Raw genomic sequence first — 140,398 nt, 5'->3', positions numbered from 1 at the left:
TTCTGCTGCTATTCATAAGGTTTTCACTGGCCTTTTTTTTTCTTTTCTTTTCTTAGAATTAGATCACCAGATCCTTCTTCCTAGTCTGTCTTAGTCTGGAAGCTCCACTGAAACCTGTCTGCCATGGGTGACTCTTTTGGTATTTGATATATTGATGGCATAACTTCCAGCATCACAGCAACATGAAAGCCACCACAGTAGGACAAATTGATAGGGGAGTGGTGGACCAATCCACTAGTAGTTACAAAATGTGATATTCTAATTTTATTACTCCTTTGGTGGGGGCTGGTTTTAACTGGTTAGTCAGAATTCTTCTATAGAATGATACTTTCAGTCTTCAACAATTTGGCTACCCTGAATTTGTTTAGAAAAGGCTGAATAAATGCTTTATCATTTTACCAGTCTTCAAAATAATGAGTCAAAACAATGAGTCAGTGTTTTCCAAAGATCATTTAAGTATCATTTTGAACACATGGGTTTAAACATATTTGATGTGTTTCAATCCATGGCAGTTATTATCCCTCTTGATACTTAAATTTTCCAATTTTTGGACAATGGGAGCTTATTCAAGCTGTTTTCTGAGTCCTTTTGACACAATCCTACTTGTCTTTGATAAGAAGTTTTAGACTTATGTAGTACATTTCCTACCTTAGACCTGAAATCGGCCCCCTTTTCTTTCTTTTTTTCACCATTTGTGACTGATTCATTTTATTCAGCATAAAGTTTTCGAGGTTCATCCATGTTATAGCATGTATCGGGACTTCATTTCTTTTTATGGCTGAGTACTACTCCATTGTAGGGATCTACCACATTTTGTTTATCCATTCATCTTTTTTTTTTTTTAATTGTGCTTTAGGTGAAAGTTTACAGCTCAAGTTAATTTTTCCTATAAAAAATTATAGAATATTGTTATGTGACATTAGTTGCAGTCCCTATAATGTGACAGCACACTCCTCCTTTCCACCTTGGGTTTCTTGTGTCCATTTAACTGGTGTCTGTCCCTTCCTGCCTTCTCTTCCTGCCTCCGGACAGGGACCACCCATTTCGTTTTGTGTATCTGCTTGAATTAAGAACACATTCTTCACAAGTATATTTTATGTTTTACAGTCCAGTCTAATCTTTGTCTGAAGAGTGAGCTTTGAGAATGGTTTTAGTTCTGGGTTAACAGAGAACCCAGGGGCCCTGGGTTCGGGGATTCCTCTGGTCTCAGTCAGATGATTAAGTCTGATCTTTTTACATGAATTTGAGTTCTGCTGCACAATTTTCTCCCTCTCTATCAGGGATTCTCTGTTTTGTTCCCTGTCAGGGTGGTCTTGGTGGTAGGCGGGCACCATCTATTTCTTCTGGTCTCAGGCTGATGGAGTCTCTGGTTTATGTGGCCCTTTTTTCTTTTGGACTAATACTTCCCTTGTGTCTTTGTTGTTCTTCATTCTCCTTTGTTCCAAGTGGCCTGGGACCAATTGATACTTCTTGGATAGCTGCTCAAAAGCTTTTGAGACCCCAGATACCACTCACCAAAGTGGGACGCAGAACATTTTCTTAATAAACTTTGTTATGCCAATTGACCTAGATGTCCCCCAAAGCCATGGTCTCTAAACTCCAGCCCCAGCTACTCTGTCCCTCAAAGTGTTTGGTTGTGTTCAGGAAACAGTCCTCTTTTCAAGAGCCCTGGTTTCTTTTAGTGAAAAATATGGTATTTAAGTAGGTTTACTCTTTTTTTTACTCATCGCTGTTGGGTTGGTCAATGCCTCTAGTCCTTTTCTGTGGATAGTGCTAAAAATAAGTATTTTTACTTAAAAACAAAAAAGATAAGTGAATTCACACTGATATTCCAAATCAATTCAACTCAGAATGGAAAGGTTAAACTCATTTTTCTTAATGTATACTTCTTTTCTCCCATGCCATTAGTTCCAGTTCGCAGTGACACAAATCTAATGCTCATTTGCTTTATCCCAAAGTACACCCATTACAGTCTCAAAATGACAATTTTAACACTACTACCAATAATATGAGGCCCCCGGGGGACACAAATAATTTTCACTTGGCTGCTACTAAAAGGTGGGTGTTCAAACCCATTCAACGGCACTATGGGAGAAAGATGTAATGATCTGCTTCCATAAAGATTACAACCAAGAAAATTCTGTGGAGCAGTTCTATTCCGTAACACATGGGAGTGCTATGAGTCAGAATTGACTCAACATCAATGGATTTTTTTTTTTTAACCAACAATATATTTCTAGTAATTTATTTAATTCAAAAGTATCTCTAGGAGAAGGAACAATTCTGAAAACTGCTGTATGGATCATTCTTTCTTAAAGACTAAATGCTTGGCTTAAACATATTTACTTGATGTTATTTAAGATCTGCATAAAAATGTTGAAAAACTGTAGCATGTGTGGAGTTCCAACTCAGGAGCATGGTAGAATTTTCTTCTCAGGTTATTACATTGTAATTCCAATGACTCACAAACATGTCTATAACTAAGTCTTATCTCTGCTGTGCATTAAGAGGAGAGCTAATATATTTGCAGAAACTCTCTCATAATGTGACAGGACTCACAATGAGTTGGTCCCCCTCCATGAGAAAGTCACAGCAGGGGCCACGTCCTACGTGATTATACCATGGTTCTGTCTGGTATCCCTAAACACTTACCATAGCCACTTTGAAGTACTGAAGTAACAGATGGTAAATTTAAAAGAACAGCTTTCTAAAATTTAAAACAAGTCCAAATGTAAACCTCCCTCATCTTCTCCATTCCACTCTTTGCCAAACAAGAGGAGAAAAACATCATTAGTATGATTCTGAGCTGTTTATTTTACAAGTATCATTTATCCTAGGTTACAAAATCCCTTACCACACATATTAAACAGCCGTTTTTTAGTAAGTCCGTGCCTCATTTGTGTCAGCTTCCTCTAGTTGGTGACGAGCGTGTGGAAACAGGAGGTGTAAGGCTAATATTTATTTGTAGGAAGCTATAGCAGAAAGATAAGCTGCAAACATTTCTTTGTCACTCACACATTCAAATTGTTATAGGCCATCATATCACTCTACCTCAATGAGTGTGACAATTTTTAACTATCTTATTATACCTTCTTTCTTTGTGTGAAAAAGATATTTTCTGTAATCTTCCTGCTTGTTTTGTGTAAGAGGAAGAAGTTTAAAACCACTGCAGCTTCTTCTTGTTCTTTGAACAGGGATGGGATATACTGATTTAATAGTGTACAGTGCAGCAGGGGCCGAGGTATAACTGGTGCTGTAACAGACAGAGCTATCGCACACGTGGAAAAGGGCTGAGTTTATGATGCCCTGCTTAGTCTCTAAGTAGGTACCATAAGAGTGTAGACTTCTTGTCAAAATGGCTTTTGAAGTTCATGATTTGAGCTATCCAGAGACATATAACAATGGGACAAAAATAAAACAAAACATAAAAATCATCACCTTTATAAACCAGAAACTGAAGAGAAGTGTGGAATCGAAGCCACAAGCTTATCCGTCTTGGTACCAGAAGTAGAAAAAAGCAGTGAGGAAATAGTCCCTGGGGGCCCAGGAGAAGTGGGTGGCGTAGGAGTTTCTCCCTACTTCCTTCCCCTTCTCCCCCACTCCTTTCTGTGAAGAGAGGCAGAAAACAAAGTTGCTGCCAGTTGCTGTCCACAGCTACAGTTTTTAAGAGCCAGAGTGCCTAGGGACATAGCAGGACAGACTCAACCTGCATGAGAAGCCTAGCAAACTGAATAAGCAATTCCTAATGTCACAGTGGAATCAGAGTCTGAACCAGTGAGAGATCTGGTTTTGGACCATGGACTCCAGAGGGTGGGCTGAGGTAAACACAAATACCTCTAAGCAGAGAGGAAGAAGAGAGAGAAAAGAAAGTAGCACCAACTCAGGGTGGACCAACAAACTGGAATTTCAAAACTCACAAAGAAAATTAATACCAAGAAAGACAGCAAGTAAAATCAACTACTGGGAAATGAAATTATTCTAGCTAAAATAACAGTGCCATGTTAAAAAAGATTTTAAAGTAAATCTGTTTGGAGTTCTCAAAGAGATACACAAAAGAATAGCATCATTCCCAAGGAAACGGCAGGGGAAATTATGCATAAATAAAACAAAAAAGAAGATGATTTAAAAAAATCAGTAGATTAAATAAATTCTAAATGAGAATAGTCAAAGTAATATAAATGAATTGGGAGATAATACAGTGAAAACTGTGAAAGCCAGAACTCGACAGGATTGCCTTATTTTTCTAGGTCTTGCACGTTTTCACCCTTTGACAGGGTATATTCGTACCACTTTTCTGGTGCTTGTTTTAGTGGAAAATAGTTTTCCTTCTCTGGCAGTTTTTCACCTTACACAGGTTCCAGCTTTCACAGGTTTTACTGTACAAAAGAATTTACTCAGGATATAGCAGAAAGGCAAAAAGAAAAAAAAACATTTGTAAGATTATGCAAGAGAGATAGAGATAGATTAATATGGCCATATATATACATACACATATATATTCCATAACATAATACATATATTTCATAATATGAGGCCCTGGTGGTGTAGCAGTTAAGCGTTTGGCTGCTAACCAAAAGGTCAGCAGTTCAAATTCACCAGTCTCTCCTTGGAAACCCTATGGGCCAGTTCTACTCTGACCTTAGGGTCGCTATGGGTTGGAATCAACTTGACGGCAATGGGTATTCCATAATATAATACATATATTGCATAATATAATATATAACCCACTGCTGTTGAGTTGATTCTGACTCATAGTAACACCACAGGGTTTCCAAGGCTGTAACTCTCTGTGGAAGCAGACTGCTACATCTTTCTCCCTTGGAGCTGCTGGTGATTTCGAACTGCTGACCTTTTCGTTAGCAGTCTAGAGCTTTAACCACTGCACCACCAAGTCTCCTTAATATAATATATATATTCCTTAATATAATATATGTATTCCCAGGAGAAGAAAATTGAGGAAAAGTCAGAGAAATAACATACAGAGAATCAATAACTGAAAATCGCGTGCTGATAAAAAAACATGTGTTCTCATATTGAAAAGTTATTTCATGTAAATAAAGGTAAATGTACAACTACGCATTATAAGGAACAGCAAAATACAAAGACATGATCTTAAAATCTATCAGGGAGAAAAGATAGATTAACTATAATTAGGCTAAAAGCAGACTCACCACCAATAGATGCCAGAAGAAATAAAAATGTATCTTTAAAGTTCTCAGGGAAAATACCTATCTACCCAGAATTTTATATCCAGCTAAAATTCATTAAAGGATGAAGGTTAAATAAATACATTTTCAAAAATCCAAAGACAACCAGTTTAGCACTCAAAGACCCTTGCTGAAAAAACAGCTAAGGGTTATATTTTAGACGAAGATAAGTAAACGCAGAGGTAGTAGTGAGATAAAGAAACTAATGAGAGTATAAACTGAGTTTTTGAAAAGTTGGTAATTCAACCATTGACTGTTAAAATAACTGCTTGTGTAAAGGGATAGTGCTGATGTCAAATGGATGTTGGCCAAAAGCAGCTAATGTCTGAAAGAAGTTTACCTGTGTTTTATTGACTATGTGAAGACACTTGCTGTGTAGATCATAATAAATTATGGATAACATTACAAAGAATGAGAATTTCGGAATACTTAATTGTGTTTGCGTAGAATCTGTACATGGATCAAGAGGCAGTGTTTCAAACAGAGCAAGGGGATACTGCATGTTTCAAAATTGGAAGAGGTATGCAGCAGGGCTATATCTTTTCACCTTATTCAATCTGTATGCTGAGCAAATAATTTCAGAAACTGGACTACATAAAGATGAATTCAGCACCATGATTTGAGGAAGATTCATTAACGACCTGCAATATGCAGATGACACTACCTTGCTTGCCGAAAATGAAGACAACTGAAGCACTTACTGACAAAAATGACAGCCTTCGGTAGGGATTACGCCTGAATACAAAGAAAATGAAAACACTCACAACTGGACTAATAAGCAATGTCATGATAAATGGAGAAAATATCGAAGTCATCAATAATTTCATTCCACTTGAATCAACAATCAATGTCCATGGAAGTACCAGTCAAGAAATCAAATGATGTATTAATTGGACAAATCTGGTGCAAAAAAAAAAAAAAAAAAAGATCTCTTTAAAGTTCTGAAAAGCAATGAAGTCACTTTAACAAGTTAGGTGTGCCTGACCCAAACCATGGCCTTTTCAATCACCTCATATGCATGTGAAAGCTGGACAATGAGAAAAGAAGACAGAAGAAGTATTGATGCATTTGAATTGTGGTATTGGAGAAGTGGACGGTGGACTGTCAGAAGAATGAACAAATAAGTCTAAGAAGTACAACCAGAATATTCCTTAGAAGCAAGAATGGCAAGACTCTGTCTTGCTTACTTTGGGCACATCATAAGGAAAGACCAATCTGTAGAAAAGAACGTCATGTTTGGTAGAGGGTCAGCATACCCTCAAAAATGAGCTCAAACTTATCAAAGATCATGGAAATGGTGCAGGACCTGGCAATGATTCATTCTGTTATCCATAAGGTTGCCATGAGTCAGAGCCGACTGGATAACAACTAACAACAACAAAAAGGTGAAACTAAAACTCTAGGCAACAACAACAAGGTTATTGAAGAAGTAGTGCTCAATGGACTCTAAAGTAGTCGTTCTAGTTATACAGGAAAATAAATAGAAAATTTGTTAGGAAAGTTTTAAGGTGAATATGAATCTAAAAATTACAGGGTAATTGCAAAATAACAGAAACAAAATCATAGAGTGGATCAACAAAAGGAATAAATGGGGTGTAGAAATTTATAAATTTAAGATAATATAAAAAAGAGGGAAAAAAAGAAAGGAAAAGATAGTGAAAACACAAAATTACATGGTAAAAATAAGTCCAGAAATATTAGTAAACACAATAAAAGTAAATAGATATAAATAGATTGAACTCACCTAATACATGACAGGGGTCATCAGATTAGATAACAAAATAAAAGCCAGCTGTATGGATCTTACATGAATCACTTTTAAAAATAAAAGCTACATTGAAAGATCAGAGCAGAAAAACACTAGCTGAAAGAAAGCTGGCGTAGCGATATTAGTATTATTTATTTTAGGTAAAAACTGTTTTAAGGGGAAAAAGTATTAAAAAGAATGAAGGGAATACTATGTAATAACAAAAGGAACATCTCACAACGAACATAAAAATCATGAATATGTATGCATAAAAATTATAGAACAACAAATATCTATTTATGTACACCCAAAACCAAACTAAAGCCATTGCTGTGGAGTCTATTCTTACTCATAAAGACCCTACAGGACAGAGCAGAACTTCCCCACAGGAAGTTCTGGGGAGTGACTGGTGGATTCAAACTGCCAACCTTTTGTTTAGCAGCTGAGCTCTTAACCACTCTGCCACCAGGGCTCCGTGTATATATATATACACATATACATATATATATATAAAAGGAAATTTAAATACTTATATCAGTAATTGATAGATAAATGAGTAAGATTATAGAAAATATGAGCAACAGAAGAGAACAATTTGATTTCAAATAAATATAAATAATGTATATAAACCAAACCTGTTGATGTTGAGTCCATTTCGACTCAAAAATGACGCTGTAGGACAGAGTAGAACAGCCCCATAGTGTTAAAATTATACATATAAATATTATAAATTTGGAACTGCCGATATTTTGGTTTGGGAGACCCTGGTGGTATGGTGGTTAAGAGCTACCGCTCCTAGCCGAAAGGTCGGCGGTTTGAATGCACCAGGTGCTCCCTGGAAACCCGATGGGGCAGTTCTACTCTGTCCTGTGGGGTCGCTATGAGTAGGAATCCACTTGACTGCAATGGGTTTGGTTTTTTTTTTTTAATGTTTTGGTTAGCAGGAAAGCTCTTAATGACTTCACCTAAAGGGGTCCTATATATATATATACATATATATATATGCATATATAACACAGGAAATTTAAATGTTTCTATCAGTAACTGATAGATAAATTAGTAAGATTATAGAAAATGTGAGCAATACAAGAAAACAACTTGATTTTGAATGAATATTGATAAATCATATATATAAATATTTTAATTTGGGGTAAATATTTATATGAATTATGTATATGTATATCCATCCATATATCCTGCACCTCACAAATAGAGAATATACACACTATCCAAATACCCAGGAACATTTTCAAAACTTGACAGTATTCTAGATCACAAAGGAAGTCTTATCACTTGCAATGAGTCAGAATTACACGGACCGTAATTTCTAATCACAATGCAGTTAAATTAGGAATCGTTAGTAAAAAGATGATGAAAAAATAAATACACAAGCAAACAAAAACTGTACTCCTAACTAATGAATGAATAAAAGCTGAGATTACAATGGATTTATAGCCATAAAATCAGGAGACTGCAAATTCTATGGGAAACAGCTAGAACATTAAAGGTATATTTTTGCTTCAACTTTAATAACAGGAAATTCACATAAATGAATATTGTGGTAAGCAGTGCTGTATACCATATAGTTCCAGTTCTTCTTTTGGCCATAAGTAGGAGATTTGTCTTCTTAATGGTTCCAGAGACTCAATGTCATAAGTATGTCGATTTCCTACAAATTAATACATAAATTAAATTTAATTACTTTTAAAATGCCCACAAGATTTTTCATAGAATCTTACAGTCTGATTCCAAAATTCAGATGGAAGAGTAAAGGACCTCGTGGTTGTAAATATTTTGAAAAAAGAAGACTCAGTAGGGAGGATAGGTGCTACCAGATAGCAATACTTATCATAAGACTCCAGAAATAAAAGATGCAAAATTAATTCAGGGACATAAATAAACAAATGGAAAAAAATACAGCCTAGAAACAGCCTATTGGCAAAACATTAGATGTTTTAGAAGAAAATACAGGAGAATTACATTATGACATCAGATAGGGAAAGATTTCTGAAATAAGACCTCAAAAGACCAAATACAAAACAACATGACAAGCTGAGATGGATAACTGCAAAAGAAAGGAAAAAGCATTATGGGAAACCTTCAGTGGTTCTTTTTTCCTGCTTTTGCATCATTTCAGAATAAGTTGCAGATATGCCCTTTATTGCTAAATATCTCAGCGAATATTTCTCTGAATATAGACATTCACTTAAATAACTGCACTATTAAAATCAAGAAATTTAATATCAATAAAATGCTATTAAGTTGTTGTTAGGTGCCGTCGAGTCGGTTTCGACTCATAGCAACCCTGTGTACAACAGAATGAAACACAGCTTGGTCCCGCATAATTCTCACAATCTAGCCTCCCACCCCCACAGAAACAGCTTTCTGCTGTTTCAGTTACCTTGGTCAACCAGTGGTTCCAAGATGTTAAATCAAATGCTGGCCCTTTCCTTTACTCACATAACTTTTATTACAGTATATTGTTATAATTGTTCTATTTTATTATTAGTTATTGTTGTTAATCTCTTACTGTGTCTAATTTATAAATTAAACTTTATTATAGGTATGTGTGTATAGAGCAAGTCATACTATATATAGGGTTTGGTACTATCTGCAGCTTCGGGTATCCACGGGAGGTCTTGGAACATATTCCCCGAGGCTAAAGGGGGACTACTGTATTTAACCTATGTAGTTTATTCAAATTCATCAATTCTCCCCAAACTAGCCTTTATAGAATTGTTTATTGTTCCAGGATCCAATCCCTCAAATGATCAAACCCTGTATCCACATTGTTGTTTGTCCTTCCCATTTCTTGAAACTTTCCAGCACAGACATCTGAGCGCTGAATCCCTGCCCTTCTCTGAGCCTCTTCCTGTCTGTCCACACTATGCAATAGAACAGTATCAAAGGGACAGATTGCCACCATCCATCCTATTTCCAACTTACGTTTCCACAGTTAGATTTCTACAAACTGTCTTGCTACAAGCTGAATTATTTTAGATTTTCCCTTTTAAAGCTACATTTGGTTTCTGTTGGCCTAATTACCTAATAAGCCAGATCTTTTAAAGTTAGGTCTTCAACCTTGCTACTAAACTTGTTGGTTGGTTGTTCTGTCTCCAGTTTTTTGGTAGCATCTGGGACCTTTCAGACACTGTTTTCCACTTACTAAAAAAATTGCTTACAAATACCATCAAAGTCTGAAAACAGAGGCTTAAGCTGGTTATGAAGCAGGAAAACTGCAACAGTAGTAAACTCTCTCTTATGCCACTATTGTCCTCTATTCGGCCATTCTTTAATTACCAAAACCATTGATTAGTCTTCCAGCTTTTGTATTCTTCTTTGGTCAAGGCAACTGAAGCTTTAATAAAGTATTCTCTGCATATCTTCCTTTCTGAAAACAAACAAAAAAGTATTCCTATAACACTTGTTTACGCGCTTACATGTGAACAGAAAAACAAACACATATCTGTAATCTTGAGGACAAGGTCCTTCTGTGGCATGATTGTAATCATTGCCTCTGTGAAGGCTCTAGGACCAGGTGTTGCAGTCGAAGCACAGATCACCCATTTAGGATATAATTATTATTATTTTCTAAAAATTACTTATGTGCCCAAAATCAGACAATCACTGAAAGTTTGTCTTAAATAAACTTCCAGCAACCTTTTTATAGGCTGACTTATAACTTCTAGGAATTGACAATTTGCCAAAGAGAATGCAGCACTGTTTTCAGTGCCCTGCCCTTTTCACTGTCATTAAATTCCAGTAATCATGTCGTTGCAGCTTCACCAGTCCTCTGAAGAACTAAAGGATCATAAATTCAAAAAATAAAGCCAAACCTGTTGAGTTGAGTTGATTCTGACTCATGGCAATCCCATGTGTTACAGAGTAGATCTGCTCCACAGGGTTTTCTTGGCTGTGACCTTTCAGAAGTAAATCACCAGACTTTTCTCTTGTGGAGCTGCTGGGGGAGTTCAAACCACCAACCTTTCAGTCAGCAGTCCAATGCAAACTGTTTGCCTCACTCAAGGACCTTAAAAGATCATAGAGTCTATCATAGAAGTCATCCTGTCATGTCCCACAGACTTCCAAATGATTTCTGGCTTTCATCTGTGTCATGGATTAAATTGTGTCCCCCCAAAATATCTGTCAACTTGGCTAGTCCATGATTCACTGTATTGTGTGATTATCTACCATTTTGTCATCTGATGTGATTTTCCTATGTGTTGTAAATCCTACCTCTATGATATTAATGAGGTGGGATTAGCAGCATTTATGTTAAATAGGCAGGACTCAATCTATACGATTAGGATGTGTCTTAAGCCAATCTCTTTTGAGATATAAAAGAGCTGAATGAGCAGAGAGACATTGGGACCTTATACCATCAAGAAACAAGAGCCAAGATAATAGCATGTCCTTTGGCCTGTGGTCCCTGTGCTGAGAAACTCCTAGACTCCAGGGGAAGATTGATGACAAGGACCTTCCCTCAGAGCCAATAGAGAGAGGAAGCTTTCCCCTGGAGCTGGCACCCTGAATTTGGACTTGTAGGCTCCTGAACTGTGAGAGAGTAATTTTCTCTTTATTAAAGCCATCCACTTGCTATGTTTCTGTTATAGCAGCACTAGATGAACAAGATAGTCTGTGACACTTTGGTGTGACACTTTGGTTTGAATGCAATTTTTTCAAGCAAGTTTCACTGAAACTCTGTAAATTATCTAAAGAAAAAACAATTCTTTCAAATTAAGGGGGAAAAAAATCTCTACCAAATTAACTTTTATGAAGAGAGAAACATTTGAAGAAATCGAGAACATAGAACATTTCAAATGCAAATTCTTTCAAACACTCTAGGGTAGACGCTCCAGGTTTTTAAAGGTAGTAAAAATTACCAATTTTTTCAAGCAATATTCAAATCATACTAGATTCATTTTTTCACCTAAAGTTAACACATTTTGAAAAAAATTAAAAATGCTTTTAAATGTGACTTTATTCTTCAAGGCTTAAGTACTTAGACATTTATTTTCAAGGAGAGCAAACCTTGTTCAAAAATGTCAATTTGTTTTGCATTTAAAAAATTCAGATTTTAAGAAAAGTTTCTGAATTTTTAAAAATTTTGTTGTAAAATTTTAGAATACTTCTGAAACCAGTGTGAAATCTGTTCAGGTTAAGTATAGGCTATGACATTGTTTCTTTTGAGTACTCCCAAGAATGGGATTAGCATTTGGAAAATCCAAATGGCTAGAAAGGCAAAACAGAGTAGCAGTGATTTATGCTGTTTTTGTCATCTGCTCAGTAATAAGCATTGAATGAATAGCCATTGTACTGTCATCAATGTTGTACCAGCACTGGCAACTTTGTTGATCTTGGAAATTTACTGTTTTCTAATCTGTGCTTGGTGACCTTTAAATTTCCTGCAATGTTTGTTGATGAATCAGGCTGTGTTCAAAGCATTCCTGGCTATTGAGCTTCCATTAACCAATAATTTTTATTGATAAACCCCTAAGGCCAGAGCAGGGTACTCTACTAGGTGCTGCATAAAGACCTGAAAAGAGATACTACTGTTTAGGAGCTTGAATTCTGAAGCCAGATTACCTACCTTTGAATTCTTGCTCTGCCCTTTATTAGCTGAGTAATTTTGGGCAAATTGTTTCACCTTTCTGTACCTCAGTTTCATCTTTATCAAATGAGAGTCCATAGAATATATAATAGTTCCATGGAGTGTATATAAAAAATCCTACTTCAAAGTGTTATTTGACGATTAAATGAGTTAACATGTGGAAAGAGTTTAGAACAGATCCTGGCATTTAATAAGCAACAGCTACTTTTAAGATAAACTGTAGAAAGTTCCTTTTTTAATGGGAGTGGTAGATATGTGGGGAAAAAAAAAGATATGTGAGCTATGTATAAAAACAAAACAAGCCGACAACTGAGGAAAAAATATTACCTAGAATTAGAGCTGGGTACTACACCCTAGTTCTGTTGTGAATTTTGCTACATCCCATATCCCTTCTGATAAAGAAGTGTCTCAGTACTTGTCCGAATACCTCCTAGCTTGATGAGGTGCACAGAATGAAATAACATATGCTTCCTACAGTAAGCCTTCCCAGAGTCTTCTGTTCAACATTAATTGCTCTTTCTTATGCATTCCTTATGCTGTTGGTTTTGTTTTCTGTTTTTTTTCAGTAACATTTTATTGTATCCATAACTGTGCCCCCATGTACGTTATTATATATATGAATATAGGTGTATACAGTCATATAGACTCATATACATACGCTAGCCCTGGTGGCACAGCAGTTAGAGTACTCAGCTGCTAACCAAAATGTTAGGGGTTCAAACCCACCAGCAGCTCCACAGGAGAGAGATGTGGCAGCCTGCTCCCATAAAGATTTACAGCCTTGGAAACCCTATAGGGCAGTTCTATAGGGTCCTATAGGGTCACGATGGGTCAGAATCAACTCGATGGCAATGGGTTTGGTTTGTTTGATTTAGAGACATCTTCGCTTACATACGTACATACATAGATATCCACACATATATTTTTTAGTTGTTTTTGCTGTTATTTCAAAATTATTTATGCCATAGTAATTACCAACAGGTCATTTTTGCTTTTTTACTTTTTAGTGACATCTTTACTTTCGTCAGACTGTGTACACTTCACCCTCATTCGGTGTTACCTTTTCCATTACCAAAAATAACGAGTGTCTACTATCTAGAGAGTGAGTCTCCCTTTCCCTCCCCCGACAATCCCTAGTAACCACTAATGAACATTAGTTTCTGTATATTTACTTGTTGGTGTCATTTCACAAAAGTGAGGACATATAATATTTTTGAGTGTGTGTGATTGACTTATTTCACTCAACATAATGTCCTCCAGGTTCATCCAGGTTCCAAGATGTTCTGGGAATTCATTTTTCTTTATTGCTGAGTAGTATTCCATTGTATGTATGTATCACATTTTACTTATCCATTCCTCCACTGATGGGCACTTAGGTTGTTTCCATCTTTTTGCTGTTGTGCATAGTGCTGTGATGAATATAGGTGTGCATATGGTTGGTTTGTATCTTTGTTATCATGCTTATCATTATAACTCTTATACTGTAGTTTTGTTTATGTACTTCTTCCTCCAACTAGATAAGGTCTTGGTGGCAGAGACATTGCCTTACTTTTTTAAAAATCATTTTGCACTGTGACTAGAGCATAATAGATATGTTATGAGTGTTTATTAAAAAGGGCTCTGACAGGTATAGCTTGCCAAATAAACAGAAAATTATTGTCATTACTATTATTGTTATTATAACTACTACTATATATGGCTCTATAGGGTATGATTACTGTAGTTGTTGGCATGATTCCGAGTAGTAGAGTTGAGTGGGGTTAAACTGGGGTAACCACATGGGAATTGTTTGCATAAATTCCGGCTTCATGTATTTTTGTTCCCTCTCATTAAATTCAGCACATCAGATGCTGAAGTATTTTTCTAGTCTTTAATTGGATCAGACATGAGATAATCAATTATTATGGGGTCTGCAAAAAGCCTTCTAATCCTCCCATGTTGTTACTGTATGACAAATGAGGCTTATGGAAGTAACTAATTAGGCTCTTATCTAAGTTCCAGCTAGAACCTGGGAGTTTATTTATTCATTAAAAAAAAATTTTTTTTTCAGTGTTTGTTTTTCACTGTGTGCTGGACACTGTGGTAGGCATTGTACATAGGCAGTGGAGCCCAACAGAGCTCCAAGGTCTATGTTGCTGTTGCGGGCTGTCGAGCCAATTGGACAGAATAGAAATGACCCATAGGGTGTCATCTTTATGGGAGCAGATCAGCAGGTCTTTTCTCTTGAGGAGCTGCTGGTGGGTTTGAACCACGGACTACTTGGTTAGCAGCCAAGCACTTAACCACTGCACCGCCAGGGAGCCACCAGGGCTCCTTCAAAGGCCTACTTAAAACAAACAAACAAACAAACTGGTTGTTATCAATTCGATTCCAACTCATAGTGACCCTATAGGACAGAGTACAACTGCCCCATGGAGTTTCCAAGGAGTGCCTGGAGGATTCCAACTGCTGACTTTTAGTTAGCAGCCATAGCTCTTAACCACTATGCAACCAGAGTTTCCTCAAACATCTATAGTATATAGATAAACAGTAGTTTTCATGAAGAGGCAAAATAACTAGTCAAACTCTTTGATCTTAGTTTAACACATTAGGTAATTTTCCTCTTCTTATAACAATTGGATCTATCAACTTGAGTGAATCTATCACTTATGTTGGGGCATAGGTTGCATTTGTTGGAAATTTACATTTAAAACACTTGGGGCTTAGTTGTAAAAGGAATTTTCCTCTAAGACCAAGGAGTAAGAAGAAGAATGCTTGAACCACTAGAAACTATGGTGAGAAATGCAGTCATTTTTATGACTGACCTTGGGCAAGTGACCTAACATTAGTTAGCTCATCTATAAAACTGGGATCCATAAACTAAACCCACTGCCGTCTATTTGATTCCAACTCACAGCAACCCACTAGGACAGAGTAGAGCTGCCCCATAGGTTACCAAGGCTGTAATCTTTTACAAAAGCAGACTGACACATCTTTCTCCTATGGAGCAGCTGGTTGGTTGGAAGCGCTGACCTTTCTGTTAGCAGCTGAGCACTTAACCATTGCACCACTAGGGTTCCTTAAAACTGGAATAGTAACAGGATATATCACCACCTCTCTGCCAGTTTATTGTACTGTGGCAGCTTTATGTGTTGCAATGATGCCACTGGTGTTTCAAATACCAGCAGGGTCACTCATGGTAGTAGAAGGACTTCAGTGAAACTTCCACAATAGAAAGAAAGGCCTGGTGATATATTTCCAAAAATCAGCCAGTGGATATCCTATGGATCACAACAGAATATTATCTAATGTGATGGAAGATGATGCTCGTACGTTGGAAGGCACCCAAAATACATAGTGGCTGCAATAATGGGCCATACCAACAATAGACAGGACGGTGTAAGACCAGACAACATATCATTGCGTTGTACATGGGGTCACCATGAGTTGCAACCAACTAAATGGAAACTAACAACAACAGTATATACTAGATATTCTTGGGGAATTAGATTTATATGTTCAAGAAACTATGCTGGTTTTGCATACTGTTGCTAAATAAATTTGATGCCTGTAGATTCTATTAGAGATACTTTATGTGAGAAATACAAATTAAAATAAGTTCATATTCCTCCTTAAAATTTACTAAAGAGTCCATAAGTTCTAAAGTGTAAGGAATCGGGAGTACTGGTGAAAGATACATTTCTTTATCTGGTTTTGAATGTGTGATCTATGAATGTTTTTCATCACAGGTTATGGTATTTCAAACGCATCTTTAAAGCATAAAGTTTTTAATGAGACATACACTTTCCTTTTTCATATCTTCACTTTAAACCTCTAAAATCGCCTTATGTATGTCTTTTAAAATGCATTAATATGTATTTTAAAATTGAGCAAATGTGCATGAGGTTTCTCTCAAAACACTAAAGCTTACAAATTTGCATCAAAATAAAAAATCAAGACTGCTTAATTATAACCCTGACACCATCAACCTCTAATTATTTGTGTTAAAGAAACTGACATCCTGGGGATACCAGCTTAAAATCAGTGTGCTCTCTGAGGGTCTTGGTGTGTATGCATAGGTAATTCAACCGGGAAAAAAAGAGGTGGTTTAAGAGAAATGAAAAAAAGATTAAAAAATTCTGTAGCCATAAATCATTTCACACTTTTAAAATAGCTAGGAAGAGGGCAAATATGTCTTATTAGAAGACAATGCAGAATAGAAATTTAAAACAATGTTTCATCTTTTTGCTATGTCTAAATTTCAATGAATGCGTTCTTTCTAAGCAACCAAGATTTTACAATAATTGTTATTTAGAAGACACAGTGCTAAAGCTTGACTACTGGTTGCTTGGACGTATTCTATAGACCGTATTGGGAAAATGGGGGAGGAGCGGGCTGTTCATTTCTCTCAGAGTCTATAAATTTTACAGTAAAATGACCATTTTTCTGTACATCTTAATTCTTGCTGTCTTCACTACTATGTGCCTATTTCCAATTTCTTTTGCTAATGTGGAACCCAGCAGCTCTTTGTTCTCATTGTGTCTGTCCTCTCCCTTTCTTTGTGTTGCAGAGATACTGCTACCAACATCTGCCACTGAGCATGCGGGAAAAATCCTTCAATAGATTCTTTACTTAGGACCTTCAGTACTAATATTCCACTTCTCCAGGTTTTAGTAATAACCAGAATATCGAGAAGATGGACCAAAACTTGGAAAGGTGATGGGTGATACAGGTGGTTAGGTGGTGGGCTAGCAAGCTGCAATGCCAGGTAGGGAGAGTTCAGGGTAATCATCACAGGTATTTATCTGATTTATGGAAGCTCTTACCAAACAAGTTAAATGCAAAATACACACCCTGCACACAGATACTAGAGATACTGATTGACAACTAAAGAAGGCACTGTATTTTTGAGCAGGAAGACATATAGAGCCCTTTGTAACACCAACAGATACAATGTGCTAGGTGCTCCAGAGCCATGAAATACATAGACAAAAAGATTGGGTATGTAAATTCCCTGAGCAGGGAACTTTCTCATTTGGGGATGAGAACCAGTTGTGTGGACTTTTCTCATAAAATCTCAGGGTCTTTTCTGAGTGTGTTAAGCACTCAAAATGTTAAGTCAATATTAATTGAATGAAGCTTGATTCTTCTCTTTAAAAGACTATTTTTTTTAAAAGCAGTTACCCAAAAGATATAGAAATAGCACGATTGCAGGTGAGATTAGAAAGTACTGGGGCAAAGCTCTGTTTTTTTTTTTTTTTTTTTTTAGCAAGTCTGACCTTAATAGCTTGTAAATTATTTAACAGGTGGACTATATACAATTTTACTCATGTTGCGTGCCTGTTTTGTGCACTGCTTTTATCACCAGCTCCTAGAATGTGTCTGGCACAGAGTAGGTGCTCAAAGGCTTTTTTTGTCTAATGAATATATAAATGTGCGGTGCACAGTGTGAAAAAACATGCAGTTTTAGTTTTATTGTATGGCAAACACTGGTGATAATGGAATAGTGTCAGTTTGACTATTTTTGGGTAAACTGAAGTGAAATCTTGGTTCTTTAGCAGCTGACTACTCTCCCTCTCATTCTGTCAGACTCTGCTTTCTTCTTCCTTCTCTTCAGTTTCCTTTGTCCCACCATTTTGTTTTCGTATTACCAATTAGTGGATTATTACTACAGTCATACGTCCTTTCTGCTCCTCGCGTCTATTTTTCCGTTTTTAGGATAACGCTCCCTAGCCCTTTCGTTTTCTATAGGGTTCAATGGCTAATGGCTAGTAAATAACGTCGTTAAGAGTAACAATTTATGTGGAAGGCAGCAACCACCCGGCGCGAGGTGAACTCCTCCGGGGCAGGGACCTGTAACGGCTTCTTTCAAACCCCGCCCCCGGCTCCGAAAACCCTGAGATTCGCGCCAGGCGCCCGGCTGGAGGAAATGCCCGTGGCGGGAAAGTTCACGCCAGATCCAATCAGGCACCTGGGATTAGGTGGCCTAGGTGGACCCCGCGGCGCAGGACCCCCGCCCACGCTGCCGGCCCCTGGCAAGCGCATCTTTCCAGGGGCGAGTCCCCCACCCCCGGACCCCGCCCACCCAACGCCCCGCCCCCGTTCCGCCTCGGGGCTCCTGCTAAAACCCGGAGCCGCCGAGGTGCCCAGGGGACCGGAGGGACGCACTGAGCATGTGCAGAGCAGCTTGGCGGCGGCTGGCTGGGTCGGAGGCTGGGGCCCGGTGCTGATGTGGACAGCCGACGCTGCCTCAGCTTCAGTGAGTCCAGTGCACGGGCCGGCGCGCCAGGGACGGAGCCGTAGCCTCCCCGCGCCCTGAGCAGCCAGCGCAGCGGCGCGCACCCCCGGCGGCGGCGGCGTTCCCGGGGCCCACGATGATGGCGGAGCAGGTGAAATGCGCCTCGGCGGCGGCCGGCACCGGAGCGGGCTCCGGGCCGGTGGTGAACGCCGAGCTGGAGGTGAAGAAGCTGCAGGAGCTGGTGCGCAAGCTGGAGAAGCAGAACGAGCAGCTGCGGAGCCGGGCGGCCACCGCGGCCGCCGCCCCGCACCTGCTGCTGCTTCCGCCGCCGCCGCCCGCCGCGCCGCCCCCCGCCGGGGCCTGCAGCCCGCTGGGTCCGCGGAGCCCCCCGGCTGCCACCGCCGCCTCCGGGGGCCTCGAGCTGGGGCTGGCGGTGGGCGCCGGGGGAGGCGGCGGCGGGAGCTGCGGCAGCGGCGGCTCCAGCCCCTCGTTCCCGGGCACCTACTGCCTGCCCAGCCCGGCGCCCTCCCTGCTCTGCAGCCTGGCGCAGCCCCCCGAGGCGCCCTTCGTCTACTTCAAGCCGGCGGCGAGCTTCTTCGGCGCGGGCGGCAGCGGGCCGGAGCCTGGGGGCGCGGGGACGCCGCCGGGAGGAGCCGCCGTGCCGCCCTCGCCGCCCCCGACGCTGCTGGACGAGGTGGAGCTGCTGGAGCTGGAGAGCTTAGCCGCCTGGCGGGACGAGGACGACTACACCTGGTATTGCCGAGCTCCGCTCCTTCCCCTAAGACCTCGCCTCGGAGGTCCCCGGGGACGGTGGGCCGGGCGACCCGGGTAGTGGGGCGACCACGTCTTTCGCCCGGGGACTCTCTGGTGGCGTAGCAGGTGCCCAGCCTGGGGACGAGCTGAGGCTGTTCACGGGGCGGAAACCTGTTTTCTCATAGCTCAGGCTGACCCGGCCGGGGATGAACTGGTCCCCTCCATCTGCCTTGTGGTCTGCTGTTTGGTGACCTCATTGGACCCCAGACTCCTCCTTAGTATTAACTGCAAAATCCATGCCATGTTGTTTTGTTGCTTATTCAGCTTTTTTCTAGTCCCTTTTTTGGGAGGAGGAGGGGGATGGGTAGGGATTGGCCTCTGTCTGCGACTGGTACTGCTCTTCCTTTCCAAACCAACACCGCGCAGGCTTTGCGTGCTGTTCCTCCTCCCGTGCGCATCCGAAACCGCTTAGTGATAGATCGCTCCTTAGAGATTTGTTCTTGCAGCTTGAGTTTTGCAGTCGTATGTTTTCATTCGCTGCATTTTCATTGATAGTTTCTCATGTCAGAGACTGATGTGCTTTTCCTTTTTTCAATATGCTGACTTCAGCTGGCTTTTCTATTTTCCTATCAAGTAATGGTGTAAAAAACCAGGGTCTTTCAGAGAATGGAGTGAGCTATTTGAAGATAACTCTGTTATCTAGGAACCAAGGCGCTTTCTTTAATTTTAAAATTAAACTGGAGATAGAAGAAAGGTGAGACTAGAGAAACTTTTTTTAGTTGGTTATCAGGAAATTTGAGGTTGGCTGCGTTTATTCAATTGAAATCTGGTTATCTCTTTTCATGCATGAGTCCTTTCTGGGGGAGTATCTCATTCCTTCCTCCCCCGCCCCTCACCTTGCTCATGGAATAATAGTCACTTAATGACCGACTGCTTTTGGTGGAATGCTCGTTTTCCTCAGTCAGTAGGCATGGTGGAAAACGGTCAGATAAGTAGAAGCTTCAGACAGGTTGAAAGTATTTAGGTTCATGTGGGGAAAATGAAGAATGTTCACATCTACATAGCATTGGCATGAAAAATTGCTGAACTCTCTTATCTGTTTATTTTAGGACCTTTTATTTAGGACCCTTTCTATTTTTCTAAGATGAGTTTTCCTCACCTTTTTTATATCCTTGTTGTTCATAAATGCAACAGAGAACGGGAGATGGAGAACCCTAAGAGTTTCCTGTTGGGAACCAGCGTTCCTTTTCCCTTACATTCTTTTATGGGAGAACTCCAACTGTAGAGTGCATTCACTAATTGGTTTGAGTCCAAGAATCAGAATACGTGGAGCTCCGATAAACTTTTCAGAGGCACATTTACCATCTTCCTTGGTACTTCACGTTTTGACAGCCTGAAGGAAGCTCAAGTTGTGAAAGTCGAACAGGTCACCACTCTGGAACTTTAAGCCGTTCTTCAGAAGCTACACCTTTAGCTTGGTAAAGGCCAGGCTGTGTTGTAATCTCAAGCTCAGGCCTGAATATGTATGGAAAATACTCCCCTGCTGTTTCTTAGATTATCCCTAATAACTGTAAACCCTTATGCCACGTTCAGATTATTTTAGATTGATTTAATTCCTACTTGGACTTCACCTAAGACAACTACTTAAATTGTGGAAAGAAACTTGTTTTGATTTTTGATGAGGCAAATAGAGGACTAATCCCATACTTTAAAAATACAAGCTTTTTTCCCCTTTATTATGATACTGTTATTACTATTTTATAAGTGTGTTAGATTGGTGATAGTACATAGATAGCTAATATAATTTCAGTACTATTTTGAATAGACTTCTGCCATATTTAATATCCAACTATCACTTGTATTTTGATATCTGGGCTTTCTTTTTGTAGTTTATTTTTTGTCAACGTAACACTGAAGTGACTTTAAAGTCATTTACTTATTGGGATTAGCAAATTATTCCTTCAGATGAGTTGAAACTTTCTAAATTGTAGCAGGTTCTATTAATTTCACTCATCAGGTACGCAGGGAAGTAAATCAAATCAGTGCCTTGGTGCTTTACAAATGTTTCTATAGACAAATAACATACTATTTATAGAGTATCTTTCTCTGAGCAAACCTAGGATTAGAATTCCCGGGTGGAAAAACAGGGAGGGATCATTAGTTTTAGTGGGATACACTTAAAACATTTTTTTAAAAAAATCAATTGATTTACCAAAAGCTTTTCATCAGAACATTTTATACATTGAGATATTTCTGTATTGCAGTATTTCCCCCTTTGATGAAAAAATAATCGACAGGGTTTTACTTTTAAAGTTTAACCCACTTTGCTAATGCTTGCAAAGCATTCTGAGGTTTATTCATCCCTGTGAACTGTACATGTCCCAGTCCTGTGGTCTCACAAATAGGTGGGGTGCTTTTCATTTGAATTCCCTGCCGATGTTTGCAGGATGGCAACTTACTTTTATTTTCTGTGTTTATTAAAAAACAACTGGAGTGGATATATAGTACTTGATTATTCTTAAAATATCTAAAAATAAATGTTTTACATTTTCATTGTAAAAAAACACACAAACAAACATAGAAGTGGGTATAAAAGTCATAAGTGAAATTTCTGCCTTTTGTTCCCCAAATTTTTACCACTCTTTAGAGTCAGCTGTGTTAACACCGTAAATCCTTCAAGGCTGTCCTCTATACATGTAAAAACAGAATTATACTCGTCAGCATATCAAATTTTTCACACTTTTCTTTCATTGACCATATCTCAGCAGTGTCACTAGGGTTGGTGTCACCCAGTGTGGCAACTCATGGTGTCACCTCCCCTGCCTGTGCTAATTACCATATTCTAGCTAAAACAACAGAAAATTTGACCAAATCAGTGACTAAAAAAGCCCCGGCAGCAACGAAAACAACGTGCGTGCTTGTAGCACCTGCAGAGCGTGGACGAAACCTTGTGACTTGAAGCATCGTTGTAATTGGGCAATAATGACAGTTCTGACCTAAGTGCATTAGAAGATTCAGAAAGCAAACTGGCATAGCAATTTACCCTTGCAGGTATATTGAGAAATGTAAGCTGGGCTTGTGGAAAAAATTTTTGTTGTCATAACTACCTATAGGGATATTTTTATTAAAAAAAAAATACATTTCTGCTGAAGCACTGTACAGAAATTTTGTAGACTGTCATTTTGGTCACCTCTTCAGACAGTGTCAGCTGGTGTGGTTCGCACACCCCCAGTCTCCACCTAGTGACACCACTGACATATCTTGGACATCTTTGCTTGTCTGTGTATGTAGCTCCACCTCTGCCTGTAACAATTACGTCATTGTTAAAGTAGCAATATTTAGGATTAAGTTACTGTTAAGTGTCTCACCTACAGTTTTTCATGCATTTGTACTGTGGTTTCATCCTAATGGGTTTAACAAAATTGATATTTGGTAATTTATTTAGAATAGTACTTTCTGCTAAAATGTCATATCTTCAGGAAAGAAAGTTCACAAATATGGGTTAATCATTGAACATTTTAGAAGCTCTTTCATGTGAGTCTTTTCTAATAGAACGTTAGAATAACTGTTTCCTTTTATTAACAACCTTGGCTCAAGAATTTCATGAACAAGGAAAATAAATAGTAGAACCAATATCTGCTTGATGATAAGAAGCAGGTCATTTGTTTATGAAAAATCAATTAATTCTCTTAGGTCTTTTTTGTTTGTTTTTTTCTGAACAATTATTTAACCTATAAACAGTATCTTCTACTTGTTGAAAAGAAAACTTTCACGTAAGCAGAATGATGTGGTCTGCCTTTTATTTTGATGAAAAGCTTTAAAGCAAAACAGTTACCTATTTCTTCAAGTATTGTACTTGAAGTTAAAGTAGAAAATTAAAGTTGATGATGGTTTCAGAACCTTAATTCCTATTAAGTCTAATTATTTTGGTCCCATAATAAAACTTCACCTCCTGCTATATTGACTCCTCAGTTATCTTACTACTAGTCTCAGTTGTCTTACTACTAGTCTGGCAGTTTTAGTTCTCCGGAAGACCACAGGCTGGAAAATAAAGGGGGAAATCTGAGTGTCAGAAGCAAACGAAAAGCTCAGAAGAATGAAATCTTGATGCACACATGGGCATGGTGTGACTGGGTAATTTGCCAGTCTGCCTGGAAGGAATGTCATAAAGATCCGAATCTCTGTCTCCGTGTCACTGGACTGAGAAGCACCAGGATACCATGAAGAAGAAATCAGATTGATACGAAGTGGCAGTGGGAGCAGTAAGGTGTTAACTGCATACTAGACCTGTCTGTCCTATTTCAGCTCCTTTATTTCATAGTTGAAGGACTGAAGCTCAGAGATGAAATGACTTAGTTACTGGCAGAGCTAAGACTAAAACTCAGATTATTTACAGGTTATTATCAGAAATATTTACATCATTGATCCCTTCCTCCCCCCAAGCTAGATTGTGACCCATTTAAAAAAAAAGCAAAAACCTGTTGGTTGTCCAGTAGATTCTGACTCATAGCCATCCTATAGGATAGAGTAGAACTGCCCCATAGGGTTTCCAAGGAATGGCTGGTAGATTTGAATTGCCAGCCTTTTGGTTAGCAGCCGAACTCTTAACCATGCGCCACCAGGGCTCCAAAAAAAAAAAAAGAAATGCCAGCTGTCACAAAAGACAGCCATATAAGGAAGCATTTATTTTGATGAAGTGGCAATTAGCAGAAAATCAAGACCATGGTGGTGTAGTGGTTAAGTGCTACAGCTGCTAACCAAGAGGTCAGCAGTTCGAATCCACCAGGTGCTCCTTGGAAACTCTATGGGGCAGTTCTATTCTGTCCTATAGGGTCGCTATGAGTCGGAATCAACTCGATGGCAGTGGGTTTTTTTTTTTTTTTTTTTTTTTATGGCTAGTGCAAACAGTTAAATGCTCAACTACTAGCCAAAAGATTGGTGGTTTGAACCTACTCGGAGGCACCTCAGAAGACAGGCCTGGAGATTTGCTTACAAAAGGTCACAGCCTTGGAAACCCTATGGAGCAGTTCTACTTTGCATACATAGATAGGGTCGCTATGAATTAGAATCAACTCGATGGCAACTAATGGCAACAGCGTGTATAGGGGATTTGGCAGGGATTATTTTAAACATGCCCACCTGGAATGGACAGAAGAAACATTGTTAGTCATGCAAGGGAAAAATGGCAATATGTACAAATCAAGGAAAATTTGATGAACGAGGTGTTCATCTTCAGTGTGTAGTACCGAGCCCTGGACAGCTGGCTAAAATCCTTGCCAACTCTCCATCAAAGCTGTTGAGCACCTTGTACTGTACATATGGCGCAGCTAAATTAGAGCACCTACACGGTTTTTGCATAATTGATTTTCAGTGAAAAGACCAGGGGGTGCTTCACTTCCTGACAATGCTAATTGAAAATGTGCAATGTGTTCTAGGAGCAAATGGAGCTGGCTGAAGTTGTGCCTGTGTATTTTAATGAGTAACTTTGAAGCACTGAAATGATGCGCTGAAATAGAAGTTTAGATTTCACTTGGGGAAAGGGGAAGAGAGTTTGACGGGGGCTAGGTCAGTACTAAAATCCGGACGTCACATGTCCCTTTAGTAGTTTCTTGGTGGTAAGTTTGTTTTCCAGTGGATGCCTGGTTTGATCTGAACAGGTGCTGGTGAGTCAAACACTTAAATGGTAAAGAATGGTTGATGGTATTAGTTTCCCTTAAAACTTACAACTGAAATCTCTTAAACTTGCCTGAAAATTGCCACATAGATATTTTTGTGTGATACCATTTGCTTTTCTATTATCTGCAATAGAATGACAGTAGAACCAGGCTTTCACCTGAGAATAACTGAGGTTTTTTTCTCCCTAGACAATTGTAATGTTTTCACTTGATGTGTTCAGGGTTGTTGATAGTAGCTTTTGTATTACTTTTGATCTCCCAGAGTTACCAGATATATTAAGCCAGGGGCCCAGAATATGAAATGTGTGAAAAGAAGAGAGTCTATGAGGATTATAGTTTCTAGCCATGTGCTTTCTGAATTATTAAAGAAAATTAGACTGTAATACTTCAGATGATAGTTTTTATAATATTTGAAGAATTTTCAAGTTTTAAAGGCTTTCAGATACTCTTACCAGATTCCAATACACCATTAATAAACCTACGGAAATTGAAAGTGGCTTGTAAGTCCTTATGAGGTATTTTGTATTAATGATGGTAAAATAACTCCCCAAATCCCCCAAAATTCCACTGCCGTCAAGTCTGTTCTTACTCATAGCAACCCTCTAGGACAGAGTAGAACTGCCCCATAGGATTTCCAAGGCTGCAGTCTTTATGGGAGCAGACTGCCACACCTTCCTCCCTTGATGGCAGAATAGGATATTGTAAATGTTACTGATAATGAGTAAGGTAATTTTTCTGACTTCTTAGAAGGTTATATCCAATTAGGAGAAATACAGGCATCACCTTGCCGACCATTTTTGAAGACATGCTGTTCTCAGGGAATTTGTAGCTACATGATCTTAGTAATTCATTACCCTTCCTTTTCTATTCTTTATTTTTAAATCCATCACTAGTTCCAAATCCAAAAACCAAACCTGTTGCTGTCAAGTCGATGCTAACTCATAGCAACCCTATAGCAGGTTCAAAGCTATTTTGAGCATTTTATTTAGAGACTGACCCTGAAAATCATCACTTCTGTCTTAATGCTGTATAATTGCATAGTGCTTTTAAAGTTTTATGAAAGTAATATACAGAAATAGTATGTAAATGGCTCATAAGCTCATCTGTAACAATGCTTTTTACAGAAAGCAGCAGTCTTCTCTTCCTTCCCACCTCCAAATCCTTCACACGGTCATCACTTTATACTCCTCTGGTTGTTTATTTTCAATAGTTCTAAACAGTCTATACTTTTATAATCTTAGACGTCTGTGAGCTTATTATGACAGGTGAAGATTTGTCTCTTTTCCCTCATCTCCAATCACTTTTTACCCTTTCCTTTATCTCATTATAGTTTTCATAGTTTTTTTTTTTTTTTTTTTTTTAAACAATCATTTGACATCTGAGTTATGACTATGGAGTCTCTGGTACTAATGTGCAAGGACCTGGAGTTAGAAAATTAAAAGGGAAGAACATGCTCGACGTTTCTTAAGTTGAAAGAACTGAATAAAAATTTCAAGACTTGAGTTGCAATATTGAAGGATTCTATGGGCAAAATATTAAATGGCAGGAAGCATCAAATAAGATGGAAGGAGTACACAGAATCACTGTAACAGAAAGAATTGCTCGATGTCCATGTATTTCAGGCAGTAGTGTTTGATCAAGAACCGATGATACTGAAGGAGGAAATCCAAGCTGCACTGAAGGCATTGGTGAAAGACAAGGCTCCAGGAACTGACGGAATACCAATTGAGATGCTTCGACAAATGATACAATGCTGGAATCGCTCACTTATCTATGCCAAGAAATTTGGAAGACAGCTACCTGGCCAACTGACTGGAAGAGATCCATGTATGTGCCCATTCCAAAGAAAGGTAATCCAATAGAATGTGGAAATTATTGAACAATATCAGTAGTATCACATGCAAGTAAAATTTTGCTGAAGATCATTCAAAAGCGGTTGTACCAGTACATTGACAGGGAACTGCTAGTAATTCAAGCCAGATTCAGAGGAGGATGTGAAACAAGGGATATCATTGCTGATATCAGATGGATCTTGGCTGAAAGCAGAGTACCAGAAAGATGTTTACCTGTGTTTTATTGACTGTGCAAGGCATTCTACTATGTGGACCACAACAAATTATGGATAACATTGCGAAGAATGGGAATTCCAAAACACTTAACTGTGCTTATGTGGAACCTGTGCATAGACTAAGAGGCAGTTGTTCAAACAACAGGGGGACACTGTGTGATTTTAAAGTCAGGAAAGGTGTATGTGAAGGTTGTATTCTTTCAGCTTACTTACTCAATCTGTACGCTGAGCAAGTAATCCGAGAAGCTGGGGTATATGAAGAAGAACACAGCATCAGGATTGGAGGAGGACTGATAGCTCATTACTCATTAACCTGTGACATGTAGATGACACAACCTTGCTTGCTGAAAGCAAAGAGGACTAGAAGCAATTAGTGATGAAGATCAAAGGCCACAGCCTTCAGTAAGGATTACACCTCAACATAAAGAAAGCAGAAACCCTCCAGCTGGACCAATAAGCAACATCATGTTAAACGGAGAAGATATTGAGTTATCAAGGATTTCATTTTACTTGGACCAACAATCAACACCCATGGAAGCAGCACTCAAGAATCAAATGACATATCGGCATGGGGAAAATCTGCTGCGAAAGACCTCTTTAAAGTGTTAAAAAGCAAAGATGTCACTTTAAGGACTAATGTGTGCCTGACTCAAGCCATGGTATTTTCATTCACCTCATGTGCATGTGAAAGCTGGAAAATGAATAAGGAAGACCGAAGAAGAATTGCTGACTTTGAATTATGTTATTGGCAAAGAATATAGGATGTACCATGGACTGCCAGAAAAATAAACAAATCTGTCTTGGAAGAAGTACATCCAGAATGCTCCTTGGATGGGAGAATGGCGACACTGTCTTCTATACTTTGGATATGTTATCAGGAGGAACTAGTCCCTGGAGAAGGACATCATGCTTGGTGAAGTAGAGGGTCAGTGAAAAAGAGGAAGACCCTCAGTGAGATGGATTGACACAGTGGCTGCAATAATGGGCTCAAACATAGCAACAATTGTGAGGATGGCTTAGGACTGGGCAGGGTTTCATTCTGTTGTGTATTGGGTTGCTATGAGCTGTACTGACTGGATGGGACCTAAACTAATAGTGCTATAAATTTCCCTATGACTACTGCTTTAGTGGCGTCTGGAAATTTGGTATGCTGTGTTTTTCATTTCCATTCACTTCAGGATACTTACTTCCATTTTGATTTTTGATCCTGGGTTATTTAGAAGCATTAGTTTCCAAGTCTTTGGTTTTTCAGGCATCTGTCTATTGTTGATTTAGTTTAGTTCTGTTCTGCTTAGGGAACAAATGTTGTGTGACTGGAATCCTTCAAAATTTCAGAGTTGTTTGGACCAGGATACGTTCTTTTTTCATAGTTGTTATATGTGCACTTAAGAAAAATTCTGTTGCTTTAGGTTGGAGGTCGAATTTGTTGATAGTATTCAAATCTACATGCTTCCTGATTTTCTACTTTTATCAATTATTTAGAAAAGATTATTGAAATCTCCCACTATAATTATGAATTGTCAATAATTTCTTACTCTCCTATCAGCTTTTGCTTTATGTATTTTAAAGCTCTGTTATTAGGATAACTACCTCTAATAACTTCGGGATTGTTCTGTCCTGTTGAGGGATTGGCCTCTTCATCATATGGAAATAACCTTGTTTAGTTCTGGTAAATATTTTTTTTTGTTTAGAAATCTGCTTTGTTTGATATTAATACAGCCACTTCAGGTTTCTTTTGAACAGTTTTAGCATGTGTATCTTTTCTGTCCTTTTATCTATTTGGGTGTTTATATTTAAAGTGTGTTTCTTGTAGGCAGCATAGAATTGAATCTTTTGTGACCTTTTAAAACTCGAGGAAAAACTTGCCCACGCCTATCATAAGATTTCCTATTCCTTTTTATTGGCTAGATTCCTGGGTAGCACGTATGGTTTCTCTTGACTGCTAACCAAAAGGTTGGCATTTAGAACCCCCCACTGGTGCCATGGGAGAAAGGTCTGTCAGTCTGCTTCCATAAAGGTTATAGCCAAGAAAGCCCTGTGGAGCTCAGTTGTATTGTGCATGTAACACATGGGTTGCCATGAATCAGAACTGACTCGACCACAAGGGTTTTTTTAAACTGGGATATCCAAGGAGCCCTGGTTTCACAGCGGTTAAGTGCTTGCCTGCTAATTGAAAGGTCAGCAGTTCGCACCCACGAGCCCCTCTGAAGGAGAAAAATGTGGCAATCCATTTCCGTAAAGATTGCAGCCTTGGAAACCCTGTGAGACAGTTCTACTCTGTCTCTGTCCTATAGGGTCACTATGAGTCAGAATTGAGTCTATGGCAATGGGTTTGGTTTTGGTATAGGATTATATCCAGTGCTTGTGCCTAAAGCAGCCATTGGGCAAAGGGGTGTAATGGAATTACTATGATTGGCTAAGCCCAGTGCATCTCAAGGGATGGTCTCCAGATCAGCAACATCAGCATCACCTGAGAACTTGTTAGAAATTCTTTGGCCCCACCCTAATCCTACTGAATCCGGAACCTAGGGGATCTGGTTTCGCAATTTGTGTTTTAACAGCCTTCCAGGTGATTCTGATTCCCCAAAGCTGGAGAAAGACTGTCTTAGAATAACCTTTACTTGGGGGTCCAAGGAAATATACCTAGTTATGGAAAGTTAAGGAGCCTGTTGCAAGGGAAGGAAGAAGGGATGGATTTAGGTAGATAGGGCCTAGGAATGTGGGTTTTTAATTAATCATTATATGCCCTGTAGAGGCAGGACTGTCGAAAGACTGATATGTTAGAATTAATATGTATGCGTGTGCATATATGTCTGTGTATCTATCTATATTTGTTTATCTGTGTATCTATCTACTTATCTATAATGTTTATAACAGGAGTCAGCCATGTCAAAATCAGGCCCAACGCCTGTTTGTATGACTAGTAAGCGAAGAATGTTTTTTACATTTTTAAATGACTGGAAACAAAAGTAATACTTTATGATGTGAAATTATATGAAATTCAACTTTCAGTGTCCATAAGTAAGGTTTATTGGGACACAGCCACGCTCATGCGCTAACGTCTTGTCTGTGGCTTTCTGGCTGGAGTGGCCATGTTGAATAGGTCCGATAGAGACTGTGTGTCCCGCAGCCTGAAATATTTGCCATCTGGCTCTTACCTTACTCTAACAGGTGGAAATCCTGACTACAACAGTTAAAGTATGAGTAATGAAGTACAAGTTATTTAAAGAAGATATGCTAATTAGAATTATGGTAACTTTGATTAAAGGAGTGGTACTTTAACAAGATTTGTAATTATAATAGAGCTTAGTATAACAGGGTCAATTACTAGAGCCAGTGATGGGGAAGAGGGAAAGTAGTGATTTTCTTTCTTTTTAGTTTACTGTTGGTTAATCCTCAATATAAATGTTTTTCTATAACCTTGTCACTGAAAATTTACCTTAGTTAAGCATACCAATGAGAGAAAAACCTTCATTATGACTTCAAGTGCCTCAAGGTGGTCATTTTCATACTGCCTGTTACTAATGTAATGCTCTAGAGGCTGAGAGTGAACTGTTCCTAAGATATAACTTCTAAAGTTTATTTGGTATCTTAGTTATCTAATGCTGCTATAACAGAAATACCACAAGTGGATGGCTTTAACAAAGAGAAATTTATTCTCTCACAGTCTAGTAGGCTACAAGTCCAAATTCAGGGCATCAGCTCCAGGGGAAGGCTTTCTCTGTCAGCTCTGGAGGAAGGTCCTTGTCATCAAAAATCTTCCCTGGTTGAGGAGCTTCTCAGCGCAGGGACCCCAGATTCAAAGGATGCACTCTCCTCCCAGTGCTGCTTTCTTGGTGGTATGAAGTCCCCCCACTCTTTGCTCACTTGCTCACTTCTCTTTCCTTTTATCTCTTGTAAGGTAAAAGGTGATGCAGGCCACACCCCAGGGAAACTCCCTTTATATTGGATCAGGGGTGTGACCTGAGCAAGGGTGTTACATGCCACCCTAATCCCCTTTAACATAATCTAATCTTGCCTCATTAACCACAGGCAGAGATTAGGATTTACGACGCACAGGAAAATTACATTAACCATAAAATGGAGGACAACCACACGTTACTGGTAATCATGGCCTAACCAAGTTGACACATATTTTTGGGGGACGCAATTCATGACATTCGGCTTTAATGAGAAAGAAGCACGTACCAAGCTAACTGTAGATTTGAGACAGAGGAAATATCTGATTATTTAAGTGTTCAAGAAACCAAGGTTGTACTGACTTTCACTTGTTTTTACACTTATCTTTATAAATACAGGTAAGATTTGCTTTGTTTTCCATATTATGTTTATATATATTAGCCCAAGTTCATGTAAAATTCTGTTGCTGGAGGACTAGATGAAAATGCTCATTTCTAGAAATGTACAGTGAGGTAGTAAAATCATCATGGTGCATTTCAGCGTTAGCTCCGTAACAAAATCCCCTGATCTCTGACCCCGAGACACAGTTAAGGGGGTGATTGTTAGATCTTTTCTAGAAGTCCTTCCCACCAGGCTGTAGAAGGTTTTATTGTGTTTGGGGATTCCAGTTAGTACCAGTTGCCGTTGAGGCAGTCCCAACTCACAGTGACCTCCCTGCCTACCCCGATACCCATGTGTGTCCCACAGGTTTTTAGTGGCTGATTTTTCTGAAATAGATCACCAGGTCTTTCTTCTCTGACACCTCTGGGTGAACTCGAACCTCCACCCTTTTGGTTGGTAGCTGAGCGTGTTAACTGTACGACCCAGGGACTCTATTTGGGGATATTTGGTCATCAAAGATGATTTTTGGTACTTAGAAATAATCAAATGTGAGATCTATTCCTACAGAAATGATTAAGTGCGTGTTGTTTTCTCCAGAAGAGAGTTAACCTCTATACTCTATGCAATACCTATAATGTATTTTTTTTTTTTTTTTAAGGTTGTATATTAGCTCCTCCAAGACATTTGCCTCATCAGAGAAATCCATGAGTCCTTTGCAGTGGTGTAGACATGTCCTGGATAATCCAACTCCCGAGATGGAGGCAGCAAGACGTTCCCTGTGCTTTAGGCTGGAGCAAGGTAATTTTGAACCTGTGTATTTACACTTCCAAGCTCTTGCCACCATCACCTGTTTTTGTTGTTGGTTTCAGAATCTACATTTGAGTTGAAGAACCTTAACCGGAGGTGCAACTATGGCATGGAATTCACTTCCCATGTGCTATACAACAGGGTTTCTCAGTATATGGCGTATTTAGCTTTATGTTTGTTTTTAGCGAGTTTTCTTTTTTTTTTTTTTTTGGCCTGTTTGTTTGTATTAGAAAGTAGGAGCACATTTTTTTAAATCTCTAGTTTTGCTTTCTATTTGCAAATGTACCAATAAGTAAGATAGGTCAGTCTTAACTTCTCTGGGGTTGGCAACAAGGTTACGTGGCTGAATTCTAAGGTAGAAATATATATTACACACAAACTGGGTTCCACTGGGACCTGGCTACTGACCTGACTGATCATTGAGCTTCCTAAATGTTTAGCTGGATGTGTAACTGGAGTCCTAACCTTTATAAACTGGGAAAAAATCTTCCTAATATATGTGATATTAGTTAAACCCCTGTTGGTCTCTATAACTTGAGTAAAGAAAAATTTAGAACAATTGTAAAAGGAAAAACAAAAAGAAATGAGTAGTACTCAGCTCCTTGATGTTTTGATAAAGTAGGCAATTTACAGCTGTGAGTTATTTATGTTTTTGGCTTGTCTCTTTACCTCCTGGTATCTATTTCATTATCTAGGTATGCTCTTTCTATTGGACCACTTACATTCAAGTCACACAGTGAACATAACAGTGCATTTTTTTTCTTTTCGTGATAAAAATATATATAACATAAAAATTTTTCATTTGAACATTTTAAGTGTACAATTCAGTGGCATTAACTCTATTCACAATGTTGTACAACCAGTACCACTATTTATTTCCAAAATAAAGTGAAGATTTCTGCCCCTTCCAGATTAAAGAATAATTGGGGGTAAGGCCAAGGGAATCTGCATTAACAGGTTTACCTGGTGATTCTTATGCACACCGAAGTCCAAGAACCCTGCCAGTCGAGCTCTTCAAGGTTAATGAAGAGTTATAAAATATTTGGACATAAGACAAACACACTATGTTGTTGTTGTTAGGTGCTGTTGAGTCGGTGCCAACTCATAGTGACCCTGTGTATAACAGAATGAAATACTACCTGGTCTTGCACCATCCTCACAGTCGTTGCTGTGTTTGAGCACATTGGTGTAGCCACGGGGTCAGTCCATCTCATTGAGGGACTTCCTCTTTTTCACTGACCCTCTACTTTACCAGATGTGATGGACGGTCCCTCCTGATAACCTGTTATAAGTATGTAAGATGAAGTTCGCCATCCTTGCTGCTAAGGAGCATTCTGGCTGTACTTCTTCTGAGGCAAATTTGTTTGTTCTTCTAATAGTTCGTGGTATATTCAATGTTATTTGCTAACACCGTACTTCAGTGGCATCAATTTTCAGGTCTTTCTTATTCATTGTACGCGCATGAGATTGAAAATACCATGGCTTGGATCAGGCACACTTTAGTCCTCAAGGTGACATCTTTGCTTTTTAACACTTCCAGGAGGAGTTTTGCAGCAGATTTGCCCAGTGTAATATGTCCTTTGATTTCTTGACTGCTGCTTCCATGGCTTGATTGTGGATCCAAGTAAAATGAAATTCTTGACAATGCCAGTCTTTTCTTTGTTTAACATGATGTTGCTTATTGGTCCAGTTGTGAGATTTTTGTTTTCTAATCCATACTGAAGGCTGTGGTCTTTGATCTTCATCACTAAGTACTTTGAGTCCTTTCACTTTCAGCAAGCAAAGTTGTGTCATCTGCATAATGCGGGTTGTTAATTAGTCTTCCTCTAATCCTGATGCCCTGTTCTTCATGTAGTCCAGCTTCTTGGATTATTTGCTCAGCATACAGATTGAATAAATATACTGAGAGGATACAACCCTGACACACACCTTTCCTGACTTTAAACCACACAATATTCCCTTGTTTTGTTCAAAGAACTGCCTCTTCATCCATGTACAGATTCTGCATACGCACAATTAAGTGTCCCGGAATTCACATTATTTGCAATGTTATCCATGATTTGTTACAATCCACATAGTCAAATGTATTTGCATAGTCAATAAAACACAGGTAAACATTTTTCTGGTATTCTCTGCTTTCAGCCAAGGTTCATCTGACATCAGCAGTGATATCCTTTGTTCCGCCTTCTTTTTTGAACCTGGCTTGGATTTCCAGAAGTTCCCTGTTGACATACTGCTGCGTCCAAACTTTTTTGAATTATCTTCAGCAACATTTTACTTGCATGTGATATTAATGATATTGTTCAGTAATTTATGCATACTGTTTTTTAGTTGGATTACTTTTCTTTAGAATGGGCACAAATATGAATCTCTTCCAGTCGGTTGGCCAGATAGCTGTCTTCCAAATTTTTTGGCATAGACGAGTGGGCGCTTCCAGCATTGCATCATTTGTTGAAACGTCTCAATTGGTGTTTAGTCAATAACTGGAGCCTTCAGTGCTCTTGGCCTTCATCCTTCAGTACCATCAGTTCTTGATTATATGCTACCTCCTGAAATGATTGAACGTCAACTAATTATTTTTGGTACAGTGGCTCCGTGTACTCCTTCCATCTTCTTTTAATGCTTCCTGCAGCTCTGTTTTGCCCACAGAATCACTTAATATTGCAATTCAAGGCTTGAATTTTTTCCTCAGTTCTTTCAGCTTGAGAAATGCCAAGCATATTCTTCCCTTTTGATTTTCTAACTCAGTTCTTTACACATTTCATTATAACACTCTGTCTTCTCAGCCACCCTTTGAAATCTTCTATTCATCTCTTTTACTTCATCATTTCTTCTCTTTGCTTTAGCTACTCTGTGTTCAAGAGCAAGTTTCAGAATCTCTTGTGGCATCTAGCTTGGTCTTTTTTTTTTAATGACCTTTTGCATTCTTCATGTATAATGTCCTTGATGTCATCCCACAACTTATCTTCGATCATGCGTGTTCAATGCATCAGATCAACTCTTGAGATGGTCTCTAAATTCAGGTGGGATATACTCAGGGTCATACTCTGGCTCTTGTGGACTTTTTTATTTTCTTTAGCTTCTACTTGAATTTGCATGTGAGTAATTGATTGCCTGTTCTGCAGTTGGTCCCTGGCCTTGTCCTGACTGATATTGAGCTTCTCAGTTGTCGCTTTCCACAGATGGTGATTTCATTCTGGTGTAGTCCATCTGGCAGGGTCCATGTGCGTAGTCACCTTGCCATTGGTGTTGTTGAGAAAAAAAGGTATTTCAAGTAAAGAAGACATTGACCTTGTAAAATTCTATCATTTGACCTCCAGCGTTGTTTCTTTCACCAAGGCCTTCTTTTCCAAGTACTGATCCTTTGTCTTTGTTTCTAACTTTCCCACTCCAATCACCAGTAATTCTCATTGAGTCTTAATTGCATATTTGTTGAATTTCATACTGCAGAAATTGGTAAAAATCTTTAATTTCTTCATCTTTAGCCTTAGTGGTTGGTGCATAAATTTGAATATTTATATTAACTGATATTCCTTGCAGGCATGTTGATACTATTCTGTCACTGACACCATTGTACTTCAGGATGGATCTTGAAATATTCTTTTTGACAGTGAATGAGATGCCATTCATTCCTCTTCAATTTGTCATTCCTGGAAAAGTAGATCATATAATTGTCTGATTCAAAATGGCCAATACCAGTCCATTTTAGCTCACTAATGCCCAGGATATCTATCTTCAAGCATTCCATTTCATTTTTGTCAACTTCAGTTTTCCTAAATTCATACTTTGTGCGTTCCACATTCCAGTTACTAATGATGTTTGTAGTTATTTCTTCTCATTTTGTGTCATGCCACATCAGCAAATGAAGGTTCCCAAAAGCTTTACTCAATCCATATCGTTAATGTCAACTATACTTTGAGGAAGCAGCTCTTTCCAGTTGTATTTTGAGTGTCTTCCAACTTGAGAGGCTCATTTTCTGGCAGTATATTGGACAGCATTCCACTGCTGTTCATCAGGTTTTCACTAGCCAAATATTTCAGAAGTAGATTGCTAGGGCCTTCTTCCCAGTCTGTCTTAGTCTAGAAGGTCCGCTGGAATCAGTCTACCATGGGTGACCCTGCTGGTATTTGAAATACTGGTGGCTAATCTTCCGGCATCAAAGCAATGTGCACGTCACCACAGTGCAACAAACTGACAAAGTATGGTTGGTACAATTAATGAACCAGTATTATTATAAAGTCCATAGTTTACATTAGGGTTCACTCTTTTGTGTTGTACAGTCCTTATAGGTTTCGGCAAATGCATGATGTCATGTGTCCAGCATTATAGTATCATAGAGAATACCACATTTTTTTCCCAAATAATTTGTGTGTTACAGGTTTTTTGCCAATCATGCAACCACCCCATGTGTTAGTTTATAAGCATGCCATGCCAATTAAAAAAAAAAAAAAACTTTTTGTTGTGCTTTAGATGAAGGTTTACAGAACAAACTAGTTTAGCATTAAACAATTAATACACATAGCGTTTTGTGACATTGGTTGCCAACCCCACGACATGTTAACAGTCTCCCGTTTTAACGCTGGGTTCCCCGTTACCAGCTTTCCTGTCCCCCTCCTGGCTTCTCATCCTTGCCCCTGGGCTGGTGTGCCCATTTAGTCTCATTTTGTTTTATGGGCCTGTCTAATCTTTGACTGAAGGGTGAACCTCAGGAGTGACTTCATTACTGAGTTAAAAGGATGTCTGGGGCCCATACTCTCAGGGTTTCTCTAGCCTCTGTCAGGCCAGCAAGTCTGATCTTTCTTTTTGAATTAGAATTTTGTTCTGCATTTTTCCCCCAGCTCTGTCTGGGACCCTCTAGTGTGATTCCTGTCAGAGCAGTTGGTAGTGGTAGCTGAGCACCATCTAGTTGTGCTGGAGGCTGTGGTAGTTGTGGTCCATTAGTCCTTTGGATTAATCTTTCCTTTGTGTCCTTAGTTTTCTTTATTCTCCCTTGCTTCAGACTGGGTGAGACCAGTGGAGTATCTTAGATGACTGCTCACAAGCTTTTAAGACCTCAGATGGTACTCACCAAAGTAGAATGTAGAAAATTTTCTTTATAAACTGTGTTATGCAAATTGAGCTAGATGTTCCCCAAGACGTGCCATTTTTTTTTTTTTAACATGTTGCTGACTTCAGTTGAAACAAAGAAGACATAATTAAACTGTGAAGTAAGCATACGTAAGGTAACATAATGGTTTCACTTAAGACGATCTGATAAGGTTTTATTCAGCTGCTGAGCTGATGCACTGTCAATTATCAACTTAAATCAATAGAAACAAACCCACAATTTTGATTGTTCATTTTCCAATTACTGGGAGACTACTAAACTCAGCACATGACTTGACTACGGCTTATACGTTCATTATACAATTATGATCAAAAGTAACGTTTTTGGACTATTTTTATACACATAAGCAGGAGATTAAAGGAGACCAAACATTATGATTTACCTGTAATATGGGAGGATGGGTGAATGAGGCTGAAATTCATTTCTGGAAATGTCCTGAGACATGCTCAGTATATACATGGCTGCACTATGCCAGAACTATTTCACTTAATTTTGTCATTTCCATGCGTGATGAGTGTGGACGTGTTATTTACATGGACATGTTATTTGCGAAAAATTAATGGTAGTTTTACTGCCCTAAATATGCCTTGTGTTCCACCTATTGAACCCCCCTCCCCCCTCAACCCCAGGTAGCCACTAATCTTTTAACTGTCTCTCTAATTTTGCCTTTTTTCATAACGTCATGTATTTGGAATCATAGTACATACCTCTTGCATAGTGGCTTGTTTTATTTAGCAGTATGCATCTAAGGCTCCTCCATGTCTTTGCCCTTTCATAGCTGTTTAGCTTATTTCTTTTTTTGTCACTGAATACTACTCCATTGTATGGATGTGCCACAGTCTGTTTATGTTTTTTCACCTGTAGAAGGACATCTTGATTGCATCCAGTTTTTGGAAATTATGACTAAAACTTCTATAAATATTCATGTTTAGGCTTTTATGTAGACATACATTTTCAACTCCTTTGGGAAATACCTAGGAGTTTGATTGGTGGGTAGTATGATAATCTTACCTTTAACTTTGTAAGAAACAGCCAGACTGGCTTCCACAGTGTCCCTACCATTTTGCATTCCCACCGGCAGTGAATGGGGGTTCCTGTTGCTCCACATCCTCACCAACATTTGGTGGTGTCAGTGTTTGGATTTTAACCATCTTAGTAGGTATTTAGTGGTGGTATTTTAAATATAATTTTATTTATTTGTCATTGTTGGTTTAAGATTTAAAGATTATATCAGGGCAATACTTTCAGGGTTTCATCCAACCTTCATACCCCAGAAAGTGTAGACTCCATGAAACTTTAAAATTTTGTTCCACAGTTTCCCCCTTTTGATCAGGATTCTTGTATAGAATCTTGATCAAAATGTTCGGTATTGGTAGCTGGGCATCATCTGGTTCTTCTGGTCTCATGGCAATGGTGGCAGTTGTTCATGGAGGCAATTATCCAAACATTCCATGTCTTCCTCCTGTTCCTGACTCTCCTTCCTCCATGTTTTAGGTGAATAGAGACCAACTGTTGTCCCTTGGATAGTTGCTTGCAAGCTTTTAAGACCCTAGGCACAACACATCGAATAGGTGATAGAACAGAAGCACTAAGCATTTTATTAAGCCAGTTAACTGAGATGTCCCATGAAACAATGACTCTAAACCTCTAAACCAAGAAACTAGATCCAGTTGGCTTGGTTGTACATAAGCAACCTCAGCAGCTCAGCAGCTCCTTTTTTTTTTTGTTTGTTATTGTTGTAAATATATCTGTCACACAAGTTTTGCCAGTTCAGCTTTTTACAAGTGTATGACTTATTGACAGCAATTTAATAATCAGCTTTTAAAATAACTGCCCTTAATCAATGTGATATTTCCATCATCATTAACCACTCCTTTCCCTCTTCCTCCCACCCCTGATAACTGTTAATAAACTTTGATCTCTATACATTGACCTTTTCTTGTCTTTTTATATAAGTGAGGTCATATAATAGTTGTCCTTTTGTGATTGACTTACTTTACTCAGCATGTCTTCTAGCTCCATCCACATTGTAAGTTGTATATTGTTTTAATTTACAATGAATTACAAATAATGTTGTGTAACTTTCCATGTGCTTATTTGCTATTTGTATATCTTCTTTGGTGAGGTTTTTGTTCATATGTTTTACCTATTTTGTAATTGAGCTGTTTATTTTCTTATTATTGAATTTTAAGAATTCTTTGTATACTTTGGATATAAGTCCTTCCTTATATATGTGTTTAGCAAATAGTTACAGTTTCTGACTTGTCTTTTCATTCTTAACAGTGTCCTTTGCAGAGCAGAAGTTTTTAATTTTAATGAAGTCCAACTTAATATTTTTTCTTTATGGATCATGCTTTTGGGGTTGTACCCAAAAAATCCTCACCAAACTCAAAGTCACCCAGATTTTCTGCTGTATTATCTTCTAGAAGTCATGTAGTTTTGCATCTTACATTTAAGTCTATGATTCATTTTGAATTTTTGTGAAGGATATAAGTTCCATATGTAGATTCATATTCATTGTTTTTTTTTTTTTACATGTGGATATCCAGTTGCTACAGTATCATTTGTTGAAAAGTCTGTTCTTTCTCCATTGAATTGCCTTTGGTCCTTGTCAAATATCAATTGACTGTATTTGTGTGGGTCTATTTTTGAGCTCCCTATTCTGTTCCACTGAATACCATACTGTACTGATCACTGTAGAGCCTAGTGTTTATGAGAAGAAAATCACCCATAAGTTACAGATTAATTTCCTCGTATAACATGAGGAGAGGATCATAATTATGAGAAGCCAGACCTGATGGGGAGAGCTGGTCTTGTATTCTGTTCTTCCTTGTTACCTCTTGTACCCTGAGTACTTAGCCTATGCTGTTTTCTTGTTTGTTAGTTGGCTGTCATTCCTTGCTTAAGTATCTCTAGGAACACATATAACTAAGAGTTTTATATGCTTGGTTTCTGTAGGTACATTGGGTGGCATTTCTCTCAAGCTCATCTCTGATTGTAATATTGCCAGTGACCTCATTTGGATTGTAACTTCTTGAAGGACCTCTGTTTTTTTTTTTTCTTGCTGCCTGTCTTCTCAGTTTGGTTGTTGTTTGAGGAACCCTACATAAAAGAGTAGAATTGCCCCATAGGGTTTTCTTGGCTGTAGTCATTATGGAAGCAGATTGCCAGATCTTCCTCCCGTGGAGCCACTGGATTGGTTTGAACAACCAACCTTTTGGTTAGCAGTTGAGTGCTTACCATTTGCATGACACAGGTCTCAATTTCATAGGGACCTCAAATACCTTTGGTGCTGTATCTGGCAATTTTGTGAATCAGCAACTAGAGAACAAAACTTGGTAAATTAAGTGAGAATACATGGAAAGTATTCAAGTTTTGTAATGAAGTTGTGAGAGCAGACTTATTAAAATTCTGCCCTTCTGCAGAAAGTTTGTTTTGCTGAAGGAAATGAGGGAAAGAAAGGAATGTTTAATAACAGATTTGATTTCATAGGGAGAACACTTCCACACTATAACTGTTTTAAGAAATGCTTTGTTTTCACAACTGCAATTTTAAAAATGAGTTAAATGCATTTTCGTTAAGACACAGTAAGATAATTGTTTTCGGTTTAAAATATATGTATTCTATGGATGACTGATAGGTATCTAGCAGCTAATCTGTCTGAAGCTGATCCTGAAAGTTTCATGAAAAAAACAAAACCAAACCCAGTACCGTAGGAAATATTGACTTTCTATTTTATTATAGATTCCCAAACTTATTTTCCTTTGTTCCAAACTGATCTTTAATATCTAAGTTTTATAATTTATGAAATCTTTTCTATCAAGTAGTCAGCACAGGCAAAGTTATTTGCTTACTCAGCCTCTTCTTCATTTGTATTTATTTTGTAGCATTGTTGTAAGGGATAAAATCAGGCTGTTTATAAAGCAGACCTAGTAAAGGCTTAAATACTCCCTTAATATATTTGAATAGTATGACTGGCTTTTTTGGATAACGTACAGAAGGTAATATTAAAAGTAAAACAGCTAATCGCTGAAAGTTAAGTCTTAGACACGTGTTAATCTACTGTCTGCTGGTACAAAATTAACTAAAAAAGCCTGGAGTAATATTTTCTTTTTTTCCCAAAACTCTGGGCACTGATTTGAATTTGTAATATTAGACAAAGTTCGCTATCTTGGTTGGCTTTTTTTTGAAAACAGTCCTAATAATGTTTGTTATTTTCCATTTGGAAGCATCCTGTTTTATGAACATCTTTTTATTTAATTTTTAGTATATATATTTTCTTTCCAACTGCATTAAGCACTTAAGGATAGGGAGCTATATCTCAATTTATTTTTGAATTACCAGTGTTTAATATGTATACTTTTTAAAACACGCTGAAGCTCTGCATATTTGGTTTCTGTATTGACTAATTTCTGAGTACATTTAAATTCCTTAAAGGACAAAGAACTTTCATTGAACATTTGATATTATAAATGTCATCCTACTGGCCCAGTCCCCCCATTTAAAACAAATCAGATGGTAGTGCTCACTAAAATGTTAGTTCTGAGGGTATGGATTTGATTCTGTTCACTGCTGTATCCCTCCCAGTACCTAGAATACAGTAGTTCCTATCACATTGTAAGGGTTGAATGAAAATTGTTGACTAACGAATGAAAGAATATGTTGGAAAGAGTTTTGATCTAGTAGTTAAAGTTAGTGTCTCCCAGTGCCTCAGCCTTATTTAACTCAGTGATTGAGAGCTTGGCATTTGTCTCCAATTTCTTGCCTAGTGAGTGGGGACATTTAATAGGTTTTATAGGGCTATTAGAAAGATTTCCAGCAACGTTGAAAGTGACATTTCTTTAAAAATGTGAAATGCTATGTAACAATAAGGGGACATTTTTAACATGTAATTCCCCTTTATTCAGAAACCAAACCTAAAAATACAGGGAACTCTCAGTTCGCTTACTTATAGTTCATAGAAAACAATATTTTTTTCTGGGGTGGGGGGAGTCTGTTTGTTATACTTATTAATAAAGGTACTAATTATAGTTAGGGATTTTAAATTGAAAAGTTTTATAAGTGTAGTTTATTCAACAATAGTAGAAAACTCAAGATAACTTCTTTAGTCTATATCTTTCCTTCTGTTTCTTCTTAGTTTATATGTATTTCAGCTCTGACATCCCTATCGTTATTCTCCCTTCCCTCACCTTCCTACCCATCTCTTTAGAATAAAAATAACAAATTCCCCATGAAACTTTCATGGGTAGAATTAACTCACATGATATCCTAAATTGTAATAAGGCCAATCTAGAGTTTTTATTAAAACTTTATCATGAGGCTGGGATGTTAAATAACCAAATAATGATCAAAAGCTAATCTGAGTAATTTGAAACATCCAATATGTGGCTCAGTTAATTTGGGGCCAGTTAATAAAAGCTTATCTTACCTTAAGATACTTGGACGTCCGTAACTATTCAATCAGGACAGGTCACATTTGAAGAACGTGGGTGTAGTTCTCACAAGTGTAGCTCTGTACAGTTACTATCTTGGGTTATGTTTCCCTGTGACCATCTCTCATCTCCTCTGGGATTCTATGCTAAGGAAATGTGAATAGATACTACCCCTTTACTTGTTGTTTTATCTTCACATGATACCAGTCCCCATTCGTGTCTTAGTTGTTACGATGGAGGGTTTCTCTCTAAATTTAGCCAGTGAAGTTAGCCAACATTCTGAAGTTAGCCTTTTCATTTGTAAAAGCCACAGAGATTGAACTGAGACGTTAAGAAGCTTATCAAGTGTCTGTATCTCTTGGAACCAGCTCAGTGTCTCCTTGGATGACCCAAGCTGCTGTCTTTTTCAGCTCATGTTTCCTGTCTTGAGGTGCTCTGTCAAATTTGGAACACAAAATTAAAACTTAGTGTATGTGGTTCATTTTAGGTAAGCTTTGTAAAGGGTTCCCTTTCTCATTGGAAAAGTGATCTGGAATCCTACAGAGATTTTTGTGTAGAGGCAGGGTCTCCTGACATTTGGTGTCATTCCTACGATGAACCAAAGACATATTGTCATGGATTGGGGGTTCCATCATATCTTTGCTTTGTTCTTATGTTTAGAATAGCCCTGATATATTTGCTTCAGTACTGGCAGTAATTAACAAACAATTACAGATTGTGCTCCTACGATATTTGCAGTTTCCATCTATCATATCCACTAACCTGGGTGTGTGTTTGCCAGGTATCTGTAGACGATGTCCTTTCTTTTGCTAGTTGTCTGTATGTTTCTATGTGGCTTTTCTTTTTCTTTGCATTTTGTATTTCTACCCTGATTAGAAAGGTGTTTATTAAAATAAGCAATTACTTATTATGTAATGGTTGTTGTAATAAATGTATAATTGACATGTTATTTTGTTTCCTTCAAATGTTTATTCTCCCAAAGTCGTTGTGTACTGTTTTCATATGTCTCTGGTGATTGATTAAATGTGGTTTTAAGGCAGTGAAATTAGGGTTTTTTTTTTTTTTTGTAGCTGTTCATGCTCATTTCTAGGGAATTCTAAAAAATGTAAGAATCAAATTTATGCAAGAACTTCTGGAATCTCTTTCTAAAATATTCGGCCTTGAACAAAGAGAGAATTAAGTCGCTAAATCATGAAGTAAATTTATCGAGCACTTACTGTGTGGGGGCAGTGCTAGGTGCTAAGGGCATAAAACCAAAACCAAACCTCTTCCCATGACGTAGATTCCAACTCACAGGGACCCTGTAGGATGGAACAGAACTGCCCCCAGGGTTGCTAAGGGCATAGTGGCAAACAAAATAAACTCAGCACTAGGCCTTTTAGAGCCTGCAGCCTAGCGCATCTTCTTATCTTAAAACAAGCTTGGTGCTGCAAATGGGGACCTGTCCTAGTTTGAGGGGTGTGGTCACGGAATGCTTCCCTGAGGAAGTGACATGTCAGCTGAGACCTGAAGCGTCAGCAGGAGTGAAGCCGTTAACTGTAGCAGAGGGAAGACGGGGGAGTGGCTTACGTCACAGGAACAGTGTGTGGAAAGACGATGTGATGGGACAGAACGTGTGACATGTGAGGAACTGGCAGGCCATTGTGGTGGGAATGTAACGGAGGGAGATGAAGAGGGAGAAAATGGGAGCTGAATGACTGTAAGTCACCCTGGGGAGATTTGCGGAGTTTTCAGGGCAGTTCAGAATTCTGGACTTTATCTTCAGGGGGTTGGGAAACCTTTGAATGGTGTTATACAAAGGAGTGGTAAGACCCTGAGCAGGACAGCCACAGGGTATTGTGTCTGAATTGTCTTAGAAGACTGAACCTTTTTTTTTTTTTTTTGAAATCTGGCAAGATGTGGAGAGTAAAATAGTTATTTTAGAAATTGTTTTAAAATGTGCTAAAGATAGGTGTTAACTGTTTTTTGAGAGGAATTCTTTAACTTAAATAGACTTGGGAATACTTTCATCTGCTTCTGGCATTAATATCCTGAATTTCTTGTGTGACTTCATGTAAGAAGTTGTACTCTGAAATGTGGCCAAACACTTCATGACACTTAATTTACATTGAAAACGTCAAGCTTTGCTTTATTTATATTCTCAATTATTTATAATACTGTGGGCCTTTACTCTTTTATATAATAATAAGCTTCATGCTATTTGAGTTATGGAACTTTTGTTGATTTTTAATTGTGAGTTTAATTTTTTTCCACACAGCAGTGAGACCATATTTTAAGGGAAAGTATGTGTGTTGTGTATGTGTGTATAAAACTATCAGCCTTTTGAAATTCAGGTTTGTAGTCATCTTGTGTGTGTGTATAATACTTATGCATATGTGTATGTACTCAGTATGCTCAGTCTGATATTTTACATTTTTATAGCATTTTTAGATGAGGAAAGTTGGATCAGTAGAAATTATATTCTGGTGGTAGAAGTTCCTAGGATGTGAGTAGCACTAACCATGATGACTGCAGTTGATGGGGATGTTTATTCTTCAAGGTAAAGCCTGATACCTATTCTTAAAGAGGGTAGAGAGATGAGATCCACCTGTGGGACCCCTGCCCTTGGCTGAGAAGCAGAACTTGAGATAACTCAGATGCCCACATTAGCCTGAGCCGAGGGTGGGAGAAGAATTGGATGAAATTCTAAAGCACCATACCCCTACAATAAAGACTTTCTTTCTTTGTATTTTCAGGGTCCTTGGTGCAGAAGCCTCATTGTTGACTAACCCATCCATTTATATAATGTCTGTTGTCAGTTTTCTTATTTAAATTATGGCTTATTGGGGTAATACCTGTACAGGTGCAGAAGAAACTCATGCTAGTTACCTGTACAGATTAACATGGTCTTTATTCATAAGTAGGAACCAGCAATAAAGCCTCACGGGATTTTTGGAAAAACAAATATCATGAACAAAATAAATAAATGAACCAATTTTGTAGGAAACAAGTAATTAAGGAAATAGAGAACTTAGTGCCCTGAGATTTATGAGAGTAGTATAGTTTCAAAACAAGAATAGGCTGTGGGGAAAAGCAGCAGTCAAATCATTGATTTTTTTTTTTTTTTAGTCATTTTTAATTTCTTGGAGGTACTAAAGTAGGAATGGAGAGAATTAAGAACCAAATGGCTTATCCAAAAGTTAGGCAAAGGAATCTCCCCAAAAAGATAGAGATGAAAAATATGAGAGCAGTTATGAGTTGGGGAGGATAGATCCAGGAGCTCTACCCTCTAATAGGAGTTCTAAAAGTAGGAACAGATGGTTGAGAGGAACAAAATTGATAAATAATAGAATAAACTTTATTTGTGCTCAAGAAAGACAAGTGTTCAATATGAACTAGTATAGAACTGCTTTGCCACCAGGGTTCCGTATAGAAGTATCCTTGGAAAAAAGATGTACACCCAGACATCGTGGTTAAATTTTTCCAGGATTAAAGAGGAAATCCTAAACATATTCAAAGGAAGAAATAGGCTGTCTACAATGTAATAGACCTCAGACATTTCATAAGTAATATTGCGTGCCAGGAGAAAAATGAATATTGCCTTGAAACTTTTGAGGGAAAATTATTTTCAAAATATAATTTTTTACACAGGTAAAAATTAAGTGTGGGTTTCAAATGAAGAAATTTTGGTTATGCAAAGATTTCAAATGTTTTGCCACCTATGTACCCTAAAGAAGGAAGAAGATTGCATGAGTTCTAAAAAACAGTTGCCAAGAAAGAAGAAAATAAGAAATCAAGTTGACTCTCACGGTTTGTACTGTTTTCCACAAAGGACTGTGGGTAAGGATTGTTATGGTTGTCACCAAAAAAAACTAAACCCGTTACTGTCAAGTTGATTCCAATTCATAGGGACCCTATAGGGCAGAGTTGAACTGCCCCATAGGGTTTCCAAGGAGAGGCTGGTGGATTTGAACTGCCGACCTTTTGGTTAACAGCTGTAGTTCTTAACCATTATGCCTCCAGGGTTTCCATTATGCCTCCAGGGTTTCCACTACACCACCAGGGTTTCCTAAAAGCTGTTAAAAAAAAAAAAAAACTAGAGGTGCCATCAATTGATTTCTGCTCATAGAGACCCCGTGTGACAAAGTAGAACTGCCCCAGGGTGTTGTAGGCTGTAATCTTTACGGGAGCAGATTGCCACAGTTTCTTCTGAAGAGGTGCTGGTTCAAACCGCCATTGTTCCAGTTAGCAGCCCAGCACTTAACCTTTTGGTGCCTGTCTGCTGACTTTTATCATTTAAACTTCATAAAAGATTGAAGAATAAGAAATTTGAATAAACTGGAACTATGGGGCAAGATACAAATTAACCTTCTAGTAGGTTTTTCTAGTTATAATTTGAGGATTGAGAGACTTGGGGTTTATAACTAATTTACCCCGATTAAATAGTTCTTGAGAATACCAAATAAGGAGGGACATTTACTAATTTGTTAGCTTTGCTTCTTACATAAACACACCAGAAGATTCATGGTAGTTGAATCCCCTTGGTTTTGTGTCTGTCAGAGTAAGTGGACTTATGGACATCTGTTTCAAAAGCAGTAGTAGGGCTTCCTAGATCCCATATGCTTATTTATCAGGTCATGGAGAGATGTGGAGAAATGAATGCCACTCAGGTTTACCCAACAAATAAGTAGTGGATCAGATAAGCTGCAAACCGTATGTCACTACTTGGGGTTGGGGAAGGGGGAGAGGTGTTGCTCAAGCTGAAGCAAAGGCTGCAGTGCTTACTGAATATGAACGTATGGCCTCTCCAGAAAACTTTCATCTCCGAGTTTATAAGAGTGAGTCAGTAAAATAATAACTTCAACTAGGTTCTTTAGGTGGCATCAACGGTTAAGTGCGCAACTACTAGCCTAAAAGTTAGCAGTTCAGGCCCACTCAGAGATGCCTTGAAAGATAGGCTTGGCGATCTGCTTCCAAAAGGTCACAGTTTGAAAACCCCATGGAGCAGTTCTACTTTGCACACATGGGTTGCCATGAGTCAGGACCAATGGCAACCAGCAACAACAGCAAGTTTCTTTAATCCTTTTGTTAAAATTTAGTCCAGACATTTGAGTGTATCTGTGTACCAAGCAGGATTACCTTTGTTGTGCAGATGATTAACACCCTCGGCTGCTAACTGAAAGACTGGAGGTTTGAGTCACCCAGAGGTGCCTTGGAAGAAAGGCCTGGCAGTCTACTTCTGAAAAGTCAGCCACTAAAAACCCTGTGAAGCACAGTTCTACTCTGACACAGGTGGGGTCACCATGAGTCAGAATCAACAGCAACTGGTTTTTGTTTTTTTTATGTGCCAAGAATTTCCGTAGGCTCTAGGTCTGTAGAGAATGTGATCACCTAGTTTATGCTTGAGAGTATGGCTTGTGGAAATGGAGATCTTTCGGTCTTGGTGGTGTGTATGTGTAGGGTGCATTGTGGTCTGGATGAAACTTCCAGATCCCATAACAGAGAATAAAATATATTAAAAGGATTGATGTCTTCTTGTATCCCTAGACCACTTGCTCACAGGTGTTAATAAAGGACCATGTAGTTCCATGTAGCTTAGATCTCAGGCCTGTCTGCCTGTTGTATAAAGAAAGAATGAAAGCAGGGTGGAAAGTCTATTAATCTTGTCCTGCTTTGTTTTCCTTACTTTCTAGTACTCTGTGGTAATGAGCATTACTACTTAAGAGTCGAAGACATGACTTTAGGAGACTGTCATTTTGAAGAAACCATATTTCTTTAAAATGTAGCATTTGCTCCCTCTGAGGTAGTCTTTAGATAAACAATTAAGCACTGTTGACCTATCCTGATGGAATGGTTAAAGTTTCAAGGTTTAATACTTTGTCTCTGAGGTGATAACATCTGAGGAAAGCCTACATCTATGACATTGTCTAGATATCTTGTTAAAAGCATGACTATTTTTTTGAGAAGACTAGATGAGACTGACAAGAATTAGAAAAAGTGAAAGAGTGGACTTTTTCTTCAGACTCCTTCCTCCCATCTAGCACCTAGAACATTTTTTCTCAGAATTTGCAGCTGTTTTTGTACAAGTTTTGATCTAACTTTAGAATAGTATCCTTTAAAAAATGCTTTATGGTTTGTGAATGTTGTTGTTTGGGTGCTGTCAAGTCAATTCTAACTCATAGCGACCCTATATAACAGAGTAGAACTGCCCCATAGGGTTTTTTAGGCTGTAATCTTTATGAGAGCAGATTGCCAGGTCTTCTCGCATGGAGCCACTGGGTGGGTTTGAACCGGCAGCCTTTGGGATAGCAGCTGAGTGCTTAACCATGGTGTCATCAAGGCTCCTACAGATTGTGAATGCACTCTGCAAACTTTCATCTTGGACTCATCGTCGTCGTGTTCATACCTTCCCACACACATACCTTTTTTAAATGAGAACACTGAAACACCAAGATACTACATGATTTGATCCAAATCTCAGAGCTAGTATGTAGCACAGTGGAGACTGGAACTCAGATGTCTGGATTCTTAGCCCAGTGTCCTTTTAGGCTTCTGCTGATTTGTATTATAATATGTTCTGGAGCATTACAGTAAAGGAGTATGCCATCAGCCATCACTGTCTCAAAACCTGTCTTGCCCTTGCAGCATAGTTCTAGCCTATACCCTTTTCAGAATGAATATTATAAAACTGGCATGTGTGTTAGCCCAGGGGTTGGCGAACTATGGCCATGCCTACCTGCTGCCTGTTTTTGTATGGCCCTGGAGTTCAAAATGATTTTCACGTTTTTCAGCCATAAGTGGTGGAGAAAAAAAAAAAAAAATCAAAATATTTTGTGGCACATGAAAATTTTATGAAATTTAACTTTCAGCATACATAAATAAAATTTTGGGGGACCCAGCCATACTCATTCACTAATCCATTTACTATGTCTCCTTCCTTGCTACAATGGAAGGGTTGAGTAGTTGCAATAGAGACTGTCTGGACAGCAAATCCTAAAATATTTATTAGCTGGCCCTTTACAGAAGAGGTTTGTCGACCCCCTGTGTTGGCCTGTGGCTCTGATCTCTGACTCATTGAGTATAACCATCTAGCCCTTCTAAACCACCGTCTAACTCTTCTACTTTACCCAAAAGCTCCAGACTTTCCCAGAGGCAGATCACCTTCAATCATCAGGATTTTTGTTTTTTCTCTTCTCACTTTGACATCTTCGTGAACAATATGACCACCACACTGATCTTCTACTATCTAAACCTGAACCCCTGGGACATAAGTGCTCTTTACCAAATCATAAAACAGATACTTGCTAAAGTTTTCAAACATCTTGTTTAGGTTTACATGTTGAGATTAGTATTGATACTGGATGCCGTCCTCTATCCAGACTCATGTAGGCAGTCACTTTCACTTGTTCCTGGTTAGCTGTTTTTCTTGTTACTAGTAGTGGCTGTTTGAGGCCCTTACTACTTTAAGGAGGTGCTTGACCCCAGCCTCTACTTTCTTGGCGTATTTATTACCCTCTAATTTACAGATAAAAGAAGCTATAAAGCCTACCTTCATCTTCCGAATTCTCTGTACTCCATCTTTACCTCAGTGTTTCAGAGGAAGAAATGCCCCTCTTTGCCAAGGTGATTCTCTCTGCCTCACCTGCTCCTGTACCTCATCTGTCTGTTCCATTCCTTCTGGTCTGCAGGATCTACCTTCAGTGCAGGCCCATTTTCTGTAGACTCCTCTTTTCTCTACTGATGCTGTTCTCTTTCTGTAAACATGTAGGTCTCCTTTATCCTAAAAATTATCTTCCCTTGAGTCATACACTCCTCAAGCTACAACTCTTTTTCTCCTTATTTTTATAGGACAAAATATCTCTTCTTGAAATATCCACATCTCTTCTTGAAAGAGTAATTTCTTCCTTCAAATATATTTGCTTCACCTACTGTCATTATTTTCTGTTTTAACTCCTCTATCAAATTTGATTTCATCAGTGACTTTATTGTCATAGTAAATAGCCTTTTTTTTTTTTTGTCTTCATCTTACATGACCTCTCCCACTATTAACTATACCTCCCGTGTTGAAACTCTCCTTCATTAGTCTTTTTTTTGGCTCCACTAATCCTTGAGCTGCCTGAATTCTCCTCCCTGAATGACCTTTTTCAGTCTCCTCTACTGATCCCCCCTCCAGCCCCCCCTTAAGTGTTGCTTCCCTCTTCCCATTCTCTTTTCCTTCTGTACATCCTCCTTGGGTGATTTCACTTATGCCTACGGCTCCATCTAACACCTATTTGTTGATGTACCTTGAATTTCTTTTTTCTGAAGCCCGTTTCCTGAACTTTAGCTCTTGCCTGCACCCAGGAAAGGCATGTTCTATGACTATCTCAGATTCAACTGATTTTCTTCTTTTTTTTAAAAATGCTTATCCCATGTTCCCTGTCTTGGTGGATGATGTCGTCAGTATCTTTAGAAATGGTGTTAGCTTTGGTTCCTCCATTTTCACTACTCCCTGTATTTGTTGGGTCACCAGATATCCACACTTTAACTCAGGTATGGCTTATTCAACCTGTTCTCACCAAAAATTCTGTTAATGCTCTAGTTCAGGACCTTGTCATGTCTCACTTGGTCAGCCATGAGGGCTTCCTACTGGGTCTCCCAGTTGTCAGCCTCTGTGCCCATTTAGTGCATCTTCTATGTGGCTATTTATATCATCTTCATAAAATATATCTGACCATGTCTTTCTTCTTCTCAAAGTCAAAACACTTCAGTTGTATATTAAAGTGTATACTATATATGAGAGTCCAGAAACTGACCCTGTCACCTTTCCAGCTTTGACTCTTATCCCATATACCCTGTGCTTCATTCCTAACAACACTTGCCATTCTCTGAATATATCTGTTTTCTCATGCCTTTGCACATGTTATTTCTATCTAGAATGACCTTGCATCCCAGAAGATAAGCTCCTGATCCTTCTAAAAAAAAAAAACTCACCTAGGCCATATTAAACATTAGGTCTTCTGGTGCAATCTTTGGGCTCTCTCACAAAGTTAATCATTATCTTCACTTTGCTGTGAGTGTGCTTCTTTTACATCACTTACTATATCATATTATACTCCTGTCTTACTATCTTATCTTTCACAATATCTGGTCTTTGGAATTGGAGTGGGCAGAAGGAAGAGCAATAACCGTATTTTATTTATCTCAGTATCTGGTACTTTGTAGCTACTACCATAGTGGTTGCCTACTCAAATGTTTAGAGGTGAATGGAGAAATGAATTAAAAAAGTATGTGGGAGCATAGAGCCTGGCAGATTTCCCAGAAAGACTGGAGCCATCTGTGTCTATGAAAGAGATTTGGGTAACAGTTGAAGACTGACCTTAATATTTTTTGGTATCTGTTGGAAAATGTTGAGTGAAGGAATGACTCAATGTAGCCTGTAAATGTCTGGATTGTTCTGGAGCACTTCACATTTTTAAGGTTCAGGGATGCACAGGGTTTTGCCTGTAAGATTTAGAAGATAGTTTCCCAGCTCCTCAAGGCAGTATCTGGACTGGGGGGAGAAGTCAGAGAATATAAATTTGGGTAGCTAAGAAGAGAGCCATGGTGGCACGGTGATTAAGAGCTACGGCTGCTAACCAAAAGGTTGGCAGTTTGTATTCACTAGCCACTCCTTGGAAACCCTATGGGGCAGTTCTGCTTTGTCCTATAGGGTCTCTATGAGTCGGAATTTACTCGATGCAATGGGTAAGAAGAGTCACGAACTAAAAGATAGAAATCCATGACTTATTTATGAAGCAGTTGAATGTGAATTTTAACAAAGCAGATCTATAATTTGTTTCTAATGAGTTCTCACCAGAATTATTAAAAACCGAGGAAAGAAAACATTTTTAGGGCTGCTTTAGGCTGGTTTGTTCACACTGCTTAGGTCATTCCACCCTTCTGGAGTGATGACAGTCTAGGTCACCTGCTTTGCAGGACAGACAGGTAATAGAATGTGGCAAATGAGAATGCCCAATAATCTCTGCAAGCTACAATTTTTTTTTTTTTAAGTCCTGTTCTTAGATGAGAAAGAGAAGGATAGGAGAAGTAGAGAGAAGATCAGGCCTTGTTTTCTCAAATAATTCCCCCCTGATTAAAATTGCACTCTTAATGTTAAAAACCACTAGAAGGAGGGAGGATACTGTCCTCCAGAATTATCTTGCTTGGCTCAAGCCAACTCAGATGCTACACTATTGACAGCGGGATTTGCAGAAAGTCCACTAAACTTAATTCCAGCTGTTAGAGTTTTGTGGACTATCTCTTTGATTCTAAGAAATGGTAGAATTTAAAGAATTTGGGGACTTCACCAGCCTGAGACCAGAAGAACTAGATGGTGCCTGGCTACCACTAAGGACTGCTCTTAGTCACAACAGAGAATCTTGGACAGAGTAGGAGAAACGTGTAGAACAGAATTCAAATTCACACACACACACAAAAAAAGACCAGACTTACTGGTCTGACAGAGACTGGAGTAACCTCCAAAACTATGGTACTACGGCTCCCGGACACCCTGCTAACTCGGAACTGAAGCCACTCCTGAAATCCATCATTCAGCCAAAGATTAGACAGGCCTATAAAACAAACAATAACATACATGAGGAACGTGCTTCTTTTTTTAGTTCAATCAAATATACAAGACCAAATGGGCAATTCCTGTCCAAAAGCAAGATGAGAAGGCAGGAAGGGACAGAAACTGAATGAATGGACGCAGGGAAACTGGGGTGGAAAGGGGAAGTTCTGTTACGTTGTGTGACTAGCAACCGATGTCACAAAACAATATGTGTATAAATTTTTGAATGAGAAATTAACTGAAGCTGTAAACTTTCAACTAAAGCACAATAGAAAAAAAAAAAAGAATTTGGGGAAGCTTTACTGCCTTCTTGCATGGCTTATTGCCAGTTTGTATGCTTGGCGCAGTCTTTCATTTTAACTGCAATGCAGCATTGTAGGAGCTAGCTCATGCTAGGTTGCATCTCCTGTTTTTATAGTTTAACTAATGTCAGTATATTAATCATTCCAATCACAGGTCTTCATTAGTATTATAAAATTTGGCTGAAAATCCAAAGATTGACACACATCAGTTCAACAATTCACAAGTTACTAGGAAGTATTAATGAAATACTCCTACAGCTGTATTTCCTCACTGAGTTTCTAGTGGGAATGAAATGTCTAATTAGACTAACATTTACTTTCAAAGATATGATATTAAATTGTAGTTGTTTGAAGTTTAAGAAATAATAATTTAATGTTAAGTTAGGAGTGGTAGGAGGAGGTAATAAAATGTGAGTCAACTTGGTAAAATTTTGACCACATTCCAGATTTATTGAGTGCATACTGTGTGCTAGAAGATGTTGTATTAGGTATGGAGATAACTAGCTCGATAATGAAAACAAAGTGGAGAAAATAATTATGTTTCCAGAATGTATTATGTTGTTAGGTGCTGTGTCGAGTCAGCTCTGGTTGATAGCGACCCTATAGAAGAGAGCAGAATTGCCCCACAGGGTTTCCAAGGAGCGGCTGGTGGATTTGAACTGCCCACCTTTTAGTTAGCAGCTAAGCTGTTAACCACTATGCCACCAGCACTTCTAAAATATATTATAGAGTTACTTTATTTTTGGGTTCTTTTAGTACCATGCAGTGCTAACATTCTGAGGATTATCAGTAAGATTTTCATCTGATCAATTCATGTTTTAACTAGATCAGTTATTATTTTCTCTGTTATGTGAATTAAAATAGTGCTACTTTCTAAAATTTGATTTAATTATATGCAAGGATATATATTCAAAAAAATTTTGAATATTGACTATGGGTCTAGGTACTTAGTAGGCAAAGATGATCAAAGCATGGTAGGAGTGTCATTTCTAGAGATACTTTTGAGGTAAATAGAATTTTGAGGGGTGAAGAGGTATCATTTTTAATGTGGGGAATTAAAGAAATTTAAGTTCTTTTTTAAACATACTCTGTCATTTGTCCTTTGTGATTTGCTGTTTGGTATTATCATCACTGCAGCATGTTTTGGGGGTTATGTTTTGCTTAATGTATAAAAATAACTGCACAGATAACTTGTAATTTTTTTTTTAAGACAGACAACTTTGAAGATGCACAAAAAATAAAATGAGAGACCATTAGCCAATCTCAAATTTTTTTTGCATTAAAAAATGGTGTATCAGTTAATAACTGTATCACATTCATTTCAATAGTATATGTTTATTAGACAATTATTAGTACCTTTAAGGTCTCATATTTGATGAAAACCCACTGCAGTACTTTGATGGAAGTGAATAACACAGTTAAAACAATACACGACTAGTACAACTTTGATGGTGATGTTCAAAACAGACTTGGTGAGGACAGTGTTAGTGACTGGACGCCTGTTGAAGGATAGGTTTCAAAAATCTGGGTGAGAGGTGATGAGTGTCTTCATGAAGGAAGTTGCAGTAGGACTTTATATAGGAGCCTTGGTGATGCAGTGATTAAGCGCCCGGCTTCTATTGAAAGATTGGTGGTTCAAACCCACCTAAGCAGCTCCATGGGAGAAAGACCTGGAAATCTGCTTCTTTAAAGATCACAGCCTAGAAAGTTCTATGGGGCAGTTCTGCTCTGTTATGTGGGGTCACTAGGAGATGAAAATCAACTCCATGGCACCTACCAACAATAAAATAACAGTAAGTAGGACTAGAGAGAGCACGAGGAAAGAAATGTTCTTTGAGGCAGTTTGGCTTAAGACGTTTCTGAAAGAAAACTTTTCCAAGGATAATTCATTTAATCTATGTGTTGTTGAACTGGGCCAGCACTATGTTATTCTAGAGGTTGGAATTTAATGAAAAAACACATAGTAGAGGCCACTTCCGACTTTGAGAAGCATGGCCTGATGATCTACTTCTGAAAAATTGGCCATTGAGAACCCTGTTGAGCACAGTTCTACTGTGACACACATGGGTCTGCCATGAGTGGGAGTTGATTTGATGGCAGCTGGGCTGGCTTTTTGTTTTTTTTCTTACAGAAAGTACTTTGAAGTACAGAAACATTTAATTGTTATTGGTTAGAAGTTCCTCTTTCAGCCATTTTCTCCTTTGGTAAAATTGTGTTTTACCAAAGGCTGATGATCATTGAGCCTTTCGAACAATTTAACATCCCGATTCGGGGCGGGGGGGGCGGGGAATGAAAACTGTAGCTGGTGAGGGTGTTTATGTGCAAACACCTCATAGCATGTAGTTCCTTGGCCTGGAGGTTTAGGGTCATGGTTTCATGGGGCATTCCAGTTAGTTAGCCTTGTATCATGTTTAGTGCTTCTGTTCTACTTCCCAGTTCATTGTGCAGTACCTGGGGTCTTAAAAGCTTTCTGGCAGCTGTCTAAGTGACAGTAATTGACCTCTATTTGCCTACAGCAGTAGAGGAAGGAGAGTCAGGAATAAGTGGAGGAAATAGAATGTGTGGCTAATTGCCTCCATGAACAACTGCCTCCTTTGCCATGAGACCAGAAGTAGATGGTACCTTGCTATCATTACTGAACATTTTTTTTTTTAAAATAACTTTTATTAAGCTTCAAGTGAACGTTTACAAATCCAATCAGTCTGTCACATATAAGTTTACATACATCTCACTCCCTACTCCCACTTACTCTCCCCCTCTTGAGTCAGACCTTTCAGTCTCTCCTTTCTTGACAATTTTGCCTGCTTCCCTCTCTCTCTATCCTCCCATCCCCCCTCCAGACAAGAGTTGCCAACACAATCTCAAGTGTCCACCTGATATAAATAGCTCACTCTTCATCAGCGTCTCTCCCCCACCCGCTGACCAGTCCCTTTCATTTCTGATGAGTTGTCTTCGGGGATGGTTCCTGTCCTGTGTCAACAGAAGGTCTGGGGAGCATGGCCGCCGGGATTCCTCCAGTCTCAGTCAGACCATTAAGTTTGGTCTTTTTATGAGAATTTGCGGTCTGCATCCCACTGATCTCCTGCTGCCTCAGGGGTCCTCTGCTGTGCTCCCTGTCAGGGCAGTCATCTATTGTGGCCGGGCACCAACTAGTTCTTCTGGTCTCAGGATGATGTAGGTCTCTGGTTCATGTGGCCCTTTCTGTCTCTTGGGCTCTTAGTTGCCGTGTGGGCTTGGTGTTCTTCATTTTCCTTTGCTCCAGGTGGGTTGAGACCAATTGCTGCATCTTAGATGGCTGCTTGTTAGCATTTAAGACCCCAGACGCCACATTTCAAAGTGGGATGCAGAATGATTTCATAATAGAATTATTTTGCCAATTGACTTAGAAGTCCCCGCAAACCGTGTTCCCCAGACCCCCGTGCTTGCTCCGCTGAGCTTTGAAGCATTCATTTTATCCCGGAAACTTCTTTGCTTTTGGTCCAGTCCAATTGAGCTGACCTTCCATGTATTGAGTGTTGTCTTTCCCTTCACCTAAAGCAGTTCTTATCTACTGATTAATCAATAAAAAACCCTCTCCCACCCTCCCTCCCTCCCCGCCTCGTAACCACAGAAGTATGTGTTCTTCTCAGGTTTACTATTTCTCAAGATCTTATAATAGTGGTCTTATACAATATTTGTCCTTTTGCCTCTGACTAATTTCCCTCAGCATAATGCCTTCCAGGTTCCTCCATGTTATGAAATGTTTCAGAGATTCGTCACTGTTCTTTATCGATGCGTAGTATTCCATTGTGTGAATATACCACAATTTATTTACCCATTCATCCATTGATGGACACCTTGGTTGCTTCCAACTTTTTGCTATTGTAAACAGAGCTGCAATAAACATGGGTGTGCATATATCTGTTTGTATGAAGGCTCTTGTATCTCTAGGGTATATTCCTAGGAGTGGGATTTCTGGGTTGTATGGTAGTTCTATTTCTAACTGTTTAAGATAACGCCAGATAGATTTCCAAAGTGGTTGTACCATTTTACATTCCCACCAGCAGTGTATGAGAGTTCCAATCTCTCCGCAGCCTCTCCAACATTTATTATTTTGTGTTTTTTGGATTAATGCCAGCCTTGCTGGTGTGAGATGGAATCTCATCGTAGTTTTAATTTGCATTTCTCTAATGGCTAATGATCGAGAGCATTTTCTCATGTATCTGTTGGCTGCCTGAATATCTTCTTTAGTGAAATGTGTGTTCATATCCTTTGCCCACTTCTTGATTGGGTTGTTTGTCTTTTTGTGGTTGAGTTTTGACAGAATCATGTAGATTTTAGAGATCAGGCGCTGGTCGGAGATGTCATAGCTGAAAATTCTTTCCCAGTCTGTAGGTGGTCTTTTTACTCTTTTGGTGAAGTCTTTAGATGAGCATAGGTGTTTGATTTTTAGGAGCTCCCAGTTATCGGGTTTCTCTTCATGATTTTTGGTAATGTTTTGTATTCTGTTTATACCTTGTATTAGGGCTCCTAGGGTTGCCCCATTTTTTCTTCCATGATCTTTATCGTTTTAGTCTTTATGTTTAGGTCTTTGATCCACTTGGAGTTAGTTTTTGTGCATGGTGTGAGGTATGGGTCCTGTTTCATTTTTTTGCAAATGGATATCCAGTTATGCCAGCACCATTTGTTAAAAAGGCTATCTTTTCCCCAGTTAATTGACACTGGTCCTTTGTCAAATATCAGCTGCTCATACATGGATGGATCTATGTCTGGGTTCTCAATTCTGTTCCATTGGTCTATGTGTCTGTTGTTGTACCAATACCAGGCAGTTCTGACTACTGTGGCTGTATAATAGGTTCTGAAGTCAGGTAAGGTGAGGCCTCCCACTTTCTTCTTCTTTTTCAGTAGTGCTTTGCTTATCCAGGGCTTCTTTCCCTTCCATATGAAATTGGTGATTTGTTTCTCTATCCCCTTAAAATATGACATTGGAATTTGGATCAGAAGTGCGTTAAATGTATAGATGGCTTTTGGTAGAATAGACATTTTTATTATGTTAAGTCTTCCTATCCATGAGCAAGGTATGTTTTTCCACTTAAGTATGTCCTTTTGAATTTCTTGTAGTAGAGCTTTGTAGTTTTCTTTGTATAGGTCTTTTACATCCTTGGTAAGATTTATTCCTAAGTATCTTATCTTCTTGGGGGCTACTGTGAATGGTATTGATTTGGTGATTTCCTCTTCGGTGTTCTTTTTGTTGATGTAGAGGAATCCAAGTGATTTTTGTATATTTATTTTATAACCTGAGACTCTGCCAAACTCTTCTATTAGTTTCAGTAGTTTTCTGGAGGATTCCTTAGGGTTTTCTGTGTATATAATCATGTCATCTGCAAATAGTGATAACTTTACTTCTTCCTTGCCAATCCGGATACCTTTTATTTCTTTGTCTAGCCTAATTGCCCTGGCTAAGACTTCCAACACGATGTTGAATAAGAGCGGTGATAAAGGGCATCCTTGTCTGGTTCCCGTTCTCAAGGGAAATGCTTTCAGGTTCTCTCCGTTTAGAGTGATATTGGCTGTTGGCTTTACATAGATGCCCTTTATTATGTTGAGGAATTTTCCTTCAATTCCTATTTTGGTAAGAGTTTTTATCATGAATGGGTGTTGGACTTTGTCAAATGCCTTTTCTGCATCAATTGATAAGATCATGTGGTTTTTGTCTTTTGTTTTATTTATGTGATGGATTACATTAATGGTTTTTCTGATATTAAACCAGCCTTGCATACCTGGTATAAATCCCATTTGATCAGGGTGAATTATTTTTTTGATGTGTTGTTGGATTCTATTGGCTAGAATTTTGTTGAGGATTTTTGCATCAATGTTCATGAGGGATATAGGTCTATAATTTTCTTTTTTTGTAATGTCTTTACCTGGTTTTGGTATGAGGGAGATGGTGGCTTCATAGAATGAGTTGGGTAGTATTCCATCATTTTCTATGCTTTGGAATACCTTTAGTAGTAGTGGTGTTAACTCTTCTCTGAAAGTTTGGTAGAAATTACTGAACATTTTGATCAAAGATTCTATAGAAGAATCCTGATCAAAAGGGGGAAATATAGAACAGAATTTCAAATTCTCATGGAACCCAGACTTTATAGAGCCATGGAGGCTGGATGAACCCCTAAAACTATTGCCCTGAGATAATCTTTAAACCTTAAACTAAAAATATCCCCTGAAGTCCTCTTAAAACCAGACAATAATTTAGCTTAGCTGGTAAAGAAGGTTTGCTTTGAGAATTGTGCTCTTTTAAGAACGATCTATATAGGATCAAATCGGCAATAGTAACTCAAAAGATTAGATACTCAGGAGACAGTGAGTTTATGTTAGTAGCGGAGGAACAACTCGGAAGAGGAGGGCGAAAGTGGTGTACAACTTAAGTAAAGTAATCAGTGTCACTGAATTGTTCATGTAGAAATTTTTGTATTAGTAAATGTTCTGCTGTGTATGTTCTCAACAAAAATGGGAAATTATAAAAGAATGATCAGACTGAATAAAGATGATAAAATTGCCTTTTAAGAAGGCTCTTTTCAATTTTCTAATTCTTTGTAAAAATGTCTCCTGTTAAATGTCAAAATTCTTGAAATCCTCCAGCTACCTAGTGAAGAATAGCCAGGATACGATAGCTTCCGCTGCTTTTTCCGTCCTCAGCCCCCAGGCTCCTCTCCTCCACTACAGACTTGGGCACTAATATAGCATCACTGTTTTGTTAGCTTGCCTCTAGAATAATCCTTCTCCTTTTTTTTTTTTTTTTAACTCTCAATACTAAAGGACAATGTAGAGCATTCTTTCTTGCAATAGATGCTAATTGTGTTCTTAGTTGGATCTTGCTGTCATAGCCACAATAACTGTGTCATTGTGCCTGAGTGGCCCATTCACAGTGGTTATTGTGCAGAATAATGAATGCTGTTTACTTGGGATTCGTCGTCGCCTGCATCTGTGGGCGAGAACACGCAGTCACTGTAATTTGCCTGGCGAGTGATCAAACTGCTATAAAATAACATCATCTGTTAGGCAAGTTAATGGTCACAAAAGACTATTGATAGTTTTGTTTTTATTATGGAATTTTTAATGAAACAATTTGAACAATAGAGATTTAAGATGTGAGAGCAGCCACCTAGTGTGTGCTGCATGTTAACCCCTATTTTTCAGTGTATTTTGGGTTTCAGTCTACATATCTAGAAGCGAAGGAACTTCTAGATGTGCCACCTCTAATATCTGTGCTCTGGCTCAGAGTGGGAAGAGCCGCTTAACACAGTAAATTGCATACTGGATAAGTGCAGCGACTTGTATCAAGTAAGGAGCTAGGCTTCATGGCAGTGCCCCCCTTCACGAAACTTGGAGATTCCAAAGGCATGATCATTCTTTTACCTATATAAGGGAAAGACTTTTTTTTTTTTTTTTTTAACATAATTGGCAGAATGTGATGGTATTTCTGCCAAGAATCCTTGCTGAAACAAAAGGAAGCATTTTACCCTTGTAAATAACCTTGGTAGTATTTTGCGAGGATCTTAAGAATCGCAGTTTTGGAGTGGATCATTTTCTTGACTGTCCGTATCTCACAGTTTCTCTTTTTCTCCATCCTACTATTTACTTTTCAGCTATTTGACTGCTTTTTAGTATTGCTTGCTTGTTAACGGTGACCTGGGGAAAGCATTTCAAAGCGTCCTTTTTTTATTTAGAAAAAGGTTTTTGATCAACATTTTCTAATATTAAATGGGTGGAAAATAAACTTTAGAAAAAAATAGAGGTCTGCGAAGTTAATATTAAGAACGTTTCCCAGAATTTCTTAAAGTTATGTCAAACTTCCAACAAATGTAAGCTAAGTTATTGGTTAAAATGAAGTTCAGCCTAATTTATATGTGTGTGTGTATATACACACACACACATATATATAAATAATTTATATGTGTGTGTGCATGTATGTATATACACACACACATATATATAAATAAGTACGTGTGTATATATTTAATCTATCCCTTAGTACATGGTAAAATGATTGCTTTTGAGAAAAGTGGATTTTGGCTCAGTGATTTCTATACTGTAAAGGAAGAGTAAATGATGTTTGGTTTGACTTAATCAAGTTTTTACTATTTAGGGCCTCTTTCATGATCCTGAGAACTTAGACATTATAAGGGGGTGGTAATTTTGAAGGGGAGAACTGTATTAACTAGGTAATGTGAGAATTAGATCATCTGCCCCATTGCATGTATAATCTTGCCTTTAAAATTTACATAAATAATGAATGCTCTATGCAGAAAATTTGGAAAATAAAGAAAAATCCAACAGATCACCCATAATCCCAGCACCCTGCCATGTAAAATAGCTATTATTAAATTTTAGTGTATGTAAAAAAACCAAAAACCCATTGCTGTTGAGTTGATGGTATATAGCCTTCTATTATTTTGTAGTCTATTTTCCCATAAATTTTGTTGTGGACTCAAGGCCATTCAGAAATGTAGCAGTCATTTTAAGTTTTTTCTCTATTCCAAGAACAAATTTCCATAAAAAAAAATTTCAATCGACATTTTCTGATTTTAAATGGATGGAAAATAAACTTAGAAAAAATAGAGGACCGCAGATAGTTAGTGTTAAGAACATCTCCCACAATTTCTAAAGATTACAAGTTTCTTTGAATTTGTTTTGCAACTAACCTTTTATATTATTGTAGAACACTTATATCTTTGTTCTGAAATGGAAAACAGCAAACATTTCCAATGTAGAAATTCAAAATGAGATTTCATTTTCTTATAGGCGTATTGGTTTCATTAAGGTGAGACTATTTTTTCTTAATGGAATTCTAAATATGATTCTAGTTCACAAATTGTTTTTATATTTTTTCTGAAGATAGATGTTGGTTAACATAGTCTTATGAAAGTTGCTTTGCCTTTTCATTTTTTTTTAATCCTCTTTTTCCCTGTGATGAATCAACATCTGCTTCCATACAGCTAACTGCTGCTATTTTCTGCTTCCGTGACAGCTAGCCGATGGCGGAATCTCTTCTCTTCAACTGTCTCGCTGGCTTTCCCTTGTAGTCCTGTTGCAAGACTCAGCCCTTATAACAATGGCATTAATACTCCCAGCTTCTCTAAAACCTCAAATAAAGCAATACTAACACCTGAAAGAACAGGTAATATTTCATCTTCTTAACACTGCTTGCTTTGTAACTGTTGTCACTAAACATAGCCTGAACATTCATCTTTCCTCAAAAAGCTTGAGCGTAATCTTATCATAATGGAGAGCTTGTATGGTACACTTTGAGTACAAAAGGGACGAGCCTTAATTTGCACTCAAACACCATTGATCTACAGCCTTCAAGAGTGAGTAGTAGGCGGTCTTCCCTCTTTAGCAAACGAATGTGTATGTAATTACTTGTTTCCAAATGCTTAATGTGCCTTTAAAATTAAACATCAAAACACAATTTAATTAGGTTTTATTATGATTCAGGATTATCTGTAAGCCTTTTATATCTATTTTTAAAAATTATTCTTCTTGAAGCTTTTTATAAAGCCAGGCCTATGTAAAAACCAAAGGTCTGTTTTTTTTTTTTTTTTTTTTTATGTAAAAAAATAAAAAAAATAGTCATACTGGCTTTTTATGAGATGAAAATCTCACCATTGAACTCCATTCCCATAACTTTCTACCATTTGAGCCCTTTCTTCCTTGGTCCTCTTATTTCAAGCCATTGCTTTTTCTTGTTAATGGTTGCTTACAAGTCTCCCATGACTATTCGCTGCTCTAAATTATCAAGGTTTTATTATATGTTTCTGTGTATGAATGTGTGCCTTTTATGTGTGGGATTTTTATCTATTTATAGTGCTACTGTTTGTATCTATTACTAATAATGAATGGACCAGATTAAATTTTAATTTTAAAATATGTGGTCAATTACTGCCAAAGGCAGGTATGTCCAATTATTAATTGAAAGTGCACATGGATGGGTATTCTTATGGCATCCATTTGATAGGATGCATATTTTAGCATTCACAAATTAGTAAATTATGAAAATTGAATTTGAAAAAAAAGAAAGGTTTTGTACCCATGAATTATAAACATGTAAAGATGTGCTTATTGTTTGACCTTTAAATGGTGATGTGGTGGTCAGTTTTCTGATATTATGAAAATAGGTAAAAAAGTAGTGAGTGTATGTGAACTATATATACTTATATCAATTCTGTATATGATTGTATCAGTTGTTTAGTACTTTAGCCTAAATACTAAACATATTTCCTTTGTTTTAGGTTCCACCTCCAGGGGGTCGCCTCTCAGTCCTCAGTCCTCTCTAGACAGTGAGCTGAGTGCTTCAGAACTGGAGGATGATTCCATCTCCATGGGCTATAAGCTACAAGACCTCACTGATGTTCAGATCATGGCTCGTCTGCAAGAAGAAAGTATGTTCTTTCTAACCTAGAAAAGTGAGACTCCCACTTGAAATAAAAGGGGGTGGTTCAGGCTTTTCTCCCTAGGTAATGGGCAAAAAATTAGATTCTTGATCTTGCACTGTCCTACTTTATAGGTGGAGCAGTCATCTGGTTCTGTCACACTCATGAGCATCATAAGTATTAGGATTTACTCTAAGCAAGGTACATGGATGAATAGACATTGCTGGTACAGTCATTCTGGAAAACAGTTTGGCTGTTTCTGGGAAAAAATAAATAAAAATGCCACTGCTTTGCTACCTAGCAAAGTGCTGTCTTGGGCATTTATCCCAGAACAAGGGAAATTTATGTTCCCACAGAAACCTGTACACAAATGTTTAGAGCAGCTTATTATTTGCAGTAGGCAAAAAATGGAATCAGCCCAGATGCCCTTCGTAGGTGGATGGTTAAACAAATTGTGGTGCCTCCACACCATGGGATACTACTCAGCAATAAAAAGGAACGGAATATTGATGAAGGAAACATCTTGGATGAATCTCCATGAAATTACACTGCATGAAAAAAGATGACTGAAGAGGTTGAATGCTGTATAATTCTATTTTTATAACATTTTTTAAATGATAAACTTTTAGAGAAAGAAGGGAAGTTAGTGGGGCTAGGAGGGGGGTCAATGATGTTACAAAAGGGCAACAACACAAGGAATTTTTTGGTGTTGCAACTGCTCAATGGTGGGGGAGTACATGAACCTACACATGATAAATTGTGTAGAACTTAGTGCACATATACACGCACACGAGTAGAACTGGGAAGTCTGAATAAGATAAATGGGTTGTATTCATATCAGTATCCTGGTTGTGATTTTCACAAAATATTTCCATTGGGGGACCTGGGTAAAGTGCACAAGGGATCTCTCTGTATTATTTCTTACAACTGTATGTACAGCTATCTTACTAAAAATGTCACTTAAAAAATACATTGCTATACTTCTCAAGGTAAGTGTGGAAGAGTAGATAATCAGAAATGTCACAGTTAATCACTGGTTCTTCAATAAAGTTAGAACAAATACTCTGGGAGTGAACTACTTCAAGGGCGTCGCTTGTATCAGAAGGTACAATACGACGTAGGACACAGAGCTGGGCCGTGCTTGTTTTGAAGTTATCTTTCCAGACCAGCCTTAGGAGTAACAGCCAAGTATCAGCTAAGCATAACAGTTTCCCTCTCTCAGAATTAGTCAAGGCCACTCTGAGAAACATTGTAAAGTTTAGGTAGGATTTTACAGGACACATTTTCAGGGAAAAGTGACTATTTGATGTCATTCCTAACAGTGAATTCACATCCTCTTTCTAAAAATAAATGGATGGAAATATTGGATGTCATTCCCATAAATTAAGTAGTCAGGGATAAAAAGCAAAAAGTCAGGGATAGACTACTTAAAAAAAAAAAAAGTTGTGATATTGACAATGAAATGAGTAACCAGAAATTTCCAGTTTTGACTATTTTCAAATAGTGGCCATTTAGGATGACCCAAAGCATTGAAGACTGAAGTATCAGCATGCTTTGAAAGAGATAATGTTGGTAACACAAATGAACAAAAAAGAGGTGACCTCGTTAGAAAATACTTGTATCCCAGATACAACTTTGTAAGTTGGAAAAGGGGGAAGCAGAAAGGATTCCTACTTGGGCAGAGATTTGATTATTTCAGTTGTTCTAACTTATGTTGTTAGGTGCCTTCAAGTCGGTTCTGACTCATAGAGACCCTATGGTACAATAGTACGAGACACTGCTTGGTCCTGCACCATCCTCGTGGTTGTTGCTTATGTTTGAGGCCACTGTTGCAGCCACTGTGTCAATCTGTCTTGTTGAGGATCTTCTTCTACTCATACCTAACATTATAATTAGCAAGCTATTTATGATGAGGATGAATAGTCTTCTAAGCAGTTCTCCAGATTAGAGAGGGAATTATTTGGGAAAATTGATATATTTTGATATATGAGCTATAGCAGGTATATCTAATCTTCAATGGAATTGGGCCAATGTGTTTCCAAAACAGAATTGTCTAATATTAGCCATTTGGTAGCTAGATGTGTTTATTGTTTTGGGATTTAATAAGCTGAGAACTGAAATAATGGCTCTCTATTTGAATCATTTGTTTGCTACAGATTTTCCTCAAATACTTGATTAGTAAGAATTTAATTTTAGCTAGATAGAAATATCTCATACGAGAATACTATTTCTTTTTTATAGGTCTCAGGCAAGATTATGCTTCTACTTCTGCATCTGTGTCAAGACATAGTTCCAGTGTGTCACTGAGTTCTGGAAAAAAGGGGACATGTAGTGATCAAGAATATGATCGATACAGTCTGGAGGATGAGGAAGAATTTGATCACTTACCACCACCTCAACCTCGTCTTCCACGATGCTCACCTTTCCAAAGAGGAATTCCCCACTCACAGACTTTCTCGAGCATTCGGGAGTGTAGGAGGAGCCCCAGTTCTCAGTATTATCCTTCCAGTAATTACCAGCAGCAACAGTATTATTCACCTCAAGCCCAAACTCCAGATCAGCAACCAAATAGGACAAATGGAGGTGGGTTCTATGCCTTTTTAGTATTTGATATGCTTTGATCTTTTATGTGGTCAAGAAATGGTTTTAAGGTCCATATAAATAATTGACAGATGCTTCCCAGATTTGTTAAATTGCTCATCAACACGTTATTAATTTGGCCTAAATTTACACCTATAATTAACCCTTCTGATTGTGTGTCCTGGATTTATAGATTTATAGCTTCACAGAAACCATCATGATATAATTGGCTGAGAATGAGTCCCAAGCATGGAGCGTCTTTATGTCGTTGCTAGTACAGCTGTAAGTTGTACAAGATTGTTCACTTTGAGGAGTTGGTGGTGAAGCTCCCTGGAGTCAGAGGTTCTGTATTACATCTTTTCTCACTTTTCCTGAAACCTCCAGTCTGTTACTGAGTGTTCCTGATGGTTAATGTGAAAGATGGTGCTTGGAGTGGGTACTGCTGGTGGACATTCAGATCTACTGAAAGTTTGGGATATGTCTTTCTCTCTGATTTCCTGACATCTAGAATTAAGATCTGTATGTTGTTGTTAGCTGCCATGAGTCAGCCCTGACTCTTGGTGATCCTATGCGCAATGAGATCATACTGTTGTGATGAGGGTTTTTATTGAATAATGTTTGGAAGTAGACCTCCAGGGCTTGCTTTCTAGTTAATCTTATCCTGGAAGCTCCACTGAAACCTGTTCAGCATCAAAGCAACATGCAGACCTCCACTAACAGACAAGTAGTGGCTATGCTTGAGGAACATTGCCTGGGAATCAAACCCAGGTCTTGGGTGTGGAAGGTGAGAGTTCTACCACTGAACCACCAAGATCCATATAGCAGTATATGCTGCTGTTAGGTGCCATCAAGTTGGTTCTGAGTCATAGCGACCTGTGTACAACAGAACAAAACACTGCCCGATCCTGTGCCATCCTCACAATCATTACACTTGAGCCCATTGCCACAGCCACAGTGTCAGTCCATCTCCTTGAGGGTCTTCTGCTTTTTCGCTGACCCTTACTTTACCAAGGATGGTGTTTCTTTCCAGAGACTGGTCCCTCCTGAAAACATGTCCAGAGTACATGAGATGATGTCTTGCCATCCTTGCTTCTAAGGAGCGTTCTGCCTGTACTCCTTCCAAGACAGATTTATTCATTCTTCTGGCCACGCCCAGTGCCGTTGAGTCGATTCGGACTCATAGCGACCCTACAGGACAGAGTAGAACTGCACCATAGAGTTTCCAAGGAGCGCCTGGTGGATTTGAACTGCAGTCTGTGGTATATTCAGTATTCTTCACCAGCACCATAATTCAAAGGAGTCCATCCTTCTTCATTCTCCTTTACTCATTGTCCAGCTTTCACATGTATATGAGATTGAAAATACCATGGCTTGGATCAGGCACACCTTAGTCCTCAAAGTGACACCTTTGCTTTTCAAACTTTAAAGAGGTCTTTTGCATCAGATTTGCCCAATGCAGTAAGTTGTTTGATTTCTCAACTGCTGCTTCCATGTGCATTGACTGTGGATCCAGGTAAAGTGAAATCCTTCACAACTTCAGTATTTTCTCCATTTATTGTGATGTTGCTAATTGGTCCAGTTGTGAGGATTTTTTTTTTCATAGCTGTATGTAGCCATAGGAATAATGAGACTGATAACTCGCATGGTAATGGGAAGTGGATTTGTCCTAATGTATATAATCAATATATATGGTGTGTTGGAGCGTGTGGCATCCTTTTTTGTATTATTTTCTATCTCCTTCCTCGTCATTTGTCTTTCTTCCTACATCCAGATGTTAAATTCTTTGACTTCCAAGAACTATGGAAAGAACAAAATTAAATTTTGTATTATAGATCATGTCACATTCTAAGCCTGGGTGTATTTTTGGACTAATAATCAGCCAGATCCTCACACATAAATCCCATTTCATATGAAGAAACAAAACACTTAAAGATAATTCATACATACGCAGTTATATTTTTTAATTATTAGATAGTACCATTTCTTGAAACTGGGCTCAGGGTGTTCAAATAGGTAATTTTAAAATATTGCAAGGCCAAATAAAATTATATTAGTGCTTAATTATTACCATGTTTTTAGTATTTACCTTTTCATCATCTGTAGTATCATTCATGCTAATTGAGAGATCATTTGAGAATATTTAAAATTTTATATTCATTATTTCTCTGATTTTTTTAGTTCCTTCGTATTTTAAATTAGAAGAAAATGGTAGCAGCCAAAGAATGGCATAATTATTAATTTATTATCTTACAATATTAGAAGATAGTGTATTCCATGTGTTTAATGAAATTCATAGCATCATATTAAAATTGAAGGAGAGGGCACCTAGAATTAATTCTCTAAAGGCTTTTTTAGTCAAGTGTTTTAGTATGTCATCCTCTAGTGGTCAGGCAGGTGCTAGTTTTGCATCTTGACTAGAATTGTCAGTGGGATCATTTTCTTCCACTCCATTGTTTGTTCAGGGATGTGCCTTAGAAAAGTGGTATTGACTTTCATTAAGTGCTGTCATGAAAAGGATTGAGTTACCCTGAAGCCTGTGCTATGATGATTCCTATTAGAAAAGTAGACATATACCACAGTTTAGGGTCTGATTGTAGTGGTTTTACTTTTCCTAAAAGGTCTGGCCTCCATGGACAAAGGAAAATGTAATACAAAGACAGTTTTCTGGGTTGGACTTCTGGCTTAATGGTTGAGAGCACAAGCCGTGAAGTCCATACACCCTGAGTTCCTGTCCTGTTCTACCACTTACTTATTGATATCTTACGCAGGCTTCTCAAGTCTCTAAATGTTAGTTTCTTTAGCTATAAGATATGGGTAATACCTACTTCTTAAAAAAGGAGCCCTGGTGACGCAGTGCTTAAATGCTCGGCTGCTAACTGAAAGGTCATACCCGCAGGAGAAAAGACCTGGTAATCTGCAAAGATTGATTTCTACTCATAGCAACACTATAGGATAGAGTAGAACTGCTCCACAGAGTTTCTAAGGCTCTAATCTTTACAGAGGCAAACTGCCACGTCCTTCTCCTGTGGTTCGATTCCTGACCTTTCACTTAGCAGCCAAGCTCTTAACCACTATGTCACAGGGGCTCCTCTGCAAAGATTACAGCCTAGAAAACCCTATGGAGGGTTCTGCTCCATCATACAGGGTTGCCATGAGTAGGAACTGACTCAACGGCACACGACAACAACGACCTCTTGAAAAACTTCAGTATAATTTCAAACATTGAACCATCGTACACAGGTGTAATGGTTGCACAACTCAGAATGGTATCAGTGTCACTGAATTGTACATGTAGAAATGGTTGAATTGGTCTGTTTTGCTGTGTATATTCTAAATATAAAATTAAAAAATGTCCTTAAGATATTTTCTGGTGTTACACAATTAAAAGGAGCATATTTGGAATAATTTATCAGATATCAAAAATCTTGCAGAATCATTATTGACACATCCTGTAATTTTTAGGGTTGATGTGTTAAATGCCCTGGGGTTATCAGTAGCAGGAGGTAGTCAGTGTTAGGAGCCTGAGGCCTCCCCTTGGCCCTGTCTGGACTGGAAAGAGCGATTAACTGTTTGGTGGGTAAACAAGTTATCTCTTCTATTCCTAAAGAGTCCTCAATCTTTGCTTGATAAAGAATCTTGGATGATGAGAAAATTCCTTTGCATCTTTTCTTTGCCTATTCATCCAGTTTCCTGCTACATCTTGGTCTTTGAAGATAAATTGCTGACTTCTGTAGAGACAGAAGTAGAGCATTTCTCTTGGTTCCTTGAACTTTAGCATATATATGGCTATTAATGTATCCATGTTGTTTGACATGAAAGTGTACTTCATTTCCAGATGGTCTCTGACACAACCTGGGGATCACAGCCTACCGCCCAGAGAATGTCCTAGATATTTACACCTGGAATACTTTATTTTTAGTAGCATATTTCAAATTTAAAGCTTTGTGAAATTGACTTGGTGCTTGAATATGAATGGCTAAAGATTGGTTTTAAAGATCGATGCAGTACTACCTGGCTGCCTGACTAATTTCATGGCTCTGTGGCTTTGTCACTTAAGCAGCTTATGACCCAACCAAGTTACTTAAAATTTTCTGAGTTTCAGTTTCCTTATATACAAAGTGCAGATCCTGCTGTCAGGTTTAACAATTATTATTTGCTTTAGTGAAATTAATTTTAGTTGTTTCAGTGTTAATGCTGTATATGAATGTAGGTGTTAGGAAGGTGGCTGTGTGTTGTAACAGTGAAAGCAGTTGTGGAGAGAAATATTGTATGTGTGTGTGTAACTCTGCCTTTCTGGGGAATCTGTTTTATTTCATCTTTCTGGACCCAACTCAAGTGTAGATGCAGACTCCAGTTAGAAGCTACCAGTACTCCGGGCCAAAACTGTTGTCTTATGCATACACTTCTTTCATAGTCAGAAACTTTGGATTCAAGTCATTAGTAACTCAGGAGACTTTTGTCTTAGAGCTGTATTTGCATATTAAGCTAATAATGTTTTTACTTAGGTTGCATGTTAGAGATCAATAAATAAGAAAAATTTTGAAAGATGCTCTTACATTTCATATAAGATTTAAGAAAACATCAGTTGCTTATAGCAAAGGATATTATTGTTGTTTGGAGTGCCTTTAGACATTGCCAGTAGTACCAGTCTCAGGTTTATTATTTGATAATGAATATAATTTGGACAAGTTACTTAAACTCTCTAAATCCCAGTTCCCTTACGTGTTCAGCTAAGAAAGTAAACATTTATAGGATGTTTTTGAGTATTAAGTAAATTGTGCCTATGTGCTACATGGAAAGATTTTTATTTTTTTTCTTGTACTGATGTCAGAAGAGGAGCCTTTTTTTTTTGTTTTCTATCAATAGCCATTAATATAAAGGAAAATACTTATTGGGAGTCTGATGGAATTAGGAAACAGCTTAGTGATTTTAGTCTTGAAGAAGAAATATATAGAGAATAATGGAAAAGTCTCATGGCACCTTGAGAAAACATTCAGACAAAGATAAAATGTGAGACATTGTATAAGAGATCTGTCCTGGAATCTTCAAATAGTCAATGCCATTAGAAAAGGAGAAGGTAAAAAAAAAAAGGAGGGAAACTTCTAGGTTAAAAGAGACATAACAGTGTGAACCATGATTGGATTGTGGCTTGAGTGAAAAAGCTAATGAAAGACATTTTTGGGGTGTTTGGTAATTTTTGTGTACAGATTGGTTTGTGAAATGCTGTTGTTAATTTGCTTTAGGTGTGATGACAGTATCGTAATTCTGTAGAATTTTATTATTCTCAGGTGATATGTGTGTCTGCTAGGGCTAGAGTGTAAAATGTCTACAGTTTTCAAATGGCTTAATGGCAGTAAACCAATGTGTATATGGATATGAATTAAATATGGCACAGTAAAAACAATCATTTGATTTAGGTGGAAAACATATAGGTGTTTATAATACTATCTGTCAACATTTCTATATGTATGAAACTTTTTATAATAGCTGGGAAATTAAATCCTTGTTTCTTAAAAAATATACATGTGTATATATATATTCAAAATAATTTAATATCTTATTGATAGAAGCTCAATTTTTCATGCCACTTAGTGTGATGTTCAAGAGGTATAGATGGAGGCTTTAATACTCTCCTTTGTTTTTTACTTTTTCATTCCTAACACACAGCCCTTCCCAAGATAAGGGCACATACTATGTGCTGAAAGTATTAAATGCCTGCTGCTTTGAATCATGAACGTTAATGGGAATTTGGTAATACGAGACCTATGGCTGTTAAAAATAAGCCTAAGAAGATAATGAGGGAAATGGTCAAGAATGTAACAGCCAGTGGCAGTAAAAACGTGTCCAGAGAGTACTTTAACACTGTTTAAATGGTAGATACCCCAGCCAGGAGGTGCGTGGGAAAGCTTCTCCAAGGCGGTGATAGTTGAGCTAATTTTTAAAGAACTAGTATGTTAGCTAGGTGAATAAAATATTTTTTTTCTGATCTTTCTTTTGTAACACTGTCTAAAATTCTTATACGTGCTGAATTTTCCTTCTCTTCCTGTAGACCCCACCCTAAGGGGTGAAAATTGTTGGACAGGGCTGCAGTTAATGGACATATGTGATGTAGAAGGAGCAATGCATGAAAGGGGAGAAAAAAGAAATGCGTTTTACACTTTTTAAATTATCATTCAGGTACACTAAGTCCCCAGGTGACGTGAGGACAGCTGCTAGCCCGTTAATGTTATGTAAATTTGCCCTCACTTTGAAATGATTGGGTCAACCCCCTCTTCACAACAGATTCATCATAACGGACTTCGCCGGCTGCACGTGCAGCGCAGCTTTTCAATCATTGAAGAGACTTCAAACCTTGTGTGAAATAAGGCTAAATAAGAACCGTATATGACTGTTCTGACTTAACTGCACATTCACCTTAAAGACACGCTCAGGAATGGATCTCGTTCATAAACCGGGGACTGCCTACACATCTTTTGCTTTCTGAGTTAATTTCAAGGAAAATGACCACAAGCTTAAGTGACCTGATATGTGTACTATAGTGTTTGAGGATAAAGATAAAAATACCTTGTAGCGTTGGGAGGGCAAAAAAAAAAAAGCTTAGATATTACAATGGTTTGTGATCCTCCAAAGCACAACCCTTCCTTTCAACATCTTGTTCTTTAGGATTTAATTATTCTTACTGGGGAGAAACTGAATTTAAATTCATTTAAAATTTTCTTTTTAGAAGAATGATAATGAAAAAAAAATTTTTGAGAGACACTGCTCTAGTCTATGAACTCAGCATCAGGGACTGAACCCATCTAATGCACTGTGGTATCCCCAACATCTTATGTTTTGTCATGGTGGTTCATTGCTGTCAAGTCGATCCTATCTCATGGTAACCCCATATGTGCAGAATAGAGCTGCTCCATATGGTTTTCAGGTGCTCTGGTGGCGCAGTGATTAAGAGCTTGGCTGCTAACCAAAAGGTCGGCAGTTCGAATCTACCAGCCACTCTTTGGAAACCCTATGGGGCAGTTCTCCTCTCTCCTATAGGGTCACTATGAGTTGGAATCAACTCGACAGCAGTGGGTTTGGCTTTTTGTTTTGGTATAGGGTTTTCGAGGCTCCGTGTGACATTGTGGAAACATCGCCAGGCCTGTCTTCCAAGGTCTGGGTGGGTTTGAACTGCCAACCTTTCAGCCAGTAGTTAAGTGCTTAACCACTAGTGCCACCCAGTCACCTAACATCTTACATAGTGTCTGATATTAGTATACATTCACTGAATTTTCCCTTGTTCATTCATTACTTGCAAAAAGTAGGGAAGAACGTCCACATGGAGGGCCCAGATGCTCATAGATACAAGAAAGTGTGGCACATTTGGGAGCTTCATTTGTCTATCAAGGTTAGAAAATGGGCTGAGTATATGGGATGGGAGGGAGCAGGAAACAAGAGTAGAGAAGTGTCATACTCAGGAACTTGGACTTTCAAATGAAGATGAAGGGGAATAATTAGAGTTGAAGGGTTTTAAGCAAAGGATGACTAGGTGTATGTTTGTGCTCTAAGAAATGGGGAACTGGCTATATGGAAGATAAATTGGAGGGGTAAGACGGGGTGCCTAGAGATCAATTAAAATGATTTTGTGAAAATGTGGGTGATAAATATTAAGTGTCTGAATGAGGTAGCAGAGGGAGATTATTAAAGAAATAATTATGAGATACAGTTGATAGGACTAAGGTAGAGAGGGGAAGGGTATAGAATTGATAGGGGTCTAAGGAAGAGAAGAGAGGTGAACCTTAGGAGACTCTCCAAGCTTCTGGATTAGGTAACTTGCTCAACAGACCAATGGATGGTGCTAAGTAATGTAGGAGCAGTGCATGGAGGCAAGAACAACTAATGAATTCAGTTTTGTACTTGAACATGTTTTGGCTTAGTATTCAAATATAACCTTTGTTTTCTGATTTAGCTTGAAAGAAAATGACCATAAACTTGAGTGACCTGATATATGTACTTTAGATTTTGGGGTTTACTTTTTATGTGTTAATATGAGAAAAATACCTCATAGAGTTTTAGTCTTGAGGCTTATTTCAAATCTGAAGAACACTGAGATCTGCAAATGACTCTCTGCTGCCCTTTGGTGGCAGAATACGTACTAACAATATGAAAATAAGGAGAAAGAAATGAAGCATTCTCTTTGTGTTTTCCTCCAAACATCTTAGTGGCATACTCTTGACAGTTAAAACGTCCCAGAAGCTAATGTGGCCATGTTGATGTGATGAGTGAATTATCTAAGAACACTTTATAGCATCTCAAGATGAAATCTTAAGTTAATAATTTGTTCCATTTTTATAGGTTTGCACAGAGAAGGAAACGTACTGTTGATTTTCAGGCTACTGCTAGTTTTTTTTTTTAATTAGCATGTATCTTAATTTCTAGTTTTTAAAAATTAAATGGTTGTAATATTATTTTCTAACCTTGTTTTAATACAGTTTTATCTACTTATTGAATTCAAATAGCTAGTTGATTAATCCTTACCTCTTTTTATAGAACACTTACTTTCTTTTAACAAAAGACAGTCCATTCGGTGGGCCTTGTCTGGAGTTATTGAATGTGTAATACAGGTGGTTAATTCTCTGTTAGTTTTAGTTCATAGCACATGATGATTTTTATTTGCTATTGAGCAAAATATGACATATTTCTTATTTATTTTTGAAGGTTAGTGTTTTAGTTGGCAGATAATTTGTGATTGTTTAACTTTGTAAAATGTTTTTCCAGATAAGCTCCGTAGGAGTATGCCTAATCTAGCCCGAATGCCAAGTACAACCGCTGTTAGTAGCAACGTTAGTTCTCCAGTCACCGTGCGAAACAGTCAGAGTTTTGACTCAAGCTTGCATGGAGCTGGAAATGGAATTTCAAGAATACAATCTTGTAGTAAGTACAACTTTTAATATTTTGTAATTTTTAATTAGTTGCAATGCTGTTAAAAAATTTTGTTATTCCATTTCTTCTTTTTACTTGCAAGAACACTAAACTTTTCATCCTGTCTTATAACTTAATTTTTGTATTTCACCATTAAAATTGAGCAGTATTTTCACCTGTGCCAGTGTTAACAATGAATAATAATAATAAATTATATGTAACCCTTTCTATTCAAGGATATAGCGTTAGAGGCAGTAAATGGTGATTTATTTATCCACTCATCATACAAAGATAATCTGCTTTTTCTTTGCAGGGCCTTCTCTTTCTAGCTATTTCAAACACAGCCTTATCTTGATACTTTTACTCTGAACAAAACACGGTTATTTTAATGAGCTGTTAGTTTGGTCCTGGTTTTCAACAGTCCATACTCTTTTTCTTTCCCCCAAATCACTGTTACATCTTTCTCCTGCAGAGCTGCTAGTGGTTTCGAACTACAGACCTGTTGGCTATCAGTCCTTTGGGTTAGCAGCCAAGCACTTTTAGCCGCTGCACCACCAGGACTCCTTCACTTTGCGTACTTGAGTAAAACTAATTTTCTGAGGGAAATATCTTCAAGAGATGTTAAACTAATAAATGCATAGACACATTTTTTGTATGTATTTCTCCCTTCCTATTTTTATTTCAAATATATATGTATATGATTAAGTTCAAAATCAGTTAAATTGATTTAGAAAATAGAATTTGCTCACTTTTAACTAAATTTCAAGTATTAGACAGCAAAACCACCACTTGCCTGGCAGTTTGTCTTATTGTGGTAGCTTGTGTGTTGGTGTAATACTGCAAGCTATGCCACCAGTATTTCAAATACTGTCAGGGCCACCCATGGTGGACAGGTTTCAGCGGAGCTTCCAGACTAAGAAAGACAAGGAACAATGCCTTCCAGTGTACTTCTGAAAAAAATTGGCCAGTGAAAACCTTATGGATAGCAATGGAACATTATCTGATGTAGTGATGAAAAAATGTAAGGATGGCACAGGACCAGGCAGTGTTTCTTTCTGTTGTACGTAGGGTTGCAGTGAGTCAGAACTGACTTGATGGCACCTACCAATAATAATAACAGCAACAAGTCATCAAAGGCGTGGATAGTTGGTAAACAATAGTGCATAAGTTTCTGTTAAATTTGTGATTAATTTTTTTCCTTGTGGAAGAGATTATAAAATTTAAAGTTATCTGCATAATAGATTGTTTTTATTTTAATTTGAAAGAATACAAAATGTTGGACCAGTATATTGATGAAGGTTTTAAGGGTTCATACCTACGGAGCGGAGCCCTGGTAGCACAGTGGTTCAGAGCTCAGCTGCTAACAAAAAGGTCGGCAGTTCAAATCCACCAGCTGCTGTACTCTGTCCTGCAGGGTCGCTATGAGTCAGAATTGACTGGATGGCAACAGGTTTGGTTTTTTGGTTTTACCTACAATGCTCTTCATTTTACAGGTTTTGCTGTTATAGAGATAATAGCTAACGCTGGTTGAGTGGTTACTCAGGGCCAGGTACTATTCCTAAGTGCTTTGTTTTATTAACTCCTTTAATTTTCCCAGCAAGCCCTTTGAGGGAGATAAACGTCATATGAATATTATTAAAGAAAAATGGAGTTCTGGATGGTGCAAATGGTTAAGCGCTGGACCCAACCTAAAGGTTAGCAGTTCAAATGCACCCAGAAGTGCCTCACAAGAGAGGCCTGGCGATCTGCTTCTGAAATGTCACAGCCTTGAAAACCCCGTGGAGCAGCTCTACTCTGTACAGGTGGGGTTGCCCTGAGTCAGAATCTACTCGCTGGCAACTAACAACAACCCGCAGATGTCACCCCTTTGTCTTCCTGTCTATAATTACAACTATTAAAATTTTACCTCGTTTTATTTTTTATTAAACCATCCCCAGAGCAACAATTGAGAAATCCTCATTTCTTCCAAGCAAGAAGGAAGAATTTGTCTTGTGAGAGCTCAGAGATTATCAAATTTGCTAAAGGAAAGGAAGCTGTGCTTAGAACTGATTTCTAAATATAGTTGCCTATTGCCATCGAGTCGATTCCGACTTATAGTGACCCTATAGGACAGGGTGGAGCCCTGGTGGCACAGTGGTTAAGCATCTGGCTGCTAGCCAAAAGGTTGGCAGTTTGAATCCACCAGCCACTCCTTGGAAACCCTGTGGTGCAGTTCTACTCTGTCTTATAGGGTTGCTATGAGTCAGAATTGACTCGCTGACAATGGGTTTGGTTTTAGTTTTTGATTATAGGACAGAGTAGAACTGCCCCATAGGATTCCCAAGGCTGTAATCTTTATGGAAGCAGACCGCCACATCTTTCTACTTAGAGTGGCTGTTGAGCTCAAACTGTCGACCTTTTGGTTAGTAGCCAAGTGCTTAACCACTGTGCAAACAGGGCTCCTTTCTAAATACAGTTAAGACAAAAACAGAAAAAACCCAAACCTGTTGCCATCCAATCAATTCTGACTCATAGCAACCCTCTAAGACAGAGTGGAACTGCCCCATAGGGTTTCCAAGGAGTGGCTGGTGGATTAGAACTGCCAACCTCTTGATTAGCAGCCGAGCTCTTAAACATTATGCCATCGGGGCTTCCTAAATATAGTTAGGCACTCAAAAATGTTGCTTGGTTGACAGAATAGGAGACTGTCTTGTCAAGGATGGGAATTTTCCAGTACCAGGTGCTGTCTGGAAGCTGTAGTTCATCTCTCTACTTCTGTGTATATTATGGAGGGAGGTGGTGGTTCAATAGTAGAATTCTCTTCTTCCATGTGGGAGACCCAAGTTTGATTCCTGGCCAGCGCACCTCATCCTTAGCCACCACCCGACTATCAGTGGAGGTTTGGGATTGATATGATGCTGAACAGGTTTTAGCAGTGCTTCTAGACTAAGATGGACTAGGAGGAAAGACCTGGCAATCTGCTTCTGAAAATCAGTCAGTGAAAACCCTAGTATCACAACTGTCCGATCTTGTCGTGCTGCATTGGGTCTCCATGAGTCAGGGTCTGACTCGAAGGCAGCTGACAACAACAACGTGTGTATGATTCTCTCCGATGATACAGGCTTTTCTGAGTATAATACACATTTACTAAGTAGGATAGTAGTAGAAGTGTTCCCTCACATGCCTGTCATTTTCTTCCCTAGTTCCATCACCGGGACAGCTTCAACACAGAGTCCACAGCGTGGGACATTTCCCAGTGTCTGTCCGACAGCCTCTTAAAGCCACTGCCTATGTGAGTCCAACTGTTCAAGGCAGCACCAACATGCCTTTATCCAACGGCTTACAGCTGTATTCCAACACGGGAATCCCCACACCCAACAAAACGGCGGCTTCTGGGATCATGGGCCGCAGTGCACTTCCAAGACCTTCACTGGCAATAAATGGGAGTAACCTGCCTCGAAGCAAAATTGCACAGCCTGTTAGAAGGTGAGAGTCTCTGGTTGGTTGTTTGATTACATAACTTCATTTGTAGTTTGGCATAAGAAACTGGACTTTTCTTTTGGCTCAGTTTAACCTTAGTCGCTCAGTCTACTCTTTACGTCTAACTCGTGTCTTCCTTCCTCTGGAAGACGATGGGGCAGGGGTCCGTATGTGGGCGAGTCCCCTTCTTTTTGATCTCCTCTTCTTTCCTTACTCCCTTGTCACTTCACGCCTGCTGCACTGTTTGCTTTTGCTTCAGTTTAACAGGTAAGCTCCACCCCCAGGGCTTTTGTACTTTTCAGCCCCCAAGTCTTGGCATGGCTGGTTCCCTTCCTTTTTCAAGTCTTTGTTTAGATGCCACCACTATCCAGACTTGCAACTTCTGTGAGGTTTGCAACTCCTTCTCTTTATTTCCCTTCCCCTGCTTCATATACCTCTCTCTCCCAGCATTTATCACCATCTGGCAGACGATATGCCCTACTTATTTATTTTAGTAATTTATTAGTAATTTTATTATTGTTTATTGTCTGACTCTTCTGACTCGAAGGTAAGCTCCACAAGCGTGGACTAGTAATTTTTTTGCTCATTGATAAATCCCCAGTGCCAAGAATAGTGTCCAGCACAGGGTGGTGGTGTTAGGTGCCATCCAGTCAGTTCCAACTCATAGTGATGCCAAGTGAAGGAATAGAACTGCCCCACAGGGTTTTCTAGGCTGTAATTTTTATAGGAGCAGATTGTTATGTCTTCCTCCTGCAAAGCCTCTAAGTGGTTGGAACCAGTAACCTTTTGGATAGCAGCTGAGCTCTTAAACATTGCACCATCCAGGCTCCTTGGGTTTCAAATATTTGTTGAATCAGTTGTTTTCGATCCATGTGGAAAAATATGTTAGACACTGTGTGTATGCACACGTACATCCACCTCCCACACTCGTGTCTTAAGTAGCATCTTAGTGATGTTTATCTGGGGCTTTACCAGCTTCTGTTGGAAAATTAAGTGTGGCTCAGGTGAAAAAAAAAAAAATTCTGTATCTTCAAAATTCCAGATTACTACATTTTAGAGCAGCTTACAGTCATGATGCACCCTTCTTGGACTGGACATCCTAGAGTGTCTTAATAGTGAAAAAAAAAAAAAATCCGTAAAAGTGGATTGGGGAGAGATTGGAAGATGAGAAGATGGAGACAGTAACTACAGATAACTCTTACAGAAAATTAGGATATGAAGGAGGAGAGGGAAGGGATAGTAGTAAACGCCTGAAAGGGATGTGGATATACACTTTGTTTCTCCTTATAGAATTATTGCTTTTTATCTCCTGATAAGGTGCTCATATTAAAAAAAAAATTCAGAAACTTGAAAAACACTAAAAAGCAAATAAAGGCTAATCGGCATCATCACTACCCAGATAGAAATAATTTTAGTATATGTTTGCTCAATAAATTCTGGCTTATTCTCTCTCCCTCACTAAATGCAGAATAAATAGAATCCCATTGTTTGATGTACAGAGGTTATTGTGGCATGTCTTCAAATAGATTCATATATAACCCAACAAACAACCCAACCCATTGCCATTGAGTTGATGCCGATGCAAAGTGACCCTATAAGACAGAGTAGAACTGCCCTATAGGGTTTCCAAGGAGCAGCTGGTGAATTAGAACTGCTGACTTTTTGGTTAGCAGCCGTAGCTCTTAACTGCTATGCCACCAGGGTGCCACATTTGTATATCTGCACCATTATTTCCTTATGATGAATTCCAGAAGAACAATTTCTAGATAAAAGAATTTGCCCATTTATCCTTGAAAATATGTCTACAAACTCCCGTTTTAGAAAGGTCACTGCCAGGCCATACGAGAAGGTTTATTTTCCCAAACTTAAGCACACTGGGTATTATCACTTTTTTTAATTCTTTGCCAATGTGACGGGCAAATCTTTGACTGTTAGTAGTGTTGAGAAATTCATGTTATTTTGCTATGTGTGTTCAAGGAAGTAGCCATTTACGTTTTTAGGTCATTTTTCTGTAGAAGAGTTTATTTTTTTTCTTTCTGACATTAAAATATCCTTTACACATTAAAGATAGTGATCATTTGTCATTTAGGTTGTCAACTCACTTGTGTACATACAAGATGCAAGGCCCTGTGCTGTGCACTGGGGATAGTGCTCACGAGCATGTTGTTCACACGTAGATGTGTGAGACCCAGGTACTCTTGGCCAAGTCCCAATAGCTTGTCATTACTGGAGTGAAAGGGACTATGTGGGAGAGTAAGTGATGGTTTCTTGGAATTATTAATAATCCGTTCCCTTTTTTCACCCCCTTTATAGTTTCCTTCAGCCTCCAAAGCCTCTGTCTTCACTCAGCACTCTGAGGGATGGAAACTGGAGAGATGGTTGCTACTGATGCAGTTTTTATGTACCCTGGAAGAACGGGGGAGAAAGTAAAAAATGAGGGTTGTGTTACCTAGCTGGCTAGGTAACAGTGGATGTTGGGATATTCTTTCCCTTTTGCATTTTAACATATTTACTGCATTGTTTTTCAAAGGACCAATCACCAGAGACTAATTATTGCACTTAAATATTTGCCTGAGATACTGCAACATTCTCAAATCCCTGGTTGCAGTATTGTGATACTTAGATCTAGGAAGTTTTTGTAGAACTGCTGTGTACCCGAATACTTTTTGAGAGAATTAAGATGTATCGATAATGCTTTGCCATATGAGTTTTTTAAAGCAACTTGTTCAATTTACTTACGTGTTCTAAACGTCTTCTTTCCATTACATGTTGTGTATTTTAATACATTGCATATTTGCAACTAGGTTCTATAACTTAAGTTTTGAAATTTAATTTTTTTTATAGTTTACAGGAATTTTATTTTTTGCACCTATTTCTTTTTACACCTATGTGAACCACTATGGAACAACTTAAAATTTTGTGCCATAAAAATATTTTTGTGGTAAGGTACTATTTTTTTAGCTCTAGGGATATATCAGCAAAAATACACCACACAATTTGAGAGACATAATTTTATGTTGATTGAGCACAAAGTATTTGAAGCATTGGAAGGAGATAGCCAGACAGCAGAGTTCAATGGTCTTGTCGTTTTCTTCTTCATTGTTAATTTATTGTCACATGTGAGTTTCCTATTTCTAATGGCATTGCAAGCTCATTGCACTTAAAACCTGCAATGTTTGCTTCTCTGCCACAATTGGTTTTTCAATACTTTATTACAAAGGATGAAACTGTAATGTTTTATTAACATTGCTTCTGGAAATGAATGCATTTTAAAGCAAATAAATCTTTTTGATAGACCTTTTACAAAATCCATTTGCACTAATGAATGCTTTCTTATGGTATATGACTTAATATTTGTTACTGTGTACACTGCTGTTTTGGAATGTTCAGAAATAAAGACTCTATTTCAACAATATCAGGTCATGCATGAATGTACAATATAAACAGCATAAATACTATATAGATGTTTCATTGCAGTTCTGAAAATGTTTATTGTTGCTATATTCTTGGTAGGGCATTACTATCTAAAGAAGATAGACTTATGCATATGACAATATGCATATTTGTGAAAACTACTACTGATTTCTCTAAAGCAGTTCTAGTAAGCAATTTGAGGTTTTAATTTTACGAAGTTTAGTTCCCATTTAGAAAGGCCACTAACACAAAAATAGCAATACCTAGAACACATTTAGGGATGAACACTGTCAGCTGAAATTTTCCTATTTTATTGGAGTCATTTTTTTTGTTGTTGTTTAAATATACATATATAACAAATCATTTGCCAACTCAACAATTTCAACATCGGGATTTCAGTGACACTGATTAAGTTCATCATGTTGTGTAGCCACTACCACTGTCCTTTTCCGAATTATTACACAATCAACAGAAACTCGGTGCCCCCTAAGCAGTGACTCTGTGGGGTCAAATTTGAAGTATTTTCTAAATATCAATTTTTATCAGTAAAATAGAAAAGTACTCTCAGTATTCTGTGTTACGTTTGGTATACGTTTATAAACTCTTCACCTGCAGGTACTGTGGAAAGTTTAGGCAAAGGATTTCATGTTGCCTTTTTAAATGGAGTTCTGCCTGAGGTCATTAGAGATCTTTATTTAAAAGAAGTGTGTCTTTGAATATAATTATACCACTGATTTTCAAATAACTTGCAGTTTAAATAAAATGTGGGCTAGAGGAGATATCAAAAGGGAAGGTCATATTTACTGAGCAGTTCTTTAGTGATAAGAATTATGCTAAAGATTTTATATACATTGTCTAATGTAATTCTAACAGTCACCTTCTGTCCTTACCACCGTTTTAAAGATAAAGACACTGAGTCTCCAAGGGGCAAATATTTAGCTAGGAAATAGTGAAACTGAGCTTTGAATCTGGGTTTATCAAAACTCACAGTCTGTTTTTCCCCACTAGTGTGCTCTCTTCCTGTGAACACAGGTCCAGTTAGTATATTTAAAAAAAAAAAGTTGCTAATTATATTCTGCTGAGGAAATGAAAGGGTACACTTCATTTTCACTCCAAATATTTCATTTATATTCAGAAAAATATGCTCAGCCCTTGAAGTTCATCAGTGAAAAACACAAGATCCAGGCATATGGGGTTTTACATTCTAGTTAGGAAGAGAGAGAGTAAGCCATAAGCATAATAAGTAAATCACAGTATGCTAAAAAATAAAAAAAAAATTACATATATATATATATTTTTTTGCTAGGAGGTTATAAATACTGTGGGAAAAGAAAAAAGAGATCATGGAAGGGGAGTTGAGAAAATGAATGTGGGGAAGAGATCGCACTATTAAATGGAGGGGGTGGCATCTGAGGACATCTTATTAAGGAGTTGGCACTTGAGCAAAGACTTGATGAAGAGGGAGCTAGTCCTGAAGATATTTGTCTTTCAGAGTTCCACAGAACACAAAGTGGTATAAGTTGACCATTTTCTCAATTCTCCCAAGAATAATACAACAATTATCATTCTAGATGCATAGGAGAGCATTTAATATGTTATATACAATGTATGGCATAGCGGAGTGGTTCTCAAAGTTTGGTCTCCAGACTTACAGCATCAGCACCTCTTAGAGACTTGTTAGAAATGCATATGCTCAAGCCACATCCCAGATCTCTTGAATCAGCCTTCCAGGTGATTTGCGGGACCCCAATTGAGAACCAAACCGGTTGCCTTTGAGTGTACTCAGTCTCATGGCAATCCCATGTGTGTCAGAGTAGAACTGTGGTCCATGGGGATTTCAATGGCCTATTTTTCAGAAGTAGGTTGGGAGGTCTTTTTTTCAAGATGCTTCTGGGTGGACTTGAACCTCCAACCTTTCGGTTATCAGTTGAGCGCATTAACTGTTTGCACTACCCAGAGACTCCACCATTGAGAAAGGATACTGGAAAGAAGGGAACAGCCTGTGCAAATGCTAAAAGGTAGGAGCATACTCGGTGTGTTTGAGGAAAGGCAAGGAGGCCAATGTGGTTACAAGAAGAGCAAGGAGGAAAGTAGTAAAGATGAGGTCAGGAAGGGGCAAGATCATGTAGAACATTGAAGGCCACAATAAAGACTTTGATTTTACTCTGAAATGGGAAGCTGTTTTATGGTTTTGAGCACTTAGTTTTAAAAGTACCACTCTGATATTTGGCGAAAACATAATGTAGGAGGACAGGGTAAATGAAAAGATGAATTAGAATATTTCAATAGTCCAGGCCAGAGATGATAGGAAATTGGACCAGGGTGGTAGCAGTGAGTTTCTATGGATCAGGTATCTGGACACAGCTTCACTGGGTCTTCTGACTTGAGGTCTCTTAAAAGGATGCAGTCATCTCAAGGCTCAACTGGGGAAGAATCTGCTTCAAAGATCACTCAACGGTTGTTGGCAGGATGCTGTTCCTTGTGGGCTATGGACCAGAAGCTGTCCTTCGTTTCTTACCACATGGACCTTTCCATGAGGCAGCTCACAACATAGGAGCTTGCTTCATCACAGCAAGCAAGAGAGAAGTGCCAGAGAGAGAGAGAGCTAACAAGATGGAAATTACAGCCTTCTATAACCTGATCTTGGAAGTGACATCCCATCATTTTGTCATATTCTATTCATTAGAAGCAAGTCAGTCAAGCTAAGGAGAGAAGATTCACACAAGAGTGTGAATACAAGGAGGCAGTTTTCATTGGGAACCATTTTGGACGCTGCCTATAAAACATTGTAGTCACCTTTACTGGATAATGCCAATTTAAAAATGGCTGTACACTACGTGTTTGCCAGCAGTGCATGAGAATTCTTGTTGCTACTCATACTTGGTATTGTTAACTTTTAACTTTTTAATCTGTGGGTGTGTAGTAGTGTCTCGTTGTGGTTTTAACTTGTATTGCCTTTGTTACCAATGAAATTGAACACCTTTTCATCATACGTTTATTGAATACTCTTTTTTATGGATTTTTATTTGTCTTTGTCCATTTTTCTATTGTGGTTTTCTTACTGATTTTAGTTCTTTATATATACATTATATTCTACAAACCTGTTGTCAGTCATATATGTTGTAAATATGTTTTCACACTATGTAGCTTGCCTTTTCATTCTGTAATTTTTTTTTTCGATGGATATAATTATTTTTTAAAAGTTTTTAAGTTTTTCTGTATCTTGATTCAGGAATATTTCCCTACCTTCAGATCATGAATATATTCTCCTATATTTTAGAAATGTTATTACATTGCATTTCATATATAGGTTTATAATTCATTTAGATTTTATTTTTGTGTATGGTGTGAGGATCAGTTACAACTGTATTTTCTTTTTCAGTATGGGCATCTAATTGTCCTGGTAACATTAATTGAAATATCCATCCTTTCCCTACTACTCTGCATTGCTACTTGTGCCATAACTCAAATGTCCATGTGTGTATATGTCTATTTTGAAGCTGTCTATCCTTGCACCGTTTCAAGAGGTAGTATATGATCAGGAACCGATGGTACTAGAGGAAGAAGTCCAAGCTGCACTGAAGGCATTGGTGGAAAACAAGGCTTCAGGAATTGATGGAATATCAATTGAGATGTTTCAACAAATGGGTCCAGCGCTGGAAGTGCTCATTGTTTATGCCCAGAAATTTGAAAGACAGCTACCTGGCCAACCTAGTGGAAGAGATCCATATTTATGTCTCTTTTCAAGAAAGGTGATGTAACTAAATGTGGAAATTATCGAACAATATCATTAATATCACATGTAAGCAAAATTTTGCTGAAGATCCTTCAAAAGCAGTTGCAACAGTGTATCGACAGGGAACTGCCAGAAATTCAGGCCAGATTCAGAAGAGGACATGGAACCAAAGATATCATTGCTGATGCCAGATGAATCCTGGCTGAACAACAGAAGGATGTTGATCTGTGTTTTATTGACTATGAAAAGGCATTCAACTGTGTGCATCATAACAAATTACTGATAACATTTCGGAGAATGAGAATTCCAGGATGCTTAATTGTGCTCATGAGGAACCTGTACGTAGATTAAGAGGCAGTCATTTGAACAGAACAAGGGGATACTGCATGGCTTAAACTCAGGAAAGATGTGCATCAGAGCTGTATCCTTTCACCATACCTATTCAATCTATATGCTGAGCAAATAATCCGAGAAGCTGGACTATATGAAGAAAAGCAGAGCATCAAGATTGGAAGAAGACTCATTAACAACTTAAAATATGCAGATGATACAACCTTGCTTGCTGGAAGTGAAGAGGACTTAAAGTGTTTGTTCATGAAGATCAAAGACCACAGCCTTCAGTATGGATTACACCTCAACATAAAGAAAAAAAAAATCCTCACAACTGGACCAATTAGCAACATCGTGATAAGTGGAGTAAAGATTGAAGTTGTCAAGGATTTCATTTTGCTTGAATTCACAATCAACAGCCATGGAAGCAGCAGTCAAGAAATCAAAAAATGCGTTGTATTGGGCAAATCTGCTGCAAAGGACCTCTTTGAAGTGTTGAAAAGCAAGGATGTCGCCTTAAAAACTAAGGTGCGCCCGACCCGAGCCATGGTATTTTCAATCGCATCATATGCATGCAAAAGCTGGGCAATGAATAGGAAGACCGAAGAAGAATTGACGCCTTTGAATTGTGGTGTTGGCCAAGAATATTGAATATACTCTTGACTGCCAAAAGAAGGAACAAATCTGTGTTGGAAGAAGTAAAATCAGAATGATCCTTAGAAGCAAGAATGGCGAGACTGTGTCTTACATACTTTGGACTTGTTGTTAGGAGGGATCAGTCCCTGGAGAAGGACATCATGCTTGTTAAAGTACAAGGTCAGTGGAAAAGAGGAAGACCCTCAAGGAGATGGATTGACACAGTAGCTGCAACAGTGGGCTCAAGCGTAACAATGATTGTGGGCACGGTGCAGAACCAGGCAGTGTTTCCTTCTATTGTACTTAGGGTTGCTATGAGTCGGAACCGACTCAATGGCACCTAACAACAACAACAGTGCTTTCACCAGAACTGTGCTGTTTTAATCACTGTTGCTTCTGTTTTGCTAAATAGCAAAGCAATTCTTGACACTTTGTTTTTCTTCAAGAATGCCTCGACTATTCTTATACCTTTACGTTTCCAAATACAATTTTTGGCATGAGTTGGTCGAGTTACAGAAAAACATCCTATTGGAATTTTTATTGGGATTGCATTGACATTGTAATACAATATGGGGAAAATTAATTTTTACAGTATTGAGTCTTCCAGTCTATGAACATGGGCATTTCTTTTATTGAGATATTCTTTATTTCTCTCATTAAAAATTCTTCAGATTCTATATACAGGGCTTTACTCACCCTTTGCTAGATTAATTTTTATGCATTTGATGTATTTTTTTTTCTATTTTAAATGATGTTTTTTAAAAGGTCATTATTCAGTGCTTTTAAGTGTTTTATTCAACAACTTTTAACTTAGTTATAATAACTTATCTTTAGAATCTTTTGGATTTTCTATATACAGAGTCAAATATAAGGATGTTAGCTTTTTTCTTCTTTTCCTTATATTTTTTTCTTTCTTTTTCTTGCCTTGTGGCCTTCAGTGCAATATTAAATATAAATAATGATGGCAGATAACCTTCTCTTTTTGCTAATTTCAAAAAAAGAGCTTCATATATTTTACCATTAAATTTCAAGTTTACAAAGAGCATTTCTTTATCATAAAAGAATGTTTTAACCAACTCTCTACATCTGTTAAACTGATACATTTATTCTGCTATTATGCTGAATTTTGTGATAGATTTTTCTAAATCTGAACCAACCTTGACTTATTGAGATAAACCTAACCTAGTCTGGCAGTGTTCATTCTGTTGTACTTAGGGTTGCTGTAAGTCGGAACCAACTCGATGGCACTTGACAACAACAGTCTGGTATTCTTTTTAAAGATAGATAGATAGACTTGACTTACTAATATTTTATTTAGGATTCTCATCCAATTTTTATGAATAGAATTGGTCATTAATTTTCCTCTCTTAAACTGTCCCTATTAGGTTTTGGAATGAAGATAATGTTAGTTTTATAAAACGAATGAGAGATTATTTTGTCTTTATCTGAAAGAATTTGTGTTGTCAACTGAGCTATTTCCTTTTTGTATACATATTTGATAACTCTCAGTGATGAAGCCATCTGGGCCTGGAGTTGAGGACAAATCATGTTTTAAAAATATTCTGATGTTGTGTCTACTTGTTCTATTTCCGAGAGTGTTATGATAAAGCCTCCCAATATGATGATGGTTGTGTCAGTTTCTCCTTATAGTTCTGTCAGATTTTGCTTTATGTCTTTTGAGGTCAGATGATTGACATATACATATTTAGATATGTTTTATCTTCCTGCCAGATTGAACCTGTTATTATTGGGATCCTTCTTCTTTATCTTTTTTTTTCCAAAGCCTTGAGGTCTGTTTTTCTGATATTAAATAGCTACATCAGATTTGTTTTAGTGTTTATATGCTAGACATATTTTTACATCTTTTATTTTTGAACATTTAGTATTTAGTTAAAAACACATAGTTCAGTTTTTAAAATCTAGTATATCATTCTTTGTCCTTCAACTAGCACGTTTAAGCCATTAATATATAAAGTGATAATGGATAAATTTCAATTTAAAGCTACCACCTTCCAAGCTTTCTGTTTGTTACATTTGTCCTTTTGTCCCCTTTTTTGCATTCTTTTTTAATCATTCTATTTTTCCTCTTCTGTTAGTTTGAAACCTATAGCCTAATCCTCTTTTGCTGTTTTTTTTTAGTGGTTACCCAAGAAATTCCAATTTTCATCCTTAACCTATCAAAGAATAATGTTAATCTTTATCTTTACCATTTTCCTAAGCAGCACAGGTGCTGCTTTGATATCTTCTGTGTGTGTGTCATTCAAGTTTCAATCAAGGATTGGAGGGAGAGGATATGTAGTTCTTTGGGTTCTCTGAAATTCAGAGAAAACAGCTAGCCATGTAAACAAGGCAACGACATATAATAAGAGATACTTAGAGAAAGATACACAGAGCAGTGATGGGACAATTGGATGATCACCTTTGGTAGGATCAGCAGGTTTCCCAGATGGTGAAATTGTTTTATCTTAAACCAGACCAATTATTCAACAAATATTTATCAAGAGACTAGGTACTACTTGTCAGGCTTTGTGCTAGATGCTGAAGATATAACAGTGAATAAGTCTGATATGGTCCCTACCCTCATGGGAGTTACATTCTTGATTCTAGTGAGTTAAAATATTTTCTTACTATAAAAGGACAAGCAACAGTAGGGTGTGAGGGGAGGGAGACAAAGAAGACTTACCTAAATAGAGTACTCCAGGAAGGCCTCTCTAAGGAGATGATATTAAAGCTGAGGCTGTTAAGTGAAGGAAAAGGTTATTCCAGGCAGAGATGGGGAAGAATTTGGGGTGCCTGAGCCCCTAAAAGAAAGCTGGTGAGGCTGGACCTGAGTGTGCAAGTGGCGGGACTGGATACATAATTTAGGGGCTTAGTGCGAAATAAAAATGGAAAGCCCCTTATTCAGAACGTAGTTAAGAATTTCGAGAAGACAACAGCAGAGCGTTAAACCAAGCCAGGGGCCCTTCTGAGCACGAGGCCCTGAGGATCTCTGGCTAGAGGCAAAGTGGTGAGCGAAGAATTGGAGGACAAGGCCTGCCTGGGTAAGAACTTGTAGAATCTCACAGGAATGGTAAGGAGTTTGAAATTTATTCCAAGTTCAATGGGAAACCATTTATTAATAATAATGCGAACACGTCTCTTCCTATCTGCCAAGCACTCTTCTAAATTCTTTAGAATTTTTTTCTGAATTTAATCCTCATACAATATTATACCCATTTAAAAAATGAGAACACTGAGGTACAGAGAGGTTAAGTAAGTTTCCCTAAGGTCACAGGTTGGATTTAAACCCATGCTTTGAAACTAAAAACAGTAACTTGAGAAAATGTGTCTTTAAAACTCTATACGGAAAATGGATTAAAGAGAGACAAGGGTAGAAGCAGGCACAAGGTGGATGTAGAGGGAATAGTATATACAAGGCAATAGTATGTACAAAGAACAGAAGTTAAATTCCTCAGTGAGTCAGAGATTGTTTAACTATATTGCAGGGTGCAGGGGAGTGCTAAAAGAAATTAAGCTGAAGAGACAGGCAGGAGCCAAATTCAGGAGGGCCTTGTAGCTGATACAAGTAGAAATAGGGAGTTAGATATCTCTGATGGAAGATTTGAAGGCAAAAATACAGCTAATACTGTACTGGCCAGAGCTCAATGCAGGTAACAAATCAGCTTTTTAAAGAATGAATTTAATAGAACAATTGGTGCCTACAAGATCGTTGGAAGACTGTTGGGCCAGGCTAAATTGGCTCTGAGATTGGGTCCTTGCACAGCATCGCAGACATGGCCTGACGGGTAATCTACCAACAATGCCAGAGACAGGAAAGTGGGGAATCTGAAGCTCCAGTAACACATCTTCCTAACTGTGGTCCAGGGATCCGGAAGCGGCATCATGGCTGTTGACTAGATAGGCAGAGAGGCACACTGTGCCTGCCAGCTCTGCCCCCTAAAACGCGGGTGGACATCATGTCCTACCTGTCCCACCCATGAAGGTAGTGAGCAGATGGGGGCCCCTGCTAAAGCTGCCACTGAATAAAACCAATGCCTCATGGCTGTGCTTGCCAACAGAAATGCCAGATACCACAGAAATGGGGCTCTGCCTCACTTCCACTTTACAAGAACAAGGAGTGGATCCTAAATCACATCTGGAATCCTAGTGGCAAGGAAGCCTGATAGGTGCATGTGGTTTTTAGCTTTCTATCCTCTGTGGTGTAGGAAAACACACCCAAAAGGAGTACCCTATCCTCCGCAGAGATGATTGTATTTGACCTGTAGACAGGGAATAGAGTGCGAGGAAAAGATTATAAGGCAAATGTAGAAGGTAAATTAGATAGTGCTTAATGACTTCTTAGAATGTGGTTTAAAGTTAAGTGAATTTGTAATAGTGGTCTGATACAATACTCGTCCTTTTGTGATTAACTTATTTCACTCAGCATAATGCCCTCCAGATTCATCCATGTTGTGAGATGTTTCGAGGATTCATTGTTGTTCATTAGCATTGTGTAGTATTCCATTGTGTGTATGTACCAAATTTGTTTATCCATTCATCTGTTGATGGGCACTTAGGTTGTTTCCATCTTTTTGCTATTGCGGATAATGCTGCAATGAACGTGAGTGTGCATATGTCTATTTGTGTGACGGCTTTTGGTTGTCTGGGCTTGGCAGATTCTTTTTAGCGAATGTAATGTCTGATGATTTGAGGTAAAGGAGGGTTGTGTTCTGGTCACCTACAACTTTGCGGCCCAGTGAGTTTGATGATGCAACCAAATCTCAGACTAAACTCTGATATCCATGCAGAGCTGATTGGCAAATGCCAGCTGCCCAGCATTTGAAGCCAAAGCCTAGGCTGTCTCCAAGCTTCGGCACTTAGTGGAGTGAGAAATTTACTAGTATCAGTTATTGTTGGATCTGTTTTTCCTGAGCAGAATCTTGTCAGGGAAGTTGCCTTATATGAACTGTGCTCCCTGCCTGAGGCCATATTTTTAAAAAATTAAACAATGCACATAATAAGAAAACCCAGTATTGTCTGTGTTTGTAGCAAAACAGATAAAGTCAGAGCTCCTTCTAGTCTGGCTCTTTTCGTGAAGATAGCCTCAGAGGGTCTGATGCAGCGATCTCTAACTGCAAACCCGTCAGGAGTCCTAGTGCCTCTTGTGAAATACCATTAACCAATAATTTGCTCTATTTCACTTGTTTTTCTTTTTTATTGTAAAAAATATACATATAACATGATATTTGCCAATTCAACATTTTTCAGGTGTACAATTCAGTGATATCAATTACGTTAATCATGTTGTGCAACCATCAACCATAATTGTTGCCAAATTTGCCATCACCATAAGCAGAAACTCATTGCTTCCCAATGACTCTTCCTTCCCCCGTCCCTCTTGCCCATGGTAACCACTAATAAACTTTGTTCTCTATACATTTGCCTATTCTTGTTATTTAATATAAGTGAGACCATACAATATTTGTCCTGTGAATGACTTATTTCAGTCAACATAATGTTTTCAAAGTTCATCCATGTTGTGGCATGTATCAGGACTTCTTTCTGGCTGAGTAATATTCCATTGTACATGTGTACCATGTTTTGTTTATCCATTCATCCTTTGGTGAACATTTAGGTTGTTTCTACCTTTTGGCTATTGTGAATAGTGCTGCAAAGAACGTTGGTGTACATGTGTCTATTTGTGTCACTGCTTTCAAGTCTCTTGAAAAGCAGGAGTGAAATTGCTTGAAATCACGCTGTTTTCCATAGCAGCTCTACCATTCTGTATTCCCACCAGCAGTAGATAAGTTCCAGTTTCTCCATAGTCTCACCAACATCTGTCATTTTCTTTGTTGTTGTTGTTGTTGTTCTTAGCCATCCTAGTGGAAGTGAAGTGTCATCTCACTGTGGTTTTGATTTGCATCTCTAATGGCTAATGACTTTGAGCATCCTTTCTTGTGCTTGTTGGCCATTTGAATATTCTCTTCAGTAAAATGTCTGTTCAAGTCCTTTGTCCATTTTTTGCCTGGATTATTTGCCTTTTTGTCATTAAGTTGTAGAAGTTTTATATATATTTTGAGTGTTAGATCCTCATTGAATATTTGGTTCCTGAAATTTTTTTCCCAATTTGTAGTTTGTCTTCTCACTTTTTTGATAAATTCCTTTAATGAACGAAAGTATTTAATTTCTCTATTTCACTTTTGTTGAAGAGAAATCTGGGAGTTCTGATGGTACAGTGGTTAAGAGCTCAGCTGCTAACCAAAAGGTTGACAGTTTGAATCCACCAGCCACTCCTTGAAAACCCAATGGGACAGTTCTACTCTGTCCTACAGGGTCCCTGTGAGTCAGAATCAACTTGACAGCAATGGGCTTGGTTTGAGTATTTCACTTTTGAGGGAATATCTCTGTACAACTTTCCGCCAAATTAAAGAGAAGTTTGTGTGTGTATGGATTTCTCCTGGTACGTATAAAAATGTTGTTGTTAGATACCATCGAGTTGATTCCGAGTATAGCGACCCCATGTACAACAGAAAGACTTCCCTCACCATCCTCATAATGGAAATATACCAGAAGATTATCTGTAACTCTGTCCTTTGCAAGGGTGATAGCATGAGCTGGTCAATTTCTTTTATTTTGGACTGGGCATATTTGGGTATTTTGCAGGAAAATAAATTAGTGGCCTAAATTGATTAATATTCTGTGTCTCCATAACCAAGTTAATAATATGTCACATATTACTTTAAAAATTTTTAAACATTATTTGTATGTTTTAAGGAAATAATACACGCAGATAGTTTAAAAAGTCAAATAGAGTTAAAAATTTCATTAAAAAATAGTACAAACTCTCTCCTTCTCTCCCTTCTTTACTCGGTCCTCTTCCTCCTCCTAAGAGGCAACGACTTTCCAATTAGTGTTTCTGTGTGTATATGAATATGCATGTGTGTGTGTATATGTATATATATACACACACACATATATAGTATATATATTTAATATATATATGATGTTCCTGGATTCCAGAATATTCTCTTTTCTTAGTTTACTCTCCTATTTTAGTGAAACATATTTACTAGTAGTTTTCTGAAACAGTGTACACAGAGGGTAATTTTTTTGACAACTTACATTCAAAATTGCTTTTATTCTAGTTCTACACGTGATTGTGATTGTTGTTGGTAGGTGCACTGGAGTCCATTCCAACACACAGTGACCTTGTGTATAACAGAATGAAACATTGCCTGGTCCTGGGCCATTCTCACAATTGTCACAATGTTTGAACCCCGTGTTGCAGCTGTTGTGTCAATCCATCTTGTTGAGGCCCTTCCTCTTTTTCGCTGACTCTCTACCAAGCATGATGTCCTCCAGGGATTGGATCCCTGTTGATAATATGTCCAAAGTAAGTGAGACAAACTCTCACCACCCTCTCTTCAAGGGAGCATCCTGGCTCTATTTCTTCCAAGACAGATTTGTTTTTTTTTCTGGTAGTCATGGTATATTCCAAGTTCTTCACCAATACCATAATTCAAATGCATCAATTCTTTGATTTTCCAAATTTTTATGATTTATAATATAAAATTCCAACTTGAAAATAATTTTCATTTAGAATTTTGAGGTCATGACTTTATTGTCTTCTAGCTTCCTATATTGTTATTCAGAAGTCCTATGCAGTTGTTCTTCTCAGTCCTTTATAGGACCACTATTTTCCTTTTTTGTTTTTGGCTTTTTAGTTTTTAAAATTCATTGTGCTTGGCATTCGGAGGGTCTTGAAAATTTGAAAACTCATGTCTAAAATTACATGTTGTTGATTTTAGGAAAATTCGTTCTTTTATAATTTTCCCCCATTCCCCGATTTTTCCAGTCCTCCATTTCTGAAACTACTATTAATAATATTACTTCTCATTGTGATCTTTTTGTATTTCTTCTTTCTCTGAGATACCCTCAGCTACATAGTCTAAACGGTTTTGATTTTTTATTTTGGCTATCATATTTTTGATTCCCAAGCGCTCCTGTTTTGTTCCCTCTTTAGAGTATCCTACCATATTTGGAAGAAATGTGTTCTTTTCTCTCTCTGAGGAAATTAATATGGTTATTTGAAATTTCTTCCATTTCCTTTTCTTTTTTTTCAGTTTCTTCAGAGATTTTTGTTTGTTTTGATCTTTCTCTGGCATGTTAGAGGCTGACCTTTAATATTTAGGAGTGACGCACTTAAGAAATTGGTGGAAGATTTGTACGTATGGGTAGGGCTTGTTGATTGGTGGGTTTTGCTGAAAAAACAAGGGATTGGCCTGTGACTTTTCAGTTGGTGACCCCCAAGTGTCAGAACTATAGGAATCTTCCCTGGGGTGTTTTCTTATATCTTCTGACTTCTTGCATTGAGGATAAAAAGTCTTCTATTGAGTGACAGGAAACCATGGTGGCATAGTGGTTAAGAGCTATGGCTGCTATCCAAAAGGTCAGCAGTTCAGATCTACCAGGCACTCCTTGGAAACTGTATGGGGCAGTTTTACTCTGTCCTATGGGGTCACTCACTGTGAGTCGGAATCGACTCAATAGCACTGGGTTTGTTTATTGAGTGAGAGAAAGATGCAGAATCTTACTTACTTCTCTGGTTTTCAGTATAGCCTCTCACCACCTCCCTCCTTTGGACCTGGTGGTCCTGAAGCTGGATATTTTCTTATTCATCTTCCCCAAAGGTAAACCTCTTACCCTTTTGTAAGGTTAAGTCAGGGTTAGTCACCTAATGCATATGGTGGAGATGAGGACCTGGGGGTCCAATTGTTTCCTTTACCAACTTTTAAACAATCATCCCATTTTCAGACACTCCTCCCACCTCACCCCTACCGTCTGGTCTCTGGAGCCTCAAATATTAAGTTTTCTGGGATTCTGCACATCTAGTTTTCTTGCTTCATACTGGTGTCTGCTTCTGTGGACACTTCAGATAAACCCTCTTCCAATAAGCTTAGTCTTTTGCCCACTGTCCATTACGTTTCTGTTTTCAAATCTTGTGATTTAGATTTTGTGTCCTAATGTCACTGAAGATGAATTTTTTTTTTTTTTTCTGTTCTCTCTGCTGGTTTTGGGGAATTTTCGAGAGGAGAAGGAGGTGAAAATATCTTTCTTTATTCCACCTGATAAACTGAACTTTTATTGAATTTTCTTCTGAATAAAAAAAAAATTTCTGCAATACTAATAACATGTTTATACAATACATTATTTAGACCTCTGATTTTTAAGTTTTTGACCTGAAGTAAGAAACATAGTTGACATCATCACTCAGTACACCACTGTGCACATACCTTAAATGAAACAAAATTTATAGTCAGTATATACAGTCAAGTAAAAACAGTTAAAAACCCGTTGCTGTTGAGCTGACTCCGACTGAGAGCAGCCCGTGTGCGTGAGAGCAGAACTCTGTCCAGCAGGGTTTACAGTGGCTGATTTCTCGGAAGTAGATCACCAGGCCTTCTGAGGCACCACTGAAGGGACTCACACCCCCAAACTTTTGGTTAGCAGACAATCATATTCACCATTTGTACATATCCAGGGACTCCAAAACTTAATAGTTAATATCAAATACAATTTTATTAATATTAAAAATCAATATAGACGAATCTAGAATAAGCAACAAAAGAATAAAAATGAGGAAATACTTGATGTAATGGTGGAGGAGCTGACAGCCAGAAAATCCATTCGAGTTAGGACACCCATACCGAGTGTGTTTCTTTCGTTATTAATCAAGTAATAATAGTAAAGTCTTTTCAAATTTGGAAGTAGGAATTCTCCTTTATTTCCAGGTGTCTTTTTCATTTTGAAGTGTATAAGCTTTAAGTTTCGAAATATTCTATGAATGATACATCTACGTTTACCATTTTCATTGCATAATTGTTGTTGCTGTCGTGTGCTGTTGAGTCGATTCCAAGTCATCGTGACCCTATAGGACAGGCTAGAACTGTCCCATAGGGTTTCCAAGAAGCGGCTGGTGGATTTGAACTACTGACATTTTATAAAAGCTTGCACTATTTTCTTTTTTAGAATGAGGCTCACACGAAATCAAAGTTCGCTGATTATAGTCAGCATTTTTCTCAGTATTACAACACGTTATTTACACTTCTAGATCTAGCAGTTAAAGTTGAGCGTGATCATACGTCTGCATTCCCTACTTCACTGTTCTTTGTACCTTCTAATATAATAACAAAGTTATGAATTCAAGGGACACCTGGACTTGTACAATAAAAAAGTTACAACTGTAAAGAGTTTAGGGAAAACACCCTGAAATGAAACTGAAGTTCATAACCCAAACTTGGAGGGTAGTGTTAACATTTTTGCACACACAGGATAAAATCACACTGCATTTTGCTTACCATTAATTATAAAATACAAAATTGAATTGTGGAACGTTAACTGTATTAGTTTTCTATTGCTGTGTAGCAGATTACCACAAATTTAGAGGCTTAAATCAACTCAGATTTATTATCTCACAGTTTCTATAGGTGAGATGTCTGGGCACAGGTGAGCTGGTTTCTCTGCTCAGTGTCTCACAAGGTTGAAATCAGAGTGTCTCATAGGCTGCTTTCTTTCTGGAGTTCCAGGTCCTCTTCCAAGTTCATTCATTTAGTTGGCAGAATTCAGTTCCTTGGGTCCTCTTCTAAGCTCACATCTTTGCTGGCAGAATTCAGTTCCTTGAGGGTGTTGGATTAAGGCTCCTGTTCCGCTGGCTGTCAGCTGGGGGCAGCTCTCAGCTCCTAGAGGCCACCTCCAGTTCCTTGTCATGTGTCCCTTTCTGTTTTCCTTCTCATGCTTCACGTTTCTCTTTCAGGAAGGCCCAGGTTCCTTTAAGAACTTTGACCTGAATAATACCGGGCCTAAAGTGGGCTGATTGATTGGTAACCTAATCATGGAGTGATAGCCCATCATATGCTTTGGGGGAAGGAATCTTGGTGGCCATTTTAGGGTTCCGCCTACCATGTTGTTCCATCAGGATGATGGACAAACTAACCGTCACATGCCAAAAAATCAAATGAAATACTAATGAAGAGAAGATAGGCCTTTCCTAGCACATACATGTGTACACCACGTGCTTCCATCAACCTCATCTTCCATTACTTAGATTTCTCAGTGACCATGCTATTTCTTGGTGTGCATGGGTCTCGCTAGGGATCTGTGTAATCCCTTCTAATGTTTTCTACTGATTCTGTTCTGTTCTATTCTATTTTATATCGTTTAAAAAATAAAACGGATCATGACTCATGAAATAGATTTTACAAAATGGATTTCATAACCCATGGTTTGAACAACATTGTCTTTCCCATTGCTGTCGAGTGACTTCTGACTCATAACGACCATATAGAACAGAGTAGAACTGCCCCACAGGGTTTCCAAGGCTGTAATTTTTATGGAAGCAGACCGCTCCATCTTTCTCCCACGGAGTGGCTAGTAGATTTAAGCCACGGACCTTCTGGTTGGCAGCCGAGCACTTTAACCACCAGAGCTCCAACATTGTCTTAGTATACATATTTTAATAACCTGGAACACTTTCCCTTATAAAAATAAATATGCGACTATATACAAAATAACTTCTGAATAAATTAACATGGACAAAAATTATAGATACAGATGAATAAAATACTATGGAAATTAAAAAAAAATTATTACAAGACAATTAGCAATACCACTACAGTCCTCGGGAGGGCAGCATCTGCTCTAGGTATACTTTAGGCTTAAATGCGCTTAGAAATTTTCTAGTGAGTGGAAATTCTGAAAAGTGAATTGTTATTTCCCGGAAACCCTGGTGGTGTAGTGTTTAAGGGCAACGGCTGCTAACCAAAAGGTCAGCAGTTTGAATCCACCAGGTGCTCCTTGGAAACCCTACGGGGCAGTTCTATTCTGTCCTTTAGGGTCACTACCAGATGGAAGTGTGTTTGGTTTTGGGGTTTAGTATAAACAGAAAGTGACTTATGCTTGGCAATTGGGAATCCAACCTGTCAAAACCAAAAGAGCTAGGACTTATTCTTTTGTTTGATCTAAGAGAAGGAATTCTTCTTTTATTCCTTCTTTCTTCCTTTCCTATTACTGTGTTTTCTTTTTTGTCCTCCTTGCCTACGACCTATGCCCTTGCATAGGTTGTCTAGGTAAGACACAAAAGCCATGGACCCTGAGAACATGGGATTCATCATACTTAGTGCTGACTCACATCCACTGCACAGTCCCTCTCTTAGTTTCCACACTAAATTTGACCTCCACCAGTCTCTTGCCACACCTGCTAACCCTAGGCTCTTGTGGTGCCGCTTTTATGAACTGATATGATGATCTAGACTAGTGTGCAAGGGATGTCCAGCTCTGGAGATGAGTCGGTAGGTTTTCTTCACGTGCTTGGAGAGGTTTTTCCTAACCCATAAATACAAGAAAATCAAGCCTTATTATCAAACTTGTTGTTGCACATTAATTCCTACTCATAACAACCCTATAGGACACAGTAGAACTGCCCCGTAGACAGTGGTGTATCTAGGGCATTGCACCGGCCCTGGGTGCATGGCACCACTGAGCAGTTTCTATTAACCTGGTACGGCCCAACATCCTTCTTCAGGCATGGTAATGTGTTAATTAAAAGATTAATGAGCTTGACTTGTAATTTTAAGTTGATATTATGGTAAAGTTCTCTAAAGGAGAGGTGTCAGATGTTTGGACAAGGGCGGATTTTCAGCGCTTGCCCTAGGCGCTATTTTCTGTGGATATGCTCTGGCCATAGTGGGTTAATGAAAACCGCTCCGTAGCACCGTGTGCTCAGTGCTGGAGCTGTACCTGCCATACTCCAGCTGTGCCTCTGCTAGGGTTTCCAAGGCTGTAATCTTCAGGAACGCAGACTGCCACATCTTTCTCCCACTGAGCAGCTGGCAGGTTCGAACCATCAACCCTTCCATTAGCAGCCGAGTGCTTAACCACTGTGCCACCAGGGCGCCTTCAAACTTTATTATGTAGTCCAAAAATGGTTTTGGTGATGTTAAGCCTTTTCTGGCTTACATCTAATTACGAATATAGAAAGAAATGTATTCTGAACTCCTTCACATGTTTACTCTAGACCCACAAGGATCACATCTTAAACTCATTTTCTGAATTGACACCGATCAATCAATAGAATAAGTAGTCATCAATCAACAGGGAATAGGTAAGAGGGCCCATATATTCTAGTTAGATATGGAGCAGATTCCCTGAACTTTGTGTTGTTTAGCTCCCTATGGTCACAGATGATAGCACTGAATCCTCCCTCGAGAAGTTTGAGGTTGACTAGATCATGTTTCTACATTTTTAAAGGGCCTGTAGGACATTGAATACAGCCGTGTTGGTGGCCATTGAGTTGATTCTGACTCTTGGTGATCCCATGTGTGCCGGGTAGAACTGTTCAACAGGATTTTCAAGGCTGCACCCTTTCGGAAGCAGATCACTAGGCCCGTCTTCCAAAGCACCTCTGAATGGGTTTGAACCACCAACCTTTTGGCTAGTAGTTGAATGCTTAGCTGTTTGTGCTACCAGAACTCTGAGTACAGCTACCTATGTGAATTTCATATTTTCTCTTCTCACCAATGTGCCACATGGGGAATCTGTGCAGTTGACCTGCATCCTCTCACCTTTGGTCCTCTGCATTGGTTGTTTGTTCTGCTCCAAATGCTGTTCTTATCTTTTCCCTTGTCTTCATCCCATGTTTCAAGATTCACCTGAGACACCTTCTGGAAACCTTGCCTGTGGCTGATGTGTCTTCTAGCACTGACCATATGGTCTTGTAGGTGACTATTGTCTGCCTCCCTCAGCTTACTATCTACCCCTTCAATAGCAGGACTGGGTCTTCTTCCTGGAGCCTGTCATGACCTGGCACATAGTAGGCACACAACAAAACTTTTTGTATTAGCTAAATAATAACTATTATTAATACTGTTGTTAGGTCCTGGGTGGCACAAATGCGTAAATGTTGGACTATTAACCGAAAGTTGGTGGTTCAAAGCCACCCAGTAGGCACCTCGGAAGACAGGCTTGATAATCTGCTTCTAAAAGGTCACAGCCTTGAAGATCCTAAGGGACGGTTCTACTCTGCACACATGGAGTGGCCGTGAGTCAGAATCAACTGGACAGCAACTAACAACAACAACAATGCTGTTGTTGACCTTGAGTTTGTAGAGAAATTATAGATAAGACAAAGTTCTATTATTAGAAAGAAGCCAGCATGCAGAGGGGTTTAGATATGCTTGGGTAGAAGAAGTGTCCAACAGAAGGTGGGGTGATGTCAGGAAGCTGTGGGGAATGGAACGTTTAAGCTGGTGGTGAACACATCAAAAGTTTGGTGAAGTTTGGGGGGTGTGAGTTGCAAAGACAGCTGGATGCTTTGGTTCTGGGAGAAAGAAACACAGGAAGAAAGGCTAATATTGAAATGGGACAGACCTCCAGCTTGGTGTCATTGCTTGGGGTTGCCTGGACCACCAGAAAGGCAGAGTAGGACTGTTGGCTGCTTGGAGGAGGATAAGGGTGGAGGTAGGGAGGCTGGGGATAGGGGAGGGGCGTAGACGCAGAAGGGCAGCACTGGGAAAGTAGAGAGGACTCACTCTGCCCCATGGATGCTTGACCAGGGCCCTGAATGGAATTTGGAGAGCAAGAGCCTCTTATTCTGAGAAAATAAACACAGTGCCTGATGGAAAAAACCCAAAACTACAAGTTTGCTACAGCTCTGCCTTCGTGGTTTTCGGTTTTACTTCAAAATGCTGGCACCTTTTTCTTTCTTTTTTTCTTCCTCCTTCCCTCCCTCCCTTCCTTCCTTCTTCCCTTTTTTTTTTTTTAACCTCATTATACGAACCCCAAATTCCTCATAAAAGAGGTGTAACTATGGAGTTGCTATGAGTCAGAATTGGGTTGATGGCAACGGGTTTGGTTGGTATTTAGCATCAGATCCCTCCCTTCACACATACTCCTAGATCCCTTCACCTTATAAGGCAATCCCAAAGACCCATCCTTCCCAACTGTTCAGAAACTGGCTTCAGGGAACAACACAGCTGGACCCAAGCGCATCTTCATCTCTTTCCCAGTGTGACCCAGGCCACTAGGGCTGCTGTGTCTGGGTGTGTGAGAGCAACCCAGTGGCAAGGCTGTCATTTTAGGACTTGAAATGAAATAGCCGTGTGTTTAGAGGAAAGCAGTTCATGAAACTCCCAGGCTAGGCAACGTAGGACTGGCATATTCATGGATGCCAGAAACAATCATTTTCTTCTCTACCACAGTTTGAAGGTGACCTGGGAAAAGCTCTCTTGTTACTGAAAACCAGAAATGAGTCACTTTCTAAAACTTGGACAGTTTCTCTCGTGTGAATGCATGTATTCTCCCTTTGTTCATGGAGTATCAAAACCTCAGACAATAACAACCCTGAGAAAGCTAATACATGAGTTCCTTTGCTCCTCTCATAGAGAGGAGTTTGTGAAACAAAATAGTGAAGTTTTTCTTAACTCAGAACACGTGTTTGTGAAGGCACAAAAGTTTGTGCACTATCGGTATATATGTGCACATTAGGATAAGGGGTCAGGGGAACATCACTCCTTTCCAGTTTTTTAAGTTTTGTTTTCCGTAACTACACCTAGGAGCAGGGGACCAATAACACAAATACCTAAAAAGTAAGGCATATGAATGATGTTTGAAAGGATCCAAGTGTAAGAATCCTCACTGAGGTATTTTTTGTAATAGAAATTTTTTTTTTTTACATAGAGGATAGTAGGAAATAATGTGAATGAACATCAGTAGGAATGTGGGGAAATAAAGAGTGGCACGCAGTGGAAGACTGTGGTAGTTACACTGAATGAACTCAGTTACGGGAAACAAGGTAGAAAAATCTCTAAAACATAATTTTAAACAAAGAAAGCAAGTGACAAGTAATATGTACAAAATGATGGTAGTTATGTTGTGAATGTTAAAATATTTAAGTGATATTGTACATTGTTATGGGCTTAAACATTTATAGTAGAACTATAAAATACAAGAAAGAAAAAATCCGAAGCTCAAGATATTGATTTTTCTAGGGTTAGGGAGGTGAAGGAGGTAGGGGTTTGGAGTGGTAGGTGAAACTATGATGTTATTTCTTTAAATAGTGTTCTGAATCCAATGTGGATAATTTTAACGTTTATTAAATTTTTGTGATAGACACACAATTGTTCTATTGTATTTTGCTCTTTTCTGTCGTTTTGAAATATAAAAATAAAATTAAAAAGCCATGCAAATGTAAGCATTTAAAATTTAATCCTCCATAGGTGTGATGGTTAGTTTTATCTGTCCACTAGGCCACAACACCCGGTTGTTTCATCAAATCCTAATCCCAGTGTTGCTATGAAGGTATTTTGCAGATGTGGTTAATATCTACAGGGGCTGACTTTAAAAAATTACCCTTGATGATGTAGGTGGTGCATCACCCAATCAATTGAAGTCTTTATAAGTAAGAACTGAGGGTTTCTGAAAAAGAAATTCTACCTCCATACTCCAGCGTTCATTCCTGCCTGAGTTTCCAGCCTGCTGGCCTGTGCTACGGAATTCACACTTGCCAGCTCCCACGATCACACGAGCCAATAAAAATAAATCTCTTTATATGTAAATATACACATACACATAAATATATACATATGTATATGTACACACGTGTGTATGCACACAGATACGCATATGTATATATACATATTGTATATCCATATGTTATCATTGTTGTTAGTTGCCATTGAGATAATGTCGATATATGTAAAGCCTATTGGTCTGTTTCTCTAGAGAACCCTGACAGTTACAGCAGGTAAGAATGGTTGTCAAAAAACTCAGTTTATCAGTTCTTAACCTTCTCAAGCAGAAACCCCATTTCGTTCATTAAATTGAGCTTAACTACTATTGTGACTTTGTGAAATCATTGGAAAAAAGGAGAGGTTATATGTAAGAGGGAGAGGAAATGCAAACAAATACAAAGCTTTGGCTACCGTGAGGTTTATTCTTTCCTCCCATACGAGAGCTCTTTGAAGGAAATGATAGTCTTTGATCTTACTGCACCGATCTAGCATATCCAGCCAAGTACTATGAATACATAGGCAGCTAAAAACACCAATAACAAAACTTTCCATTGTTCTTCTGAATAGCTCAAAGCAGGTTCACACGGACTCCCTCACGTTGCCCCACTGGGGTCCTGGGAATCCGATTCAGATCACATTAAGTCTTGTCCTTTTCAATATGGAATCAGAAGGGCTTTGTTCTAGGGAAGATGACCTGGGAAATCCTGCTGAGATAGGTTACTCTGAATTGCATTTGGATCATTACTAGATTGATAAAAGTTGAGAACATGGACAGTGTGTTTCTCTGTGGGATTTTTATTGAAAGGAGCTAGCATTCAATATTTCTGACTGTGACTGAGCCTTAACGTAATTTCTCTTAGTACCTGCCGTAAAGATTTCTGACAATTTTCATGGTTTTGTACATAAAGCCTCATTCCGAGGATTCTTTGTGTGAAAGAGGTAGTAATAGTTGAATCAAGGGGATTCAGAAGCTAGATGAGGTTTTTCTCCCATTCTTCTAGGTCTGTGCTCATTGGATCTATATTTTTCATTTTCTCTAGGTGAGAAAAGACACGTATAGGCACACCATATTTAATACTGTTCTGTTGGAGCCGATTATTTCTATTATCCATTAGCCATTAGAGAGCCGGAGAGCTCCAGGACACCATATTTGTTTTTTTTTTTTTACTTTGCAGAGATTTTTCTGCCTTTAATATCCTACGCTCTGATAACTGGTAAACAGATTTACTGTTTCTAAAAGACAACAAAAAAAATTCTGGGTATTAGAATACAAGTTTTTCAGCTCCCCCAGGCTGTTGAGTGGTGGTCAGGTGGACGTGGTTTCCACCCTAGGCTCAGCTACTGCACCAAGAAAATGATTCTGCAGAATGCAGAGAAATTAAAGACGTCAATCAATAGCACTCTGCATTGATTACAGGTACGCAATTACGGTGTTGGGATTATCTCCATGGAGATTAGGGTAGTGGCTTTTTGTTGTTAGTTGCCATCTAGTTGGCTCTGACTTGTGGAGACCCCATGTACAGCAGAACAAAACACTGCCTGGTCCTTCTCCATCTTCATGATTATTAGTATGCTCAAGTCCATTGTTGTGGCCACTGTGTATTTTAGGCGCCTTCCAATTTAGGGGGCTCATCTTCCAGCATTATATGGAACAATATTCTCTTGTAATTCACAGGGTTTTCACTGGCTAATTTTTAGAAGTAGATTGCCAGGCTTTTCTTCCTACTTCATCTTAGTTTGGAAACTCTGCTGAATCCTGTCCTTCATGGGTGACCTTGCTAATATTTGAAACACCAGTGACATACCTTCCAGCATCATAGCAACATGTAAGCCACCACAGTATGACAAACTGGCAGATGTGTGGTAGAAGTGGTGGTTAAGGAGGCAGAAATGAAGAATGGTACCCCAGAGCCTTTGTAGGGGAAGCACCCCCCATTGGTTCTACACTAAGGGGTGGTGTCTGGCAACACGGTGGGCAGTGATTGGGAAGGAGGAAGAATGATGACTTGGAGGCAGATGATGGTCCATGGCTACAGATGTGATATTACAATTAGCCTTGACCTTGACTTTGTGGAAGGGAAGAAAAAAGAGCCTTAACAGTTTTGGAGCCATTACTATGTTCTAGGCACTGCATTGAGGATTTCCAAATAATTTTAAAATCCACTTGTCAAAAATGTAAATCATATATGATTGTGCTAATTTTCATTGAGGAGCTTAAAGGGATTCACTTCTTCAAGGTCACACATCTAGTCAATCAATGAAGGAAGTGGAATTTAAATCTAAGTTTGCACTTGACTTCAAAGACATGTTTATCTTCTATTCAACATTTGGACAATGAGTGGATTATAATGAAAACGGTAGCTTCTGTGTACACAAACACAACACACACATTCAGTCACACGCATGCTTTCACTATATTTACTCAAGAAATTTCCAGAGTGGAGTGTTTGTCCCCCAGAGGATAGGCTGATCAGATGGTACTATGAGAAGAAAATATTATAACTTTTATTACTTTAATATAAAAATTTCTACTTTCTGTATGTGTTGCATTATATACATATTATATATGTGCAATCTATTATATATGGTAGTCAGTGATTTCATTCTTCTTGGATCAACAATCAATGCCCATGGAAGAAGCAGTCAAGAAATCAAATGATGTATTGCATTGGATAAATGTGCTGCAAAAGATCTCTGTAAAGTGTTAAAAAGCATAGATGTCATTTTTGATGACTAAGATGTGCCTGACCCAAGCGATAGTATTTTTAAACACCTCATATACACATGAAAGCTGGACAATAAAAAAGGAAGACCAAGGAAGAATTGATGCATTTGAATTTGGTGTTGTCAAGGAATATTCAGTATACCATGGACTGCCAGAAAAACGAACAAATCTATCTTGGAGGAAGTATAGACAGAACACTCATTAGAAGCGAGAATGGCAAGACTTCATCTTGCTTACTTAGGACATGTCATCGGGGGGACCTATCGCTGGAGAAGGACATCATGCTTGCTAAAGTAGAGTGTCACTGAAAAAGAGGGAGACACTCAATGAGATAGATTGACACAGTGGCTGCAACAATGGGGTCAAACACAGCAAGGATTGTGAGGATGATGTATGACCAGGCAATGTTTTGTTCTGTTACACATGGGGTAGCTATGAGTTTGAAGTGACTTGATGACACCTAACAACAACAATAACAAATATATAATATAATGTAATAATGTATATACATATATGATTAAAAAAAAATTGGAGAGTGCTGATATAGACCAAAATTTGGCAAATTACCACCTGCAGGCCAAATGTAGCCTACCACCAATTTTGTAAATAAAATTTTATTGGAACACAGTCACACTCATTTGTTTACATGTTGTCTGTAGGTCACACATCTAGCCAATGAGAGAAGTGGAATTTAAATCTAAGTTTGTACTTTTAGAGACACCTTAGAGCCCACAAAGCCTAAAATAATTACTATTTATAGAAAACATTTGCACTCCTGATTTAGACCATAAATAGAAGTAGGCAATATAAGTCTTAAAGCAAATGCTTTGATCTTAAACATAAAATGATATTTATGCTCTGTTTTCCCTAGAAGGTAAGTAAAACGTAATAGAAATGGATAGAACAATAGACCAATCTCTCATCCCAATGATCATAAATCAACCTTTTAGGTAATATTTTATATCTCATTACCCAAACTGCGGGTCATGAATTGAATTATGTCCCCCCCAAAATGTGTGTATCAACTTGATTAGGCCATAATTCCCAGTATTCTGTGGTCGTCCTCCATTTTGTGATTGTAATTTTATGTTAAAAGGATTAGGGTGGAATTGTAACACCATCGTTACCCAGGTCGCCTCTCTGAGCCAAGGTAAAGGGAGTTTCCCTGGGGTGTGGCCTGCACTACCACCTCTTATCTCTCAAGATATTAAAAGGAAAGAGAAGCAAGCAGAGAGTTGGGGACCTCATACCACCAAGAAAGAAGCACGTGGAGCAGAGCACGTCTTTTAGACCTGGCGTTACTGTGCAGAAAAGCTCCTGGTCCGGGGAAGATTGACGAGAAAAACCTCCCTCCAGAGCCGACAGAGAGAGAAAGCCTTCCCCTGGAGCTGATGCCCTGAATTTGGACTTGTAGACTGTGAGAAAATAAATTTCTCTTTGTTAAAGTGATCCCCTTGTGGTATTTATGCTATGGCAGCACTAGATGACCAAGACACTGCCCCATCTTATCTATCTGTTCTCTGTAAATAGGTCATGTAGTAAATAGGTCATATTGGCTCAACAGCACTGGGTACTGGGTTATAGTAACCAACCAAAAGAATAAATACAGAAAAATTAGAGGGAAATATGCAATAATGAACAAAAAAACAGACTTTCTATAAAAGTCAGCATTAATCCAATGTCTGGGATGTGGTTCTTGGCCATATCTCCTATAGCATTACTAAACTGCAGGAACATAAAAATTGTAACTTGTTTGGTTCCTAAGTCAATCCTGACTAACCTAGCCTCAACCCAGCAGATGGTTTGTGCAGTAAGTCTAGAATTTGATCTGCCTAAGGACCAGGTTTGTTCTCTATTGCCCCTCTGGGGATAAACAACCACAATCTATGTGGCTAGGGTTGTGACCACTTTCTAACCCTTGTCATTAGCTGCCAGCTAGTAGACCCCTGAGTCATGGTGACCCCATGCACACAGTGTGAAACATGGAACAAAGTGTTTCCGCATCCTGTGCTATCTTCATGATTGGTTGCAGATTGGACCATTGTGACTCATAAGGTTTTCACTGGCTAATTTTTTAAAGTAGGTCACCTGGTTTTTCTTCCTAGTCTGTCTTGGCCTAGAGGTTCTGCTGAAACCTATTCAGCACTGCAGCAACATGCAAGCCTCCACTGGCGTGAGGTGTATTGGATGGGAATTGAACCCGGGTCTCCTGGATGCAAGGTGAGAATTTTACCACTAAACCACCTGCCCTTGTACCCTCCAATATCCTGTTCCAATTTTGTGCACTTTCCTCCCTGCCTCAGCCAAAGCTCTCACTACTTGGGGATCTGAAGCAGTGGTTTACTTATCCTACCAGCTCAGATTTCTTTGCAGCTAAAGCAGCCAGGATCACAACTGCCTTTGCTACTTGCCCTTGACATTGTACTTTGTGCTGCTCGCCATCCTAGCAAGGCCCATCCAATAGCTGGGGGAGTTTCTCCATCACATTTCTCTACAGATCCAAGTTACTTCCTTTCTCTGACAGCCCATTTTTGAGGCCCCAGCTTGCCTTGCAAAGGAAGGCATAAGGGTTTTGTCTATAGTCTCCCTAAGCAGTAAAATACGGGCTTTGAATATTTGAAATAAACAAGTTATCGAAACAAGTCAGTTACTAGATAAATCAGTCACTAGATAAATAAGGGAGGCCTGGTGGTGCAGTGGTTAAGAGCTTGGCTGTTAACCAAAGGGTCAGCAGTTCAAATCCACCAACCGTTCCTTGTAAACCCTGTGGGGGCAGTTCTATTTTGTCCTATAGGGTTTCTGTGAGTCGGAATTGGCTTGACCGCAATGGGTTTTGTTTTGTCTTGTTTTTTTGTTTTCATTTTAGATAAATAAGGCAATTTTCAAATGATCAAGTATCTTGACTGTGAGCACTGTTCCTCATGCGAATTCCTGTCCCCTTTAGGACAAAAGAATTTGATTGTAAGAAATCTGAACCCTTCTATCATACAGGGGTCAGAAATTAATAACTTCCTCCAGCAGTGGCTCTGTTGCTCACTGGGGACTGTGGCTTTGCACTGCCCCTCCAGGCCTCACAGGTCCTCACCAGTCCCGCTGGTCCTGCCACGGTGATGCAGAGTGCCTACTTACATCCCAAATCAGCTCAGTGAACATAATATTGAAGCTCTAGTGGCGTAGTGGTTAAGTGCTACGGCTGCTAACCAAAGGGTTGGCAGTTCGAATCCACCAGGCGCTCCTCGGAAACTCTATGGGGCAGTTCTACTCTGTCCTGTAGGGTCGCTACGGGTTGGAATCGACTCGATGGCACTGGGTTTGGTTTTTTTTTGGTTTTATTGTTAACTAACATTGTCTGACTCTGGGGCTGACACAGGGACCACTACTTAGTGGTTAAGAATCACCGCAGATTGTTACCTTGTGTTTTGTTTGGCTAATACCAAGGGCAAACGAACCATTCCTAAACTCCACTGGGATCTAGACCTGTATAGCTTTTCTGAAGATTCACCACATTATGGGGGTTGCCTTTAAGAAGATGGCTGGTTTTGTGCCTGGTCTTACTCATTCCACTGTTGTTCCTCTATAGTTGGTACATTCTCCAAAGCCAGACCGATCTTTCCAGACATAAATCAGATTATATTTTTTCCTTGATCAAAATATCTCATGGTTTCCTATAGCAATTATGAAGGCTTGTAAGGCCCTGAATGATCTGGTCTTCACCTCCTCTCCAAGCTCTTTGCTCTCTCTAACCCCTAACCATACTGACCTTCCAAGTTTATTTCTACCTCAGGGACTTTGCAGTTGCTGATCCCTGTGCCTGAATTCTCTTCCCCAAGATCTTCGTGTGGCCAACTCAATCTTATCGGCCATGTCTTAGCACAAATGTCATTTCCTCAGAGAAGTCTTCCCTGACCATCCTAGCTAAAATAATCACTCCTAAGGTAGCGGAGTAGTGGTTAAGAGCAACAACTGCTAACTAAAAGGTCAGCAGCTTGAATCCACCAGGCACTCCTTAGAAACCCTACAGGGCAGTTCTACTCTGTCCTATAGGGTCACTATGAGTTGGAATTGACTTGACAGCAATGGGTTTGGTTTTTTTTGGAAGGCCCACTCATTCTTTACTCCATTATCTCGTTTTATTGCTTTCATAGCATTTATCACTCTTTGGATTTATGTTGTTTTTATTATTATTATATTAATTAATTTATGGTTAATGAATATTATTTATTATATGACATATAATTTTACCACTAACTTGCTTGTGAGTCAATTAATTTATTTATTCATCCATGTCCATCTCCCAGCTAGAATAAGTTCCATGGAGGCTGAACTTCATTTCTTTTTTTTCCTTTTTTTTTTTAATTGTGCTTTAGGTGAAAGTTTACAGTTCAAGTTAATTTCTCATACAAAAATTCATACACATATTGTAATGTAACACTAGCTGCAATTCCTATAATGTGACAGTACACTCCCCCTTTCCACCGCGGGTTTCCTGTGTCTATCCAACTAGCTCCTGTCCGTTTCTGCTTCCTCATCCTGTCTCTAGACAGGAGCCCATAATTTGGTCTCATGTGTCTGCTTGAACTAAGAAGCACACTCTGCATAAATATTATTTTATGTTTCATAGTCCAGCCTAATCTTTGTCTGAAAAGTGGGCTTTGGGAATGGTTTTAGTTCTGGGTTAACAGAGCGTCCTGGGGCCATGGCTTCAGGGGTTCCTCCAGTCTCAGTCAGGCCATTACGTCTGGTCTTTTTCTGTTAATTTGAGTTCTGCACCATATTTTCTCCTGCTCTGTCAGGGACTCTCTGTTGTGTTCCCTGTCAGGGCAGTCACTGGTGGTACCTGGGCACCATCTAGTTCTTCTGGTCTCAGGCTGATAGAGTTTCTGGTTTATGTGACCTTTTTGTCTCTTTGGCTAATATTTTCCTAGTGTCTTTGGTGTTCTTCATTATCCTTTGCTCCAAGTGAGTTGGGACCTTATGATGCACCTTAGACGGCTGCTTGCAAGCTTTTAAGACCCCAGATGCCACTCACCAAAGTGGGATGCAGAACATTTTCTTAATAAAGTTTATTATGCCAGTTGACCTAGATGTCCCCTAAAACCATGGTCCCCAGACCCCAGCCCCTGCTACTCTGTCCCTCGAAATGTTTGGTTGTGTCCAGGAAACATCTTAGCTTTTGGTTTATTCCAGTTGTGCTGACTTCTCCTGTGCTCTGTGTTGTTATTTGTCTCATTTACTAATTTATATTCAGAGAATACATGCTCTCAAGAAATATTTGTGGACAAATAATTGAATGATGTAATGACTAGTTTTCTCCAGTATTGCTTCCATCATTCATTCATCTTTCAGAAAATATTTCATTTTCCCTGAGCTCCTTAACCACATGCTCTCAACTAGGAACCACCTTTCATATTTGGCCTCCAGAAGACCGTTTAATTGACTTTGAAGTCAAGGATCTGCCATGTCTCTGTGGACAAATAGGAAATTTAACTGAAGAATTTTATTATTATAAAATCCTAACAAAATAGTTTCTTTACTTTCTATACCATGACACTTGTCCATGGTTATTAATGTGAAACCCCCAAACTTTCACTGCTAAATGCTGACATATTCTTAAAAATTTATCAAATTAAAAATGAAGGTGAGCAGGCTATGAAAAGTTAAAAATATTGTACAAATTAATATTGTATGTGCAATTCAGAGACATTCTCTTTTATTGATTTTAAGAAATATACTATCTTAAAAGCCACCTAGATTCTAAATTGTAGCCAATAATAAATTTTCAAATGCATTTAAATCATCTAATTTTTAAATGATTTCAGTATAATTGATTATGCAGATGTGTGAGTAAGGGTTTGCTCAGAGAAGTAGATCACATTGATATAAGGGATTTATTATAGAGATTTGACTTTATTATGGAAGCTTGTTAAGCAATTATGTAAGTATGTGGCCCCCGTGGCTAGTTCTGGGCCTTATGTCAGCTGGGCCAGAAATGGGGAAGGGAAGAAGAATGTGAAATGAAGGAGATCAAGGACAAACTGGATCCCATGAGGACAAACTGGAACCTGTGTGTCTTTCACCGGAATTTGTGTTGGTCTCTGACTGCTTCCCAGCTTCCTACTTTGATGATATGGGTGACTGTAAAAGAGTCGGCACACTTTTCTACAGAGAAGCTGAAGAAAGTGTCAAAGAGAAAAAATAGTAACAGAAATTTACCTTGATTTTAAGGCCTTTCTTATCCACGAAACCAAATATTAACCACAAAAAAATTCCTGACCCAAAATTAATTCTGTCAGCAGCTTTTTTTTTTTTCCCACCCCAAATTGCTAACCTTTCCTTTCCTATTTAAAGTCAAACCAAAACCCGTTGCTGTCTAGTTGCGAACGTATAGGACAGAGTAGAACTGTCCCATAGGGTTTCCAAGGAGCCTGGTGGATTCAAACTGTTGACCTCTTGGTTAGCAGCATAGCTCTCAACCACTATGCCACCAGGCTTACTTTTTGGGGGCCTTGGGGGTACAGTGTTTAAGACCTTTCAAAAGCAGATTGCCAGGCCCATTATCCAAGATTCCTCTGGGTGGGTTTGAACTACCAACCTTTCAGCTAGTAGTCAAATGCTTAACCATTTGCGCCACCCAGGGCCTCCTAAAGCTACTATAAACAAAACCCAAAACCAACCTGTTGCTGTTGAGTGGATTCCTACTCATAGTGACCCTATAGGACAATGTAGAACTGCCCCATAGAGTTCCCAAGGAGCAGCTAGTGGATTTGAACTGCTGACCTTTTGGTTAGCAGCTGAGCTCTTAACCATTGGCCACCACAAAGGCTCCACAAAGCTACTCTAGTAGGTAGAATATTTTACTAAGGTCTACAATCCATGTGACCCAAAACGTTTCTACTGAGACTCATTGATTCCAGGAGTCAGTAGACCTGAGTTCTAGCCTAGACTACCTCCAAACAGCGGTTGCCTTTAGGAAGTCCTTTATACATCCAGACCTTCAAACATTTAGGCAATGTCTCTAACTATTCTTCTAAAACCAAGATGTCATGATTCTAAGATTTACCATCTTAAAAAAAATTTTTTTTTTTAATTTAAAAGGAATGAGTATAGAAAACGCAACTAATAAACATAATCTTTGGTAAATACAGGTATCTATAAGCTGGTTCTAAATACGTTTTTTTTAATTTTTATTGTGCTTTAAGTGGAAGTTTACAAATCAAGTAAGTCTCTCATACAAAAATTTATATACACCTTGCTGTATATATATATATATAAAATTTATATACACCTTGCTATATACTCCTATGTATATATATATACAAAAATTTATATACACCTTGCTGTATATATATATATATAAAATTTATATACACCTTGCTATATACTCCTATGTATATATATATACAAAAATTTATATACACCTTGCTGTATATATATATATATAAAATTTATATACACCTTGCTATATACTCCTATGTATATATATATACAAAAATTTATATACACCTTGCTGTATATATATATATAAAATTTATATACACCTTGCTATATACTCCTATGTATATATATATACAAAAATTTATATACACCTTGCTGTATATATATATATAAAATTTATATACACCTTGCTATATACTCCTATGTATATATATACAAAAATTTATATACACCTTGCTGTATATATATATATATAAAATTTATATACACCTTGCTATATACTCCTATGTATATATATATACAGCAAGGTGTATATAAATTTTTGTATGAGAGACTTACTTGATTTGTAAACTTCCACTTAAAGCACAATAAAAATTAAAAAAAAGTATTTAGAACCAGCTTATAGATACCTGTATTTACCAAAGATTATGTTTATTAGTTGCGTTTTCTATATACTCCTAGTTGCTCTCCCCATAAGGAGACAGCACACTCCTTCTCTCCACCGTGTATTTCTGTGTCCATTCAGCCAGCTTCTGTCCTCTTCAGCCTTCTCATCTCCCCTCCACACGGAAGCTGCCCACATAGTCTCATGTGTCTACTTGATCCAAGAAGCTCACTCCTCACCCGTATCATTTACTATCTTATAGTCCAGTCCAATCCCTGTCTGAAGAGTTGGCTTTGGGAATGGTTCCTGTCTTGGGCTAACAGAAGGTCTGGGGACCATGACCTTGGGGTTCTTCTAGTCTCATTCAGACCATGAATTCTGGTCTTTTTATGAGAATTTGAGGTCTGCATCCTACTGCTCTTCTGCTCCCTCAGCGGTTCTCTGTTGTGTTCCTCATCAGGGCAGTCATCGGTTGCAGCCAGACACCATCTAGCTCTTCTGGTCTCAGGCTGATGTAGTCTCTGATTTATGTGGCCCTTTCTGTCTCTTGGGCTGGTAATTCCCTTGTGTCTTTGGTGTTCTTCATTCTCCTTTGTTCCAGGTGGGTTGAGACCAATCGATGCATCTTAGATGGCCGCTTGCTAGCGTTTAAGGCCCCAAACACCATTCTTCAAAGTGGGATGCAAAATGTTTTCTGAATTGATTTTATTATGCCAATAGATCTGGATGTCCCCTGAAACCATGGTCCCCAAACCCCTGCGCCTGCTATGCTGACCTTCAAAGCATTCATTTTATTTAGGAAACCTCTTTGCTTTTGGTTTAGTCCAGTTGTGCTGACCTCTCCTGTATTGTGTGTTGTCTTTCTCTTCCCCTAAAATAGTTCTTGCCTACTATCTAATTAGTGAATACATGTGAATCTATGTTTCAAAGTACTTACTTTTCAGAGATACTTATTGAACTGTTTGTGAGTTAAATGGTATGATATATGGGATTTGCTTCAAAATAATAAGGTGAAACAGGATTGTGAAGGAAGGAAGGAAGGAAGGGAGTAAGCAGGAAACATGATTAGCCATAAATTAAAAAGTTGCTGACATTAATAACTGAACATGGGTATTGAGTACAAAAGGAGCCCTGGTGGCACAGTGGTTAAGCACTGGGTTGCTAACTGAAAGGTAGGTGGTTAGAACCCATCAACTGCTCCAAGGGAGTAAGGTGTGATAACACACAATTACAGGGGAAGTCACCACAACTGGACAAAAGCAAAAGTAAGGAAGTTTCCTAGACACATCCACTTTGAGGGACAGGCTATAAAAAAAAAAGTGCAATAAAGTTTAGTTTGTTACATTTTATTTTTTATAGTTTTATTGTACTATTGACTAGAAAAATGGGATGTAACTGCTCCGTTGTAAGATACCCAGAAAGGCAGAGCCCTCTGCCCACATTAAAAAAAAAAAAATTTTTTTTTTTTTTAAATGTTGGCGGCACAAATTGTTTGCACTTGGCTACCAACTGAAAGATTGATGATTCCAACGTACCTAGTAGTACCGTGGAAGAAAGTCCTGAGATACGCTTCTTTAAAGACTACAGGCAAGAAAACCTTATAGAGCTCAGTCCTACTCTGTAACACACAGAGTTGCCATGAGTAAGAATTGACTTGATGGCAATGGTTTTGTTTTGGTTTATATAAATCAATTTCCTCCCACTTCTCAGGTTGCAAGCCTAGGCCTGGGAGCTTTTATTCACTCACACAGCAGTGAATTAAAACATTCAATATGCAAAATGCAATTCAACCCTGCCTGTTTTAGTAAGATGCTTCAACCTTGCTCCCAGCAGTGCGTGTTACCCTGAGTGTCTATTTGGTTCAACTAAACCTCTTGTCTTGTGTGTGTGTGCCAGAGGAAAAAACTACCCAGCTACAAGGGCTGGGGAGTGGATTTGGAAGTCTAAGAATTTCTTATAATAAAGTTTTGAATCAGTTCTTTTTTTTATCAGAAACATGTGATATCCCAGCCTGACTTTCTGTGGGGGAAACTGACTTGCAGGCAGATACAAAAATCCAAACTCACTGCCGTTGAGTCGATTCTAACTCACAGCAACTCTATAGCACAGACTAGAACTCCCCCACAGAGTTTCCAAGGAGTGGCTGGTGGATTTGAACCGTTGACCTTTTGGTTAGCGTCTGAGCTCTTAACCACTGTACCACCAGGTCTCCTGTAGGCAGATAGGATCCTGTTTGTCTCTGCTCCATTATGGCATTTGTAATATCTCCTTTGAATTTCCATTTACTAAAATGCTATTAATGTGTATTATTTCCTGTTACCTTATCTACAATTCTTTTTTTCTTGTTGTTATCCTTTTTATCCTTCATTCCAAATCTAGGAGTTTGTGTGTCGGGGGGTGGGTACTGAAAATAAATGCATTTGTTTAATCCAGTCCCTTTAGCTGGAAATCCCTGCTTGAATATGTTAACCCAGACCATTGTGTCCTTTTGTTTTCATAGAACTCAAGTTCAGGTGTCTTATGTGGATCTATGATCTTCCTGTCTTCTTCATATGTTAACTGGTCTTCTATCTGGAGCCATGCCCGCCTGGACTTGCAGCATCTTGCAGGCCCTCCTGCTCAACCAGATTTCTAGTTTGAGAATCTTTTGATCAGTCTTGTCTCTCCTGACATGTGTAATGCTTCATTGGATAGAATTATTATTCTGGCTTAACCAAATCACTCAAAGTGATCATTACCATCAAAAGCATCCAGACACACTGTGGAAGAGTGCACTTATCTCTGTTTAAAAGCAAAAGCCAGGCTAGTTCTATCTTCTGGAAGGTTACAGTGCCTAATCCTTTTTAAACAATATGGGCAGCTACAGTGATTTCAGTTGTGTTCATTTGCAGGCCCTGAAAGAAGATTGATTTTCTTTTCTTACAGGGGCCAAAAGTTTTTGGTCATTTTCCAAGTAGTATGTAAACCATCTTTGGAGTGAAAGAAAGACTTACAGAGATGATGGTGATAACTTCCTCTCGTCTACCTCCCCGAGCTTTGGTGAAAACGGAGGGCCAGAAATAGGAGGAGCCAGATCAGTAGGTACCTTGGGAAGTTTTACAGGGCCTAGAAAAATGGGCTCTGTTATGGATTGAATTGTGTCCTCCCAAAACATATGTTAGAATCCTAACACCTATACCTGTGGATGTAATCCCTTTTGGGAATAGGGTTTTCTTCATGAGGCCATATCAGGGTAGAAGACCATTGCTGTTGAGTCGACTCCAACTTATAGTGACCCCAGGACAGGGTAGAACTTCCCCATAGAGTTTCCAGGGAACGCCTGGTGGATTTGAACTGCCGACCTTTTGATTAGCAGCCATAGTGCTTAACCACTACGCCACCAGGGTTTCCCATCAGTGTAGAGTGTGCCCTAAATCGAATCACTTCTAAGTTGTAAGGAGCAGCATAGACACATAGACAAGAGAGCAGAAAGGAAAATGGATGCCACATGAAAATCACCAAGGAACCGAAGAACAGAAGCTGAAAGAGATAAGGGCCTTCCCCCAGAGACGATAGAGAGAGAGCCTTTCCTATAGCCGATGCCCTGAATTTGGACTTCTATCCTCCTAAACTCTAGGAAAATAAATTTCTGTTCTTTAAAGCCACCCACATAAGGTGTTTGTGTTATAGATGCACTAGGATGCTAAGATAGGCTCCTTTTCCTACTTCTTACTCGCCTAGGTCTGAAGTTCTGAATTCAACCCAAATTATGTTGAGATCTGTGAGGCATTGTGATCCTGTGCCAATTTCCTAAGCTCTGCTTGAAATGCATATTTTAAAATCTCTACTTTGATTTAGAGGGCCGTCTTTACTATAGAGTGGTTGTGACTAAGGAATTAATATTGAATACTTAAATAATGAATACTCCCAAATTATCAGAGATAAGGCCTCTGATAATATTTACCATTTTCTTCACTTTCTCTCATTTCTTTCTCCTCTCCTTTTCCTCTTTAATTATTATTATGTAACATTCAATGGATTTTTGGTACTAGAAATTTAAAAAAAAAGAAATGATACTATGTAGACATAGCTCCTGTTCTCAAGTTTACAGTCAATACTATAACTTTCAACACAAGATCATTGCTCAGTTAAGAAGAAATATTTGAAAAAAAAAAAGATACTTATTTTCTTCTTTATTTAAAAGTGCATTCTCTACTCTGATCCATTTTGTTTTCAGGAATGTTGTCATCATCAAGTATGAGCCTTTCAAGCTCATCACTTATTGTAACTAGCATGCCACCCACATTTGGTCAACTCCTCTTTCTTTTCCCGCAAGGATGCATCATCTTTTGTTTGAGTTGTTAGCCCTTAATTAAGGAGTCTGCCTCAAACCCACCAATCGTTTCTATGTGGAGGGTACTGCTTCTTCCCTTCCCCAGAAATACAACTGACACCAAATAAACTTCTCATCTGTTTCGTATTTCTATGTGCACAACTCGTGAAGTTTGAATTGGTTTCTTCCATTATCCTGATTGAATCCATCTGCTATGTGTAAACTTTTTTAAAGGAAATGTGAACTGAGCAAGGGTTTGGAAAGGACCTTGGGTTTGAGGCCTCATTTTTTTTTTTTTAAACTGGCAAAGTATCCCATGATACTCTGACATGATTGCCTCGGTTCCCCAATCCAAGGGATTGCCTCTAGAGTAAAAAAAAAAAATTTCTGGCTCTGTTTATTTCATAGAGATGTTCTAGATAAGAGAAGGGCTATATAAATGCACATGAAATATTGCCACTGTTGTTCAAACCACTTTTGAGATTGTAAAATATAAAAAATATGGCTCCCCATTGCCATGATACAGAGCAAGGACATGACATGTTTTATGCTTCGTACAGTCAAGTTCAAAGCCTAGTTTGAATTCATGAATCAGCTACATGCTTTTATTCTTATTCTAGAGAGGGGGAGGTTATGTTGTCCTGATGAGATAATCTTAAAGGAATCCAACTTTTGAAGATAACTTCCTTTGGCTTGTAACACCCTCTCTTGCCCTTTTTAGTTTGTGCCTTTGCTTAAGTACCAATATACTATTTTCCATCTGCTTGGGATGTAAGTACCTTAAAGAAACAAAGACAAAAAAAAAAAAAACCTAGCATAAAAGTAAAAACCAGTGAGGTTAGCTTTTTCTGCTTGTTTGAACAATAACAACAAAAATATCTAGGTCCATAAATATGCAATGAAAGATAACTCTTCTTTTTACTGAGATTTTTTTCTTTTAAATCTACTTACCTATTATCCTATCTTAAGAAGAAAATCTGTTTTGATTTAAAAAAAAAGAAAAGAAACCCACTGCTATCGAGTGGATTCTAACTCATAATGATCCTATAGGACAGAGTAGAACTGCCCCCTAGAGTTTCCAAGGAGCGCCTGGTGGATTCAAACTGCCAACCTCTTGGTTAGCAGCTGTAGCACTTAACCACTCACTACACCAGCAGGGTTTCCTTTTTTGATAAAGCAGACAGTAATTCTACTGTGAGTGGATTGTTTCTTTTCTAAAATGAAAGCTCACCATAATGCCTTAAGAATGAATGATTTGATTTACCAGAAAATCTGATTTGCACACAGATTTTCAAGAAATTGAATGAAATCGTGTGTATCATTCATGCAAGCAGGCATGACAAAACGTTAATCAAGTGACGTCCTATCTCTCTTTCAGATCCTACCTAGGTTTCCTATTGAATTTAAAATAGAATCCAAACCACTAAATGTGGCCCACAAAGCACTATGTAAATTGGCCCCAAATAACCATTGTAACCTACTCAATCTCCTTTTGCTCATTGTGTTCACTTACATCATGGATTCAGTTATTCACTTGATAAATATGTTTTCAGGACCAAATGTGTATTAAGCATTGTTCTATACACTGTAAACACACCACTGAGAACAAGAGCAGTGAAGTCCTTGTCCTTAAGGAGCTTACATTCTAACTAGGGACAGATAATAAACAAAAGAAATCAGATATACCATTAATTCAGGATAAAGATAGAGGGAATTATCTTTGGTTTGTGTGATTATTTAAGGAGGTTTCTTTAAGGAGATAACATTTTAGAAAAGACCTGAGTAGAATGAGAGGATGAATCATGATATTCAGTGGAAGAACATTCCAAGCAAAAGGAATAGCAAGTACAAAGGCCTTGAGGTGGAAATGAGCTTTACACGTTTTTGAGACAGCAAGAAGGGGAAAGTTACTAGAAAGGAAGGAGGACGGGAGGAATGGGGGGGACGCAATCAAAGATCTAGGACTTTATAGACTGTGGCAAGGAGTTGGATTTTACTCTGAGTGGGTTGGGCAAAATCTCTAAAAGTATAAGACAGAGAGCTGGTGGTGGGTATGGGGTTGTTTGCAGTTATACAGGTGAAAGACAAAGGGATGTAGGGTTAGGAAAATGGCCATAGAAATTGGAGAAGTGTTTGGATCCTAGCTATATTGTTAAAGTTAGAGCCAAAAGTACTACTGTTGAATTGGATATGGTATGTATAAGGGAAAAGAAAACTTGAGTTGTCTCCTGAATTTTTAGCTGAAGCAACTGGATAGATAAAAAAAACCTGCCGCCGTTGAGTTGATTCCAACTCATAGCGAGCCTATAGGACAGAGTAGAGCTGCCCCATAGAGTTTCCAAGGAGTGCCTGGTGGATTTGAACTGCCAACCTTTTGGTTAGCAGCCGTAGCACTTAACTACTGCGCCACCAGGGTTTCCACTGGATAGATGGAAGTTCCATTTACTGAAATTGGGAAGATTGAGGGAGATCATGATTTGAGGGACGAGCAGGAGTTTTGGCCATGTGAAGTTTGAGATGCCTGTTAGATGTCCAAGGGAAGATGTCCAACCCAAACCAACCCACTGCCCTTGAGTTGATTTCAACTCATAGCAACCCTATAGGATAGAGTAGAACTGCCTCATAGGGTTTCCAAGGCTGCGAATCTTTATAGAAGCAGATTGCCACATTTTCTTCCATGGAGCATCTGGTGGATTCGAACCGCCAACTTTTCGGTTAACAGCAGAGTACTTTAATCACTGCACCACCAAGCTTCCCTGGAAGATGTCTAGCCAGTTCAAAATGTAAATCTGGAAATTATAGGAGAGCTTGTTTCTGGGGCATATAGATGGTATTTAGAGCTGAGGGAGCAGATGAAATCAATTAGGGCCCTAGAGCGGATAGAGAAAAAGGCAGTGGCCTGAGCCTCAGGCAATACAACATTTAGAGGTTAGAAAGAAAAGAAATTGACCAACAAGGAGACTGTAGAGGATCATTATTAGCTGAGGCAGAAGGAAAAGTGGATAGTGTAGTGTTCTGGAAACCAAGTGAATAAAGACTTTCAAAATGAAGGAAATAATCAACTGTGTCAAATGCTGTCAACTACGTCAAGTGAGATGAGGACAGAGTCTTGACAACTGGATTTGGCAAGATGTGGCCACTAGTTACCTTGACAAGAGTAATTTCAGTGCAGTGGTGGGGTTGAACTGAGCAAATTGATATTATCAAGCATTTAGCAGCTGGCTAATACATTTGATGCAAAAAAAAAATCTTTTTTTATATTTAGCAGTGTACTAAAGTTAAGATCAAAAGGGTTAAGATTGCCAGAGTTCAAGGTTTTTGTTAGGTTACATTAAGCTTTAGTGCATAAAATGAATGAATGCAGCAGATGGACTCTTTTTTTAAAGTTATTTTAATTTTTTTATTGTGCTTTAAGTGAAAGTTTACAAAACAAATTAGTCTCTCATATAAAAATTTATGTATACCTTGCTATGTACTCCTTGTTGCTCTCCCCCTAATGATAGAGCACACTCCTTCTCTCCACCTTGTATTTCCCGTGTCTATTCAGCCAGCTTTTGTTTCCGTCTGCCTTTTCATCTCCCCTCCAGACAGGAGCTACCCACATAGTCTCATGTGTCTACTTGAGCCAAGAAGCTCACTCCTCACCAATATCATTTACTGTCTTATAGTTCAGTCCAATCCCTGTCTGAAGAGTTGGCTTTGGGAATGGTTCCTATCTTGGGCTAACAGAAGGTCTGGGAAACATGACATCTGGGGGCCTTCTAATCTCAGTCAGACCATTAAGTCTGGTCTTTTTACAAGAATTTGAGGTCTGCATCCCACTACTCTCCTGCTCCATCAGGGATTCTCTGTTGTGTTCCCTGTCAGGGCACTTATCAGCTGTAGCCAAGTACCATCTAGTTCTTCTGGTCTCAGGCTGATGTAGTCTCTGATTTATATGGCCCTTTCTGTCTCTTGGGCTCATAATTACCTTGTGTCTTTGGTGTTCTGCATTCTCCTTTGTTCCAGGTGGGTTGAGACCAATTGATGCATCTTAGATGGCCACTTGCTAGTGTTTAAGACCCCAGGCGCCACTCTCCAAAGGGGGATCCAGAATGTTTTCTTAATAGATTTTATTATGCCAATTGACCTAGATGTCCCCTGAAACCATGGTCCCCAGACCCCCGCCCCTGCTATTCTGGCCTTTGAAGCTTTTGGTTTATTCAGGAAACTTCTTTGCTTTTGGTTTAGTCTAGTTGTGCTGGCCTCTTCTGTATTGTGTGTTGTCTTTACCTTCACCTAAAATAGTTCTTGTCTACTATCTAATTAGTGAATACCCCTCTCCCTCCCCACCCTTGTAACCATCGAAGAGTATTTTTTTTCTGAGTTTAAACTATTTCTTGAGTTCTTATAAGAGTGGTCTCATACAACATTTGTCCTTTTGCAACTGACTAATTTCACTCAGCGTAATGCCTTCCAGGTTCTTCCACGTTATGAAAATTTTCACCGATTCATCATCGTTCTTTATCAATGTGTAGTATTCCATTTTGTGAATATACCATAATTTATTTATCCATTCATCCGTTGATGGGCACCTTGGTTGCTTCCACATTTTTGCCATTGTAAACAGTGCTGCAATGAACATGGGTGTGCATATGCCTATTAGTGTAAAGACTCTTATTTCTCTAGGATATATTCCAAGGAGTGGGATTGCTGGATCATATGGTAGTTCTATTTCTAGTTTTTTAAAGAAGCACCAAATCAATTTCCAAAGTGGTTGTACCATTTTACATTCCCACCAGCAGTGTATAAGTTTTCCAGTCTCTCCACAACCTCTCCAACATTTATTATTTTGTGTTTTTTGGATTAATGCCAGCCTTGTTGGAGTGAGATGGAATCTCATTTTAGTTTTGATTTGCATTTCTCTAATGACTAATGATTGTGAGCATTTCCTCATGTATCTGTTAGCTGCCCAAATGTCTTCTTTGGTGAATGTTGTTTATATCCTTTGCCCATTTTTTACTTGGGTTATTTGCAAATGCAGTAAATGGACTCAAGATATGATTGCTCAGACTCACAGGCAGTGTGGGGAAGAGATTGTACCACTTTTTAGAGCCCCATGGTCTGAGTTCAAGTTTTTGCTCCTTCAGCTGTCAACTTTCACTGAATCAACCCCTTGAATTTTTGTGTCTTTGTGTTTAAAGTAGGAATAATAATGACTATATCAATAAATTGTTGCTGGTATTTATGGAAATAGCATGTGCAAACAGACCAGTAGCAAAGTCTCTTAGCTCATTTCTCTAAACCTGTTGCCATTGAGTCGATTCCGACTCGTAGCAACCCTATAGGACAGAGTAGAACTGCCCCATTAGGTTTTCAAGGAGTGGCTAGTGGATTCGAACTGCCGACCTTTTGGTTAGTAGCCAAGTTCTTAACCACTGTGCAACCAGGGCTCCTCCTTCTCTAAGGTGTTATCAAAAAGTTGCATGAACACTCCAGCTATGTCACTGAACGCAGAGGAGAGGGTCTTCTATCTTCTTAAGTTTCTCTTATTGTGGAGAAATAAGAACGGTTCAATTAAAACATGTCAGTTTCAGCTTCATCCAACTGTGGGTAAAGTTAACAGTCACTGTGTCAGAACTCTTTCCCTGGAAAGAGCTATTCTATTGTTTTCTTTTATAGGGAACCACTCTAAATCTCTCTCTGTCCTCTTACCTACATACCTCTTTTCTTCTTCCTGATTTTACTTCCTTTTATTTTCTGATCTTACAAGTAATACATGTCTGTTTTAAGGGGAAGGGGGACATGTATATTCTTAAAGAGATGGTTTAAACCAATGATGTCAGGTAATTTTTCCCAGGGAGTTTCCCATCAGGTAACTGTCGACTCACCTCCAGCTGCTCCTGCTTTCACTAATTGAGAGCAGGGAGAACTCATGCTCTTTCTCATTTAGTAGCCAGGGAGCAAAAGTAATAAAAGACCTCTGTGGAAACTATTAGGAGTCCCTGGGTAGTGTAAACTGTTAATGTGTTCGGCTACTAACCAAAAGGTTTGAGTTGACCCAGAGGTGCCAGAAAAGAAAAGCTTGGCTATCTACTTCCAAAAAATCAGCCATTGGAAGCCGTCTGGAGCACAGTTCTACTGTAACACACATAGGGTCACCATGAGTCTAAATCAACTCAATGGAAACTGGTTTTTTATTTTGGTGGAAACTTTTATGGATGAATCTTAACTTTTGTGATCTCTTTCAAACTCCTCCCTTTACACCACTGCTTTTTTTCTTTCTGTTTTTCTTTCTGTTTTTAGCTGGGGAATCTGAGCCCTCCACAACCTTTGGAGCTGCTGAGTTCTTACCCTTCTTGCCTGGTTTACCAGGGAAATGCTTTAGCCCTGATAGACCCTCGTGTTTGGTTCTGAGGCACTTTCCAGCAGCTGACCCTGCTACATAGCACTGTTACTCCATGGTTGCTCCACACAGTTCAGGAAGTAGAAGACTTCTGTCCCCAGTGACAAACGATGAGTTTGCAGGAAGCTGATTCCTGGAGCAGTTGTGGAAATGATTACTCACCTGAGAGAGTTATGGGTCAGGCTGCACTCTTGTTTATTATTTCATGGAGGCAAATGAGTCTGTAGAGACAAGATGTTCCCTGTTCAAGGTTACAACACAGTTTTTGCCTAAGTGATGTTTGTCACACTCAGCTGCCTCTCTGTGAGGAGAAAGAAGGCAGGATTGATGATCTGATTCAGTAGGAGAGGGGACCCACACACTGATGCAGCTGGACTTTTCCTGTCTCCCGAAGCCAGGAAGGTTTTCTGTGTGCATGTGTTCTCAGCAGCCTTCAAGTGCTTACAGGAACTCAACAGGCACCTGTGATTTATATTTTGAATCTTGCCCAAGTTTGTGCAGCAAACTTTTGGTTTAGTCTGTGGTGGAGATTTTGAGCTGACTATAAGAAGGCTGCTTGAATACCGTATGGTAGAAGTTGATGTGAAATTACTCTGAATTGTTTTCAAATGGAAGAAATATGAAATTCTAGAAATGTGAACTTGGAGTCAGTGTTGAAGATCTTGGCTAGGGAACAGACTGGGAAAGGAGAGAATTTGCGAATTTTCCTAAGTTAGTATTAAGTACGTGATATGAAAGGATTATTCAACATTAGAAAATCAATCAACATAATTCTGAACATAAAAGGAAAGAAAAGAACCGCATGATCATCTCAATTGAAGAGAACACGCATTTGACAAAGTCCAACACACGTTCCTGAGAAAAATTCTCAATAAAATAGGTATAGAAGGGAAATTCCTCAACATAATAAAGGGCATCTATACAAAACCAACGGCCAACATCATTCTTAATGGAGAGCGGCTGAAAACATTCCCCTTGAGAACAGGAACAAGACAAGAATGTCCTTTATCACCACTCTTATTTAACATTGCGCTATAAGTCCTAGCTAGAGCAATAAGGCAAGAAAAAGAAATAAAGGGCATCCAAATTGGTAATGAAGAAGTAAAACTATCCCTATTTGCAGATGATATAATAATATATATAGAAAACCCAAGAGACTCCATGAGAAAACTACTGGAACTAATAGATTCAGCAGTGTAGCAGGATAAATACACAAAAATCAGTTGGATTCCTATACATCAATAAAGAGAATGATGAAAAGGAAATCAGGAAAACAATACCATTTATAATGTTGTTGTTGTTGTTGTTAGGTGCCATCGAGTAGGTTTGGACGCATAGCAACCCTATGCACAACAGAACGAAACGCTGCCCGGTCCTGCGCCATCCTTACAACCATTTACAATAGCCCCTAAAAAACAAAAACAAAACAAAACTTAGGAATAAATCTAACAAGGAATGTAAAAGAACTATAAAAAGAAAACTACAAAACATTACTGCAAGATACCAAAAGAGATCTACATAAATGGAAAAACACATCATGTTCATGGATAGGTATACTCAACAATGTGAAAATGACAATTCTACCCAAATCAATCTACAAATACAATGCAAACTCTATCCAAATACCAACAACATTCTTTAAAGAAATGGAGAAAACAATCATCAACTTTATATGGAAAGGGAAGAGTCCCAGAATAAGTAAAGCATTATTGAAGAAGAATAAAGTAGGAGGACTTGCACTACCTGACCTCAGAACCTACTCTATAGCTACTGTAGTCAAAACAGGTTGGTACTGGTACAACGACAGATACATTGACCAATGGAACAGAATCGAGAACCAGATGTAAATCCATCCTCCCACGGACACCTGATCTTTGACAAGGGCCCATAGCCCATCAAATGGGGAAAAGACAGTCTTTAACAAATAGTGCTGGCAAATTAGATGTCCATCTGCAAAAAAAGAAACAAGATCCATACATCACATCATATACAAAAACTAATTCATAAATGGATCAAAGACCTAAATATAAAACCAAAAACTATAAAGATCATAGAAGAAAAAATAGGATCAATGCTAGAGACCCTAATGCACGACATTAACAAGATACAAACCATAATTAAGAGTATATAAACACCAGAAGATAAACTAGATAACTGGGATCTTCTAAAAATTAAACACTTATGCTCATCAAAGGCTTCACCAAAAGAGAAAAAAGAGAACCTACAGACTGGGAAAAAAACTTTGGCTATTACAATCTGATGCAGGTCTAATCTCTAAAAGTTACAGAAAAACCTAACACCTATATGACAAAAAGACGAATAATCCAATTAAAAAATGAGTAAAGGAAATGAACAGACACTTCACCAAAGAAGACATTCAACTGGCTAATAGACACATGAGGAAATACTTGTGATCACTAGACATTAGAGACATGCACATCAAAACCACAATGAGATGCCATCTCATCCCAGCATTACTGACAGGAATCAAAAAAAAACTGAAGATAACAAATGTTAGAGAGGCTTCAGGAAGATTGGAACTCTTATGCACTGCTGGTGGGAATGCAAAATGGTACAACCATTTTGGAAAATGATATAGTGCTTCCTATGAAAGCTAGAAATAGAAATACCATATGATCCAGCAACCCCACTCCTACGAATATGTCCTAGATAAATAAGAGCAGTCACACGAATAGACATATGCACACCCATGTTCATTGCTGCATTGTTCACAATAGCAAAAGGATGGAAACAACCTAGATTCCCACCAACAGATGAATGGATAAACTATGGTACATACACATAATGGAATGCTATGCAATGATAAAGAACAATGATGAGTCTGTGAATCATCTCACCACATGGATGAATCTGGAGGGCATTATGCTGAGGGAAATAAGTCAATCACAAAAGGACAAATGTTATATGAGATCACTACTATAAAAATTCATGAAAAGGTTTACACACAAAAAGAAGCAAATCTTTGATGGTTATGAGGGAGGGGAGGGTGGGATGGAAAAACACTAAATAAACAATAGGTAAGTAGTAAGTTTGACAAAGGGTAAGACAGTGCACAATACTGGGGGAGCCAGCACAACTTGTTCAGGGTAGGCTATGGAAGCTCCATGGAAAAATCCAAACTCCCTTAGGGGCTGAGTTACTGGGCTGAGGAGGCTGTGGGGACCATGGTCTCAGGGAACATCTAGCTCAACTGGTATAACATAGTGTATAAAGAAAATGTTCTGCATTCTATTTCAATGAGTAGCATCTGGGGTCTTAAAAGCCTGTGAGCAGCCATCTAAGATACTCCACTGGTCTCACCCTTTCAGGAGCAAGGGAAAATAAAGAAAACTAAAGACACAAGGGAAAGACTAGACCAAAGGACTAATAGACCACAACTACCACGGCCTCCACCAGACTGAGTCCAGTACAACTAGATGGTGTCTGGCTACCGCCACTGACTACTCTGACAAGGATCACATTAGAGGGTCCCGGACAGAGCTGGAGAAAAATGTTGTTTAATTTTTATAAGATCCCAGTTATCTAGCTTACGTTCTGGTGTTTTCATGTTTTTAGTTATGGTTTGTATCCTGAACAAAATTCTAACTCTAAAAAAAGACCAGACTTACTGGACTGCCAAACACTGGAGGAACCCTAAGAGTATGACCCCCAGACACCCTTTTAGCTCAGTAACGAAGTCACTCCAGAGGTTCACCTCTTAGCTAAAGATTAGATAGACCCATAAGACAAACCAAGACTAAAGGGCCACACCAGACCAGGGGCAAGGACTGGAAGGTAAAACAGGACAGAAAAGCTGGTAATAGGGAACCCAGGGTTGAGAAGGGAGAGTACTGATATATCGTGGGGTTGTTAACGAATGTCATAAAACGATATGTGTACTGTTTAATGAGAAGCTAGTTCTGTAAACCTTCACTTAAAGTACAATTAAAAAAAATGTGTTTTTCAAAACTGGTGATAATCGAATTGTATAATGAGAAATCTTGAAATGACAAAGCTTGCATTATCTATATATTTTAAAACAAAAAAAATTTTTTAATGAATTCAGACAACTATTAAAATCAAAGCACAATTCTATCATGATAAAACGTGTTTATTTTAAATTTTAACAAATGGAGAAATTAAAAACAACTTCTTAAAATAATTTTGTTTGTAATTTTCCCTAAATGACATAAATAAATTTTACAACCTAGCCATTAATCCAAAAAAAAAGTACCTGAAAAGCAGAGGCTACACGCTGATTCTCTTTTATTATCTTTTTTTTGGGTAGAGGGGCTTATTTATTTATTTTTTACTGTATTATTGTGGTAAAAATATATATAAGGAAACATTTGCCAGCTCAACATTTTTTACATGTGTAATCAGTGACATTGATTACATCCATCATGTTGTGCTACCATTTACCACTATATGTTTCCAAATTATTCTACCACCATTAACAGAAACTCAGCGTCTCCTAAGCAATGACTCTCCCTCTCCGCTACCCCCCACTGCTGGTCTCTATACAATTGTCTAGTCTAGATATTTCATATAAGTGGGATCCACAGTACTTGTCCTTTTGTGGCTAACTGATTTCACTCAGCATAATGTTTTCAAGGTTCATCCATGTTGTAGCATGCATCAGAACTTCATTTCTCTTTAGGGCTGTTATTTTACTACTTTTTATAGACAAAGAAATGGAGCTTAGTTGACTCCTGATTGCATGCTCCACGCTCCTGAAAGAGTGGGACTGAGAATGAACCCACCTCAGGGCTACTTTTGTACCCTCATGAGGAGACTGGCTCCTCTGAACCTCAGGACGTTGTAGTGGACCCAGGAGGTGTGTCGACGACACCTCTGGGTACCTTTCCCTCAGCTTCTGCTTTGTGCGTGCATCCTCAGAAAACAGACCCTGACTGCCTTTTTAGGGAGCTAACGTGCCCTATTTTATCCATTGCCTTACTTGCTTTCTGCTTTATGTCTTGGCTTACAGCAGAACTAAAAGGGATTGTTTCCCACTCCTCTCCCCAAGAATGGCAGAAACAACTTTAAGAAATCTCTGTTTTCCAGTCTTTGCTTAAAAACAGTACAATACAGTAATTGACATATACCCTATACGATAATTTACCGTCTGTCAGGAGTCCCTGGGTGGTGCAAAAAGTTGACAAGCTTGGCTGCTAACTGAAATGTTGGCAGTTCAAGTCCAACCAGAGGCATTTCAGAAGAAAGGCCTGGCAATCTACTTCTGAAAAATCAGCCATTGAAAACCCCACCGAGCACAGTTCTACTCTGACACACATGGAGTCACCATGACTTGGGGCCAACTCAACAGCAATTTTTTTTTTCCGTATACGCCAAGCACAGAGCAAGCACCATGTATTTCCTTCTCCACGTCTCTGTCCTCACTCACCATGTTCAGCCTTGGGGACCTTCTTTCTGTTTTTTGATGGTAACAAGCATGGTGGTAACAACAAAGCCTTTGAACTTGTTGATGCCTTTGCCTGATTCACTTTGAAATATTCTTCCCTCTGCTTTGTACAACTGAAGTTACCCATTATTCGGGTCTCAGCTAAATGTCACCTTTTCGAGGAGACTGCTACAACCAACTTTTCCATCACAGAATTCATAACATTTACTACTAAGTGAAATTATCTTATTTATTGTCTATTTAATTTCTTTTCTTTTTTTAGTGTGTTTTTGGTGAGAGCTTATACAGCAAATTAGGTCCTCATTCAGTAATTTCTATACATATGGTTCAATGACATTAGTTACATTTTCTAAATTGTGTCAAAATTCTCATTAGTTCAGTTCTGGTTGTTCTGTTTCCATTAATCTAACTTCCCTACCCTTACCCCCCTGACCTTTTCTTTACTTACTTTAGGTTAAATGTTAACTATATATATATATTTTTTTTTTTTTTTAAGGAGCATATTGATCACCAAAAAAAAAAAAAAAACCCCAAAACCCAAACCCCTTGCTATCAAGTTGATGCCAACTCACAGCAACCCTATAGGACAGAGTAGAACAGCCCTATAGGGCTTCTAAGGAGCAGCTGACCTTTTGGTTAGCAGACATAACACTTAACAACTTAAGCACTATGCCACCAGGGCACCACCCATTACTCATGGGTGATATTATTTATTTTATGAGCCAATCTGTTATTTATCTGGAAAGTGCCCTCTGGGAATGGTTTCAGTTCAGTTTAAAGAGTATCTCAGAGGAATAGTCTTGGAGGTTTCTTTAGTCTCTACCGGTCCAGTAAGTCTGGTCTCTTGTTTTGTTTTAAGAATTTGAGTTTGTTCTACATATTCTCCCATTCTATCCGGGAGCATTTATTTTGTCCCTGGGTAGAACGGTCAGTAGTGGCAGCTGGGTATTGTCTAGTTATCTAGTTTTCTGGTCTCAGGATAGATGAGGCCTTGATTGGTGTGTGTAATCAGTTATGTAGACTAGTTTCTTTTTTGAGTCTTTAGTTGCCTTCTTTCCCTCTTGCTCCTGACTTATTATTTTCTGTCACCTTCCAAGAGAAAGTCCACTCTTAAGGAATAAGGTCTTTGCCTTTCTTCTTTTCCACCGTGCTTCCAGCACACAGAACTGTTTCTTGTGCATAGCAGCTACCCTAGCTACTGTGAATGAATTATTTCAACAAATGAATGAATTATTTCATCTAATATTCACAACTGAATGAAGTATTTTCTTTCCCACTTAAAAATAAAAAAGGAATTAAGTAACGTCCTTGCTATTAAAAAGTCAGCAAATGGAGGACTGAAGTCTTCATGATCATCAATAGCTGTATCTTCGTTCTCATCCTCATGCTTGTCATGCCATCACAGAAGTCATCCTGAAGTGTGAACAACTGATATGTTTAAACCTACGGCATTTATTCACTTAGTCACTTATATCCTGACATGCTCTAGAGAGATTTCAGGTGGCTCAGTAATGCACATTTGGAAACAAGACACTCTTCATGGTCAAATAATTGTAAAAGGGAAAGGAGTCAAAAAATAGATTGAGATTAAAAATGTAGAATGAAGCCAGGACTGAAGTCAGTACACAAAATATCCATTAGCAAGTCAGTTACATTTTCTGGGAATGAGCTTCAGCTTCAATTCTATGTTGTTTAGAAGAGGAAGAATATTTACAGTCTTCATAGTGTCCATAGAATAAAATCTAAGCAGTGATTTAGTAGCAGAACAATTCTGACACCCCAGAAAATTATCCTTGGTTTTTCCCCAGAAAGAATACACTGTGATGTGATGTGCAATATTCTCTATGTGCGTGTAGCCATTATATCCCTGTTTTTCCTTATAATAGACAAGCATATCAAAGCTCCAAAAAGCAATTCTATGAGGACCCCAAAATGATGCTGCCTAGCTCTCCAGCTCGGTGCTGGGCCGGCTTAACTCAAAGAATACATTTCAAACCATTTTGGAAGGATAGCACTTATATCAGGCCACAAATACGGTTCTCTCTAATCAGCATTTGTTGCAAGGAGGAGGTGGGACCCACACTCATACACACACACATACACACACATTTATAACCTCTGGAACTACTGGGAGTAGAGCCTGACACTGGTTAGGTGTGGAATCATAAGCTCTGATAATGAAGCTCAAAATAGACTAATGGACCTGGCACAGATCACTGGGTCTGGAATAGGAAATTTTAGGGGGTTTTACATAAATTTCAAGAATGGAGTATCAATGTTAATGTATTATGACCTTGTGTAAGAGATCCCTGGGTGGTGCAAAACTTTAAGCACTTGACTACTAATCAAAAGGTTGTGGGTTCAAACCCATTCAGAGTTACCTCAGAAGAAAAATCTAGCAATCCATTTCCAAAAGGTCATAGCTTTGAAAACGCTGTAATGAACAGTTTACTGAGCAACACCTGGCGTCACTGTGAGTCAGGCAAATTTCTGTGTGATATTCTTTTCTACCCCCTCCTGGCAGGCCAGAGGCCATCCACTTGGCACTCCGTTTATGAATAGTTGCTTATTCCTGTGGTAGGTCACAGAAAGTGCAACATTTAATTGTGGGCCTAGACTGCCACTTCATCCAATCTTATATAAGTGGTGATTTAATTTTATCTAGATTTATTCAATCACCTGGACCATTCAAAGTATTAAATAGCTCTAATTATATTTCCCAACACAAGGAAGTCATTTTCAATAGTGGATTAACTCTACAAGATGGAAAATCTTTGGCATGTCAGGCGTATGTACAGTTGCTGGGAAATAAGTCAACGAAACACTAATCAGTTCATTTAGGAACCAATAACATCAGCCCCAGGGCTACAGAGCTGTTCAGACCCGGCTTCTTCCGTGAGGAGCACATGGTCTCTCTGTACTGGTAGTAGAGTGGATTTCATCAGATAAGCCATCAAATGCTTCATAGAACATGCCTTGGAGAATTAAGCTTCCACTGTTCATACAATTTTATCAGACAGGAGCAAAGGAGATTTTCCAGTAAAACAGGAAATTGCCCTAAGGCCATGCTTTTGAACATTTATTCAAGATGTACTTTAAATGCTGTTTCAGCTGTCATTCTTTGCTATCGGCAGAAATGTCTTTGCTTTTGTTGCAGATGAACAGTTCTCTTTAATCACCAAAATCAACTCAACTGCGGGAAAAACAGGAGCTGTAAAATTAGAGTGCGCACAAGAGGATGAGGGTAGGTAGATTTTGACGCAAAAGAAATGCGAGTTTGGAACCATGATTCAAGTCCTGAAGTGAAAACAAAGAAATTTATATTTTTTAAGAACTAAGGTAAATAATCAACTCTAAACCAAAAACCTACTGCCATCGAGTCAATTCTGACTCATTGTGACCCTCTATACTATCTTATGTATATGAAGGCAAAATAGCATAGTGGTTAAAAGTGTAGCCTGGAGCCAGACTGTCCAGTTTCAAATCCCAGTTCCAACATTTCCTAGTTTCATGACTTGTGCAAGATACTTCAACGTTTTGTGCCTCAGCTTCCTCATCTGTAAAACAAGAATAATTACCTAATACATAAACCCAGAGCACAGTGCCATCCAGTCGATTCCGACTCATAGCGACCCTACAGGACAGAGTAGAACTGCCCCTTAGAGTTTCCAAGGAGCGCCTGGCGGACTTGAACTGCCGACTCTTTGGTTAGCAGCCATAGCACTTAACCACTACGCCATCAGGGTTTCTACCTAATACATAGGGCTATTGAAAAGATTAAGTAAAGCAGTCAGTAAACACAGAGTTATTTACTATTTTTACTATAGGTGAATATAAAATCAGCAAGGGGTCATATGAAAAATAGAATAACAACATATTGACTCCATATAGTTATTTAAAGTATCAAAAATAATAACTTCTAAAGTACAGGCCAGTATAAGATGTTAAGAAAAATATATTATTTCCAGTTTTGTTTTTGTATCTCAGAAATGTGGAATGAATATACAGAAAATGAAACACTTAATTTTCACACCTTTCAGTAGGAAATAAGCTTCTTGTTGTTAGGTGCCATCAAGTCAGTTCCAACTCATAGCAAACTTGTGCACAACAGAATGAAACACTGCCCAGTCCTGCGCCATTCTCACAATCGTTGCTATGTTTGAGCCCATTGTTGCAGCTACTATGTCAATACACCTGGTTGAGGGTCTTCCTCTTTTTTGCTGATCCTCTACCAAGCATGATGTCTTTCTGCAGGAACTGGTCCTTTCAGATAACATGTCCAAAGTACATGAAACAAAGTCTCTCCACCCTCGCTTCAAAGGAGCATTCTGGCTGTACTTCCAAGACAGATTTGTTAGTTCTTCTGGCAGTCCATGATATATTCAATATTCTTTGCTAACACCATAATTCAAACCGTCAATTCTTTTTCAGTCTTCCTTATTTTTTGTCCAGCTTTTACATGCATATGAGGCCATTGAAAATACCATGACTTGGCTCCAGGGCCCCTGAGTCTTCAAAGTGACATCTTTGCTTTTGATACTTTTAAAGAGGTCTTTTGCAGCAGATTTTCCCAATGCAATGCATTGTTTGATTTCTTGGCTGCTGCTTCCATGGGCATTGAATATGGTTACGAGGAAGGGGAGGGGTGGGAGTGGAAAAACACTAAATACACAACAGATAAGTGGTAACTTTGGTGAAGGGTAAGACAGTGCACGATACTGGGTAAGTCAGCACAACTTGTGCAAGGCAAGGTCATGGAAGCTCCATAGACACATCCAAACTTCCTGAGGGATGTGGGGAGCATGGTCTTGGGAAACATCTAGCTCAATTAGCATAACAGTTTATAAAGAAAATGTTCTACATTTTACTTTGGTGGGTAGTGTCTGGGGTCTTAAAAGCCTGTGAGCAGCCGTCTAGGATACTCCACTGGTCTCATTCCGTTGGGAGCAAGGAAGAATGAAGAAAACTAAAGATACAAGGGAAAGATTAGTCCAAAGTACTGATGAACCATGTCTACCATGGCCTCCGCCAGACTGAGTCCAGTACAACTAGATGGTGCCTGGCTACCACCACTTACTACCTTCACAGGAATCACAATAAAGGGCCCTGGACAGCACTGGAGAAAAATGTAGAACAAAATTCTAACTCAAAAGGAAAGGCCAGACTTGCTGGCCTGACCGAGACTGGAGAAACCCTGAGAGTACGGCCCCAGGACACACTTTTAGCTCAGTAATGAAGTCATTCCTGAGGTTCACCCTTCAGCCAAAGATTGGACAGAACCATAAAACAAAACGAGACTAAAGTGGCACACCAGCCGAGGGGCAAGGACCAGAAGGCAGCAAGGGACAGGAAAGTTGGTAATAGGGAACCCAAGGTTGAGAAGGGAGAGTGTTGACATGTTGTGGTGTTGTTAAGCAATTTCGTAAAACAATATGTGTACTAACCGTTTAACGAGAAACTAGTTTGTTCTGTAAACCTTCATCTAAAGTATAATAAAAAATTAAAAAAAAAAATTTACATTGAAAACAGAGACTCTTTCTAAAGAAATTATTTGAGGTGTCAATATCTCATAAAATTCTTTCTGTTTTCTTTCCAGTTGCCATTTAGTCCATTTCAACTCATAGTGACCCCATGTGTTGTAGAGTAAAACTGTTCCATAGAATTTTCAAGGCTGTGACCTTTCAGAAGCAGATTGCTAGGCCTTTCTTCTTAGCTGCCTCAAAGAAGTTTGAACTGCCAACCTTCCGGTTAGTAAGTCAAGTGCTTAACCATTTGTGCCAACCTGCGACTCCTTCTGTCATTAATACTTATATTGAAGGTAATCATTCATGCAATTAAAACTAAACTTAAAAATAATATTTTCTTACCTTATGAAGGTATTACAATAGTTCCAGTAATTATTACCAAGCACTATAAAATTATATCAGAGGAATAAGGAAGGAACCAATGAATAACTGATTTTTATTAAGCTTGGGTTTTTGGTCATCTTAGTATCAGTAGCCCAGTGATGAACTCCATAAACTATTCCTTACAAAACAAGGATTCAGGAACTGATTCTGTGAATTCTGCAATGTACAGGGAAAATTAAAGCTCTTCAGAGGCCTGAACTAAAAATATGTGCCATAAATGGGTAGATGTTTACCAATCTCCTTTTCTCTTCCTGGTCCTTCAGGAAGGCCACATTTCTCAGCCTCTGTTGTAATTAGGTTGGGATCATGTGACTGCGTTATGGCCCTCAAAACATGGTGCCCCTGGGCCATTTCATAAATCTCCCTACACAATCCTCCACATTCTCATTTCTTCTTCTTGTGGTGACTGTGGAGATGATGTGTTAAAAATTTAGGATCCTCAAGTCATTGCGAGAGCTGCCCAGGAAAGCTACCTGCATTGGCTCTATATTAAGAAATTTAGATTCCAGAGGTTGTTACTTCAGCATAACTTAGTTTATCCTGAATGACATGCCGGGGTGGCTTGATAGATATCCAAAGCAAATATTTTCATAGAGACAGTGTACAGGACTGGGATCATCCTACAGGCTGTGAAAAAATTCCTAAGGGAGATGAAAAAATGATTCTGGTGCTTGCATAGACTTTTTTTTTTTTTAATTATTTTACAAAGCACTGGGCTGTAACTCCTCAGATAAGTTTGTATGGTAACGAGTTATGATATTCATTTTAGAATCATAGGATATTTTGTTGGCAGAATTTCATAGGTTTTCAGGTCAGTCAATATTTCAACCTAGTAGATGAATCTCACCAGGGGTGTTCATCCTCTGATAAATGTCTCCATAATTTGGATTATTGTTTTTCATAAGCCAGCCCATTCAATTTTCACACTAATTTAAAAAAAGCTCATACATATATTGAGTACCATTCTGCTTCCATGTAACCATTTATCTTAGTTCTGCTTTCTGAAGTTTTACAGGATAAAATGAAACTCTTTTTCTGCTTTCACACATTTGAAAATGATGCCTTTGAATTAGTGTTAGTGAAGAATATTCACTATACTATGGACTGCCAGAAGAACAAACTAACCTGTCTTGGAAGAAGAACAGGCAGAATGTTCCTTAGAATCAAGGTTGATGAGACTTCATCTCACACACTTTGGACGTATTATCAGGAGGGACCAGTCCCTGGGGAGGGACCTCATGCTTGGTAGCATAGAGGGTCAGAGAAAAACAGGAAGGCCTTTGACGAGATAGATTGACACAGTGGCTGCAACAATGGGCTCAAGCATAACAAGGATTGTGAGGATGGTGCAGGACTGAGCAGTGTTTTGTTCTGTTGTACATAGGGTATGAGTAGGAACTGACTGACGGCACCTAACAACAACAACATTATATCCACCGTGAGTTGCTCTCAAACTGTATTTGCTTTTTCCAATATTTGTGTTATTAATTTTGAGTTTGGTATTTAAAGATATTTGCATGAGACCAATTCATAAAGTACACAACGGACAAAATCAAGAAAAAAAATGAAGTTAATATATTCTAATTGACTAGACTCACACTGCTTTCTGTAAGGATCTTATCTCTCAACAATGTTTGATATTTCATGTCAATGAAACGTGGAACAGCTACTCTGTGCTAGGCTCAGTGCTAAGTATAACCTAGTTTGGGGAAAATGAAAACATAAATAGACAATTAAAATATAGTTTGATCACTGGATTAGTGGGAAAATCTGAATCCTAAGGATATGCCTCAACAGAAATGTTACTCCTCTCTTCAGCTGAAGTGAACTCTGATGATGAATATTCACCTAAACCTTAGAAAAGAGAGCAAAGCTTGTATCCTTCAATGGAAGATGCATATAACTATCCCTGAGGTTTCACCATCTTTTGCATATGCTCTAATGTTTGTTAGGTAAAAGCAGGTAGAACTCAATACTTAAACCCTCAAAATTTTAACTCAGAGAGGCAAATAAGGAAGGCGATCAACTGTCCAAGTTTATTCTGTATTGAGAGGTTCCCTGAAATGTGGAACGTTCAGTTCTAAGATTGGGACAGGCCTTGGCAAACTGGGACAGTTGGCCACCTTACAAATAGGCCCCAGATAGGCCTTAGATAAGAGTAGAAGGGAGTATATTATCTATAGTATATCAAATCTTTCATGTTGAGCATTTTTGTTGTTAGTTGCTGTCAAGGCAGCTCCAACTCATGGTGACCTTATAGATCACAGAATGAAATGTGGCCTGGTCCTGCACCATCTTCATGATCTTTGATATGTTTGAGCCCATTGTTGTGACTGTTGTGTCAGGCTATCTCATTGAGGCTTTCCCTTGATTTATTGACCCTCTACCAAACATAATGTCCTTTTCTTAGAATTGGTCTTTTCTGATGACATGTCTAAAGCAAGCAAGATGAAGTTTAGCCATTCTCATTTTTAAGAAGTATTCCAGTTTTATTCCTTCTGAGACTAATTTGGAAACCCTGGTGGTGTAGTGGCTAAGAGCTATGGCTGCTAACCAAAAGGTTGGCAGTTCGAATCCACCAGGTGCTCCTTGGAAACCCTATGGGCACAGTTCTACTTTGTCCTATAGGGTCGCTATGAGTCAGGATTGACTCAGTGGTAACAGATTTGGTAACAGAAGACTAATTTGTTCATTCTTCTGGTAGTCCACTGCATATTTGATATTCTTCACCAACACCACAAACCAAATGCATCAATCCTACTTCTGTCTTCTTTTTTTGTTGTCCAGCTAGCTCATGTACATGAGGTGATCGAAAAGGCCATGGCTCGGGTCAGGCACCCCTTAGTCATCAAGTGACATCTTTGCTTTTTAGATATTTAAGGATTTCTTTTACAGTAGATTTACCCAATGCAATACATTGCTTGATTTCTTGACTGCTGTTGCCATGGGCATTGATTGTCGATCCAAGTAGAATGAAATCCTTGACAACTTCAATTTTTTTCTCTATTTATCATGATGTTGCTTATTGATCCAGTTGTAAGAATTTTTGTTTTCTTTATGTTCAAGTGTAATCCATACTGAAGGCTGTAGTCTTTGATCTTCATCAATAAGTACTTCAAGTCCTCTTCGTTTTTGGCATGCAATGTTGTGCCACCTGCATAATCACAGGTTGTCAATGAATCTTCCACCAGTTCTGATCCCAGGTTCATCTTCATGTAGTCTACTTTTCAGATTATTTGTTCAGTGTACAGATTTAATACCTATAGGGAAAAGATACAATCTTGCAATACAGTTTTTACAGTTTGGTGTATCCCCACAAATTAGGCTTTTAAGGATTAATAATAATTTGCGTTTATAAAGAGAGATTCTATTGTAAGTGCTTTATGTGAATTAACTCATTTAATTTTCTTTATAGAAATATTAAAAAACAAATATTTATACCCTCACTTTATAGTTAGGGAAAGAAGGAACTGAGACACAGAGAGATTAAGCAAATTGTCCAAGGTCACAAAGCCAGTGGAGATGAGATTCAGGACCATGTAATATGGCTGGAGAGGACTTACTCTTAACTACTTCAATATGCAAACAGACATTCACCAACATGTAATATCAATAAGACAAATACCTAAGGGTTCTTTTGAAAAACCTATCTGATGAGGAAATCTAGCTGTGAGACGAATCATAGTAAATTTACCCTGGGAGGATAACATTGTAAAAAGAGTACCATTGAGTCCTTTTAAATACAGAATCAACACAACCAGGAATCTGAAGGAACTCTGGTTACAGAAGAGAATATAGATGTTTAAAAACTTAACAATGTACAATTCATTTTACAGTGTAAGTATAACCCTGACATTCAAACCAAAGACACCACAAGAAAAGAAAACTACAGGCTAATATCTCTTATGAATATAGATGCAAAGATTTTCAGCAAAATAATAGGGAACAGAATCCAACAGTATAGTAAAAGAGTCATACACCATGACAAAGTGGGATTTATTCCAGCAATGCAGGGATGGTTCGACATTGGAAAATCA

General features: G+C 38.6%; 1 protein-coding gene across 2 annotated transcripts; it reads left to right on the top strand.

The window, feature by feature from the left end:
• The first annotated feature begins 18,918 nt into the window (after positions 1–18,918).
• Positions 18,919–88,191, top strand: SLAIN1 (SLAIN motif family member 1). 2 transcript variants are annotated; one of them, XM_064270006.1, is made up of 8 exons: positions 18,919–19,535; positions 32,218–32,357; positions 62,788–62,937; positions 64,049–64,198; positions 66,431–66,772; positions 75,524–75,679; positions 78,850–79,132; positions 81,440–88,191. In XM_064270006.1, the coding sequence occupies exons 1-8, from the start codon at positions 18,919–18,921 to the stop codon at positions 81,513–81,515; spliced, it is 1,914 nt and encodes a 637-aa protein (XP_064126076.1). In that variant the 3' UTR covers positions 81,516–88,191. The 2 variants fall into 2 exon arrangements, with proteins under 2 accessions (XP_064126076.1, XP_023403043.2); XM_023547275.2 differs by lacking the exon at positions 62,788–62,937 and having other exon boundaries at positions 81,440–88,190.
• Positions 88,192–140,398: the final 52,207 nt, after the last annotated feature.

Source organism: Loxodonta africana, chromosome 17, assembly GCF_030014295.1.
Source record: "Loxodonta africana isolate mLoxAfr1 chromosome 17, mLoxAfr1.hap2, whole genome shotgun sequence".
Taxonomy (NCBI): Eukaryota; Metazoa; Chordata; class Mammalia; order Proboscidea; family Elephantidae; genus Loxodonta; species Loxodonta africana.
This window is presented reverse-complemented; position numbering and strand designations above follow the sequence as displayed.

Bases quoted from the DNA above. Each gene is read 5' to 3' on its own strand.
- SLAIN1 (XM_064270006.1), top strand. From the start codon at position 18,919: ATGATGGCGGAGCAGGTGAAATGCGCCTCGGCGGCGGCCGGCACCGGA. The intron at 32,358-62,787 runs GTAATTTTGAAC...CTTCCGTGACAG, and splicing joins GTGCTTTAGGCTGGAGCAAG to CTAGCCGATGGCGGAATCTC. The intron at 66,773-75,523 runs GTGGGTTCTATG...ATGTTTTTCCAG, and splicing joins ACCAAATAGGACAAATGGAG to ATAAGCTCCGTAGGAGTATG.